This window comes from Chrysemys picta, chromosome 8, assembly GCF_011386835.1.
Source record: "Chrysemys picta bellii isolate R12L10 chromosome 8, ASM1138683v2, whole genome shotgun sequence".
NCBI lineage: Eukaryota > Metazoa > Chordata > Testudines > Emydidae > Chrysemys > Chrysemys picta.
In genome coordinates, this window is record NC_088798.1 from 95,519,320 (window position 1) to 95,627,963 (window position 108,644).

Genomic DNA, 108,644 nt, shown 5'->3' on the forward strand with positions numbered 1-108,644 from the left:
TAAGGTAGTCACAGTTGAATTTACATTGTTCACAGCCGGTATCTCTTCTTTCCTGTATATAGCTGCTTAAAGTTACGGGGTCTAAATGATCTAATAGTTCTTTTTCATCACTAATATTTAGATTTATTAAAAATAAGATTTTAAGTCAATTCCTGATGTTTAACAGTCTACTGACTTCTGTATGGGATAAGGATCTGCTCACCAATGGCAAAGTCTCTCCTCTAATTTGGTGTGTTATTTACATGTATATAAACATATCTTCTGTAGCTCTTTACATCATTGGAAGCATTGTACAAATATTAACAGATACATGAAATATCATGGGTTATTATTATTCCACACTTTACATATAACAAAATTGTGGCACACAGGGAGGCAAAATGACTTGCCAAAGGGTACACAGCAAGTTAGTGCAAAGCTGGGATTGAACTCCAGAGTTTCTGGCGCCCATTTGTGTGTTCAGCCCATATTGCCTTCCTACCACTTTGTCTAAAATTACTGTAAATTCTTGACCAAAATAACATTTACAATAAATGACTTTGTGGACACTTTGGACAGAGTAATCGGTTGTTTTGTTGATTCAATAGTTGTGTTTAGTGACGTAATAAGTGATAGCGTGGGAAGAGTTTCACTTTATCCTGTTGTGAAAACATGTGATTAGCAAGTAGGTGCTTGGCAGTTTCAGTCACTGAAAACCAGAAGAAACTTTGTCCTCTGATACTAGACTGTCAATAGCAGTATGGGTATAAGTGTGTTGTCTTTACCAAACCTCTTCAGTTTTACAACAATGGAGGTATGTGTTTCCGAAGTACGTTTTTAGAGCTCTTCAATATCAAGGGCTTAACTCACATTACTTTACTATTGAAATTAATTAAGGAAGACTGTGGGATACTCCACATTAAGGCAGTTCATTAAGGCTATATTTTTAGCTTGTTAAGCAAAAATCACATGAAATCTAACAGCTCTACCAGTGTTGGGAATCAAATACTAATTTTAAAACAATAAGAATTTAGTGCTTCTGAAAAATAACAGATTGACAGCTGCAGAGAACAGTTCTCTATCCACACAACAGTTACTGCAGCAGTTCCAGCTCCCCGAAGCATCCCTGTCCTGGAGGGACCATTACCGTTCAAAGTATTTCTAGACTGCATAGCCCCATAGGATCCATGTACTAAAAAGCATACAAAGATACAGAAGTTACATTTCCAGGGCCATTTACTCCTTGGCTTGTCTGCAAGGACCAACAACGAGTGGTGACATGGGAACTAGATTGGGGTCACAGACTCATTTCACACAAGCCATTGAATAACATAGCATAACATCTTTCAGTCATTACCAACCCTTAGACTGATTTGAACCAGCCAGTTAGGATGAAAGGCTCTGTGAACATTTACTAATACTATTGGCCATCCAGTACCATAGAACATTATTCTTTTAGTGTAATGGGACTTCTATTAAAGTAGAATTTCTGTAGTTCATCCACTGAACTGGCATTAGTTAAATGTGCTAGTCCCTCCACATGTGTGCACTAAAAATATAATAGAGTGAGACAGATTTTGTCAAAGTTGTATCTACCAAATATTTCTGTTTGGAGTCCTAGATATACTAAGAACAGGTGAACGTGCTCCCACTGGGTACTGTGGTGCCCTGGAAAGATCCCCTCTGTATTCCTGCCTAGAACTTTGGAACAACAGAAGTAGAGAATGGTCCACAAAGAATCCGTTACAGTGTTATGTAAAAGTCTAGTGGAAGAGGAGGACTCTGAGTAAATTTCAAGCAGATACCCATCCAATTCACCTGTTTGTGCTTAAATACTGAATCTTAGTGCATTAACCAAAGACTCCCGTTTACTTGGCCTGTATTAGATGTGCATGTCAGAGGAAGTTGTGCCCTTTGGGATTGTTTAGAATTGCACTCCTTCACCTTCTTTAAGCCTAGTTGCTGGAGAAGGAGTTGTGCCAGGGCCTGCTGTTGAGCTCGGAGTTTATTCTGCTTCTCACAGGACACCACTGGAAGATGCAGCATTGTACTCCTTGGGAATTGGTAGTGCTTAGTGACCTTTTCCTTCAGCACTTGCATTATCTTCAATATAAGTTTGTTTTCCTGTTGTCAACCCCTAATGACTCAGACTGAGAGCTTTTTCCCCTGGGTATCTTCACAAAAAGGAAAGCAGTTCTTTTATTTAGATGTAGCAATTGTGTATATGTAAAAGAGTGGTAAAAGCTGCAAGCGGGGCCCATCAGTGGAAGCTCCACGGGGTATGTGTTTTGATTCTGACACAGTGCGATGTTTATCCACTGTTGTGAATTGGCGCCAATGACATCTTTGTGCTGGTTCTGCCGGTTCACTTTCAGATATCACTAGCCTTCAACGGTACCCATGCAAGGCAACTCTTCCGTTCTACTAAATCAGTGGTTTTCAACCTTTTTTCATTTGTGGCCCCCTAAACAATTTCAAATGGAGGTGCCGGACCCCTTTAGAAATCTTAGATATAGTCTGCAGACCCCCCAGGGATCCACGGACCACAGGTTGAAAACCACTGTACTAAATAACCTTCTAAGTTTTCCCAGTGAACATAGGACTGGGAGTTATTAATGATATTGTTAGTCTGTCAGCATTTCTATTGTAGATTCCAGTTATAAAAATTGGCTCTTGGTTGTAAATTCACGTTAGATGTTTTTCATGTGCTAAGAATATATGTATTTCCCTAACTAATCCATGTGCTTGTGTTCAAGGGATGCTCCCTTTTACCTTAAATTCTGCCATAAATTCAGATCCCACTGCTCCCAAAACAGAGTCCTTCAGTTGAGCAAAGGAAAATGCTCAACTAGTTATTAGCAGTATCAGGACTGAGAGTCACAGTTCTTCTGTTCTGATTTCATTCAGCATGGGCCTTATTATCTCTTCGTAGGATAACAAATCCAAGGATAAATTCTGCCATTGGATTTGTGGTGTATCTCACATCTGTAAGATAAATGCAAGCTGCAGTTAAATATTAAAATATAAAAATTCCTATTGGTAACTTCAAACAGTCAGTGAAGTAATAAATCCAGGAGAGTTTCCATAGCATCATCTGTAGCTGACTTTAAAAAAAAAAAGCTTTTCCACTTTTGGGGAAGTGGAGCAGCAGAACAGCTGATGGATTCTCCAGCTGCTTCTCTTTACAGCATCCGAAAGGAAAGCAATCTCTGTCGGAAGGTACAAGCTCAGACTGGATGCTGTAAAGACAGCGCCTTCACAGAGCTGGGTCTAGACCACAACATTCAGATCCATTGCTAAAGTCTGGGGCATTCAGTTCTGGGGATTTTAGTTTGGATCCATCTCAGGTTCTTAAGTAAAAGACAAATCACATGAGGTTCCCCCTTTAGCTCTGCTCCCTCCCAGCATCTAGGACAGCCAGGTATTCATAACACCTCTGAAGGTGTTATGAATACCTGGCTGTCCTAGATGCTGTGTCTGTACCTTGAAGATTCTTTCTAACTGCCAGCTCACTCTTGACTAGTACTGTAAGCAGTGGCATAAACTGCCTGTTATTCTTTTGACCAGGGTTGGCTGGTGTTTTCTTCCCCCCTTTTGCAGGAGGAGATCTGGGTCATGCTGAAATGCTTCTACTCTGACGCCAGAGCTTCAGGTTCATTATTCTAACCCCACCTCCCTTCATCTGATTGGACAGGGAGCTCTCCCAGTTACCTTTACCGTCTAAAAGTAGCTAGGGGAACTGCAGAAACTGGAAGAGTTTAATCTGCGGCTGAGAGTAAGGAAAGAGTTCCTTCTAGACTGCCTGGGTCTGTGTAAAGGAATAATAGCAAGCCTCTGCTACGTGCTGGCACTGCAAGGGAAACAGCATTCTCTGCAATAGTTAGTGAAAAAGACAAGCTCGTTCATGGGAAGCACAAAGGGAGACTGGTCAAGTAGTGGGATGCAGGTAATTATGGTTGTTTGCAGCCAGGGCTCCGGGCTGTTGTGTTTTTGCAATCATTGTTGATAAAGCTGGATGCTGATTTGATGAATGCTCATGCTGATGAGCTATATAAATTACACTGATTGCTTCTAATTGCTGTAAATGTGTGTGCACTTCTGGAGGTAACTTGCCTTTGTGACGGTGAACGGAAAGCTACAGAGCTAGAGGAATTTAGTGATGCTGGAGCGAGGTGGGAGAAAGACCATCGATGTAAAGTTCAATGATCCTGCATAATGTTTGGGAAATTTTGGAATGTTTGGAAAAATCGATGTTTTAAGCCAACCTGTTGAGTGTGAATTATAAGCACAGTCCCCATCCCCTATTGTAAACAGCTATACCTGAAATAAAAAAAGAGGGTGGGGGAAGGGATGGTGTTTGTTTCCTGGGCATTGCCTTTTGATCAGTTTTGCAGTATTAAACGAGTAAGTGCACTATCAGAAAATGTAATATTGTCTGTTAGCAGAGGAGGTTTTAGAAAAAGGACATTATATATTGAGATAATATTTTATAAGTGAAAAGAATCCTTTTATAGTTCAGAATGTGCTGGAATTATACTACTATAACATATTGGACAAGCAGCAATGTAGTTTTATTTATATGCTCCTTTCAGTAGCTGATTTGAACCTTTATTATTATTTTAAGGTCTTGATCTACACAATTATTTCCTGTGAAAATCACGGGGGCAATAATGGCCTTGAAATTTCTGTCCCTGTTGTGCAGAAGCCCATTAACAAGATGCTTATCTCAGAAATAACTCTCTATAGCAGCATTTTATGCCAGTATTGCAGGGATTGAGCAGAGCTGTGTGGAAACAACAACAACAACAAAATTTTCTTCACAAGGTATTGCAGAAAACAATTCATAATAGAGCTGCAGGTTATTTTGTCCTTTACAATTTTTTTCACACACTGGTAATTTTAAAAAAAAAGAAACTACACAGAATTTCAAAACGTTGTGCATGTTGATGTGAAACTTAATATCAAAACAAAATATTGAAATTCAAACTTTAAAAATATCTTGGTACATATTTTTTTTAAAAAGAGATCCATTTTGAGTGACAGTGGGTTTTTTTTTTCTCCCACTTAGAAGTGGTCTTGTTTTCAAGTGACACGACACACAAGATTGCACAGGTCTTTCATAAAACTGATCATATTTACAAAAATTGAGGGCAAAACCTATAGACTCAAGACTCTCGTTATGAATATTTTGCATTAGTTGGTGTTTAGGTACAAGTCATAACATACAGAGGGCCAGATCCTGATGTCTTTCTCATGCTGAATAACACTTTAAATCCACCAGTGGCCTCACTAAGTAAGGGTATCAGAATCTGGCCTACAATAGGCAAAATTATAGGCTGCCTGATACCTCACATTAGAAGACTCTGTCTTCATTTGCTTACAACTTTGCCAAATGTTAACCGTTTAGGCTGACGTTTTCCATGCCTTGTGTCTGCCTCAGGATGATGATGATTATTTTTTTTTTTTTAAACTTCAGCCAAAACAGCTCAATAGTTTCAGAAAAGAAGCTAGGGGGAAATATTTTGTTTTGCCTGTGTTTAAAAAATTCTGATAACTTTTTATTTGAACAGCTCTAGTGATCCCATGCCTTGGAACAGAAAGTTTAAATTCCCCAGGGAATGGCCTTTATGGCAGGGTTGAGCTTTTTGCTGTCCCTTGTAAAAATCTGTCCAAATTGGCCAAACTATAAGTCTTTGGAAAATTGCAGTTTGCATGTACGCAGAGACTTCTTTAATTTTTAGCAGCTAAAATCTCTGAAGAGTCCATCCTCAGTGAGCATGCTCAGTAGCTTTAAAAGTGACCTGCAAAGGAAAAAACCTGGGTTAGGAATATCATTACTGTCAAGTCTAATCATCCCTCAGACATTTTAAACAGCCTTAATAAAAAACAGTTTTCGATTTATGTGACTAAGTTTCACTTCTTTAGTATTTTGATGTGATCATTTCATTGTTTCTCCAATTAGCCATAGGGTCTTCCAAGGGAGACAAGACCCAAATTTCTAATTTAAGGCCCTGGAGATGGGGGAAGAACTGCTGTTAACATAATGAAAACATTTCAGGCCTTTAAAATAATAGACATAACCCCTTTTCCCCCTATTTGTAAGCAGTGCCTTTATAAACTTTTCAATAATGTTTGAATTTGCTCACCAGTAGCGTTTAGCTGGATCCTCAGCTGGTATAAATCAGCTTTTGAAATTAATGGAATCATGCCAGTTTACAGCCGTGTAAGATCTGAACCTTTAACGGCAAGGCAAAAATACTGATTCCAATGCCTAGAGTTGATTATAGTAGCAGGGAACCATACAATTAAGGACACCTACATTCCCTGTCTGCTGACCTTCTTCAGTTCATCAGTATTCTTTGCTCATTGTTCATCACCATTTATACAGTAGAATCAGTAGAAATGTAAAACTTTCTTGAAAATAGGGATACATTAGTTTCAATAGTATGTGGAAAATGAATTGCTTTGGATATTTCTTCTCCATTTCCTCCTGGCTGATTTAGGGCCTGATCCAAAGCCTCTCAAAGTCCATTGAATGACGGCCATTGACTTCAGTGGGCTTTTGGATCTTTTAAAAATCTTTTAAATGCAAATTACCCTCCAATGGGGAATAAAATAATAAAAGACTTGGAGGAATGGAACGAATATCAAATTTCTTGTCTCTGGAAGGTAGATACAGTAAAGATTAATGTCCTCCCAAAAGTACTATTTTTTGCTTCAGTGCATTCCTGTTTGTATCTGTGACATGACATTAAACATTGCAGGATGTGCTATTAAAATTCATATGGAACATAAAGTTCTAAAGTTTTCTATAAGACTACAAAGTGGGGTAGACTAGCTTTCCCTAATTTGGCATATTATTATTTCATTATATTCTGAATCACAACTAAAAGATGTGACCAATTGGGTTAGCAGTAGATCATGAACATGACTGAGGTCTAGTTATAGCTATTTGTACAACTGTTGGGTTAAAAAGAAATGTAAGTTACCAAAAATAAAAAGTCACCCATTCACCTAGGCCATTTTAGCTGCTTTGGACAAATTTTCTAAATTCCTGTCACCAAAGTCCTCTCTTTTAGCTACTTGCATTAACAATCAGAAATTTCTCTCTAGGAAATATTTGAGTGACTACTCATTGTAGTAAAAGCTGAGAGTGAAATTACTCAATTCTGACAGCTGTTCCTGGGTCCTGATTTGAAATCATACCAGGAGATATGTAATAATGTAAACAATATAAAGATCCCATATTTTCAATATTTACAAGTTAAATATTTTATAATAAAATCTAGATATCAGGTAGTTCTGTCTAGAACTTTAATCACAGTTGAGCAAGCTAGAATTTATATAATCACAATTTTGATTGAAAAAGATATTGATAAGAAAACAACACAGATGAAATGATCAGAGAGGGATTAGGACAAAGAAATTGATCTGGATGAGTGGGTCTCTATATGGGAAAGGGAATATACATCTTCAAAGCTTAAAAAACTGGGCATATTTAGTCTTGAGAAAAGAAGACTGAGGGGAGACCTGATAAGTCTTCAAATATGTTAAGAGTTGTTATACAGAGGATGGCAATTAATTATTCTCCATGTCCAATGAAGGTAGGAAAAGAAGTAGTCGGCTCATTCTGCAGCAAGGGAGATTTAGATTAGAAAGTAGGGAATTTTTTTTCTAACTACAAGGATAGTTAAGATGTGGGATAGACTTACAAGGGAGGTTGTAGAATCCCCAACATTGGACTAGATGACCTTTTGAGGTCCCTTCCAGCCCTATGTTTCTATGATTATTGGAAATGTGTGACCCCCCTCCTCCTATGGAAGTGTGGTATAATGTGGACTGTCTTTGTGATGGAAAAGCTTTCACACCAAGTACTCTGATATGAATACCAGAGTTATGGATTTTCCAGTCAACCAGACATCCTCTGGAATTGGAAGTAATCAGGCAGCAGTGGAGACAGACAGATACATACAAACACAAGCAAATACTTTACTGCCTTGGGGCTTTAGCCTTGGGCATGGGCACCAACTCTGTGGGTGCTCCTGGGCTGGAGGACCCACGGAAAAAAAATAGTGGGTGCTCAGCCCCTACCAACTACCAGCTCTCCTCCCTCCCCCGCACCTCCTGCCTGTTGTGATCAGCTGTTCTGTGGTGTGCAGGAGGCACTAGGGGGAGGAGCTGGGACAGGGTGCACTTGTGGGGGGGGAGAGGTGGGGTGGGGGTGGGAAGAGGCAGGGCAGGGGGGGGTTAGGGGAATGGGTCAAATGGGGGGCGGGGCCTGGGGTGGAGCAGGAGGTTGAGCGCCCCTGGGACCTGTAGGAAGGCAGCACCTGTGGCCCTGGGGCAGAGTTTCAGCTGGTGGGTGGGGGTTAGGACTGCAGCCGCAAGGTGAGGGGTGGGGCAGGGCTCCGGGCAGGGGGTGGGGCTCAGGGTCCCCAGGGCTTCTGACCCTCGGGAGCACCACAGCTCAGAGCTTCAGCTCTGCAAGGGATGATGGGACTTGGGGCTTCAGCCCTGTGGCTCCTTTCCTGGCTTTAGCGCCATGGGGGACGCTGGGGCTTGGGTTTCAGCCCCAGCGCTCCCCTCATTGCTAAATCTCCAGGCTCCGATGCCTTCGACTGAAATTGTGAGCAGATCCCTGGGGAGCCCCGGTGGCCCCCCCCTCGCCCCCACAGGCCTTCAGCCTGGAATGGAGCCATGGGGCTGAAGCCCTGAACCCTGGCACCCCTCATGAGGCAGAAGCCAGGAACGGAGCCATGGGGCTGAAGCCCCAAGCACCAGCACTTCCCCCAGATCTAAAGCTGAGCCCTGGTGCTCTGGAGGGTCACAAACCCTGACACACACACACCCCACCCCGCCCCCACTGCTGAAGTCCATAACATCTTGTTCAGATTTACTGATATTTCAGAGTTACAGACAACCTCCATCCCCGAGGTGTCCAGTAGAACCTCAGAGTTACATACTTATTTAGAAATGTGTTCATCCTTTCTGCCATACTTCGAGGAGGAGGGCTCCCCAGCCAGCAGGCCAGAATCCTTAGTCAGGTTCTCTGTACATAACTTGATCCTGAATAAGAACATACTACACTGAATATTGTAACTTTGCCTTAATAAAAAGTTTAAAAAAACAAAACCAGAACAATGAAATGTTAATTTTGTTGTGGCAAAAGCCATTTATATTTAAAAAAAAAAAAAAAAAAAAAAAAAAAAATTAACATGGTCCAGTGCTTTATAAATAGTCTGATCAGCACATTTTTTGGTGGTCTGGAAAATCCTTAACTGGCAGCAGGATGGTAATGTTATGGCCATAAAGTGTTTGCATTTTTGGCACTGAATAGTTCCATATGTTGAGAATTGGGCCAGATCCTCAGCGGGTGTAAACTGGAAGTCAATGGAATTACATCTATTTACACAAGTCCTGGATCTGGCCCACTATTTTAGGTTCCAAGCTGTCATTGTCATTCAGTCCAAAGTAATCTAGAATGACAAATAATTAAAAAAAATTAAATGCTGTTTTGTATATAATGCCCCAGTTCAAGTTCTATATATGCTCTTGGGTGATATCATAAGATAGAAAATATAAATTCTGTATGCCACACCGTGTAAGACCATGCATATGGCATTATATAGCTGATACCTCATTTTTCTCTCATACACAAATTAGGTTAACTTGACCACATGCATTCCATTGTTGCAGATTTGTATTACATTTAATTTAAACTGTGACCTTCCCCTCCGCTCCCCACAGCATTGAAAGAACTACCCTTAGATGACAACGATAAGATGAAGAAAATTAGCCACTGTGTTACAAGCCAAGAAATCCTAACTGGCTTGGCCCATTATAAGCATACGTTTAATCTGTAAAATTTGAGTTTGGATTTCTGACTGCTGTCCAAGTGCGTGGTGTTCATCTGAGGGGTTTTTGATTCAGTTTTATTGCTACTGATCAGTGTTTTGCTGTCTAAAGTGCTACTAGCCAGCATGACCCAGTTAAGATCGTATTTTGCAAAGAAACAAGAATTAAAGATTCTGTGCTGCTTTGTACATAATTGACACTGTCCCATTGAACAAACAGGGGTTCTGAGAAACAACCCATTTCTAAATTTTCCAAACTGACCTCACTGGCTCTTCACCTTTATAAATCTTTTAAGGAAACAATATTGCCAATACCCACTTGGTCTGATAAGAAGACTCATCCAGACTATGGTATGTGGTACCCACCCCACTTTGGCATGCTCAGAACATCAGCTGTGTGATATCTCAGGAGAACATAAACTCTCTGCTATACTGTATGCCAAATGAGAATTTCAAAAACTAACAGCTCAGCTTGCATCAGGAATATTTGTTTCATTGAGTCTAAAAGATTGTCTCTACTAATTCCCCACAATAGCAGTATGCACATGCTCCACATTACTGGGGGATTTATGTTTAAGGGCCCTTCCAATTAAAGATCAGCTGAGCTCATACTATTCATGTTTTTGTCTAATCCACAAATAGTGTGGTCTTTCTGCTAATGGCAAATGTTCAATTTGCACCTGTCCATACTTTCCCTCCTTCAAATCCCTCTCTGCCGCTGAAGAAGGCCATTTTACATGACTCTTTGTAAGACAATTCGATTGCAATGTGAAGGCTCTGCTCTGATCCACATATAGATCTCTTAGCCACAAGGTGGATGTCTGCACTTCTTCCATGCTTGGACTTCCTTTGGAGTTCATGGAATGAAAATTACATTATGGGCCATGTTCTGAAAACAGGTGTGATTCTGCCCAAATGGGCGCCAAACATGCCCAGGTATGCTGTCGAAAAAGTCCAAATTCCGGCTGCAAACAGCCTGCAGAAATACATCCATCCAAAAGATTAGAGTCTGTCTTGCTATCTGAACCTGTAAAGGCCAAGTCCCCTGTTCTCTTACAAACTCCACAACAGATTCAGCTGGGACCATTAGATCATTTAGTCTGACCTTCTGCATAACATGTTCCCTGGTGCAATTTCTTCCTCTGAGAGTAGGAGTCAAATGCTCGGGAGTCTGTGTGCAGAGGCCATAGGGTGGTGAGTATTGCTGCGTAAGAATGTGTACCATTCCTCATTAAACCTTCCATGATTCTTGCTGGGAGGCCCTGTAGAGTCAGATCTCTGCATGTTTTCAGGGTAGTCAGCTATGCAGCTATTCAGGGTAGCCTTCTGCCATGGACCCTGGCAACAGCCCGAGTTTGTGTGCTTTTTGTTCTTGCAAATGTGTGTGTATATGTAATTTAGAGAGACATGCGGGTAAGGTAATATCTTTTATTGGACCAACTTTTGTTGGTGAGAGAGACATGCTTTCGCGCTTACACAGAGCTCTTCTTCAGGTCTGGGAAAGGTACTAAGATTGTCACAGTAAATCTGTTTTGAAAGGAGAACTTTGTCCCAAGTGTTCAGCATACTTTTATGAATAAAGACTGGCTGGACCAGGGATTGGGAAAAGCCACTATAACAACTGGTTTTTCTTTTGTCAGCCTCAGCAGAGAGGAAAAAGATAGAAGGGGCGACGGATACTGAACTACTTTCATTTCCCCCCAGAAGAGAGTGACAGATATTTATCTTTTCTTTGTAAGAACAAATAAAAATCTCTTTTGTTCACAACAGAGGTGATTGCCCTGAATTTAACCCAGTTTCATAGACTCCAAGGCCAGAAGGGACCACTGTGCTCATCTAGTCTGACCTTCTGTATAATACAGGCCATAAAACTTCCCAAAACAAATAATTCCTTTTGAGCCATCCTTCCTTTTAGGGGAGGGATAGCTCAGTGGTTTGAGCATTGGCCTGCTAAACCCAGGGTTGTGAGTTCAATCCTTCAGGGGGCCACTTAGGGATCTGGGGCAAAATCAGTACTTGGTCCTGCTAGTGAAGGCAGGGGGCTGGACTCAATGACCTTTCAAGGTCCCTTCCAGTTCTAGGAGATAGGATATCTCAATTTTTTTTTCAAACTAAGCATTTTATTTTATTTTTTAAAATCTTGATTTAAAAATTGTGTGTGATACAGAATCCACCATGAATCTGGTAAATTGTTCCAACAGTTAATTACCCTCACTATTAAAAGTTTATGCATTATATCCAGTCTGAATTTGTCTAGCTTCAGCTTACAGTCAATGGATCCTGTTATATCTTTCTCTGCTAGACTGAAGAGCCCATTATTAAATATTTGTTCCCCATGTAGGTGTTTGTAGACTGTGATCAAGTCATCTTTTAACCTTCTTTCCTTGAGTCTATCACTATAAGGCAGGTTTTTTAGTCCTTCAGTCATTCTCGTGGCTCTTCTCTGAACCTTCTCCTATTTATCCACATCCTTCTTGAATAGTGGACACCAGAATTGGACACAATATTCTAGCAGCAGTTGCACCAGTGCCAAAAACAGATGTAAAACAACCTCTCTGCCTACTAGAATTTCCCTGTTTATGCATCCAAGGATCTCACTTGCCATTTGTTACATCAGAAGCTCATGTTCAGCTAATTGTCCACGATGACCTTCAAATCTTTTTCAGAGTCACGCCGTCCAGCATAGAGTCCACCATCTTGTAAGAATGACCTACGTTCTTTGTTCCTAGATGTATGATTTACATTTACCTATATTAAAACACAAATTGTTTGCTTGTGCCCAGTTTACCAAGCCAGTTTATAAAGCTTGCTCTGTAACTGTGTCCCATCCTCTTCATTATTTACCACTCACCCAATTTTTGTGACCATCCGTCAGTGATATTTTATGTTTTCTTCCAGGTCACTGATACAAATGTTAAAAAGTGTAGGACCAAGAACTGATTCCTTCCTGTGGGACCCCATTAGAAATGCTGTGATGAATCCCCATTTACAACTACATTTTGGGACCTAGCGATTAACCAGTTTTGAATCCATTCAATGTGTGCCATGTTAATTTTGTATCATTCTAGACTTTTAATCAAAATGTCATGCAGTACCTAGTCATATGACTTACAGAAGTCCAGGTATATTATATCAATGCTGATTTCCATAGTTTTGACCAAAGTCTTGTGAGAATAGCTCACAATATCTTGAATGAAATAAGCTGTTTGAGCCAGAGAATGTTATTTTTTCTACAAGTAGCATCTGCTACTCAGTCAGACTGTCTCTTGTTGCAGTCATGTGGTGTTTTCCAGCAGGGGATGAGGAATCACACACAGCAGACAGATGCAGACATAACCAAGCCTAGAATTACATGGGTGAGAATGATTCAATGATGTATCTATTCCTCCTCAACCCTTCCTCTCTCCCCAGCTGTTCTCATATTCCAAATGGCAGACCTCATGCCATAGAATGTGGAAGACATATGGAAGCTCTTCCACAGACACAGGATATATAATTAGGCACCTAAATCCATATTAAGGCACCTAATAAGTGGTGTGACTTTTCACAGTGCTTCAATAGCATTTCAGTGGGAGTTTGCCCAGCACCTCTGAAAACCCTCTATTTAGGTAAATAAATATGGATTTGAGTGCCTCGGTCTTAAGTCTCTTGAGTTTGAAGATTTTGGGCTTATTTTTAATGGACCTCTGAAAATGTTGTCACGAAACATAGTAATCTGGTCTAGGAGGAAACAATGTAGACAGGGCATGGGATTGGGAGTTAGAAGGCATGCAGTCTATTCCCAGATCTGCCACGGTCTCACTATCTGCATTTGGACAAATTATTTTATAACTCTGAATTTAGATTTCCCTATGTAATATAAGTGCTCTAAGGTATATAGATAAGTGCTGTTTAAGTATGAAGTTTGATTTTTATTATATTTATCCATGTGCACATGTAAAAACCTCAAGTTGTTCCTGCTAACAGATGTCCTTGCCACATTTTATATTTCAAAATGTATACATTTATTAATTATTTGGATATCACTTTTAATCCCAGGTCTTTTTTCAAGTGTTCATTGGAAATTTTGCCTGAAATGTATTAAACATAAACCTCCACAAAAGATAATTGGACTAAATCTGATCAAATCCTTCTTGTTTCTTTCCACTTAATTGATAACACTTACAAGTTTAGCCAGGCATGTCAATTGGATGTAAAATCTTCAGTCATTATGTCTGTTATTACATGAGAAAGTAAGTGAGGCTTTCAACCTTAATTTCCCCATCTATCTCCTAGAGAACTGTAGTGTTCCTTCTCTTGTTAACTTAATATGTCTGAGACTAATTATATTATGAAACTAAAAATACAGTGAACCAATTATAATGTGTCTTACATTTCGGACATGTAAGAAATAATGTCCATAAAAGTCAAATCCTTATGTCTCTTGTTTTTCAGTTAATATTATTTATTCCTCATTATTTATAACTTTACCATCCATGTGTTTAACTTTCTTGGGACTTAATCTTGTGTTTCTTCCACACTCAAAACTCTTACTGGATCAGGCACTTGGCTGGCAGTGAAATTTTTAGTTAGTAAAAAGAGATTCTTCCTAGTAAAATATAAATGTTAAACACATAAAATCCCATTTTAAAGGTCAGGGTCACAAAGATGACAAGTGGGGAATTTAATGGATTTATATGTTGTTCTGCTCTCCCAATGTCTTCTGAAGTTCAGAGAGATTCCAAACTTTAAATGATTAACTGGCATTTTCCAGAATACCAGCCAAATGAATGCTTAGCAGAATGTGAAGATATGCCTGCAATCCTCAAAAGATTAATGAGTCAGATCTGCGTTCGAGAGAGAGAGAGAGAGATTGGGCCAGATACTGCTGTCTTTGTACAATCAAAACTCCCATTGAAGTCAAGGAAGCACCAACAAAACATACATAAGGTAAGTAACTTCTGCTTTTAGTTAGTACCCTGGATCCAAGCAAATAGGCCAGATCCTCAGTTGGGGTAATTGGTGTAACCCTCTTGGGACAATGGAATTTTTGCCTTTGAAAGAACTGCTAGATCAGACACATTGTCTAAGTTGATGGGTTTCCAAATCATACTGGGCTAAGTCCTGTTTGTTCAGTAGGAAAAGGTCCCTCATTCTGGTTTTAGAATTTAATATTGTAATGCTCCTTCCCTTTCTTATGTCTGACGGCTGTATTATTTATTTAGGCTCCCTGTAATAAGGACACCATTGTGCCTGAGTGTTGTGAGAGAAAACAGAGAGCTGGGCTCTGCCCTTGTTGTGTAACTATATCAACACACCAACAGAAGCCCTCTTTATTTATTTATTTTTTTTGGTATACAAAGAAAGGAATGCATACCTGATGACAAAAGCAGGCCTTAGCTGTTATTGGGCCTCTTCAGCTGGGTCCTTGTCTCCTGGGAACTAAACATCCCTCTTTTGTTTTACGTGTTTCATTTTTTTCCCTGGAAGAGAAACAAATGGATTGCAGTTTGCTGGGGATTGTGTTTTATTAGAGTTTTGCCGTACTGTTTCTTATCAGTACTTAGCTACAGACATGATTCCTGATTGTCTCTCCTAAATGGGAATTGTTATTACATTTAAGCCCCAGACATATAATACTGTTATCTATAGAAGAAGATGGGATGGTGAGGGGAAGGCAACAGACTTTAAGGCAATAACAGCTTCCTATAGCTGGCTGGCAGTTCTGTCTGTGCTTCTTACCTAATAATGGTCTGATCCTAGATGTCAATGGGTGCAGAACCTAGCCCTAAACTGCATTTCAAGTTGGTGGTCTCATCCAACTGCCAGTGGATCAGTGGTCACATCACAACATCTACTATCATCAGTACAACTGCCATTACTTTGGTATCCCCGCTGCCATGGTTTGGATGCCACGGAGACCTCTCTCAGTGGTTCCACTGGTTCAGGACTGAGGCATGTTAATGAGGCTGCAAGAAGAAATTTGCTTATCCATGTGGCACCTTCACCCAGGCTAGTTTTAAATGACACAAGTGATGTGGCTTTCTCTACTCCGTTGGGAAGACTATTGAGATTCTGTGTGGTTACTTTAGGTAGGATAGGCTGTTTAGTTAGTGTAGGAGATTGAGAACTAGAAAGCACCACATGGTCTGTCTGTGTTCATTTGTGTGTACAGTGGTGTATGCATATGTGATAATAAACACAACTCCCTCTGAAAGTCTTGGCCCTATAAGTACAGAAACAGTATAAATAAAACAAATCACAGAGGAGCACGTATCTGTTTTCCTTCTGTTGGAGGACCAGACCCAGTACCATCATTCTGAGCCCCTGAAGTGCACACGAGCAGATAGCTGCCAGAAAAAAAGCAGCTTGGCTGAATGGTGCTGCATCATACAGGGCGACACGGAGCTGCACAATCCTTGCTCATACACAGTCGTTTTCTGCAAAACGTTGAGTGTCTCCTGTGCTGCAGTAGGAGGTGTCAGTTCCCATTGGCTTCAAAATGAGTGGACAGTCTCAGCACCTCACACGGAGCTCTTAGCACGCTGCAGGTTGAGGCCCATAATGCTAGCATTATGCTAGCATCCTGAGGAGGCCAAAGGTAAAAATGAAATAAAAATTACAACAAATAATTACAGAAAGTCAAATTATATAATTACAAATATATAATATAAAATACAAATTATATAATTTCAAGGCTACCTGCCTCCTCTGGGAACTTTGGTCTGATTTCCTGTCCACATTTAGCTACCGCTGCAACTCTCTCATTCAGACAGTGTTCTATTTTTATGCCCTTAGTCATCATATCAGGTGGCATTATGAAGGATAAATTCATCCTTTCTCCCTTCGGGTAGTGCTGCATGAATACAAACTATCTATATAGCAAGGTAAATCACATCGGTTGGAATAGGGCACTTTCCTCCTACAGATTATGATTATCTGGATTCACAGTATGTATCAAATGAAATATAACGCCTGATATTTCATATATGATGTGTTGCCTCAAAAGGGAATTTGTCACATTCTAGGCTTAAATTTTTTCTTTGCCTAATGTGATGGCACTAATTTTAGTTATAACTCCTGAGACCAGGTTAAACTATTTTATTTCTTTAATAGGATTTAAGCCCTTCAAACGTTTGTACTTGGTTATGTTTTCCTTTAGTCATCATTTAGGCAAATTTATTCTTTTGATCATATCTAATAAACCAATCCCTCCTAACCATTAATATTCTATTGATGTGCTCGGTGAAGTTCCTCTAATTTATTGGCCTCTTTCTTGTAACATAACATCCAGAATTGCACATAATATTCCAGTAGTCTCATTGCGGGTAAGTATTAGCTTTATTGGCTACCATATGGGAAAGTTAAGGAGACCCTATACTTTCTGAGCTGCAACAACTTCAAGGTTAGATGATCTGAAATGTAATTTGTTAAATGTCCTTGATCTTTTGGTCACCTGATGAATCAAGTGGCTTCTGTTTTACCAAATCACTTCAAACTCAATAATATAAACTATCCCAAACTTTGTGCTTCTACCCAGCATCTTCAAATGTGAATATTTACTCCACTGCCTATAGACCAGGAATTAAGGCAGCCTAAAGCTGTAAATTTTCTAATATCGTTCTTTCATCTTTTTGTCTTCTGTAACAATGAAGGCAGGACTGTGGGGCTAATATTAAAGTATAAAACACTGTCCTGCAGTTTTTGGAATGAGCAGCCTCTCTAGCTGAAGCTATTCAAGAATTAATGTGTTTAGGTTTTTGCTTTCAATAGAACAGAAGTTGTACGTCCTTAAAAGGGAACATGTGGGAAACTTGTTTGATGTTTGTTTTTATTTTCTAATGGACGTTGAAATATGACTTGATTGTTCAGACTTAAAGATTCATGAACTACTTCAGTACCAGACAAGTATTTAAAACAACACAAGGAATTAGTGGTCATGTTCTGGTTGATAAACCCAACTCAGTTTTTAAAATGGTGTCCTCTTAGAAAACCAAATTTAAACTCTCTGTTGAATATGAATTGAGGTAAAGGGACATTCCTAGCTGCAGACTTCATAAAATCATTGCCACAGGCTATTCTATTCTATATAGGTTTTTATACCATGCTCATTATCAGGGTATCTGAGCGCCTTCCAGTAGTGCATTTAGTGATGTGTCTGAGGGTAGGTCTGCACTGGAGCTGGAAGGTGTAAATTCCAGTTCGAGGAGAGATACCTGCATTAGCTCTGATCAAGCTAAAAATAGAAGTGGCCTGAGCAGTGTCACAGTCTAGCCACCCCAGTACGGGTCTTGGCCAGGATTGTACTTAGGGTCGCCAGCCCCTCCCATCACTCATACTGCTCCCTATATCCTTTTGTTTCAATCAGAGCTAGTGCCGTTCTATCTCCTCAAGCCCCAGTACAGACATATCCTGACATATGTCTCTTGTGGCTTATTCTCTCATCCTCTCCCCAGCGAAAGAATTGTATATGCAGTGGAGTGTTTTGGTTAACAAGGTTTTTTTTTTTAAGTCACTTTGCTATGTGATTATGTTAGAGAAGGAAGCGTGAACAAATGCACCTGGCACTTGGAGTGTAAGGTGGAGAGGTTTGTGATGGTCTTTTGTTCCTGGGGCAGTTCATTCCACAGTCTGATCAATCCCAGGAAAGTTCTGTCTCTCACACAGATAAGAACCTTATTCTTATTGACAAGAGTTTCATTGTGCCAGCCAGAGGAGCAGAGTCGGCAACCCTGCCTTCATCCCAGAGTTCTAGGTGGTCTTACAGGTCAAAAGACTCTTCTATTCACTTTCTATGCATTTGCAAACCCACGCTCCTATTCTCAATTACACACATGTGCCTGGGTAATACTCACCTGGGGGGAGGAAAGGAAGGCAGCACTGTGTCCCAGGGCCACCCAGAGGATTCAGGGGGCCTGGAGCAAAGCAATTTTGGGGGCCCCTCCATAAAAAAAGTTGCAATATTATAGAATACTATATTCTCGTGGGGGCCCCTGAAGGGCCTGGGGCAAATTGCCACACTTGCCCCCCCACCCCTTGGCGGCCTTGCTGTCTCCTGGAAGTCAAGAGACTTGGATTCTGTTCCCAGTTCTGAGCTGTTGTATGACCTTGAGCAAGTCACTTCCCCTCTCCGTACCTCTCTTCCTCTTCTCACCCTTTGTTTCGCCATTTAGACTTTAAAGTGTCTAGGGGCAGGGTGTGTGTCTATGGCTATGTCTACACTAGCTCTCATTGAGCTAGAGCGCTAAGAATATTAGTGTAGTACTAGCATGGGCAGTGACAAGCAGTGACATGGGCTAGCTATGCTGAGTACAAACCTGCCTGAACCCAGTGGGTCTGTACTCAGGGCAGCTAGTCCACGCCACCACTAGCTGCTGCCAGTGCTACCCCAGCTACTACTACTGTTTTTAGCACACTAGCTAGTGTGAATGAATCCCTATATGATTGTGCAGCGGCCAGCAAATCGGGCCCCTATCTCAAGTGGGGCATTTAGTCACCATTGTAATAACATTGTTCTTTTTATTGTTGTAGTGGTCATCATTACAGGCAAAGCGGGTGAGTAGATTTTGTGTCTGTGTTAGTATATTTTAATGGGGACAAACTCTCCTTGCAGCTTTGCCTGAGTGAAGAATGATTTAAAAACCTAGTGAGAACCTTGGGATTTGGCCCATGGTGCATTTGCAAGGCTTGTTAAAATAATGGGCATTTAATATTGCCATACAGCGACAAAGTCCTGTAAAAACATTAATTGGTAGAAATTACTGAATAACTACAACATACTCCTGCTCTAACACAGTGACCGGGGATTAACTCAAGTAGGAAGGATTCCAATGAGAAAAGAATAAGTATGTCTGTGAGATCAGTATTTCAATCTTCCGTCCTACCAACTAGGTTGATTTACTAGTCAGTGTAACCATATCTGTGACGTCTGTCATTAGGAAACCTTTTCCAGCAGTGTTATTCTGTGCCTGTCAGGCTGCTGCTGCTGCTTGGATGATCTTGGGGAAAAATAGGAAATATTTTTTATTTTTACTCTGCGTTTGTGCGTCCACTGACCTAGTTTTCGAAACCAATACTCTCGGCAGCCATCTGTAGCCCTGCTGGTGCCATGTAATGAAAATAACAGTATAAGGTAATATCCCCAATGGGTGATTTAAGGTTTTTACAGGTAGCGGTTGGTATTTGTGTTTGCAGCATTTTACCCTCATTTGGAGTTCTGGTTTCTTGAGCATACGTTAAAGCAGGCTACACAGCCAGGGGTGCATAAGATTTTGAGTGTTATGGGATAATGAAAAAAAATCTTGAATACAGTACTTAGTGGATTATCTTTTTCATTCATTTATTTTCACAATCTCTACTGTTATGTGCCCATCTGGTCTGTTAATTCTTTTTACCTGCTCCTTTTTCACTTTATGCTTGATTAAAATCTTCTTCATCAGGCCGGGTAGCAACCAGTTTGTTGTGTTTGAAGTTGAAGGAGGAAAAATGTTCAATGTTGTTAGGAGTCATTTTGACTTAAAATTTGGCTGACATGTCTATAATTATTGAAAACTTAACAGAGGTGACTGAAATAAAGAATAGAATAAAGAACTACCTCACAGTGCAAAGTGCTAGTACTGTGCGCAAAATCTCATCTCATATAGCAGTTGTACACCGTTATTGCACATTCTATGCAGGGCCGGCTCCAGCATTTCTGCCGCCCCAAGCCAAAAAAAAAAAAAAAAAAAAGCCGCAATCGCGACCGGCAGCGGCAATTGGGGAAAAAAATAAATAAATAAAAGCCGCGATCGGCAGCGGCAGTTCAGCGCAGATCCTTCGCTCCTAGAGGGAGTGAGGGACCTCCTGCCCCGGAATTGCCGCAGGTGCCGCCCCTCTCTCTTGGCCGCCCCAAGCACCTGCTTGTTAAGCTGGTGCCTGGAGCCGGCCCTGATTCTACGCTCCTTCCACCAATGGAGGTCAGTGTCATTCTAAGTAACACTGTAGGAGTGCAGAATACATACTAAAGATGTACAGTTCAGGTAACAGATTTATAATGTAGACTGAACAGGCAATTTTTGGCCTGTAGTAATACTTCAACACTGCCATACCACCTTGTGGGCATTCACCCATGAAAGCTTATGCTCCAGTACTTCTGTTAGTCTTAAAGGTGCCACAGGACCCTCTGTTTTTTACAGATTCAGACTAACACGGCTACCCCTCTCATACTTGTGCTGTGATCCTGTCAGAGTTCACGAAGTAAGCATGCATTGTTGCCAGCTCTTGCAATTTTTATTGCGAACTTTGAGATATTTCATGTGTTGTTTCTTAAAGCCTGAGCTGCAGGAATGAAAAGATTGCCTGAGTATCTTGGCTTTCATTTAAAAAAAATCTAATTTTTAGCTATCATGATCATAGAGAAAAACTTAAACGTGAAGCGAGTGCACTCTAAAGGGACAGAAACCCTAAGGCAAATAAAAAGACTGGCTGGAGGTGAGGGGGGAGCGGGCAGAGTCAGCACTGGTCGGGGGGAGCCCAGGGCTGGGGCAGCAGGGGGTGCAGGTGGGGTGGGGGAGAGAGCCCAGCGCTGGGGTGGTGGGGGGAAGTGGGGAGAGCCCAGGGCTGGGGCGGCAGGGGGTGCGGGTGGGTGGGGGGGCCAAAAATGTTTTTGCTTGGGGCAGCAAAAAACCTAGAGCCAGCCCTGTTCGCATGGACCTGTTGTAGCCAGTGTTGCAAGATATTTACATGCCAGATGCACTAAAGATTCATATGTCCCTTCATGCTTCAACCTCCATTCCAGAGGACATGTGTTCATGCTGAAGACGGATTCTGCTCGATAACAATCCAAAGCAGTGTGTTCATTTTCATTATCTGAATCAGATGCCAGCAGCAGAAGGTTGATTTTTCTTTTTTTGGTGGTTTGGGTTCTGTAGTTTCCGCATCAGAGTGTTGCTCTTTTAAGACTTCTGAAAACATGCTCCACATCTCATCCCTCTCAGATTTTGTACGGTACTTCAGATTCTTAAATCTTGGGTCGAGTGCTGTAGCTAACTTTAGAAATCACACATTGGTACCTTCTTTGCGTTTTGTCAAATCTGCAGCAATGTTAAAATGAACAACATGTGCTGAGTTGTCATCTGAGACTTCTATAACATGAAATATATGGTAGAATGTGAGTAAAATAGAGCAGGAGACATACAATTCATCCCCAGGTAGTTCAGTCACAAATTCAATTAACGCATTATTTTTTTAATGAGCGTCATCAGTATGGAAGCATGTCCTCTGGAATGGTGGTTGAAGCATGAAGAGGCATACGAATGTTTAGCATATCTGGCACGTAAATACCTTGCACTGACAGCTACAAAAGTCCCATGTGAACACCTGTTCTCACTTTCTGGTGACATTGAAAATAAGAAGTGGGCAGCATTATTTCCCGTAAATGTAAATCAACTTGTTTGTCTTAGTGATTGGCTGAACGAGAAGTAGAACTGAGTGGACTTGTAGGCTCTAAAGTTTTGCATTGTTTTGTTTTTGAGTGCAGTTATGTAACACAAACGTAGGGGTTTTTTTTAAGTTACACTTTCACAATAAAGAGATTGCACTACAGTACTTGTATTAGGTGAATTGAAAAAAACAAAATTTCTTTTATCATTTTTACAGTGCAAATATTTGTAATCAAAAATAATAAAGTGAGCACTGTACACTTTGTATTCTGTGTAGTAATTGAAATCAATATATTTGAAAATGTAGAAAAACATCCAAAATATTTAATAAATTTCAATTGGTATTCTGTTGTTGAACAGTGTGATTAAAACTGCGATTACATTTTTAATCGCAATTAATTTTTTTGAGTTAGTCGCATGAGTTAATTGTGATTAATTGACAGCCCTATAGGCAATGTTTTTTGAAAAAATTTCAGGTATTTCTTTTTTGGTCTACATATTGGAATCATTCTGTAATTGGCAAATGCTGCCATTGTGTTTAGTGGCAAGACTTGGCTTTATTCATCCCACCGGTGCACAGGTACAAATGACAGGATTCTGCACAGGAGGGCCAGCTGTTGCACCGTTTGCATTGCTATCCTCCCCAGAGCTTCAACCAGGAGTAGGAAATTCTGTTCCTCTCCGAGTCATTGCCCATGTCCATTCCACTGTAGGTGTGTGCACATCCTGTGCACAGTTGTTGGATATTTTTTTCCCCTCAGCAGCATCTGTCAGGGTGGCATGAGCACCCTCTGCTGCCTCACACTACTGTGCGGAGGTATAAGGCTTTCACTGAGCCCCCTCAGTTCCTTCTTACTCCCTGTGATGATTGTTGGAGCCTGTGTTTTTGCAAGTCCTTTCCTCCTTCCTCTTATATATAGCACCCATTTTTGCCTAGTTCAGAGCATGTAAAGCTATATTTAGAAAGTTCGGTTTTAGTTTTTAAGACTTTGGTTTCCCCAGTTCCCAACTGGGTGCCAGTTTGTGCCTTGGTCTCCAGGTTTCAAGTCTTGTCTCTCTTGCAGCAGACTTATGCCTGTGAGTGATCTGCACCCTTCCTGTCTTAAATGCCTGGGGGAATCACGTGTTAGTGACAGATGTCACCTTCATCGGGGTTTTAAGCCCCGTCCCAAAAAGGACAGAGCAGCCACACTCAAGTTCCTTTCCATGGAGGCGGCTCTTCGTCCACCCTCAGAGCCTTCCTGCCCAGATCAGGCGCTGAACAAACTGGAATCTACGACCAGAGCTCCTGTTTGTTCCATTCATAGAGGCTGTTCTTCATCCCTGGTGCTGGAAGAAAAGCACCGAAATAGCTGTAAAAATCTGGCCATAAGTGACATACTGAAGCTCATGGCAGGACAGAGAATTGAACCCAACTCTCCCAAGACCCAACATGGTGCCAGACTACTGATCTATCCATAGACTCAGTCGGTGCATACTCCTGAAAAGCCTTCAGAAGAGAGATTTTAACACTATAAAATGATGAGCTCCACTTCTGTGTTTTCCAGCTTTGGTTGTTGGGTATATTATTCCTCCTTTAGTCAGGTAGGTCCGGGAGTAGGATAGGCCTTTCACCCAGATCTCAAAGGTATGTAGGCATCTAACTCTCATTGATTTCAGTGGGAGTTAGGCAGCTAAATAGCTTTGAGGATCTGGGTCTTTGTGTCTGCAAAACTTTGACGAGTCAGTCATCTCTGTTGTAGGTGCTTGAAAATTACTGGTAATAAATTGTGGCTGTTTGGAGACAGATTTATGGTAGTTTGTGACTTATTTTTTTTTTAAAAGAGCCTGAATTGCTGCTTCCAGAAAAATCTCAAATTAACAAACCCAGGGCTGTAATCAGGAAGTTCCTATATGCCCTTTGCACTCGACAGACAGGCAGTTTCAGAGGTCAGCATGATTTACTTATCAAAATAACCCACATCCTCTGCATGCTTTTTCTCTTCACTAAACTATAAACAGTGTTCTCGATCTTTACTGTAGTGACTTCACCATCGCCTGCTCAGAGAATGTGGTGAAGTCAGTTTAAAAACAAGACCAGGATTGCCCTTTATAAAAAAATAAATCTAGCCACAAAGGGGGTGAACATTTAAAGGATGTTTTAAAAGCCTTTCCAGTTTTCCCTGGAATTAGTGCTTTTCACAATTTGAGCCTTATTGCCCAGGAGGTTCTGTAATTAACCATTTGGCAGTTCAAGTAGGAGTGATAGTGCTCTTGGATTGGCTATTTTGGGTTATTTTATGGATGGCCTCTACCTAAAAATGTGACATTTTCATCCTGTTAGAGTAGGAGTCTATATTGTGTAATATAGTGCTGGACTGGAATTGTTTTTCTTTTGTATATCTCTTGAGCGAATGTATGCACTGACTGTGGACAATTAGGGTTTTACTGCAGAAGTTCTGATTTAATCAAGCTTCTAACTGCATTCCTTCCATACGATTTTACAAACAGTAAACATTAAAAAAAAAAAGGCAAACCATAGAGGGTAGCTATTATGTTTCCCCAGAGCATCCTGTCCTGACATATGTACAGTCCCTTGCCCTTCCTCCCCACCTCTCATCCCAGAGAGTAGCACATTCTTCTTTTAAGGAGCTGAGATGAAATACTTTCAATTGCATTTAATTAACTCTCAGCTAGTAATGCTTCCCATGGCTGCCTTTGAACCCTGCCTTGGAAAAAGATTCCTGAAACCCAAAACTGTTGGCTGGCTTGGTGCAGCCTCCTCCTAGGAAAACCATGGGACAAGGGTGGTAGATCTTCAGAGTCCTCTCTCTGGAGTGACAAAGGGCCTGAACACCACACCACGGGGAGTAATTACATTTCTATGGGAAACAAATAGGACCTCTGCATACTAGCTCCTGATGAGTGTCGCTTCCACCTGCTTCTTCTGATGCGTTCCCAGATTCATGGAAGTTTTCAGTTCTGTTCCCACAGCAAAGCAACAAATAGTGCAGGAGTCATGATCACTGGTCAAATGGATGGCCAAAAATGAAACTCTAATTAATAATTGACTAGCAAGATAAAGAAATATCTGTGGTTGCTGTTTGCTTTCCTTGCCTTTCCAATGCAGCACCAACACTGAACATGGTGGAAGGTAATTAATCAAAGAACAGTTTCCACTTGTTGAGCAGACAAATTACAGAAGAAAATGGCTTCAGAAGCTGGATGGTATTTAATCTCTGTAAACTGTATAATGTTGTCCTGCTTATATGAAACCTCCAAGTCACATGATAGCATAGGAAGCTACTTCCCTGACACCTATCTGAATCCCATTGAAAGGTGTGTTGGGTCCTGTTTTTAGAATTTCTCAGCCACAGTCTTTCAGATCTTTTCCAAAGCTGGACTGTGACCATAATGTGTTACCTCGGTATTTTGCAGTGAAAGACTGGAGGTTATAACATTTGAACAATCTAGATTCCCTGGAACCAAAGGTTCAAAGCCTGAGAGGGTTAATTCAGTCCATTATTCACCAAAGGCAGGTCAATCAGATACCAGTGTAGCATGTGTATGAGTATTTTGGATGGCTCCATCTTGTCTAATCTCTCTATTTAGAATGCATCAATCACTATGATATGTACATCCCTATCTGTTTTGTGCAGACACTGAATAACAGAAAGTGGCGCTCCAGTTACTCCATGTTGCCCAGTGTCTCATTTGCTGTGAATCTGGGTAAAGTGAAGATTCAGCTGATCCAGGCCCTAAGAGATTCCTTCACAGTCTGTGAGAGAAAGTGGTGGTTCTGTGAGATCATAAAATGAAAAGGTTTGGGGGCCCCTGTGACGCTACCCCAGGAAGAACAGAGTAATGGGGGTAATTACAGAGACATTGCGACAGAAGGACAGAGTGGGGAGAATGGCAAAAGGGAAAAGGAAACTGTGTTTTCTGTAGAAGTAACTTATCCACATTACCCATTGAGGCGTAACTTGGCTCTCTGCTCCAGTATCCCTGCTGCCAGAATCCATTTGCTACCATTCAAAGAGAGCTTTGCTGGGGGTCTTTGGAAACTATAAAAAACATGTTTTGAAGTGTTTTGCCTCAAGAGCAAGGCTGACTTTAGGGGCATGTAATCACAGGAGGCATCACCCACTTGGGGGCAGAAGCTGTTGATGACCAGAGTCTTGACCTTTTTCACTGGAAAACATGTGACAATGACAAATGATTGGACTAGATTCACAAGGCTAGAATGAAATTTACCAGAAAAAATGAAACGTCAGAGTTGTTGAAACCATCACTGTTCCATAAACCCAAGACTGTAGGGAACAATCCTGCGCACAAGGTGGAGAAAGATGATCTAATAGGGCATTTCTAGCTCGTATATTGCTCAATCTAGTACAGACGCAGGAGCTCTGCTTGCAGGTTTTTATTACTGGGGGTCATCTCATGCCTGCAGGGCTGGGCCTAAATCTGAGAATATGCATTTCTTTGCATGGTAAAGGGAATCCAGGTACATGATAAATACTGAAGAGACGGTCTGGCAGCTGGAGGCATGAGTACTTTTTTGAAACTTTCTATAAAACAGGTTAAACAACGAGGCCATGCCCAAGGGAACCCACAAGGGCTGATTACACCGTGGGTTAAAAACACTTAGTTTTGTATGGAGACCAATACATCAGTGCCCTACAGCACCTTTGTAGCTAGCTGTGTCCTTGCAGTCAGGCTGCAGTGCAGCTATAAAGCCCCTCTGGGGAATAACCCCAGCATAAGTAGCCTCTCTGGTAAGCACTAAGCTGGTTTTGCAACCTCCCCAGGAACCACTGCCTCAAGGGATGTGCTGGGGGCAGGAGGAAATGTGGCTGGGGGAATTCCTATGCCTCAGCTATTGCCTACTTGCTGCAAGGAGCAATGAGAACTGAGCTATAAATTAGGGCAGGTTCTGGATGAGGGACGTGCAATTTGTCTGCCCCCTAGTCACTGCACTGGCGCACAAGGGGAATTCAGCTCATAGAAAATCCAGCTCCAGGAAACATTGGTTATAGTTGAAACTATCTGAGAATTCCCCTTTGTAGTGTTTGAGCAGCTGGAAAAATAAAGGTGAATGCAAGTTCCTCAGAAATAACTTGGTACATTTGGAGAGGAAGAATTTTGAAAATGTACATAAAAACGTTTCAACAAAAAGTAGTGAGGGCTTCTTATCTTGCAAAGTCTTGACATTGAAATGGCAGGCAGAGGGTGATGTTTTCCATTTCATAAGTTGGTTATGCAGTGATGACACCTGAGTTGTTTTCTCATGTCTGCCGTGCGATTTGCTGTGCGATCTTGGGGATTACTCTCTCGGTGCCTGAGTTTCCCAATCTCTAAAATAGGGATAATAATAGCTGATCTCACAGGGTATTGTGAGGCCAGATTAATGGTTGTAAAGTCCTTTCAGATGCTTGGATAGAAGCTGCTACAGCAGTGTAAAGTATTACTAGGAGTGAAATGTCTTGGGTTGCCTCTGAGATTAATTTGTAAACCACACGACTGGATGAATGAGACTTCTCCTACCTCAATCTACTGAAAAACTCTCATGTTCTAGGAAGCAAGGCAAGGCCAACTGACTAGGCTTTAGCTAACTTCTGCAGTTTCCCTTATTATTGCATGTCTCCAGTGAAGCTCCAAAATTACATTGCAACATACCTACATTTCAGTCACAGAGATCTCTGTCCCCCAACCCCCACATTTTAAAACTTTTATTTCATTTTATTTTTTACTTTACTGTTCTGTCTGCCTCATCCTGGTTTTCAGTTATAGCCGGTGCTGTAGAGTTGTTATTTACAGCCTGTTATTAAACCTGCATTGTCATATCTAATTGATATGCTCATACTAGATTTAACTAGTGGAACACTTTGTTTCATTTACTCTTTTGGAAACCAGTGATAGCAATGTGTAGCAAGAGATTAGGTATAAATGATTATGAAATTTACAGAACTGAGGGATGTGGGAAAATACATTCCTCTGATAAGTATTGTACTCAGGTACCATTCTATTGTAATATTTGTGTGTGTGTCTGGGTTTGGATTTGGTTGTTTTGTTTTCTTTCTCTACTGAATGTTCAGAGGACATTGGATAATTACACTAGTTTCTTCTCCAAGTACATTTATAATGGTGTTTAACAACTGGATGAAATACATTGAAGAAAGAGAGACTTTGGAAAGGGGTAGTTGTCAAAACAGTGAGGTTGTTAGTAAGCCATTAGTTTCCATTAGGCACTAAATGTGATTAATTAGATAATGTTTATTCATTGCCCTTAACGTGTACAAAGCACTATATAAGTGCTCAATATTATTGTTAATAATTGCATTTTGTAGGCTGGCAACTTGGCTTTGAAAGAACAAGTCAAATACAACTGTGTGACTACCAAATTATACAAAAAGTGTCTTGTAGTTAAAGAACAGGACTAGAAGGAGGGAGAGCTACCCAGTCATGCTACAATTCGCTTTCCAATCATGCTGTAATTTCATGCTGTGACCTTGGGAAAGTTGCCTAGGCCCAGATCCACAAAGGGATGCTAAGCATCACAACGCCTAATGTTTAGGTGCATAGGAAATCATTGGACCAACAAAGAGATCCACAAAGCCTGAGTTAGGTGCCTGGGCTCCCAGTATAATGAATGAGGAGAGAGAGGGGCCTTATAGACTGATCCACAAAGCCAGCCAGTGGGAGACGCCAGCCAGAGAGGTGTATGCTAAACCCTGTCCCTCTCTCCGAGATAGGTGCCTGTGTCCCAGCTGCAGGGACGCACCAATCTCTCTGCTAGCGATCTTCATTTGGAAATCCCTCTCCTGGAGTCAGGTGGCTAAGTCATTTCATGTGAGAATGAATTGGGCACCAGCCTCACATTGTTATAACCAGGGGTGGCTCTAGCTTTTTTGCCGCCCCAAGCACAGCAGGCAGGCAGCCTTCAGCGGCCTGCCTGCGGGAGGTCCCCGGTCCCGCGGATTCGGCGGCATGCCTGCGGGAGGTCCACCGGTCCCGCAGCTTCAGCGTACCCGCTGCTGAACGCGCGGGACTGGCGGACCTCCTGCAGGCATACCGTCGAAGGCTGCCTGACTGCAGCCCCCACAGCGACCGGCAGGCTGCCCCCCCCCGGAGCTTGCCACCCCAGGAACGTGCTTGGAGCGCTGGTGCCTGGAGCCGCCGCTGGTTATAACTTTTAGCCCAGTGGCGAGAGAACTCACCTGGGATGTGGGAAACCCAGGTTCACTCGCCCCCTCTGGCAAAGGGAAAAAAGAGTATTTGAACAGGGGTCTCCCACCTCTCAGGAGCATGCTCTAACCACAGAGCTAAGGGGCAGGCAGATGTGAGGCTCCGACAGTCTCCCCTGTTGTAGCTGTTCCCCTGTGGGTAAGTAATGAAAGAGCGATTTGTCCAGAGACAGTGTGAGAGTGACTCTCTAGCCTGCTGGTTAGGGCACCCACCTGGGACACCCAGGGTCCAATCCACCAGCACAAAGGACTATTTAATTATTTATCCACAGGGGGACAGCTTCAACAGGAGAGATGGAGGGAGCCCCACAACAAAATATCCCATAGCTCAGCAGTTAAAGCCCTCTCCTGAGGGGTGGGAGACCCCTCTTCAAATCCATTCTCCCCTTCTGGCAGAGGAGGGAATTAGTCTCCCGCATCCCGGGTGAGTGTTTTAACCACTGGGCTAAAAGATAAGGTGGGGGGCAGCACTGCCACCTTTTCCTTCAGCCAGATTTTGAATGGGATCTGATCCAGTAGGTGGCCTCTGAGCATGCCTACCAGATTGGGCTCCGCAGGCAAGACAGGTGTTTGCCCACCTATCTTCCTTGGCTTCATGGATCACTCTGGGGCTTAGGTGGGAGACAAGCATCTGGATGTCTAGAGTGAGGCACGCTCAGCGGCAGAAACTTAGGCACGTAGGGAACCTAGGGAACTTTTACTCTGAACACTTAGGGTACATCTACACTACAGGGGGGAGTCGATTTAAGATACGCAAATTCAGCTACATGAATAGCGTAGCTGAATTCGACGTATCGCAGCCGACTTACCCCGCTGTGAGGACGGCAGCAAAATCGACTTCTGCGGCTTTCTGTCGACGGCGCTTACTCCCACCTCCGCTGGTGGAGTAAGAGCGTCGATTCGGGGATCGATTGTCGCGTCCCGATGGGACGCGATAAATCGATCCCCGAGAGGTCGATTTCTACCCGCCGATTCAGACGGGTAGTGTAGACCTAGCCTTAGATGCCGAGTTAGTTTTGGCACCTGCCGGGTTTGGTGGCAGCCGAGCAGGAGTTTTGTGAAGCCTAAAACTGGGATTTAGGTGCCTAAGTACCCTTGTGGATCTGGGCCTTAGCCTCTTTCTGCCTCAGTTTCCACATCTGAAAAACTGGGATGATAGTACTGTCCTCACTGTGGGATTGTGTGGTTTGTTCAGTGTCTGTCTGTAGAATGCTGTGAGAGCCTCTGAGAAGAGGTGCTGTAGAAAGGCAATGTATTATATATTATTGTGAGCAGTGCTCGTAGGCAGACCCGGCTCCAGGCACCAGCAAACCAAGCAGGTGCTTGGGGCAGCACATTTTCAGGGGCGGCATTCCAGCCAGCCTCTTTTTTTTTTTGCGCTTTGGCGGCAAAAGCCTAGAGCTGGCCCTGGCAGCAGCAGCACATCCTGCACTGGGGGTGCCCTGGGGCTGCTGTGGTTCGCATCGGGGAGCAGCGCCCACACCTTATGGCTGGGTGGGCTCCGAGCGGGGGACACTTGGGCTGGGGCCCACCCCTCGGGGCACACGGAGCCACCTGCAGGTGCTACAGGGCGGCTGCCCCCCAGCGCCGCAGCCGGGGCTGGGCAAAGCGGGCCGAGCCACCCAGGGACTGTGGCAGGGTGTCCAGAAGCAGCAGGGCCATAGAGGGCGGGGCGCTGCCGTGCGGGGCCCGCATCCCGCTCTCCGGGGCTCCACTCCCTCTGGGGCTGCCCTGCCCTGGGTGGGGGGGAAAGCCCAGGGTTGGGGCAGCAGAGGGTGTGGGTGGGGTGCAGAGCCCAGGATTGGGGTGCCAGGGGGTGCGGGTGAGGTGGGGTGGAGGGGAGAGCCCAGGGTTGGGGCAGCAGGGGGTGTGGTTAGGGTGGGGGGGAGAACCCAGGGTTGGGGCAGCAGGGGGTGAGGGTGGGGGGGGGAGAGCCCAGAGTTGGGGCGGCAGGGGGTGCAGGGGGGGGAGAGCCCAGGGTTGGGGCAGCAGAGGGTGTGGGTGGGGTGGAGAGCCCAGGGTTGGGGCAGCAGGGTGTGGGTGGGGTGGGGGGAGAGCCCGGGTTGGGGCGGCAGGGGGTGTGGGTGGGGAGAGTCCAGGGTTGGGGTGACAGTGGGTGAGGGTGGGGTGGGGGGGGAGAGCCCAGGGTTGGGGCGACAGGGGGTGAGGGTGGGGTGGGGAGCCCAGGGTTGGGGCAGCAGGGGGTAATGGGGGGGAGAGCCCAGCGCTGGGGTGGGAGGCAGCCACAAATTTTTTTGCTTGGGGCAGCAAGAAACCTAGAGCCGGCCCTGCTCGTAGGTGCAAACTAAAACCTCAGAGAGATGCAGACAGGAAACTGTTTTCAGCAGACCTGGTTTATATATCCAGATTCCTAAATCACAAACATCGAAACCCCAATCCTTAGTGTCTTCTTTTGTGCTGTGACTAAAATGGTTAGTTTTCACACTGGACTCTGGTTATGAGCAGTCCTGATAAAGACAACTTTCGGTTACTAGCAACATTTTTCCTGAGAATCAGTCCCATCCCATTGACTTTAACATCAACAAGTTTTGGATATTAGCAATTGCCATGCCACTTATTGACAACTCTTTTCCAAAAAAGGAAAAGGCCCTGGCTGCAGGCAGGTTTGTGGGGCTGCAGCCCAAGAAGTGCTAAGACATGTTCCTATGCTTCCTTCCCTGGCTGCAGCCACATAAACCTGCCTTTTGCTTATTGGCAACTTTCAGATAGTAGCAGCCTTTTGCTGGGAACTGACTAGTTGCTAATAAGCGGCATCCGCTGTATTCTGTTAGCTGTAACTATGTGTTCACACCCCTCTGCTCTTTTTTTTTTTTAATATATATTCATTTCTCTCCTCCCCCCACATCAGATATTATAGAATCCACTAACTGTCACATGTGTTTACCATCCCATCCATTGTCTAAAATAAGTTGGAAATAATGTCTTGGGGACATTCTCCCCAGATTCCAGAAGGCACCGAGACTTTTGAATAATGAAACAAGAGACTCTATCCCAGGTTTTACATTAAGCCCATTGTATGATAGGATACGCCTTCGTGAGTGGAGTCAGGGCAGTGTGACTGCTCGTGCATTGTAATCCAGATTAATGAAGCTCATAATGTCCAATCTCAAACCTCATTGAGGTCAATGGAAAGGCTCCTGTTAGCTTTAATGGGCGTAGGATCATCCCCATAATACATCTCTATCAAGTTTAAATGCCATGGTTTTAGTAGTTCCTCAGTAACCGTGGATGTCATGTGGTAGGAATCTGTGGTGAGAGCAGGGCCGCAGTGGTTTGATTTAACAGGACTTTTGTTAAAGAAATTGGACACTAGCCATAATCAGTCTGGTGAATGTGTTTCTATCAATCTATCCTGAAATTGGAGGAGAGAAGAATGTTTGTTTTGACGGCAGTTTCTGTCTATGGAAAGGATAATGATAATATGGAGAAGCTGAAATCTGCAACCTCCTCTTTGCTGGGCCTCTCAGACTGATAGAGCCAGTCGTTAAGTCTCTCAGAGTAATTTTCTGTTCCAACTAAAGAAAATATACACAGCTGCTGGAAAATTACTATTCTTTATAAAACCAGATCACTTTATTCCAGTTCTCTGCTTGCCTGCTCTCTTCCATAGACTTGAGAAAGCCTTTTTTCTTCACCCCAAGCTCTAGTAAAAGTACAGAAAGACTGGTTCTAATCCAAGATCCTGCTTATTATATCTTATGTCTTGACTATGATTGGTTTGGGAAATATGCCTGGGGATGGTGGTGGTGATAGTTGTCTGTTCAGACCATATCCGGTACAAGCAGATTGCACACTGTTATTTACATAACATACGCGGCTTCTAATGAACCTGGTTTTCAATCCATCTCTTGAGTTCTGCATAGGCTGTGCTGACTGATCTTTACTGTTGTTAATTTTCCTGGAGCCAAATAGCATATTTAGTCAAGTCAATGGAAGGGAATGTTCAACTAGCTACATAGACTCCACATGTTCAAGCCTGGCCTGTTTGTTACCCCACTGTCCGGCCTTCATACATAATCCAGTGGGGATCCCAGTACAATAAATTAAGATGTCAGACTAGTTCAGAGGGATTGTGGGAATTTCATAGCCTTTCCTGACGTTCCCATATCAATCATGCCTGCTTGCCAGTGAGGAGGCAGCCATCAGCCAGTATCTTCTGAGACTGCTATTACTGGTAATCCTCCAGAATGTGCTCTAGTCTAGAGTCACTTGTGATGCAGCTTCCTCTCTCCCTGAAGACCAATAGGTTTATCTCCTTGTTGCACATTAATGTATATGGGAACTGTGACGTTGCACTCTATATGATTTTATGAAAATATGCTGATGAGTGTGAATATAATGTAACTAAAATATGCTTCATGTAAAAGGTCTCTTGTAAGGTATCATTACAAAGCTTATAATCTACTGAGTGTGTTCATCCTATTTGTATAAATTTATCACTCTTGTATCTGAAATTAGAAATATGAAATATAACTCTGAGGTCCTATTGTAGGTATGCAAAGTGTGGTCCAGTAATGGTGGTTTGGAATCGTAATGGCTCCCATTAACCAGGACGATTGACTGTAGATGGCCCTGTTTTACTTGTAAGTCTTCCTGTATGCGTGTGTGTGCTGGCAAGTGGGTAATGAAGTCTTACAGTGACATGTGATCATGTCACCTGAACTGGAATCCATCTTTAACCTGGTGTTTTTCCATTCGAAAGGAGGGGTGGGAACCCAGAGGGACAAAGGATTCCCCCCTTATGCAAAAGATATATAAGTGGGTGGAACAGAACAAAGGCGGCTATTATGAGAAATCCCCTAGCTACCACCTGAGCTGGAACAAGGGCTGTACCAGGGGGAAAGGATTGTGCCCAGACTAGGAAGGTGTCCAGTCTGTGAAAGAAATTTACTGAAACATCTCTGAGGGTGAGATTTTATCTGTATTCAGTTTTATTACTGTACTAGGTTTAGACTTGAGTGTTTTGATTTATATTGTTTGGTAATTTACTTTGTTCTGTCTGTACTTGGAACCACTTAAATCCTACTTTCTGTATTTAATAAAACCACTTTTTACTTATTAATTAACCCAGAGTATGTATTAATACCTGGGGGGGGGGGGGCAAATAGCTTTGCATATCTCTCTATCAGTGTTATAGAGGGTGAACAATTTATCAGTTTACCCTGTATAAACGGATTTATTTGGGGTTTGGACCCCATTGGGAGTTGGGCATCTGAGTGTTAAAGACAGGAACACTTCTGTTAGCTGCTTTCAGTTAAGTCTGCAGCTTTGGGGCACAAGGTTCAGACCCTGGGTCTGTGTTGGAGCAGACTGGCTTGTTTGGCTCAACAAGACAGGGTGATGGAGTCCCAAGCTGGCAGGGAAAGCAGGGGCAGTAGTAGTCTCGGCACATCAGTTGACAGTTCCCAAGAGGGTTTCTGTGATCCAACCCATCACAGGAACTATACTACTGCATCAAGGAGAAAATAGTCCTTTGAGTGTATTCTAATGATCTTTTAGGGTCAGGCCATTAAGAGAACAGAGCTTACAAGATTCCTTTAGTTGCTGTACTCAGTCAAGATTATGAGCAGAGGGAAGGAGTGCAGACTGGCAACAAGACAGTTACTGAGATCTGTTTTGCAAAGCCAACCTGTCAGGACAATTGACTATGAGCAGAACCATGGATGAAGTCAGTGCATGTATTCATTACCTCAGTTGCTGAGTGAATAAAATGGAGACCTGTCTTTGGGAAATAACGATGCAAGTGTGTATTACAAGAACTCCATGGGAATGCCAACCATTTAGGAGCTGTTAGGCTGGCTTCATTGCTCAGGGCAAGATTGCACTTGAGAGTCTTCGGCGTTTATGGCTACACTCCGATGTCTATCTCCCTAAACCTTCTGGCAGATTATGTAAGGCACCTATTGCCAAAGCACAGATTTGGGTGGGGATCGTTTGGCCTTAAATTCACCTTTTCATTCTGGGCTTCCAGTTCCTTTTTATTATCCTGTCCCTTCTTACTGCACATCACCAGCTACATCACGGCCCTGCATTTCTGCAGCTGTGATATATATACTCCGTAGGCATGCACCTGGGTTCCGTGGTCACCCACTGGAGCATGCTTGAGGACTGAGCCAGATGAAAAATGTCACTTATGTGATACCCTCGGGTTCTTTCCAGTGGGAGGTTATGGAGTGCTGATGCTGAACTCTATATTATTTTGAAATATAACCCTGATGTGGTCAAAAAAAAGTCCCTTATCAGTAAAATCCAGACTTTGAATGTGTTGGATTTATCCCAGTTTCACCCCTTTTAGAATGGCCATGTAAATAAGTTGAGTGAACAAAAAACTAAAATGTATTGTTGCACTGAAGAGGCCCAACTTCTGTCCTTACAGGAGGTGACAGGAGGTAACTGAGAATAGAATCCAGAAATTTCATAAAAGGGAGAGGGAGGGAGAAGCAAATGTCCCTAATTGCTCCCATCCAATCTCAAACATAATAGCTTTGCAGTCAGGCCTGGGCATTGCACAATCCAATAAGTTAAATAAAACAAAATGGGCTCGGCTGTAGTTAGCGTTGCCAACAAATTTATCTTTGTAGCCTGGTTTTCTTATACAGATGTGTTGCATTATGGCCACACTGGTTTTAATTTGCCGGACTGGTCTGGAGAGAGGTGATTCTTAGATGCACATCATTTTCAAAGCAGATTTTTGAAACAGAAAATCTGATTCTCCTCTTACTTACACTGGTTTTACACCATTGACTTAAGCTGAGTTACGATTGATTTATGCCAGTATAGCAAGTGGAGATTTAGGTCTAAGAAGTTTCATGTTCCTTTTATTAGTGACCATTTTACCTGAGTAGTGTTTAAGGTAGAAGGAGAAATTCTTTAGGAATATCAGAAACAGGAAGTCTTGGGGAAAATCAGTGGGAGTCAGTCATCTAAAGGTGAGAGTCTTTTTTTTTTTCTTTAGCTTGAGTTTTTGTTTACATTTCTTCCCTGATACTAGATTTAAAAAATTTTTGATTCAGACTGAACGTGATTAAATCTAAACATATACATGATCATTAATTATTTTCAATCTGACATTTCAAGAGTCTAGTCTTTAAAAATGCTCTTGAATGTTTTCATAGTGAGTCTATTCTGGTTGCCTGGAAAAATAAAACACAAAATCACGACAAGAATAATTTACAGGGTCATCCCTTTTATCTCCCTATCTTGACTCCCACCCCCATGTTCCAGATCTAGATCTAGATCTGGAACATGGGGGTGGGAGTCAAGATAGGGAGATAAAAGGGATGGAGTGGGAAAGATGTGAAGAAGAAGACAGGAGCATTCAGAAAGGAGCAGATTTTATTTTATGTATTTATTTATTTTATTTTACTAGAACATTCCCTTGTGGAAGTGTTTTCAGAGATAAGAAACTGTTTAGTGCAGACAAGAATCAAGATAATTGAAGCCGCAAGAAATTTGTGAGGCCAAATAAGGAACATCACTGACGTTGGTGATGATAGAGATGTATATGGCGGGTGACTGTTCTTATTAAAAAATCAAACTCCGCTAGATGCTGAGCATTGCTCTCTCAGAGCATTGTTGTGAGCAGCGAGTTCTGATCTTCCTTGTTAAATCTGTGGCCAGAGATCAAACCCATGATCTTCAGTCCCAAAAGGTATGCAAGATAAGAAGCTGCCCAAAGGACATCCTAGCATCACTGATTAGGCACCATTCCCTCTGAAGTCTGTGGGAATCTTGCTTGAGTAAGGATAGCCAAGATTTGGCCTAAAAAGTAGAAGTGATCTGGACATAAGTTGTTGGTCTTGAGCAGTGTGGAAAGGGACAAGACATTTGCAAGACTTCAGAGAGTGCAGTGAGAGCAGCAGATTTGCAATACCTTTGTTCCGGCACACCATGGGGTGAAATTCACCCCTTTGAAGAAGCCCCACACAAGGTGTGTGCACCACTCCAAGTCCCACATAGGCCCTATTTTTAGGACATAAGTGGTGCACAGGCCTTCTGTTGGCTCTCTGCAGATGGGTGAATTTCCACCTCTGCTGGTATGTTACAACCTAGCAATGTTTCACCTCAGCTTTTGATATCTTTCCTCCTTTAGAGTAGCTTATAGGTAATTAACTGTAATATAGGTTTGGAAATCTCACTAACTGCCAGATGTACTGTATAATATCTTCAGATGACAACGTTGCATGTCAGATATGGATAATTGGCAAGGAACATATATACCTTTACAGAGTAGGTGTCGTCATCATCAGCTGTATTTCCTTATGTTACCTCTAATTTTTAAATCAATTTGCTGCTGATGAAATTGAAGGCCCTGGAGGTTCAAATCCTTGATTATAATAGCAATAGCAACATTTAGAGATTTTATCTCCTTTTTACAGAAGTGGAAACTAAGAGGCAAAGAGAGTGTGTCCTGATTTTCAGAGAAGCTGAATCTAAATTGGCATACAAATGACTTGCACAGGCAGTCTGTGATAGCGAAGGCTCCTGAGCACGTTCAGTCCTTGGCCTTTCGGCTGAGATTTCCAATAAGATCGTCGGCTAGTATCAGCTGTGATGGTGATTTTTGTCCTGTGACTGGTGACTGTATTTAACAGCACCTCTATCTGTAAGACACACAGACCTATTACTGCAGACTGTGCGACTGAATGGAATCTGAAGAATTTGGTCTAATATTTACCCTGGGTATTTGTCCCTTGATAAGGAATGGGTCATTCACAATCATGTATATGACACAATGTGGGCAGGTTAGTAACAGTGTTTGCTTTGTGTTTCACACGCTTATCGCTCACATTCTTCTGAGGTCTGTTGCACATTGTGACTTTATGCAGATGAATAGGAAAATTTTCTTTCTTCTCTTATTTCCAGGAGCTGGTTTTAAAAAGGCAATCTTATCCATCAACATCCTTTATTTTTTGTTCATGTATTTATATTATTATTTGTAATGCGATAGTGCCAGTCATGGACCAGGACCCCACTGCGTGAGGCGTTGTACAAACTGAGAACAAAAAGACAATCCCTGCCTGTAGCGGGGCGGCCTGGCTTCCAGGCGCCCCAGGAAGGGACGAGCCCCACCCCGGAACTACTACACTGCCCCAGAGAGTTTGCAGTCTGAGAAAGGGCTGAGAATCCCTGACATGCTGTGCCTTTCCCTAACTTTAACCAATAACATTATACCTGCATGCCACAGCAAACCTGCATGAGTATGTGGGGAAACATTCACCAAACACCAATGAAATAAGCTGACATGTGCAATATTCTTTTGCTCAGTGACTGCAAACAGATTTACCTATAAATCTTGGTATTGAACAATTATTTATTCCCTCTGATGTCCCTCTCCATGGGAAACAGTGCACCTGACTGTCCTCTCGCTTATACTGCTTTGACTCCTGTGTAGCTCCATTTGCTTCAGGGAATTACTGCAGATTGTGCTTGTTTCTTTCCTCACATTGATGTCAGAGTCTTTATAATGACCAGAGAGTAACTAAGGTAGACTTTTGGCTACAATATATAGTCTGACTTTATTGCAGCCTTTGTAAAGGCTTTTGCACTTTGATTATACAGTAGCTACCAACCCCTAAACTTAACCAGGCTTGGAACAGTTGATTTCCCTTCCCCTAAACCCAGGGGCGGCTCCAGGCACCAGCGCAGCAAGCGCATGCCTGGGGCGGCAAGCCACGGGGGGCGGCCTGCCGGTTGCTGTGAGGGCAGCGGTCAGGCTGCCTTCGGCGGCGTGCCTGCGGGAGGTCCGCCGGTCCCGCGGCTTCGGCGTCAATTCGGCGGCGGGGACGCTGAAGGCATGGCACCAGCAGACCTCCCGCAGGCATGCTGCCGAATCCATGTGACCAGTGGACCACCCACAGGTGTGCCGCTGAAAGCCACCTGACTGCTGTGCTTGGGGCGGCAAAAACCATAGAGCTGCCCCTGCCTAAATCACTGCTCCGCATTGAGCTGCTTGCCTGGTTAATATGTATTATCTTTCAGTAGATTCCTCAACTGTAACATGAAGAGCCAGATTCTTAGCTGGTGTAAACCTTACTCCCAGGGGCATTCTGCGCCAAAAAATTAAAAATTCTGCACACAATACTTTAAAATTCTGCAAAATTCTGCTAATTTTATTTGTCAAAATAACACTACGTAATCCATGCCAGTTGCAAATATTTTGGCAATTTATTTCAAAATACCTGTTGGCAAGTATGCCTGTAACAATATAGACACACACACAAATTCCCCCAGGAGTAGGGTTACCATATTTCAGCAAGCAAAAAAGAGGACGGGAGGAGCCCTGCCCTAGCCCCGCCCCTGCCCCTCCCACTTCCTGCCCCCCTCAGAACCCCCAACCCTCCCCCCGTTCCTTGTCCCCTAACTGCCCCCCAGGACTCCACCCCCTACCTGAGCCTCCCTGCCTCTTGTCCCCTGACTGCCCCCTCCTGAGACCCTCCCCCCATCCTAACTAGCCTCCTAGGACCCTACCCCCTACCTGTACCCTGATTGCCCCAACCCTTATCCACACCCCCACCCCCAGACAGACCCCTGGGACTCCCACGCCCCATCCAACCACTCCCCACCCCCTGACAGCCCCCCCCCAGAACTCCCGACCCATCTAAACCCCTCTGCTCCCTGTTCCATTGACTGCTCCGATCCCTCTCCCCACCCCTGCCCCCTGACAGCCCCCCCCAGAACTCCCAAACACCCCCCCCCGCTCCTTGTCCCCTGACTGCCCCCTCCTGGGACCCCTGCTCCTAACTGCCCTCCAGAACTCCACCCCCTACCTAAGCCTCCCTGTTCCTTGTCCCCTAACTACCCCCCCCAAATGCCCCCCAGGACCCTACCCCCTACCTGTACCCTGACTGCCCAAAACCTTCTCACCCCCCAAAAAAGCCCCCCTCCCGAACTCCCGACCCCCCCCCCCCCCGAGTCACAATACAGTTGTAGGTCCTGATCCTGCAAACAGATTGACTCCTGTAGGAGTACTCATGTGAATAAAGGATATGTGCCTTCGTCTCAGCAGTGACATCGAATTTTGTCTGGGACAAGTAGAGACTCTTCACTAATGTAATGTTGATTACTAGATTGTTTGGAGGAGCTGAAAGTATTTTTAAAAATTCCTTCCTATAGGCTTCGCTTCAAAGGTGAATTCCATTATCTACAAAGGATTCTTTTCAAAACAGTGAGAAACTGTCTTTCCATTTTAGCTTAGCATATTGGTGTTGTCTGTCATTGCTCTTAAATACTGAAGTGCTTTATTTTATTTTTTTTAGTGTAAGCGTAGCTGTTTACAGTTCACCAAACTATTCTCTTTTCTACCCTCCCCCCACAGCCGCTCTCTCTTCCTCGTACTTGTTTCTACACAGATACGTACATCCAAATCTCTTGGAACAAGACTGCAGTGCTTCCTTTAATCGTGATTATTATTCTATTTCACGGTGGGGGGGGGGGAGGGGGGAGAGATGATCATAGAGCTATGGGATTGATACCCCAGGATGAGGAGTTGTAGCATGAATAATGTGCAAGCCATCCCCTTCCCTCTCTCTTCTGACACTTGGACAGTGTCTGTCACAATAATTTCAACCTGGATATGAGAAATTACAATTGAGATATGAATTCTGAATCCATGCCAAGATCATCCAGCCATTCCAATGGCATTTCTTTTCCCAACCGTGATCTATCAACAAGTGATGGACACTTGTTTAGAGGATACCTTTTCTTTTCTGGTGTTGAAAGGCGTGAACAATATATAATAAAATGTTCAGATGTGAATATGAAATTTACTACTATAAAGCTCCCTAAAGAACAGCAGATATACAGTACATATAGGAGGACCAGAGCTATGATAGGACCCAGGAGTTCTGAATCCAAATCCACTGCTATACTCTCTAGTCTACATTTCTTAAGGATAACAACTGATATTTATATAGCACCTTTCAACCACTTAACAATGTTTAATAAATTAGAGTAATAAAAAATGCTGTTCATCAAAGACTGGCTGTCCAACATGGGGCTGGCTTTGTGGATTGTGTTGAAGGCTATTGGGACAGCTTTTTTAACTGTCTAGCATTCGCTAATTTTTAACCTGATTATGTTTGTCTTGCTGGTTGAACAATGAAATCTGTCTGTTACTCTGCAGTTCTACTTCAAATAGGAAACCATTTTAGGCAGGGAAGGATTTTGCAAGTATAATGTACTTTACTTGCAGACTGTCAGGATGCATTGTTCTTGGCTGACACAGTGTATTCACGTGCTTGAAGATGGCGGTTTATAATTTTAACTTCAAATGTGGCAGTCAGGGCAGAAAATCAGATTAGCAAACTTGAGTTGCTATGAACTACTCCCTCCACATGCCTCCCCTCCCATGTAATTCTCTCAGACACAGTGTACGTAGTTAGTGACAAAAACAAAGGGAAGAATTGGATGTGATCATTTTCTGTTCTGCTTATTGTAAGCCATTTACTTTTTAATGAATACAGTAGCATAAAACAAACTTACTGTGTCTGAGCAGTGTCTCAGTTACTGCATTTTGTGTGTGTGATGGATTCGTTAATCATTATAGTTTGAGTGTCTATGTAGTTCAGTTTCTATAATACTCAAAAACTCCTGCTATATGAGTTTAGGGCCATATTTGGTAACTGAGACAAAACCATATGATTATATTTTTCCAGCAAATACTTTATGGGCTGTGTGCTTCCTCGTGCTGTGCACTATGGAGAGGACAGGACCAGAAAACCTAGTAAAACAGAGCTGGAATTTGCAGAAGGCTGCACTACATCCTCCCCCGTTTTTCCTGAGATCTCAGCGGTTGTTTTGGAGGAACACCATGAAAATTGTTGGGGTTAGGAGCTGTGCTTGGCTTGAGGGTAGCAGCTGCTCGAGATGGTCTCCTGATGCCCTGAGGAAACTTTGTATTTTCAGATGGATAAGTTCACTAACACTAATGCTGCTCAGAGCATCAATAATTTCCACTCCATTAAGTTTATTCCTTCAGAAGGAGTGGGAGCACACAACGCAGTGGGGGGGCCAATAGCAGTATGACTCAGTGGTAAGCCATGCTGTTGGAGGCAGAGGGACTGGAGAGTGGGATGGATTGGGAAGTTATGCTGCAGGGATGATCCTAAATCTGCTACATAAGGGGCAGGATTTCCCATGGATCACTGGGCTCCATCTGTTTGGTATCTAATGTCCTGTGCTACTTCTGCCTGGCCAATAAGCCCCTCCCAGAATGGACAATTTGTTGGGATTTCCATTTTCAGAGTTTTAGAATAATTCCCCCATATGTCCTGATTGCTTTCACTGATGCTGACCATATGGCCGTTTGTGCTATTAAACATCAAGCTCAGTGAAGACAACAGTGAAGCCATTTGAGAGCAAAATCCTTACTTCCAAAATCCAGACTAACATGGCTACCGCTCTGATACTTAAGGGATGAGCATCTGCAACTCCCACTGAACTCCATAGGAGCTGCAGGTGTCTCTAAAGAAGTTCTGAGGCCCCTCAGCTCCCATTGAAGTCTGTAAAAAGGCCCAGCGTTGTGAATCTGCAGGATCAGGCCTGTATTTTAGAAGGCAGAAGCATTATGCTAACCAGGATTCCAATACTACCTGGTGTTGAGAGCCTCCTGCAAGGTGGTAGTTGCCCCTGACCTGTATTGACTACCCAGGGGGAGTTGAGCGCTCTCAGGATCAGACCCCAATAGATTGTGTGTGCTCTTAGAGGAAAAGAAAACCTACTTTTTCTTTCAAATTCATTTATACTGAAACACCACAAAGAAAGATTGAACAGTTTCTTGAATGCTACTCAGTTTTGTGTTGCAGTATAAGGGGGATGGGTGTTGGGTGGGTTTAAAAATGTTTTAATAGCTCAGTTACAATGAGCCTGTTGTAGTCATTTCTGGGACGACTGGGCCTGATTCTCCTCTCACTCACAATGGTGGGAATTAGGTGCAATGCCACTGAAGCCAAGGAGAACCACGCTCATTGTCTGCAATGGGTTTTTTCCCACTAGGTTTAACTGCACTAAACTGCAGTTTGATTTTTTTTAATATTGGGATTGACACAGCTGTGTTTTAAAGTCAATAAGATTGCACAGACAGAGAAGGCCAAATATGTCAGGGATTAGAGTTTATATAATGTAGCTGCTGGGTTGGATTGGTTACTCATTGATTGGGACAAACGCTCTCATTTCCAAGTGCTGCTACTTCCTACTTTGTAAAACACACTAGGTGGAAATGTGCATTTGATTAATTAATGAAATACTGGATTAAAGTTGAAAATATTAAATATTTAATTGCTAGAAGAGGAAAAGGTGTGTTTGAAAGATATTCATCAAGAGGGGTGACAGAGTCCATTAAAACGTTCATGGTTTGCCACTTGCTTCTATCTAATGAAAGCCAAACCTGAGCAGCCACATGAGATTTCAGAGTTTTATTGCTATTGGGCTTGATTGTTGGAAGAGCCCTGGACTTCAGTGGGACCTGAGAACACTCAGTTCTCAAGCAGTGTGCAGGACTAAAATAGGTCAGTTTTCCTCTGCATACACAATACAAGATGAACACGCCATAGCCACTGAGTTTTTCTTTTCCCCAGGGGTGTTCCACCCCCGCTCTCCCCAGAGGTCCCATCCCCACTCCACCCCCTACCCCGAGGTTCTGCCCTCACTCCGCCTCTTTCTACCCCAGCTCCATCCCCTCCCTGAGGCCCCCTCCAGCTCGCTGTGCTCTGCACTCCCTAACCCCCTCCCCCAGCCGCCGATGAGCTGTTTGACGGCGTCGCTGATGAGCTGTGGCTGGAGGGTGCAGAGCACCCATTATTTTTTTCCGTGGTGCTCCAGCCCCGAAGCACCCAAGGAGTCAGTGCCTATGGAACATGCCACTGACTATTGAGTAAGTCACTTCTCCTATACTTTCAACTTGAATGATAAAACTAAGCTTGCCAAAGACTCTCATATGTTTAAAGAAGTCCACGTGCACATATATGGACACTTTTTTGCACATACAGGCAAAAAAAACAAGCTATACACTCTGGAGATGGGGCAAACGGTTCCTCAACTTCCCTGTCTCAAATATCAAACTAGAGATATTTCTTTCATTCAGATGTGATTGATTTTACTCCATTGATCAAGAGATTTACAATCTGTTTAGAGTAAATTCTCATATACTGTAACTCCGTGTGTAGTGAAGAGGAATGAAAAGCCCACGTGTATCAGTGCATCATACTGTGTAGATTGCTATTCTGGTTCATGCAAGCCTCTGCCTAGATTGGGGCCTGATCCTAGCTGCAGCCATTGTTTATGTGAGTCAAGAGGAGTACTTGTATTAATAACGGCTGCAGGACTGGGTCCAGAATGGAGCTGGTCAGTAGGAAAAAAAATGACTTCACTAAATAAGGCTCAGTCTTACAGCACTTATTATGTGAGTTTAACTCCCACTGATCACCTAGGAGCAAATGTAATAAGGTTCCACTGTTTATGGTGCTGGAGTCGGACCTACCTGAAATGCAGTTAGATGCTAAATATACAGGACGAATTATTTTTGATAGTGCACACAGTGTGTGGAGTACTTAATTACTGCCTGCTAGGGACATCAATTCACCTCCAATTGGAAGGTGACCCCTAAAAATTCATTTTGTCACCTGTCCTCCTCATATTAGCTGCATTTGGAGGACCAGTGGGACCTGTGCTCCTTGGAAGTGGACTAGAAGTTTGAGGGGAGTGAAAATGTAGGGGAGAGGGAACAGAGAGGGGAACAGAGAGGGGAATGGAGGTGAGAGAAGTGATGAGGAATAAACTGAAATGTTTAAAAAGGGATAAAAAATATGACAAATAGTCTGAAAGAAAACATGGACACAGAGAGATTCTCAGCAAGGGAGAGAGGGAAATACCCAGAGACCCCTTGTTCCTCTCCAGAAAGCTTGTTCTAGATACACTTTGAATCATTGATGTTTCTAGTAATTCCCCTGATTTTTGGATGGGAGATGGGCTGACATCTCTCCCACAGACCTGACCCACTCCGGATGCTATAGACTGACTTCATGTTTCACTTTGGAAAAGTCCATTCCAAAGTAAGAGTGTCCAAGACTAAAATGGTCATCCCAAAGTGAGCATACATGTCTCACAATTACTAAACCTATTCACAGGCATGAATCACTCAGTGTAGGGGAAATCTGCCCCAGGGGTTCAAACCATGCTTCATATTTATTAAGTGTTGCTTCAGGCTGCACTGATGGAAAGATTGTGCCCGTGAATTTATAATGTAACTAAACCAGCAGCACTGCATGCTTTGTTTAGTGCAAGGAGAGCTGTTCTCCCTGGATTGTCAGGAGAATTTAGAGACACGATAAAAAAAAAATCTCTGCTACTCAGCCAGGCCTTGGTCTAGTCTGGACAAGTGTTGTACAGAATGCCAAGAAAGTTAATTGATTAATTAACAGCAACCAACATAATCTAAAGAAGGTCACCCCAAACAAGAGCAAATTAAAGAGAGGAGGAAAACGTATTCTTAAAGGAAGGATAAGATTTGTCCTTGTTAACTGGCTGCAGCTTAGGATCACCATTCTCCCTCTGTACAGAGATATTTGCCAGAAATTTAAAATGTTTTTATGCCCTATTAACTGGGCTGCTAAAATATTTTAACAGCAGTAGAGTACTCCATGAATAACTGTACTATGCCTTAGGACTGGTGCCAGAGCCTACAACCTTTACTCACGAGAATCACTTGCACAAGTATACTCAGTAGGATTTTTCAGGAGATCTCTCGTTGTTACACTCTCACTAGTGGCAGTGGGAGTTCTAATGCAGACAGGGTAAATGTTTTTATCGCCATGTTATCCATACCTGATCTGAACAGAGTTACTGTCCACAGAAGAGATGCAGAATGGACAATAACAGTGTAAGCTTCCCTACATTGCCCTGCTATTATTGATATTACTGTTGTGCTTAGGAACCTAATCAAGGACCCAGGCCTCATTGTGCTAAGCATTGTATGGTCAATTCAGAAGTAGCATGGTCTAGTGAATAGAGCATCCTCTTGAGACTTAAGAGACCTGGGTTCTACTACAGCTCTGCTGCTGATCTGCGGTGTGACATTTGGGCAAGTCACTTCCCCTCTGTGGCTCTGTTTCCCCTGCCACACTCGGTCTTCTTATTTATTCAGATGGTAAACTCTCCGGGCTTGGGGGAAGGGGTGGAGTGGGGGCTGGGCCTGGGGCAGGGTGTGTGTGTGTGTGTGTGTGTGTGTGTGTGTGTGTGTGTGTGTGTGTGTCCTGGGCCCCACTGCCCTACTCAGGGCAGTGACTGTCTCTCCCTGCACAAAGGGGCACAGTCTCAGTTGGGGTCCCTGTGCACTATTGTAATACATACAGTAAATAATAACAATATGGAAATCAAGTTGGCTTTAATTTTCCATATCAAATGTCTACCTTGAATGGTTAGTGACTTTATTTCTTCCTTAGATTTTTGAATGATACACTACTAATGCACTTGACTCCATCTGCTGTTTTTCTTGCGTTTCTTAATTCAATGCATGTCATTGTAATCCTCTGACAAGGAAAAAACAATATAGGCTGCATGCCTGGAATGTGTACATTGTTCCATAACTGTGTACTACAAGGTTGCTGGGACATGTCTAAGACCCAGAGACAGCATTCTATGTGGCTACTTAGCCACTTAGCAACTTAGGAAAACAATAGCATCGTTTTAATATCAGTTGCATTTTGAATGTGTTTCCCTTTTCCCTATGCAAAGGGGTTTTGGCTCCACATAATTGTTTAAAACACATTCAGATTGAAGTTTCCGATTTCAGGTTTTAGGGGAAAAAGCCCAAGAGTGTAACAGGTGTCTCATTTACCATAACATCTACATTTTGGAGGTGGTATTTGGACACTATGCCATCACTCCAGGTCTTCTTATCATTTTCCTGCCACTTCAAAGATGTGAAATGACAAGGTTCGGCTTCAGACAAACAGTATGGATGTGCATTGTCCCATTCAGTGCTGGCTAGGTTGTTTAAGCCAGATGTTCTTACCTGTAAATTCCTCTAGAGTAACAAACTGGTATTTTCTAAAGTTTTGTGAATAAATCAGAAGCCTCTTCTTCTTCTTCCAGTTATTGTCCCTATGGTATTCCACTTCAAGATGTGGCACCACCTGGGCACTCTTGACTGGAGATTTTTGTCAGCAGTGTCCATGAGTCTAGGCATCCTTGTGCTCCAGCACAAGTGTACATAGGGGAAAGTGGATCTGCCACTGCTCCAGTTCCTTCTCAACTGCCTGCAGCTTGAGATAGAGCATCGTGATGTCCATTATAGCCAGCCATGCCACTTGCTGACTTTTCTCTCATTGCTCTTTATTTTTTCTTAGTAATTTCTTTTCTCTCTTTTTGTGGGGGTGGGATGGTTAATTTGGCACAATTTTGTGCTCCACCTCCCCCCTGCCCCCCCCCCCCCCGCCCCTTCCTCCCCTGTTCCCTTCTTCATTTTGCCCAGTGTGGGCCTTTGCTCTATCTCGGGCTTCAATCTGCAGCCTCTTCCAACAGGTTATGCCCAAGACCTCGGCTTCAAGCCCTGTCAGACCGGTCTTTTCCCCTCAGGTATTCAAGCTGCCTCTGCTGCCTTGGAGAGACTCCTATTCCCTGCTCAGGTTTCAAAGCAGGTCTCAAAAACTTAGGGAGGACGGAGACTAAAACTTTGTTGATGCAGTGTTCTCCGAGAACTGAGGGCTCCGAGTCTCCTTCCTGTACATTGGCTTCGGCTGCTCAGAGAGACCCAATGACCATTCCTGCTGTGGTAAGCAAAGACCCGGGGAGAGAGGGTGCCTTCAGAGTCATCCAGACTGCCAAAAAAGAAGAGACCCTATAGTCTAGAATGAGAATCCAAGAGAAGGGGAAAGCCACCCTCTTAGACTGGGTTTAAGGAGACCTTGTGTCCTGGCATAGGTACTGCTGAGGCTTCTATTTCCTCTAGTACCAAGACCCCAGCACCAGCTAAAAAGATCATGCCAGGTTCTGAGAAGCCATCTGGTAAACAACCCTGAGCAGCATTGACACCAATACCAGACTCAATGTCTCCGAAGCACCAGGACTCTTCTATGAACAAGGCTAAATTGTCTTCAGACCATGGGTGGAGAGTGCATGGCCAGACTGCCCCTCAGTACTATCTAGGCTTCCTGGTATCATTCAGGTATCATCATCCTTTCCCCACAAGACCTTGGGATCCTGAAGAACCTGAGTTACCTTTGCTGAGTGGTACTGAGAGATATTCCTCCCTAGTACTGACTTACCTTCTGGAGTTGAGTTACCCTCCTGGATCCAGGAGATTGGTTTGTCTCTCTTTACCCGCCGGACACTTATTTTCATATAGGCATGCACCCATCTCACAGATGTTTCCTACATTTTGTAGTTGTCAGGGACCACTACCAGCATAGTGTCCTACCCTTTGGCCTCTCCACTGCCCTAAGAGTTTGTACTAAAGTCTTCTAGGCCATCGCAGCCCAACTCCCAATGTAGTTTCAAACAGAACTACATCAACACAAACTAGATATATTTTAGAGTATTGCAGCAGGGTCTAGGAGTGCAGCACAATTGTGCACTTTACAAATCATGCCCGTCTTGTGCACTTTGTCAGCACTATATGAAAGGTTCCTCATCTGCTAAATTAACAAATGTAAACAGTGTATCTAACATTCGTATGAAGGTACATGCATTAGATTCTGATTCTAATTTTATGTCCTTACTGTGTCAGTGCTATCACTTCCCCTAATTCCAAAGCAAACTTTCTGTCTTTCTATTGCAGCTTCAAAAGCTCCAGGACTCTGCTCTTTTCCAGATACTCAGTGTTTATCTGCCTGAACTTCTTAAATGTGGCCCCAGTCCTACCCCACTGAAGTCAATGGGAGTTTTGCCATTAGTAAACCTATTATGCTTGGCATTTTCACATGGTGGCCTCTTTATTCAGGGCCAGAATATAACTTCTATGTCTGTTTGGATTGTCTCTAAAAAAAAAAAAAAGAGAGAGAGAGCACTCTTCCAAGAGTCAAGTAGATCTTTCAGACTTAAAAATAGTTTGGTTAATTCCATTTCTTATTTGCATTATTTTGCATGAAAACAATTTTATCCCCCCAAAGAACCCAGCAAAAAATTCCACTCTATGCTCCTGCTCTTCTGTAGCTTTCCCAGAAGCTAGTTAATTTGTTTACTGTGCCTTGCAAGTCCAAGTTCCTTTTATAAATTAACTTGTAGCTGCCCCTCTGCTTGGCTGCTCTCCACCTTCTCCCTTGGCTCAAAATGAATGATACCAAGACTGTCTTTGAAACAAGTCAGGAATGTGAGGCTTTTTGTTCAAACAGCAGCATCACCAGTGAAATCTTTCTCCTCCTGCCAGCTGGAATTGTGCATCATTGGGGATTGTAGATTAAAATTCTGGTGAGTTCTTCCTTTTTGGAAAAAAAAAATCATCTGTAACTTTGCCTGGGTTTGGATACAGTTTGAATCTCTTTGGAAAGTGGGTCAGCATTAAGGAGCTTGGCACTGAAGCTTTCGAAGAATTTGGTTTCTTTTTATTTTGGTAACTAATTAAAACCACTGCAATCATCAGGTTTAAGTGCAGTTTTAAAAGGGAAATACCGAATCAGGTCCCTGGATGGGCCCTCTCTGACTCTACCAAGCTTTAGTACCTTCTGTGAATACATCCAAGAGGTTCTGTGCTGAGGTGGGTTAGCTGTGTGAATATCTATGTTATGTTTAAGAGCTCCAAATGTCTTTAGCCAGTTTGCTTTATCTGCTTAAGTGAACTGTTTGCAAAGATGTTGCTCATTATACATGCATCATAAATAATAAGAGTGTTGTGTAAATGTCAGGTGCTCCATATTTGGTCCAATAAACAGAGGGTGGTTTTTAAACAATTGGCAGAGTTGCACTCATGTACAGAACATTTATTATACGTGAACTCTTAGCGGCTACTGCTGCTTTTTCCATTGCATTGAAGTGTTTGTAAGAGAGTTCTTAGGCTCCCAGGGCTGAAAGTATTTGCCTGTCTTTATGATGTATATCTTGCTACTGACAGCACAATCTGTGAAGACAGATGGAGTCTCTAGCAGCATTTCATTTTGGTGGTCCCTCTGCTATCAGTTAAGAGAGATTTCACAGGATGTATAGTTTTGAGCTAGAGGATGAGTGGCATGAAAGCTTCACTGAAGCAATGGGCAGCTTTTATTACACCCGTCAAACAAGGCATCAACTAGTACTTGCTTCTCAATGAGTCTTTGTGGAGGTCTTTCAAAAAGCAACTGACCAGTGTTTCCCCTTGGACAGTACACTGCCCCTTGTTTGTGTTGTGTAATTGCATTAGAAATGATTTACTCAACATGTATTTCAAGCCTGTGAGCAAAGTCAGCCCATAATGCTTTAGGATGGGGAGCTTTATTTATTTATTTAAAGTGAAGTTAGTGCAGGTGAAAAGTGCTAGATTGGCCGGGGTCCTCTGTTTAGCCTCAGAATAGATAAAGCACAGGGAATGACAGCAGCTGCTGGTGCACCTTAACCATATCCTAGAGGGACCTAGAGGGATTGCCACTGCATGAGTGAACAGTTCAGTCTTCATGGCTCAGTGTCAATTTGGGAAAACTGTCTGTGTAATTTGTGAATTCTGTGTGAGATTATGAACTCTCTATATGTATCTTTGCCAAGCTGCAAACTCCATTTTGCCTTCTTAGTGTCCCTTTGCCTCCATGGTGGACTGCCTCTGGGGGGAGGGATAGCTCAGTGGTTTGAGCATTGGCCTGCTAAACCCAGAGTTATGAGCTCAATACTTGAGGGGGCCACTTAGGGATCTGGGGCAAAATCAGTACTTGGCCCTGCTAGTGAAGGCAGGCGGCTGGACTCGATGACCTGTCAAGGTCCCTTCCAGTTCTAGGAGATAGGATATCTCCATAAATTTAAATTCAAAAGGTGGATGGCAGAGGGCTAATGTTAATTTATGTGCCTGCCATACCTCTGAAATGTAATAGTTCTAGACAAAAGACTGGCTGCCAACCAGGAGAAATGGTTTAGCAGGGTAGAGGTCACCTAACAATGAAGTCACCTGGGAAGATTCTGTGGTCACCTGCTCATGCTGCCCAGGGAGTCACCTGACAGAAGAGACTGGACGTTTATAATGGGCAGAAGTAGCCTTTGCTCTTTCAAGGGAAGCTAGAAAGGGAAAATATGTGTAGAGTTTATTTTTTGTATGGATATTGCATGTGTGATTAAGTAAAGAGCAACTGCATTGTAGAACTCTGGGCAAAGTGTCTGTCTGTGTATTATATGCTACAGCCACAACGTGCCTCCTGAGAGAGTTAAACTGTAACCCAGAAGGCTCACACCTTCAGTGAGATTCTGGGAGAAGGTGTGTTTAAGCTACTGGGGTATCCTGGGGATCAGTGCTCCTTCTGGAGGCCTAGGCCGGTGGGTTGAGGGGCTCTTTGAAGAAGAAACAAAACAGAGTTGGTGCCCCAGTAATGTGCCAGAGAGGCCAAGGGATGTAACGGTGTGCAACCTGCTGAGACCCAGGGAAGTTTAAAATGCCAGGGGAAACCAGAGATGGGATTTCCCTCACAGCAATGTGGTGGGCAGCCATCAGAGGAGCCTGACCATATCTGACACACCGCTCACTCGATGGTGCCTCTGCTGAGCTTAGCATCATGTTGTTAATTAACACCTATTTTGATGGTGCTTTTTTGTGATGGATGCTAATATGCAAAAGTTGACTCATTACTGACCTGTGTTGGATTCAAACCAGTGGCCTAAAGGAGATAGTCTTGGTATCATAGGGTTAGTCCCCGAAGAGTAATCTAGTTCCTTCGAGTTTTATTTATTTTGAATGTAAAAAAACATATCCAGTTCTGACGCTGAAGTACAGTGTTGCTACGAGTGGTTGAGTATGGCGTTGTAAGAGGTACCATGAAAAATTATCAGTTGTGCATGTTCCTTTTGGATGACTAGATGCAGGGCCGGCTCCAGGCACAAGCCTAGCAAGCAGGTGCTGTGGCAGCCAATGAAGAGGGGGGCGGCACGTCCGGCCGTTCGGTGGTGGTGCTGTCACTCCCTCTCGGAGCGAAGGACCTGCCGCTGAATTGCCACCGTGGAATGAAGCGGCGGTAGAGCTGTCGCCGCTTGCGATCGCGGCTTTTTTTTAATTATTATTATTTTCTGCTTGGGGCAGCAAAAACACTAGATGGAAATTATGTAGGGACATCTTATTCTGTTTTATGCTCCAGCTGTCTCCTGTCAACCCACCTCCTTTCTTCTCTTTTTAATCATATTCTTGTTCTCCCCGTTTATCTCATTCTTGGCTTCTCTCCCTGTGCTATCTTTTCTTTCTTGCTCTGTGTTTTTCTCTGTCTTTGTATCTTCACCTTTTCTTTGTTCCTGGGTTTTACTCCACTATACCTGTTTGCCTGTTTTTTTCCTCCATCTCCTCCTCCTCCTTCACTTCAGCTACCCTTTGCTTTTCTCCTTCTATCACATTGTTTTCCTCACTTTTTCCTCTGCTCAGTTTGCTTTTCCTCTCCGCTTCCCTTCTCCTCCTCACTCTATCCCCTCCTTTTCTCTAGTTCATTTTTCCTCTTGACTTTTGAGACAATGGCACATTTAAAAAAAAAACAAAACGTCATCTTTCCTAGATAAACAGATTTTAAAAACACATACACAACCCCCTAAATGTTAAACCCAATCCCAGCTAACATTAAATCAAGAGTGAATCTGGCCACACTGTGCAATGGCAGGGGAGCTACACAGAGTGATTGGATTAACAGCTGGTGCTAACAAGCTGTACCATGTAGCTGCCTTCCCACAGCATTACCAGCTCCAGAGTTAGCAGCACTCAAGCTTCAATCCATTTCCCCAGATGGGCCAGGTCGCTAGATCTTAAAGTATTATTGAACTTGAGCTAGAGATTTTTGTATGTGGACTGGAGTCAGGTTAGGGGCAATAATTGAGTTCTACCTTGAGATACACTGGAGTGAAGACAAGCCTAGGCTATAATGTATTATTGACAGTGACCCTAATTTGACTCTTTTCATTAAACACCTGAACCAAAGCCCACTGAAGTCAATGGAAAGAGTACCACCTCAGATGACTTTGGATAGGGTCCTAGAAATAGAAACCCACAAAACACTTAAGAACATGCTTAATATGAGGGATCTTGATAAACTGGAGAACTGGGCTATAGACAGCAAAATGAAATTCAACAAAGACAAATGTAAGGTGCTACACTTAGGGAAGAAAAACCAAATGCACAAATACAGAGTGGGGGAAAGCTGAGTTGGGAGCAGCACTGCTGAGAAGGATCTGGGAGTTGTGGTTGATCACAACCTCAACATGAGTCCACAGTGCGATGCTGTTGCCAAGGCCGGCTCTGACTTTTTTGCCGCCCCAGGCAAAAAAGCCTCCCGTGCCCCCGTCCCCCCCTCCAGCGCAGCAGGGGAGGGCGCCGAGCCCGGCCGTGGGCCGCTCTCCCCGACCAGCCGGAGCGCCACGGAGAGGGCGGAATGCCCGCCGCGGCTCCACTCTCCCCAGCGGCCAGAGCACCGGGGGAGGGCGGCAAGCCCGCTGCGGCTCCGCTCTCCCTGGCGGCCGGAGCGCCGGGGGAGGGCGGCGAGCCCACTGTGGCTCTGCTCTCCCCGGAGCCGGAGCGCCGTGCCGCCCCCCTCCAGGTGCCGCCCCAAGCACAAGCTTGGTGGGCTGGTGCCTGGAGCCGGCCCTGGCTGTTGAACCCCCCCCCCCCCCCCCCCCCGCAAAAAGGCAAATGCAATTTAGGTTGTATTAACAGAGGCATAGCATGCAAGTCACGGGAGGTGATAGTACCACTCTATGCTCTGCATTGGTTAGGCCTCGGCTGGAGCACTGCGTCCAGTTTGGTCACCAGTGTATACAAGGATGTCGAGAAACTGGAAAGGATCCAGAGGTGAGCGACAAAGATGATCAAAGAGATGGGATGTAAACCATATGAGCAAAGGCTGAAGGAACTGGGTATCTTTACTTTGGAAAAGAGATTAACATGGGATACAATTCGGTCTTCAGATACTTGAAAGGCTGCCATAAAAAAGATGGAGAAAAGTTGTTCTCTTTTGCCACAGCAGGCAGGACAAGAGGCAATAAGTTCAAACCACAGTTTAGCACTACATACCACACTTGAGCTACACAGAGTGACTGGATTAGCAGCACAGGGTATGTCTACCGTTGGAGCTGGAGAGGTAGATTTCAGCTCAGGGAGACATACCTCCGCTAACTCTGATCAAACTAGCATGCTAATATAGAGTGTAGCTGTGGTGACATGAGTGGCAGGATGGACTGGCTGCCTGACTACATGCCTAGCATCTTGGATGGGTATGTACAGGCCTGCCGACAGGAATTCCGGGCCCCAGGGCCAGGGAGGAAGTGATGAACCTGTCACTTCCATGACATCCCATCACTTGTGGGACTGACCCCATGCCGGCCTGCGGGACCAAGCCCCACAGCGGTCGCGTGCACCTAGGAGCCCTGTGGCAAAGGGCCCGTGGCTCCCAGCTGCTGCTACTACGGGAGCGTCACCGGCCAGGGCCTCCCAGGCCCTTTTAAATCACCCGGGCTCCTGGGCATTTGCCCCCTTTGCAGCCCACCCCCATCAGCGGGCTTGGCTATGTACTTGGAATGGCTAGCCCACAGCACTGCAGCTACACTCTTTTAGGGTGCTAGCTCTCCCAAAGCTAGTGTGGGTATGTCTCCTTGAGCTGGAATTTACACCTCCTCTGCCAAAGGCAGACATACCCACAGAGTGATTGGATCAGCAGTTGATGAGTGGTGCTAACTTGAGCTCCAGCCTGTTGTTGCATTCCCACTGCATTAGGATCCTTCTAGTAACTGTTCCAATGAAGACTACCCTGAGGAACAGAAATAATGGACATGATCTGTGCAAAAGTATTGGACTCTTCATTTTTCAAAGAGTCTGATGACTGCTGAGTTTTGGTGAATTACTTTTTACCACTACGGATGTCAGCAGTTTCTGGTACCATTAAACATCAATACACTTAGAAATATGACAGGAATCTCTTGAAATCTGCATTAGTTTCCTTTTGTTTATATAGCAATGTCTTTTGGTGTGGCTAATGTAACTGAATATTAATAGAGCAGAATAGGGTTTGAGACATGCAAACCAGATGTACAGTAACTCTTTATGTAAAGCCCAGATACTGACAAAAGACATTCATTGGATTGGGGCTGGTGTGCTAGCCAGGCTTGGATTTACTTACTTAGAAAGAAGAGTGACAGTTATACTGATAAAGGTGATTAATCATTATTCCTTCCTATAAAACAATTCTGTTCAGTTAATCTGAAACCAGCTCCTAACAGATAGTATCTTCGACTAACAAGCATAGCAGGACAAAAAGAAAAGGATTTAGGAGGTATTATAGTTTGGTACATTGAGAATGAGCCTGGTTCTTTTCTCAGGTATGCTGGTGTAAATCAGGAATAACGCCACTGGAGTGCCACCGGCATAAAATTTGTGTAATGTCAGACTGAGACTTATTTCAGTTCTGAACAAATAGCTGATATAGATAAGTGATACCTTAAATGTAGTACCGGATTCAGTTTTATAAAGCTACAATATGCAGGAAGTCATACCAGCTTACAGGCTGCAAACATGCATTTTAAAAGGTTAATAGGGCAAGTACACCTGTAGCCAGACCAATTTGCGCTGTAATCCCACCAGCCTTCACAAACTCCACATCAGACCAGGTCAGTACCTGGTTAAGGATATGTCTACACTGTGATAAAAAAACCCACGGAACCGAATCTTAGAGCCTGGATCAGCTGACTCGGGCTTGCAGGGCTATTAAATTGCAGTGTCTATGTTCGGACTTGGGCTAGATCCTGGCTCTCAGAGCTTGGGCTCCAATTTTGTAACCCCGCAGCCTGACCTTCATGAGCCTAAGTCAACTGACCTAGGCCAACCATGCCGGGGCCTTTCTAGTGCAGTGTAGGCATACCCTAAAAGATCTTCAAGCTACTAGCAGGAAAACATATTAGTGATTTAGAAGGAGGTGCTTTTCCCTTTGAGTCAGTAATGAATTGATGTCCAAGCCTGGTGTTGGGGGAGCTGTCCACTTGCAGGTGAAGTCTTTAATGGTAAAATGGTCTGGATCTCTGCTTTATCCAAAAGACCCCAGGGTACTTTTTGTGTTAGCTGGGATGATAATCCTAGCATCCTGCCAAAATTTCAACTCAAGTAATTACATTCTGCCACCCTACATTTTCTGTTTTCAAATGAATAAGATAGTCTTCACTTTCTGTCCTAAAGAGATGACTAGTTGACTTGTGCTGTTATAACAACTGCTGTATTCAGTGTTGCATGGAATGACCCCCTGTACATTTCCTGTTACGCACCAGTTCATGGAAAATATTGGATAAAGTTGCCAAGCATTAGCATGAACCTGGAGCCATTCATGGATCGGGTTCTAAAAAATGGATTGAAATCTAGTTTTCATCTCTTCGGGAGTAATTATTTTATTTTTTAAAATGTCATTCCTGCGCAGTGGAATTCAGAGGCGCTGGAGCACAAAAGTTATGTTTAGAAGCAAGCGTCGCACGTGTTTTCTTTCTATGTAACTCCTTTAAATACATACATTTCACATTCCAGTCAGACATTAACATTTACTTTTAAAAGTTAAGCTACTAGAATTAGAACTCAGGAGTTCTTGGCTCCCACGCCTGTGCTTAAATCAGTGGACTCCCTCTTTCACAGTGACTAATGAAACATACACCGCCCCAGTACTACATGAAACATACCCCGGATATTGCTGATATAACGAGAGAAAGAATGGAATCCCAGGATTTCCCACTTCTTAGAGGTCATATGTAATCTGTGCTCCTTTATGAAAACAATTTGGTTGAAATATGCTGAATGTAAAATTTTCACTCATATCCCATTGATTATATTTAGGGCCAGAGTCTCAACTGATGTCAATAGAGCTGATTTACTTCAGGTTCAATGGGGTTACACTGGTTTACACCAGTTGAGGATCTAGTACATAGTCTCTAAAGCCAGGGCTGTAACCAGGGTGGGGTGAGCGGGGTAGCTGCCCAGACTGAAAGCCATGGCGGTGGGGAAATGGGGCAGAGAAATGAAGGGGAAAAACCAGTAGGGAGTGCAAATATGCTTGCTCTCCCGGGGTGCTAAAATGCCTAGTTACGGCTCTGTCTAAATCTGTAATCATCATTTTCTATGGCTGTGTTTCAAATGTTTGTTTTTCTCTCCAGGATCATCTACCTACACATGAAATGTGCTAAATACAATAAAATGTGCCGAGTCACAAGCAGGGAGACTTAATCTGAATTCTTTTCCTGGAGGAGCTGGTTGTCCATAGATATGGCTTCCTATGGGAATGAGATAGAACGATGGAACCTCAAGCAAGCTGGCAGAATTGCAGAACTGTTGGAGCCAGTGGCCTCACCTGATTATGGAAACAGGCTCTCGCCACTTAAATCCATCAGCAGCATAGACCACCTCTTAGACTCTGCTTACAGCTCTTTCTCTGGTGGCTCAAATGTTCCAGAATATCATCCTCCATCATATTATAATGAAAACTATTGTCTGCCCTTAGAGCAATTGCCATATATGGACTCGGAATATGTAAGAGGAATTTATAATCCTAATGCAATAAACTCTGATCCTAAACCCACACATCAGCACAAGTCACTGGAGCTGAGTAGTCATCAGAACTCCGACAATACTGGGCTCAGTGGACAATACAGAAGCACTCCTACCCATGGGACTTTATATCAGCCACCATCACCTCTGGCTTTACCCCCTCATCCACCATCACCACCGGCACGACTTCATAGCTATAAAGCTACCAGAAATTTTGAAAATACAAGAGGGAAATCTAATTCTGGAAATCATTTTGACCATAGTGTGCAACTAGCTACTTGTGCTCAGGATATTAGCAATGTCCTTCTCCCCTCTGATTCAGGGACAAACTGGGTATCCAGGTCGAAGAATGAGGGGCTAATGACTGAGGAAAACGAAGAGAGGGATCCATCCCAAGATGGTACAAAGCAAAACAAGCCTCGTGTTTTCATCAGACCCTCGTCTATTATTTTTCAAGAATATTTAAAGTCTGATTCTTTGGCTAAGACCCCAGATCTTTTCTGTACTCAGAATTCAGTCCAAGCTTATAAAATTCCTGAGGAGATGACCTCTAAGTCCTCTCATTCACTGCATACCAACCTCAGTGCTGTTAATGATACACAAGAGAACAAACAGTATCTTTTTGCCTGTGGTGTACACAAACCACCCTTTAGAGAAGCAGGTTTGCAAAGCCGGGTCTCAGAATCCAGCCAACAAAAGGGACAGTTTCCCTGCATTCAGTGCCCAGGCTGGATTGAAGAGTATTCAAGCTTGGATCAGGATGTATTGGAGAGTAGTGCAGGCTTAAAATACATGGACAGTTCTCTTCCAAGTGAAGATGTGTCGGAGAAACTGAACAGCTCTGAGGACAAGAATCGGTGCTCCGGCTCCAAAGAAGAAAACAGGAATGATGTTTGGGAACTACTTCCCAATCAACAGATCAAAATGCAGAAATCACCACTGTCCGACTGCTTGGATGGTATAGAAACAGAGCCTACTCACCATGGGGTATTGGATTTTGGAAATAAGCAATTTTCTGATAGTGCTGACCAAACATCTTATTACAGACCAAACAATGACTCCCCATCCCAATTTCTAAATGGACTCCAGAGAGAAACACAAGCTAACAAGAGCGGTCCTGACCTTAGCATGAACCCAAAGGAAGAGGACATCCTAAATCCTGTTCATCATAGAAAACACCAACTTGAATTTCAAAAGAAGCTTGAAAGGCAGCCTCAGGATGATTCTGCCAGTGAAAAGATAAACAGGCAGACAACTCCTCTCCTTTATTACCTTTCTGGTGGGAAAAACACCAACATTCTGAGTCACAAAAATCACACTCAGCAAGATGAGGACTCGGAGAGTTTGCCTAAGACCTCTCCAAGGAGCAATCGCCCTGTTTCTGCACAACCTATAGAGATACAAAGAGAAATTAACCAGCTTCAAAAGAACAAACACCATCTTCAGTGCACAGGGGATGATACCATTAATGAGACTGGTGATGTAATTCTGGGGAGCTCTGCTTCATCAGTGGATGAGAGTTTCAAGAATGATTACAGGGAAAAACTTAAAGTTGCTCAAAGAAAGGTCCTGAGAGAAACATCTTTCAAAAGAAAGGATTTACAGATGAGTTTGCCCATAAGGCTGAAGCAGAAACCCTCCAAAAGACCTTCAATTGATCATCTCAGATCGTTGTCCTTATCCAGTGCAAATGAGGATGCTAAATTGATTCATCCTCCCAAGTCTCTGGAAAACAGCAGTAAAGATGAAGAAACAAAGAGGCCACAAGCTGCTCGAATAGGAGGAAGAAAAAGGATAACAGAAGAACAAAAGAAATTGTGCTATTCTGAACCCGAGAAGCTCAATAAACTGGACGATCAGCAAGATCAGGGTGTACCATGGAGGGAAGAAAGCACAGGGGTCAGGTCGGATGAAATTAATGAACAAGATGCAATGGCAGGCAGAAGAAAGATTCTGGAAAACCGAGGGAGTGCGCTTGCCAGTTCCAATCTCTCCAAGACCGAGTTGAAGCAAATCCAGCATACTGCACTTATTGAATACATGGAACGAAAGATTGCACAAAGGCCCGCTAGTGCTCTGCAGAAACCGCCCCTGCAGAAAAGGCCTTCCAATGCTAAGAGGCTTCCTGAGGGCAAGACTTCCAGTGCAGATATTAGCAGAAAGACCCAAAATAATGAGGTAATCTGCCAATTTCTCTCTCCAGAAAGAATTCCAGAACCCTCCCCTGCTTTAATTGCCACAGGGATCTGGACCAGTAGACACAGTGCTAGTTCTTCTGCTACTGAGGCAGTACATTCAAAACCCAAGTCTGCTGCCAGGGAAACAGACAGAAACTGCACCGGCAAATGTGCTTCAGCTGAAAATCTCCTTCCATCAGGGACTTCTGCATCCAGCAAAGATCGAGAACGATCAAAATCATCTCCTTCTCCTGCATGGGTAAGAAATATATTACGAGGTAATTTACAGTTTTGGGCCAGACTGTGAACCCTTTGCTTATACTGGTGAGTAGTTGCTCAGATGAGTAGACCCGTTGCTCACCAATGGAAGTAAGGAATTAATAATCTGACCCTTAGTGAGCTATAGCCTGTTCTTGTAACCTGGAAGAAAAAAATGAGGATGCTATGTTTGTTATTCTATAGGAAACATCACAGTTGTTTGCAAACCGTATGTGCATACCTCCCTTGGAGTTCGGTTGGAGGAATAGATTAGAAGAGAGAACATACAATTAATTGTTTGGAGTTCTAAAAGCAATCCTACCAAAAATGTTTTAAAATATTAGGTTTAATTAATGACAATAATGGTTGTTAATTATTGGCATGCATAGTACTTTGCAGACAAACGGTAGATTTTCATTTTTTAATGGAAAACAAATTGCTAATAAGTATGCCTGGAGGTTGAAAACTTAAGTGCATTGCCATAGATAAAAGCTTTTACATGCCAAGTATTACATACTTTTTCAGGGACAAACAAACAGGACAGGTAGAAATTCATCTGAAAACTCCACAAGGATAGATTTCTGGATTTTGAGCCTGATTTGACCACTCGGAGAGGAATTTGGGTGGGCTGCCAAGGAGGTAGGGGGGTAGTCTGCAAACCTGCTATATCCCAAGTATCCATGAGGAAACCAGAAGAAACTTTTTTCTCCCGGGTAAGTCTTTTGAGGGAACACCTTTTAAGTGGTTTTTGGCCTGAAAAGCAAAGCCATATAGAAATCCATGGGTTTCAGTTGACAGAATTAGTGCAAATATTTTATTTATGTATGTATTTATTTATGTTTGTCTGTCTATTTTGGCTCTTATGAAGTCTTTCTTCCCATACCTGAGTTTCACTTTTGACTTTTTTAATTGAACCCAGATTTTCAAAGTAAAACTCAGCAGAAACCACTGAGCTTTGTCTAGTTATACATTGCAACTGTGCATCCTTCCCAATTTTCTCAAATCTCACACTCGGCCACTTTAAAAAACGGAAAATAGCTAAACAGATACTTTTGGATAGTTACCCTGATGAAATTAGATTTCCTGCTTTTCTCAGGTAGAAGTAATCCATGGACACTGCAGACTGGCACAAGATAAGGAATATGTGTTTATCACTGTTTATTTAGCAATCTGTTTTATAGGACTGAGATTTCTGTTTCCTAGGTTGGTGGCTCTCCATTTGGTAGAAGAGAGAGAACCTTTCATGGATCCATCTTTTCTCATAATACAACTTCCCACACACTACTTAGATCTCAAAATTACTCATTCTGGGATAGCAAGAAGGTCTCTAGGCTACTTATGGTACCACAATTAGGAAAATAAAACAGTGGTTCTCATCTGATACCTCAGATACTGTCATGAAGAGCATGTGATGTAGATATTTACAGATATAGAACAAAACTGCTTGGCTACCAACAGTCAGCTCACCACACACCATAAAAGACTACAATGCTAAGTCTTTATGAATGATTCCTTTTGCCCTTGCTCTTGACACAACAGCCTTGAGTTTAAATAATACGATGATGTGGCTTCTGGCGAACTCTAACACTTTAGAAGCCTGCTGGAACAGGTAAAATTGGCCATTTGCTTTATTTCCTACATGCTCAGTGAACATTGACCCAGTGTCAGGGCAGAAATATGCACCTTTCAGTGCCAGAATTTGGAGGACAATGTATGTCAATATTTCTGTAAAAGAAAGATAAGGAAAATAAACAGAGGCAAAGGGGAAAGAGAAGAGAGAGTCTTTTCCCCCATTAGCGTCTTCTAGCTAATGGAACTGCCACTGAGATAAGAAACGCTCACCAAAGATGCCTATTTTCAGAACTGTAGACAAGCAAAGGTAGAGTCAATATTTTGCTCCTGTATTGCTAATATTCACCTGCCATGCTGATAGACAATCTATTTGATCATTCAACCTCATGTTCCCATGGCTGTAGCTTTGAATTTTTCAAACCGTGAGCATGTTAGAGCTTAGCCTTGCGAAGAGTAACCCAGAACAATACCTGTGAAGGCCATGAATGTATGGGTTACTTCTGGGTTGGAGGACAGACTAGATTCTCTGATAAGCAGAGGGGATCGATACACAGTTGAGAAGAACCTATAGATAATTAGTCTAGTATGTGCCTTATTGACTGCCTCCTAGCCTGGAAAAACCCATCTATTTTGGATAGTTTAGGGATAATAGAATAAATTTGATTATGATGTATCTGTCTGTAGGATACCACTCACTGTAGTATCCAAGTGCCAGTAATAACCACTATTATACATTGGGATGAGTTGGACAACTAACTAGAAGTCCCTTCCAATCCAAAAGATTCTATGATTCAACAACCATGAAACACATTATTGACTGTCTAGGCTTCATTAGATTGTGGGGCAGGGTTGAACACTGTGTAAAATGTCTCTACTTAGGCATGTAAAATGTACCTTCCTTGAGACTTCTCCTGTCATGGAGAAGTGCTGATAAAATCCCAATTTTGTCTGTAAATCTAGAAGTCTTAACAAACATATTTTTCTAAGGGGAAAAAAACTGATGTTAACTTGGGAGAGAATGATGGGAATTACATAACTGAAAGGAAACAAACACTTAAAATGCTTAGTAAACTGCTACCTGAGCTATTGTTGAGTTTCCACCTTAGTAGGCATGGGGAGGTGCTGAGTACACAAAAGCAATAAAAATTTGACAACGCTGCTCCAGTTAAGTCTTCTGCATTTTCAGGACCTTCATAGATGTACAACTTTCCCAGCATCATCAATTCAAGGTTGTGAAAACTATCCCATCATCCCCAGGTAAGGCTGTGAGAACTACTCCACCCTCCCCAGATGAACATTGCTTTAGAAATGTTTTCAAACACTAGTGGGCAACTACATTCACTATGTTTCTTTGCAATACAGTAAATTCAATGTGATGTTAATTTTTATGCCCTACAGTGTGGTTGATTCCTAACTGAAATCTGTTGTTTCCTAATTTTTTTGGAAGTACAGGTCCTGCCAATGTTGGACACAAACATGTGCTCGCTAGCAACAACAGTGTTTAAACACAGTTGTTGCTAGCAGGGTTCGAGAACTGTTTCCCTGACAAGCATGCACAAGGATCAGAAAGGTGTTATTAAATCATGCTTTAGCCTAATCCCCACCCAGATAGCCACATGGCTACTAACAAACATGTTTAATCTGTTGTCTCTCTTATGGCTTTGTTACAGAATTCTAGTTTAGTTCTCAGGTATAAAATAGAATTTAAAAAAAAACCTGGTCATATGGCCCTTGTCTACAATGAGGTGTGTTTTTTTTTGTGAACACCTCTCACCATTGCTGTAGAACCAGTGCAGCTCTACTAGGGCTAACAACTGTTGAGAATGCCAGGGTAGCTCAGAGCAGGGTAGGATACTCCTCCTGCTATTTACAGCCATAGAGATGCCCCAGTGGGAGAATTTGTGAAAATCCTGAATGTAGACAGCCACTCTGTTAGACAAGAGCTGGTAAAACCCTGCTCCCATCAGCCATGTTTAGATACAGCTGTTTCTAGCATGGCTTCAGTCCTAGTGTGGACAGGGCCTAAGTAGAGAGACTTCTCATTAAGTCACCTGTGAAGTAGTCTGATATATGAATCCATGAACTTCCATAGCCCCTCAGACTGACACTGGTACCATATAATTCACAGCGCTTCAACTGAAACCTAACACATCAACTCGAGCAGGCTCTCCAATACAAATAAAATGCAGTGTTGCATTTTCAGCAAGGAAGCGCTGTCTTATTAGGGTGGATATTCCCAAAAGAAATGGAGAGCATCATCATGGCCTTAATAATTGCCAAAGTGGGGGGAAATCTACCTCAAAACTTGTAAATGTAGAGTCTGATCCTGAGAGGTGTGGAGTACCTGCAATTCCCATTTGAAGCCAGTGGGGTTGTAGGCCCTCAGCACTTCTTGGGCCCAAAATGTACAAAATACTATTTAGAGATTTTAATCTTTTATAAAGATCACAGAGGAAATCATGCTTAGTTCAGAGACAAAAGGACTGGAGACATTAAAAGCACTGCTTATTTTCAAAGCATTTCCCTTATACACCTCTGCCCCGACATAACGTGACCCAATATAACACGAATTCGGATATAATGCGGGAAAGCAGTGCTCGGGGGGGGGGGGGGACTGCGCACTCCGGTGGATCAAAGCAAGTTCAATATAACGTGGTTTCACCTATAATGCAGTAAGATTTTTTGGCTCCCGAGGACAGCGTTATATGGAGGTAGAGGTGTATTAGCTATTCCTCACAACACCTCTGAGGTACAGAAGTGATGTTCTCTCTGTTTTATAAGTGGGGAAGCCAAAGCACAGAGGTGATTAGACTTAGCCAATGCCTCAAAAGGAGTCAGTGGCAGAGAAATCTGGAGTTTGATTCCCCCAGCTCTGTGCTCTTCCCTCCGTTCTATACTACCCCTCAGTCTGAGGTTATTTAGTGGAGGTTGTGAGGGATCACAATGCCTCCCTGCATCACAAAGGTGCTGTGGGGATCAGTTAGTTAATATCTGTACAGCACTTTAGAGATGCAAAGTGCTATGCACATGCCAAATTGTTGTTATTGGCTAATCCCGAGGTCCTAATCCAGCTTTCAATCTGTCCTAACCTCGTTATGGGGAGTTTTATCTGAGTAAAAACTGAGTGAAAACCAAGTAAGGACCACAGCATTTAGCCCTTTATTATGCATCTGACTGTAGGGAAAAAGACTTCAGAACAGCTGTCTTTATTCTGCTTTCTATTTACCCTTTTTTTATTTAGCCTTTGTGCTGCCTACGTGGCGACAGCTGAAATAATGATATCTTATTTCCAAGCGACGAAGATCCAAAGGGGAGGGGCGGGGGTTGCTTTTTTAGAAATGTTGGTTAAAGGCAGCAACTCTGTGCTTTTGCCACCAGGGACTGCTGTAGCAGCACAGAAAAGGCAGTGTTGCCTGGGAGCCTGCTCTGAAATGCTGAGTCACTTCCAACCTTCACATGTCAGTTAGCCAGGCATAATACAGCCATTGCCCCACAGAGCTGCATCTGCCACCTAAAGGCTTTTACCTGAAGAGAGATCACTTCAGGGCCTGCTCCTGAGAGGTGTGGAGCTTTAGTGGGAGTCACAGGGACTCAGCACTTCTCTGGTTCTTCTCAGTGACCCTACAATCCCACAGCCTTAGAGTAGGGTTATTTATTCCCCAAATCAGTTTCTTTCCTTTTAGGTAGCTTTAAAAATCATTTTTGCCTCTTTGTGAAACAACAACAACAACAACAAAAAGGTGTAAAATGTACAATAAAATATGCATGAAAAGGGCTGGAACTCTTTACAGTAAAAGCCTCCGTATTGCAAACCACCATAGCTTCGGTTCGTTTCTCACTTGAGTGCATTGCTCCACCATCTGATCTCTGCCAAAAACAGCACCTAAAGGGTAGGCCAGACCTGTCCACAGAAGAACAACATAGAGATCCTGTCAGAATGCTTAAAGCGTGAAGTTTATAAATATATTTTAAATAAATATTTACATAGAAAAGCTAGTATTTTAACCCTGTATCGCTTGCCCAGAAGAATTGGGAGAGGAGCAATCCATTCTTCCTTCAACAACAAAAAATGACACCCATTGTTTTGGCCATTCTAAGTAGTGGGGCTGCTTGATACAGGGTAGCCTTCTCAGCAGGCCTTCAGTGGTCTGTCTGAGATTCCTGATTCAGGTGGAGCAGCTTCACATTAGCAGGTCATTTTTTGATGCAACTAGAAGTGTGGGTGAGTCCATGTATGGTCAGAAACATTTCACAGGTGACCTCTTAATACAGGGCAAGTGAATATGGGAGAGAAGGGAAATCCTGTAGGGACCGATTTTGCTGGCTATTAATGCAGGTGACTGTAAGTTCAGGTTTCATTGTACTACATTTATAGAGGAAGCCATAGCCGCCTACTGTACAATAATCTCTCCCTCTACCTCCCAACCCACCAAGTTCTACTACTGTGCAACATAATACAGTAGCTGTGTTCTGCTGAACTCTGGTGGCAAATCCAAACCTGTCAGTGAAATTGGTGCAGATTTACTATGTTTGGATATTAATCGCTCCAAAAGATGGGAGCAGAGTATCTTGCAGGCCTCACACATGTGCCTTTACTATTGGTTGGAGAATTCCAGTTGTCCCAATGTGTGTATTGTGTTAATGCAACACCAACCCTGCTGGCAAGAAGGATCTCGTTCCCCCAGACAGGAACTGGCTAACTTCAAGGCATTTATCCAGAAGTTACCCAGGTTCTGGTAACCATTCTATTTTGTAATCCCATTTGAAGTTGTTTCTTCCCCATTATTGTTACCCATTACCTACCACTTTCTCCTCGTAATAACTACAGTTGCTGCATTTACCCTGCAGTCCAGGTCTCACTCTGGCATTTTGTCGGTCAGGCCCAAGAAGTCTCTGACATGTCTACAGTGCTTTTCTTAGGGCTTGTCTCCACAGAGACTTAGTGCACAGCAACCCAGGCTGTGAAAATACAGTGCACTAGTCTGCTACATCAAAGTGCATGGTGGAATTTTCAGTGTGTGCCAGCAGGGTCCACATAGCTGTAAATTTACACCCCAACTTGCTGTGTGCTACGTCTCCGCGTAAACACACCCTTAGGTTGTGGACAAAAGGGATGAAGTAATTGTGCCATCCTGTCATGATGCTGTCTCAATATGAGATCATGCTGAGTCATAATACAACAGCATCACACTGATACAATGCCATGACTCAAACTTGACAATACAACGTCAGGCTGTCACTATTTTGTGGCACACTCTTCAACCCTGATTGACAAAATGATTTTTCCAGCAGTTGAGTATCATTGGTGGGCCTAGACTACAAGTACTGGCTTTAGGTCATGTGAGGTTTGTATTTTACCTGCACTAAATACTTCCATATAATAAATAAAATGCCTCCAAATGGTGGTGTTAGTAATTAGCTAATGTGAAATATGATTTGAAACTTTAGCTTTCTAGCAAAGAATGAAGTCGAGTTGGCAGAGGAAAAAGACTGTGTGAGAGATGAAAAGCAGCGAGTCTGCACAGCCAGAGGAAGGGGAAAGTCTATGGAAGAAATTGGAATTTCAGAAACTGTAAGACTTTCATTGTTGAGCCAAAGCACAGATCAGCTTCATCACATGAAAAGCCTGCACATCTTGCCAGTGCCTGGCCTTGAACGTGGTAAAAACAGCTCAGCTGCAAACCATCAAAGTGATCTGCACAGCACCAAGTCTGTATCAGGAAATCTGCCCATACAAACAAATACTGAAGACATTGTGGGGCTCAAGAGATCAGATACAACAGTCCAAAAACTTGAAAGGCTTCCTAGCACAACAAAGCCCTATGGCATTTCCTTAAGTACTGAAAATCTACCCCCATGGTGTGTATCCTCCCTGGGCACATTGCAATCTCCATTACTACATTCAGAGTCTCCTCTTCACTCTCCACTGCCCCTGTCTTCTGTGGAAGAAGACAATGTTTTCTTCAATGACTCCGTCACTAATGGCTTAGAAATAACGTCAAAGCCTTCTTGTCTCTATGGACAAAGTGATACTTTAGTTTCAAGGACAGACATGCCAGAATCTCTCCTGACAGTTGCCTTGGAGGGAAAGCAAAGTAAAGCAGAACAAAAAGCCAGGTAACCTTTCTATTCCTGAATTATTGCTTTGTGTGCATAATTTGACATGTGATCTTCAAAATAATCACAGGTACAAAACCATACCAAGCAGAAAGGCATAGAGATATTGCCTCCTGTCCTATCTCTACAGTCTTCCTCCATTAGGGTTACCATATTAAAACATTTAAAAAAGAGGACACTCCACGGGGCCCCGGTCACGCCCCCGCCCCAACACCGCCCCTTTCCCGCCCCAACCCCACCCCATCTCTGCCCCCATTCCAACCCCTTCCCCAAAGTCCCTGCCCCAACTCTGCCCCCTCCTCTGAGCACCCCACATTCCCTCTCCTCCCTCCCGCTCTGATCTTGGTTGGGGGTTGCTAAGTGCTTCCCTGCTCCCCACTCGCCCCGCAGCCCCTATGCCCTTGCCTGCCCTGCTCCTCCTCACCCTGCAGCCTCTGCACCCCCCCGCCCCTGCAGCCTCTGTGCCCCCTGCTCCCCACTCGCCCTGCAGCCTCTGCAACCCCCCACCCCTGCAGCCTCTGTGCCCCCTGCTCCCCACTCGCCCTGCAGCCTCTGCGCACCCCCCCGCCTGCCCTGCCCCTGCAGCCTCTGCGCACCCCCCCGCCCCTGCAGCCTCTGCGCCCCCTGCCTGCCCTGCTCCTCCTCGCCCTGCAGCCTCTGCACCCCCTGCCTGCCCTGCCCCTGCAGCCTCTGCACCCCCCCACCCCTGCAGCCTCTGTGCCCCCCGCCTGCCCTGCCCCTGCAGCCTCTGCGCCCCCTGCCTGCCCCGCCCCTGAAGCCTCTGCGCCCCCTGCTCCCCACTCGCCCTGCAGCCTCTGCACCCCCCCGTCCCTGCAGCCTCTGTGCCCCCTGCTCCCCACTCGCCCTGCAGCCTCTGTGCCCCCCCGCCCCTGCAGCCTCTGTGCCCCCTGCTCCCCACTCGCCCTGCAGCCTCTGCTCCCCACTCGCCCTGCAGCCTTTGCGCCCCCCCCGCCCCTGCAGCCTCTGTGCCCCCTGCTCCCCACTCGCCCTGCAGCCTCTGCGCCCCCTGCCTGCACTGCCTCTACACACACACAGCCCCACCGCCTGCCCTGCTCCCCCCCGCTCACCTGGCAGAGGGAGAAATGCAGGCTCCACGTGGAATCAAACACAGCCGCACTGCTCTGTGGGGGAAGAGGGAGCGGGGAGGGGGAGGGACTCTGGCTGCTAGAGGCCCTAGTGGCTGCGAGCGGCTTTCAATCAGGCCAGGCGTCCAATCAGCCACGCCGCACTCCGCATGAGGGGAAGGGGGAAATCCCAGACATTTCTACTTGATTAGAAATTCCCCCCGGACGGCCATTTAGCGCTGAAAAAGCTGGACGTGTCCGGGGAAACCTGGATGGATTGTAACCCTATCCTCCATGCTCCCTCTTCATAAGACTCCATTCAGTTATCACAGATTTTTAGATAGAGGAAAAAATAGTCACTGTGAAAAAGCCACTGTATATAATAATCTCATTAAGAAATTTGAATAGCCAGAAATCCAGATAGTTTGGCCATTTACACACTTACTACTTTGTGCAATAATGCAACCATGAATTTGGTAATTGCATGTGCAAATATCATGATCACTTGGATGTGCAATAACATGCATACACAAAACAAACACCATAATTGCACAAGCAAACTGGCTGCATAAACTACACCGGTTTTGTGCGTTCATCCGTGCACTTAAGTTGTTACAAAATCTGGATTTAAAGGGTACTTTAAAAAGATGGCTGTGGTTATTCTATATAGCAAATGCAGTATGACTAAAATGATTTATTCCCTATAGTCAGTAGCCTCTGCCATCAAAGCTTCTGTTTGAAGTGCTGCAGCAGAAGCCCAAAACTTTAGGAGGAAACCAGCACAAAAGGAGAAGCCTTGACTCCTGAGACTACTGACTGAATTGATTAAATAAATGTTTCACTTTTATCTCTAAAACAAGTGTTACCCCTCCCCCCAACCTCTCCCCCGCAAAAAGTAGCAGCAACCCACAAAACCTCATTAGCTGAATATACCAGGGTTGTTGCCTCCTGATCGCCTCCTCGTGGCCAGCAGAGGCTCCACTGCAGCTTACCTCTGGTTTCCCTCTTCAGTCCCCTTAAGACTCCCACACAGTCTTTTTTGTGGCTAACACCCTCCTCCCCCCCAGGCTGAGGTTTAGTATATAATAGAGTTCAAAATAATCCTCAAAATAAAGCCCATCTCCCCAACCCAAACATTTATACTCCGCTCTGGCCCTTCTACCACACTGAGCTCTTTTCCTATTATATCCCACTCTGCCCCTCATGAAATCCTCATTCTTGGCCCTTCTCAGCAGGAGCACAGCCTTCTGGCCCTGGATTCCTTCTTCTGTCAGCATCTCCCCTGTTCTGAGGGAGAAGGCAGCATATATACTGCCTGCTTTCAGAGAGCTCCTCCTAGTTGGCTGGGAGAGAGGGGAGCCCTGCCCCACCTATACCACAGGGCTCCTGGTCCCAGGGCCTTAAAGGGACAGTGTCCTGGGTTTTTCCTCCCATCCAACTATTAATTCCCCATTACTGCTTTGACCATTTCCTGAGTCTTTGTTTCATTGTTTCTGGAACAGGGTTTTCTTGCCCCTTTCAGGTTTAAAGGGCCAGCATGCTCAGCTACACTGAACAATTTCCCCTTTGCCTAATGCCTTCTGCTTCCATATCTGTATTCAGCCCATTTAAAAAGAGAAAAATATTAAACGGTCAGCTGTTATGCCTCTCTTTTAATAACGAATTAGAATTAGAAAATGAGTGTCGTTTGTGAAGAACAGATTGAGGGAGTGGCTACCTAAACTCAGGTGATACTTCCTGGGTTATGCCCAGGGGTGAAAGTAACTTAAAGGACTTACCGGTACGCCAGAGTCGTGAGCGGGGGCGTGGCCTCAACCAGAAGAGGCGGGGCCTTTCAAGATTTAAAGGCCCTGGGGCTCCGGCTGTGGCTGGGAGCCCCAGGGCCTTTAAATCACTCCGGAGCTACCAGCTGCAGAGGCGGCTGGGAGCCCAGGGGCTCAGGGGCAAATTAAAGGGCCCAGGGCTCCAGCCACCGTGGAACTGCGGGCCCTTTAAATCACTGCCGGAGCTCAGGCAGCGCTTTAAAGGGCCCAGAGCTCCCTGCAGCGGCTGGAGCCCTGGGCCCTTTAAATCACCGCCGCGGAAGCCGGTCCAGTCTGGCACAGCATACTGGCTCTTGCTGGTACACCATACCAGACTGGACCGGCTTACTTTCACCGCTGATTATGCCCAAATAAATCTGTTAGTCTTTAAGGTGCCACGAGGACTCCTTGTTGTTTTTGCTGATACAGACTAACACGGCTACCCCTCTGAAACCAGTTTCCTGGGTTAGAGGGCACTTGCTGTAGAAATAAACAGAAGGTACACAGTGAAGTTTCTTCCATTCACAATATTGTAGCTGGGTCACAAAAACTGTTTTGGAGAAAATACTTGGGGGCTGGGGAGAGGTTCCCTTCACTACAGAGGGCAAAGTCTAATCCTGATTTTCTGAACTCTGGTGAATCAAATCTCTGGATAAGTTCAGTTCCTCAATTACAGGAGCAGATCTCCATTGCCAGTCAGTTGCCTGTGGCGTTTAGGAGCTGAGCAAAGCAACAACACTACAGAGCCTAAGAGGTCGGCAGGAATTTAGTTCCTGTGGTGTTGGGCACTCAGCTGAACTGCCGCTTTCAGATATTTAAATATCAAGTTTTACAAAGCTTTCAGATTTCACAAAGACATTAGTAAAATTGGGGGTGTTTTACATGCGCCTGTGAAACTATTATGAATGGACCAAATTTCTAGCTGATGACATTCAGTGAGAACAAAGCAACAAAAGGGCGCGGATGGAAAAACCATACTCAGCTAAATGCATTATCAATGTATCCGATGGGAATGTACACCCTCGTTGAGCTCCTAAGGAAGGTGGGGAATGGGGTTGGATGTGTGGTACAGAGAGGAGACAACCCCTTCTTCTCCACCTCCTTACCCCTCATATTAGGGGAGGGCAATGGAGTCCCAGTAATAGTGCTGGGACAAGGTTAAAGGAGTTGTGGGAGCTGACAGCAGCCCTCCATCAGGTGGTACAAAGAAAAAATGACCTGCACTGGACAAGTTATTGCAGATGGTTCCCAGATGTTATTCAATAAAGTTGTGCCCTAGTTCAACCACGTTCCTGGTATTTTGTCAGTCTTCCTGTGGCGTCTGGCACAATAGGATAGCAAGCAGTGCGACAATGGCTCTGCTTCCTTGTGTATTATGCATTCATCTCAAGGTGTCAATGTACAATGGGGTTTTTAAATGTTTTCAAAGTAGGCGTAATTCAAAGGGATGGAACTGGAAATGGGAGACTGCCGATTAAGTGAGAACCCCAGAAATGTGAGGGCCTGTGCAGTTGCACATTTAACACATATCTAGCATTGGCCCGGCCCTCCAGCCCACAAGCAAAGTGAGCACTTTTCACAGATTCAGAAGCTCTGAGACTTTGAAAAAGGCAGCCATGAAAATATCAATGTCTTGATCTGCCAGAACTTCTGGTGGAGCAGTGAATGTCCACAGTGAATGCAACTTCTTTCTTCTTTCCTGTAGACTCCAGATTCCTGAGAAAGACGAATCCAGTCTTGGGAGTAGGAATGAGGAGAATAAAGACAGTAGTGCAGTTGTGAATTCATGTTGTCCAGATGTCAAGGAACTAACTCCTGAAATCCCTATTCTGTTCCCCAGAAGAGGAGGCAATGAAGAGACTCAGGTGGAAAAAGAATGCAGAGTAAAATGTCTGGCTGGAAATGCTTCAAAGGGAACCCCCCATCTGCAATTAGAGGCAAATGATATTGCACTTTCCCAGGAAAAAATAAATTGCCACACGGCATCATCAGTTCAGTCCGAGCAAGGAGATAAAATCAGTAGTTCAGCCTTAAATGAAAAAGCAGCATACAACAGCCAGAATCGTGTCCTGCCAGAAAAGGAGACAGATTTTCCTAAAAGGAGACTGAAATCCCCTGAAGACCAGAGATATGAAGAACTTGCTATGGAAATCATTGCCAAAGACAATTCTCTGGCTGATATCCTCATCCCTTGTCCTACTAGAAAAACTGCACTAGACCTCCTGGAGGGCCTTTTTCCTGTTAACATTTCAGTGTCTGACAGATCACACAGGAATAAGGGAGCTAGAATGAGAGAAGAGGTGCAGCCTGTTCTAGAAAATGAGTAAGTAGTTTGAGATTACATATTCCTTCCTGTCTCAATGTCTATTTGTCTCATGCATTCACTGGAGCTAAGAATACCTGGGGATCCTGTTTTTTAAATCAGCAACAAATTCTGTGGCCCATCTTCTGGTTGGCACACCAAGGAATGTCTAAGGAAATAGTAAGAAAGAGAGGTAGGATTCTGACTGGGAAATAGGGCCCTGAATAGCTATGATAGTGCCCTGGTTGGATTTCTTTTGTGTATCACATGCAATGTGCCAGACTGGAAATGTTTTCATGAGAGATCCCAAAGTAGTTCTGGAGTTATTAGAAGGGAACATGATCATTCTTGGCTGTCAGAAATCTTATGCTCCAGATATTTTCAAAGGTTAGACACATCCCTGCTTGGGGGGAAAAATGATTCTGGCTAGTCTAGAAACGTGTGAATAGGAAACACATTGTTCATGAAGTAGGCTCTAAACATTTGTTAACATATTTATTTTCTGCTTCAGTAGCAGGAAAAGTATTGACGGTCCAACAGAACCATGTTCTGAAGCTGAACACAGTGCAGGTCACAGTACAGAAGATCCCAATTCTAACATGAACCAAATCCTGATTAAGAACGGAGATGGCTCAAGTGACCTTGATGACATCACTTCCAAGAAAGTAGGTATATGAATGTGAAAAGGACTGTGTGGGTTTCTTTTACAGTAACTGAGATATTATCATAAATTTGGTATGTGTAGTGTTAGAGGAAAGCACTTTTATCAACATACTTTCACACAATATCATTACTTCAAAGTGCGTTGAGACTTTCTGGGCCAAATTCATCTTTATTATAACTCCATTTAAAGTCATGATGAATTTGGTATATTGATTGTAACTGGTGTTGTCTAAATTCTGTCCTGTTTTATTCATCTGCCAAAGACATCCACTGTGGGAGTGATCAGGGATAGATTCTGAGCTGAACGCTTCCTTGCAAAACTAGCTTCTGTGCACTAGCTGATTCACAATTGTACAGTATTTGAGACCAGATCTGAACCCTAAATTGATGACATCTGGCAGTCTAAGTGAAAGATGATCTTTACATTCAGAGAACTGGCAGCAGTTTCTGTTGATAGCATCGGCCTATTGGCTTTCACATGTGTAGTGAGAAAGAGATACGCTTAGACTATAATTCCTGAAGTAGAAATACTGTGCTTCTTTAAAAATAACCCACATCACTCTTCAAAAGAATTAAGCTTGTTAGTTGTAGAAACGTGGCCAAATTAATTATAATCTGCCTACTTAAAATTCTTCCTACAGTGGATGTGGTGGTATTCTTCCCTCTGCACTGTTTAGCGGCTGCTCCCTTCTATGTCAGAGTTGGCTGCATTTCAGTGAAAAGTGGTGTGATCCTTCTCCCACTCTCATCTCTGAGCCTTCTTTCATGCTGCCCACTATGCATGGAACACCCTCCCCAAATCTGTTCACCAACCTACCTCCCTTGCCTCATTCAAATCCCCCCCCTAGAATTCAGTTCTGTTATGTTGACAACAGGAAGTGAGTTGAATTAGCTTGTAATGGAACCATCACACTGTCCGTGTCTTACTGAGTAACCACATGATCTTAATACTATAACCGTTCTCCTCCTCCTCCTCCCCCTTCCTTTTTTTTGCGTGTTAATTACCCTTGCCAGGTATGTTATGCAAACTCTTTGACTTTACTGAGGCAACTACCAGACATTGACTCTTGGGGGTGAAAATAATAATAATATAGTTTATAATGTCATTGGAACTTGTTTGTAACTGTCTTTTGTACAGGCTTGAAAGTATTAAAAAAAAGTTTAAAATCTGGAGGAGGCAATCTGTGGAAAAAACCAGTGTCTGTAAGCAGTTTGGATTCTGGGAGTTAGTAACAAAGTTTCCAATATTTTTTATTTCCCCTGCAGAAGGAACTTATTTCTAGCATCCAATCAAAACTGCACACCCTCTGGGAAGAAAGGGAACTTGTCCTATCCGAAACCAAGGAGTATGCTCTGCGTGGCAAAGAGCTAGAGGCAATGGTACAAGATGTCTGCAAGCCCAATGAATATGAGCGCTACCTGATGTTCATTGGTGATCTGGAAAAGGTAGTGAGCCTGCTGCTCTGTTTGTCCAGCCGCCTCGCTCGCGTCCAAAATGCCATGAGGAAAATCAATGAGAATACAGATGCTGAGGAGAAGGTGAGTCACAAGAGGCTTGGAGATTTAGCTGCTTTATTTCTTTCACACTTCTCTTTCAAGATAGGCCTTCACTGGACCCATTTCTCTGTCTCAGAACTGTAGAGTTCTGCATAAAATTAGACCCAGATCTGAACCCTGGCTGGCTTTGCCAGTAGTAGTTAATAATTAGCGTGGTGTATTTCCATAGCAGAAAAAGAGGGAGCCTCACACGAACGATAATTGCTCAGTGGATGAAAAATTAGGCTTCTGCCTTCAGCAGGAGTGCAAGGTGATAATAGGAACAGGTAAGCACTGTGTAGATGCTGAACTGTAGTTGTGGCTTTTGAAACTGTCAGTATATGGGACTGATGATCTGGGAAGCCACTTAAACGTCTCCTGTTGGTGTAGAACAAAAACCTGTATTCCAGATATTTTCCACTGAGGATCATTTCTTCTGAGTTTGGAAAGCCTATTTAACACAATGGCCTTGTCTTCACTGGGGGGGGAAAAGTGTGTTCCTAACTGGAGGTGAAATCCCCCAAAGTCTTTAACTCAACCTTCTAACTCATGTGAACGCCACAAATTACCTTGTCTTCAATAGGAATTTAACTTAAGTTAGCTAACTCGAGTTAGGAACACTGCTTTTTTTCATAGCGTAGACAAAGCCATTATGTCCTAAGAATGATTCTTTTTTCTGCTGTCCTTGTTATATAAGACATGCCCCTTTCCACAATACCACCCACATTGCTGATTCCCAAATGAGGAACAAGTTGAGGACAGAATTCCTCTGTGATCTTAACCCCATGAGCAGCGCTGCTCCTTTTCTGCAGAGCTTTGTATTCTTGTGGATTGTTTTCCTTTACGTTATCAAATGCATATAATCAATCCAAATTCAGAAACTCACCACCAGAATCTTACCATGTGATGCCTCCTGGAGATTCAGGAGCAGTCTGCCCTGGAGTTGAGCTCATGGTAGCAAAAGTGGTTTTAGACAATATTTTAAACTGGTTTTGGCTAACACGGTTTAAAACAAGGCGACGCCTGGCCTCTACTCTTCAGCCAAAGCACATTTAAGCTGTTAGCTGAACTGGTTGTAGATGTTCCCAGCGAACAGTTAATTTCTAGTGGGGTAGTTCCCCTAAACCAGCTAGACTGAGAGCTCTTCACATTAGTTAGGGTACTTTACTCAGGACTTTGGATAAAGAGCTCTAAAGCCTTGTCTATATTATGGAATTTTGACAAAAATCTCCAATCATTCAGCTGCACAAGCTTTAGCAACATTGGGAGCCTCACCTCTCAGGCTCAAACAGCCCTGTTTAGCATGGAGTTGATTAGACTTGTTCTGAGCAGGTTTAATTGATATGGTGCTGAAAACTGAGAACTTCCCACATTGCTAACCTTACTAAAACCAGTCCAGCTAAACTAGGGTTAGCAGTGATGGGAAATGTTAAAATTCCCTAATGTAGGCCAGGCTTAAGCAAATTAATATAAACTGTTTTAAAAGCCACCCTCGCTTAGTAACTACTCTTGTTTAGCAGGTTACTCTCTTCCAGGTACACTAATAGTTATAGTTTATTCTTTTATATTACTAATGTATTATTAGTAATACTAATTTGTTATGCACTGACACTATGTTTGGCTCTGTTCAGGCCACAAATAAAAACACTTTATGCCCTAAAGGTTTTGCAATCTACGCAAGACAGATGCAGGGTAGACAGGACATACTGAGATGATTAGGATTTTAAATATATTATTATTACTACCTTTGACTTGCTTCCTGTGGACAACATGAAAGAAGTGAATCTTGATGGGAATTACCAGCCACCTTTACCTTGCAAGCCACAAGGGAAAGTACTTCAGTCTAGGAGAAGCCATCCAGAATCTAAAGCCACAAGGGGAAGTAATTAAGTTTAATACACTGTGGCTCCTGAATGAAGATCTAGAGTCTGTCAGAAATTATTGGTTTTCATGGTGTATGCTGCTTTTGCTTTTTCCCTACTAGCAATCATTAAATGAGCGGCACAACCTCCTGTCTAGACAGCGGGAAGATGCAAAAGATCTGAAAGAAAACCTGGATCGCAGGGAAAGAGTGGTTTCTGGTATCCTTTCCAAATACCTGACTGACAAGCAACTCCAGGACTACAAACACTTTGTTCAAGTGAAGACCTCTTTACTGATTGAACAGAAAGACCTTGAGGAGCAGATTAAATTTCTCGAGGAGCAGCTGGAGAGCCTAGAGAAGAGCATCCTGCTCTGATGCACAGCAACGGGCCACCCGCTTTCAGGAATGGAGGAATTGGGCATTGTGTTGGAACTCCGCACATATTCACTGCATTGCTGCTAAGACATGAACATGGATCAGTTTGATGAATTCCTATTCGTGTCACAGTGTTGATAAGTGCTTAGATGGTCTAGGGACATGTTGGAAGGGTTTTTCTCTTTGGATGAGCTGAATGACAAAATCTTACAGCATGTAGCAGATTGCATCTTGAAAATGACTGATGAGACATGTCACCCTTATTAATTTGACATTTTCCCTTCTCCCTGTCATCTGCCCGTCTGTTTCCAGACTGACATCATCTCAATAAAAGAATCATAAAAATATTTTCTCTTTGTGGGTGGGTTGAATATTCAAAATAAGAAATGATGTGGGTGTTTGAATTGTGAATTAAACAGAGGATAAACAACTCCAAAGCACAATGCCATGGGCCACTTAGTGAAACTCCTCTGACAGTGTAATGATAGCTGTCCCCAGTTAATACCTAGGAGTGACATGTAATATTGTCACGGGAATAACACTGAGCTCTTTTCATCAGCAATAATTCCCATGGCCTTTTGTGACTCTGCAGCTGTAGAATGCAATGGCTATTCCATCTGAATCTGGGTGAGATGTTCAACAGAAAACTCATGAGGGCCGCAGGAAGAGCTGTGGGCATGGGTTCCCGCAGGCCACAGAGAAGTATTTAGTGGTGAAGTTGACATAAAGGGATGCTCTCAAAGATGGTAAATCCAAAAATTGCATCTATCCTAGCTATCTACAAAGTCCACGCAATGCTTTCTAGGGGACTATTTTTCAAATTATTGCTACACGGCTTGTTTGTTTTTCTTCACTTAGTGCCAGTCACCCAGCATTATTATGGACCCTGCCATGAAAAACCACTGTGCTGTGATACAAAGTGGGTGAATTTTGAAGAGTTTTTGTAAACCATGAGTTAAAAAAAAAAAAAAAAAAAAAAGACTTTAAAAGATGGGAAAATTCCTTGACAATCAGGGCCGGCTCTAGCATTTTTGCCGCCCCAAGCAGAAAAAAAAAAAAAAGCCGTGATCGCAACCACCGGCAGCTCTACCGCCACTTCATTCTACGATGGCAATTCGGCAGCAGGTCCTTCGCTCCGAGAGGGAGTGACAGCCCTGCCACCAAACAGCCGGACATGCCGTCCCCCTCTTCATTGGCTGCCCCACGCACCTGCTTGCTAGGCTCGTGCCTGGAGCCGGCCCTGTTGACAATGTCCTTTTAAAATAATGTGTATTGAAGGTCTTTCAAGTGATATTACTGTATTGAAATTGTTTCATTTAATACTCCTTTACCACTAGGTGTATCAGCTGTAGGTTCCCTGAACATCGAATGAGAATCTAACTGGAGCTTCTTCCAGATCTGGGCAAGAGGAGAAGGCAGGTCTTGATATTTTCACAAGTGACAGAAGTCACCAACATTTGTTATACTGAGAAAAGGAGACAGTTTTATCCCCTGCATCAGAAAGGAAAGCTCCTTGGGTCTGATGTGGCATAGAAAGTTTTCATGGTTGATGCTCATGGAACTTTCAGACGCGCAACAGCCAGTGTTCATAGAACCATGTTGCAAATAAAACTCACTATTAATTATCATCCTTTCCCCCCCTACCAAATATTGTGGTTTTTTTTTCCTTCAGAGCTTTGAGGTTTCCCTCTCCACTTATATATACTGCTCTCTACCATTAAATACTTCACTCAATCACACGTGGAGGTGGCTCTCTGGGACTGGCCAACTCTCATATCTGCCAGCGGAGGTTACTAAAGCATGAGAACAAGATACCCCCTGTAGCAAGTTCCCACTCCTAGAGGGTCTGATTTCTGATCTCCATATTACACTGCCCCAAAGACCCTCCCACCCATCCCCCTTTCCTGATTTGCTCCAGCTTTATCTGCTTTTCTGGGATCAGCTGCAGTGTGGTGGCATTCTTCTATGTTGGCACTTCAGTAAGGGCATACTAAGCACAAATTATGTGGGATAGCCCTGCAAACAAGGTGATTCCTCCTGTCCACGTCCCCGCCCCCCCCCCCCCCCCATGCCTTTGTTAGCAGTACGGAAAAGGTTAATCTTTATTTTGTATAATTGATATCAGTAAAAAACTCTATTCCTCTTGGCTCATCTTGAACAAAAGTCCTCCAGACTCGGAGGTGAGATGAGTAATTAAAAAGACATGTTCTCATTATTTTTCAGTTCTTGCCTTGTCACATGACTTGCTGAATGTGGAGGATGTCTGGTTACTTACTATGCAGCTGTACAATAAACGGAACCATGGTTCGATACAGCCCAGACACCAGTGAAATTGTGCTCAAAGAGGCACTGGACTCTGGCTGTAGAGCTTTGACGCTCACGTTTTTTCAGAGGGAATTGCTTCTAAAGCTCAGCTCACATGCAGGTTTCACAACACAGAGCGAAAAATACCCTGTCAGTGATGCTACGAAGAGCCTTTGCTGCTATAAGCCTTGCCTTCAATTGTTGAAAGTCTGTGACTCACGTACTGTGTGCTGCCTGTCTTTTACATGTATTTGGTATAAGGCACAGAACTGCTTGGCTTAGGAAGCAGACAGCAGTGAGTTGAAACCAAATAACTTAAAGTTTATAACAGAAATATTTATTTAACAGTCAAGAGAGCTCGATGTCCCCATCTTACAGAAACACCCACAACCAGGAGAGGGCCGGGGGCAAGGAAAGGTCAGTGAGGACCCCTGAGGAGTTTTACTCATACTTCCAACATGGGAGCTGGGGCGGATTTTGAGCCTCCCCCACAGAACAGTCAGTGGCTCAGCTCCAGATGACCTACATGGAGTGATGGGAATCCACTGGAGGCCAGAGCCATCTGTACAAAAGGTTACTACTGCCCATCTTCCTGGAGCTCTTCCCCTGCGATCTTCTAAAGGAGTGTTCCACAGCAGAGAAGGGGCTTAGCAGAAAACTGTGAAAGCTTCAGGCTTTATGGACTTTGCAATGGATCTCTTGCAGAATTGGGAATGGAGCCCATCCTAGCAATCCACAAAGCCCCGTCCACATGAGGGCCTCCTTTGCATGAGGAGCCAAGTGCAATATTGCCAATGCCAAGCATTCAAAAATAATGCATCAGGCTCTCCCCAGTCATGAAACTGGCTTAAAATCATGTTCTAATTGGTAATAATTTTGTGTTTTTTTTTAATTTGCATACTTTAGTATTAGGATACACTCAAGCCACATTTTCAAACTTTCATCTGCAATCATTTTTCTTTGTAACCCCACCCCCAGACCTTTTTTTTTTTTTAAATGAAAGCAGATTCTCACATCTTCACAGGATTCCAAGAGCTGGGGCTTGAAGAAAACCACCAAGTAGCATGAGACTTGTGATAAAATTGTGAAAGCTGTTGACATGGCAAGTAGTACAATCTGCCCCCAAAATACTATTCTGGTCTTATGTCCAGTCCAAACTGTGTCTGCCTTAGTCATGGGACTAATTTTAGTGAACTCAATACTGGTATGAGCAGAATTTGAAAAGTCAGTAGTTTGTTTTAGACTCCATATGAATTTTTTAAAGAGATGTTATGCATTTCAACTGAATATTTTAGCACAATTTATCAAAACTGACTGTGGCATTTTTAAATGTTTCTTTCCTCCCCCTTCCCAAAAACTGGGTTAGTGTAAATTAAATGCAGATGATATTTCTATGTATTTAAACATTTATTAAGCCATGTTAGTGCTTTGGAATGTTGGTTATGTTGAAATATAGAACTATGGACAGAGAAATAACACATTTCTTTCCAACCATCTGCTTCATTATTATTTCATTACCTGTCAGTAGCAAACACCCATCATCATTCACAAAGATCCTTGTATATTATTGTATGTACATCTTTATACAATGGAAAAATAGGCATCAATGAGAAAATGCCTTCCTCTCTGATGCTGCTTTTCATGTCAGATTCTAGACAGACAGAAGGTCTTCATACAAGAGTATTTCAGTGCAATAGATAATGTGACAGACATAGCAGAAAATACATCAGATGCTGATTATTTTCAAAAGCATTTTGGTCCTGATTCTCCTCTCACACAATCAGAGGTAACTCCACTTAAGTCAATGGAGTTCCACCAGGATGAGGCCAGTATGTGAGGAAAACTAGACCCTTCAAGGTTAAATCACCTCTCCTGAACAGCATTTCAAAATGAGCGTATAATTTACCAACAACATGAAGTTCAAGGTACCTTAAAAATCTCCATCTCCCCACTGTCAGGTGATTCAAGCCACACATTTAGGTTCGTTAAAAACAAATCTAAGTACTAATACAAATATTGTAAATATTTTAAAATTCCAACTAAATCAGTTTTGGGTTTGGATTGAAACATTTCTCTTACGCTGTTTGCAACTCAGGTACTATAGCCCTGGAATCAGAACATGAGACTGAAATTAACTCTTTAGGCTAGTTTCACTGTCTAGGATGAAGGAAGTACACAAAATAAACAGTAGAAATGGTAATAAGTAAATTAGGCTCCAATTCTGCACACAGTTATGTACATTAACTCAGTGGGACTACTCAAAGTTAAACACATGCATGAGCATTTGCAGGATCCGGGCCTGGGTCTCATTAATCTAAGGTATTATTAATAACCCAAAGAAACTTTTTACTATCTAAAGATTTAACATGACAGTCCCCCTTCAGAAGTGGACTTTAAAAAACACCTACAAATTAAATGTTCAAGGAATGGACAGTTCTAAAAGATCATTACGTATGTTCTTGTTAAATCAATAGGTTTGTTTGTATGAATATATATCAGGAAGTTCGATTTGAAGGCGCAATGCTTTTTTTCCCCTCACAGCTACTCCTTTTACAGAGATGTTTGCCTGGATGACCACTGTAGTTCAAGTTTAACTTTATTAGAATGAATACAAGTTTTAAACCACTGGAAGTGGTGAAGAACAATGCCTTGCCTGTCAATTGGCAATGCTACCACACGGGTTATCTCTCTGTTGAATTGAAATCAAACATATAGTCCCTTTCCCAGTCCAAGAATATAACTGTAGAGGGCTGTTTATGAGATGTAAACTGTCTGCTTGATATTAAAAGGTGGAACTTGCTTGATATAAATAACAGCTCAATCAATCCCTCCCAAGGCATCCTAAGGCAATGATGTAGCTTTAAAACTAACAGAAATTAAAAGGGTATCCTTCTGGTCTTTCACAGCAGAAATGCAGTTGGTTTGGGTACTAGGCAAATTCTCACTCACTCTTAATATTTTGGTATTTGCACATAATGCTTGATAGACCTATCTTTAGAACTACCAAACTTTTTGACATGACAAGGCCTTAATGAACAAACACCACAACTAATCTGCTGTCTAAAAGGTAGTTACAGTGCCATGTATGTGCTATTTTTATTTCTCCTAATTCCTCTGTCATGTCTCTGTCTAGGTCTCAGGAAAGTGTAAAAGTGCAAGAGTTGATGAAATATGAAAACAACTTCTAAGTAGACAAAGGGGAAACCGCCTCTGAGGAGCATTAGCAGGTGTGGAGGTCAGTTGTTCTTAGATTAGTACCCTAAGCCCCATGATAGCGGTGGTGTAGTTCAGGCTGCACATATGAGGCTAGTCCTGTATTCCTTGTACATCTAAAATTCCCACTATGGGCTGGGGTGTTCTGCTTTAAAGTTAGGGTTAGGGGTACAGCTGGGGATATACGTTTAGTCTGACTTTGAGAGTTACAGGGATTCTTTTTTAAAACCTGCTGGGCCCAGCCCTGAATAATTCCAACAGTGGTGTAAAGGCCTATTAACCTTCCCACAAAGAGCAATCAGCTGCTAGCACTCACCATGCTTTGCCTTTCAAGTCGACAAGATGAATACAAATACCACCTCATTCCCAACAGTGGTATGCCCCTGAGTCTCACTGGCCTTGGTCTTCTAAGGTATGGAGAGTACCGATATGTATCAAGAAAGTCTCCACAACCAACAAAGGGGAAGGAGGTTGAAAATAGACATTTTCAGAAGAGGTAGAAAAGGTTCTCTCCCGCTCTCCCCACCCATTGACCCAATGGCAGTCCACAGCCTCTCATTTGTTCACAAGCATTACCTGTGCGAGGTAACAGTTATCTCTAAGTAAGGAAGCCTTTTACTGTGAAAACTGTGACCCTCCAGTGTTTCCATCTAAATCCATCCTTTTCACTCTGGCTCTGCTTAGGTAAAAGCTGTTTCTTCCTGCTTCCAATGTCATAAAAGGACCCAGCATTGCTGCTTTCAGAGTCCAACAGTTCTCTGAAGCTGTAGATGCTGAATATGGTCCCGATTGTGCAAGTCTTTCCCCTGAAGTCAGTAGGCGTTCTGCCCAAAACCAGCACACAACTAAAGCTCGGTGCAGTGCAAATAAATACACCTCCCCCATACATTCCTAGTAGTGTTACCACATATGATAACCTTCCACTTGTAACCTCTAATTTGGGTGGCGGCCATGGATTGCTTCACATGCATTTTCTTCTTCTTCAGCAAAGATAGTGACTTTCCCTCTGCCAAGTAGATTAAGGAAGCCCCAGTGCCTCTGATCTTCATTCCAACTCCTGTTCAAAGCACTGGAAAATTACTGGTTTGCAGAGTTGCAGGGTATTGGCACCTCACCACTGCTATACCTGTTGGACTGCTTCTTACCCAAAGAGGAAGTTAGATAGGGAAAAATGTCAAGAATGAATCCACTCGCTGCCAGAGGGGCTGAGCAAGGCACTACAGCAAATCCCCAATGCAGTCCTACAGAACTCACAAAGTGACAGAATAATCAAACTCCAGCTGAAGCCTGCTACCTCTCACTTGATTAATCTGCAGGCCTGATTTTTCCCACAAAACCCCCCAAAAAAGAGTGGCTTCTGCCCAGGAAAGAGTTGTTAGTAGTGCTCTGTAGTGAGAGCGTGCCTTAATAAGGTTTCATTACTTGCATAAAATAAACATAATAGGTACTAGCATAGTGGGCAGGAACTAATTACAGCTAAAGCAAGTGGGATACAAAGTACTGGTGGCAGAGAGTGATTAGAGGGGAGGAGGAGGAAAGGCAGGCATAACGTTAGGTGGGAAAAGCCTCCTCTCCTTAGGAGAGCAAGTTGGGTGGGAGGGAGGGCAAGGAGTGTTAGTGACCACTGCAGGATAGAACCATCACTGTATCGGCATGAGCCTAGCGATGGGAGTCAGGGTTATGCTGGTGGCATGGGAATAAATACGGGAATTCTAAAAAAAAAAAAATGTTCACTTAGGAGCTGAATTCAGACCTATTGAAGTGACTGGGAATCTTTCAGTTGACTTCAGTGGGTGCTAGATCAAGCCTGGACGCACAAAGGCAGCAATGAACTCCTTTTGGCCAAGCCTCATTGCCTGGAGCCCCACTTAAGACAGTTTCAGTCGTCTGTCTGTCTAGAGTTCCTTGCAGGATCTGCAATGGGTCTCCCAGGCCTAGGCACTGGCGTGAATTAATGAGGTTCTACAGTAATTATTAAGTGCAATGATGCCCTTTGCTTTGGGAACTCATAGCAACATTCTGAATGTAAATGAATTCTAAGCCAAGAGCAGAGCCACGTATCGCACAACTAGTTCTCCGTGCCCAGAAGGGAGCCCAGCCCACATATTAGACATGAAAGACTGAACAGGCAGTTGGGAGTCATACAACCTCTTGGGTTAGCACCAGAGGCATCCCAAAAACCACTCAAGAAGCAACAACTGAACTTTACCGTTTGCCCCTGAATGCATCTGACTTGTCATTGTAACAGAGACAGCTAAAATGTCACAAGCCCCCTGAAGCTGAGCCCATCTGTGGCTGAAGCCATGTACTAAAATACTGTGTGAATTATAGGCTTGGTTTAGAGAATAACAAGGCTTCTCTTTCACAAATATTAATGTGAGGGGGTTTTCTAACAAGCTTTCTGGCCATGACTTCTCCCTATCCCAAGCTACCTCATAGAAGATACCACTTCAAGAACATCCTCTAGTTCATCACTTCCCCTTTCCCTGTCCCATGGTAACTCCCGCTGGGATGTGGAAAATGGCACCAGCTTCCATTTCACTGGCCAAGATGGATGCTGCTTCCTGCTCTGGAGGTGAGTCTCATTTGCTGGTCAAGACAAAAAGGATGGGGCTGGTGGTCGGGTTAAGTGGTGATCAAATGCTTTGAGTCAATGTCCTTGGGAGGCAAATGAGTCTTGCTATTCTATGTATTTATAATGCACTCCCCATCATTAGGTTATCTAAGCAGGAATCTGGTATATGGCTGCTAATGATACACACACCAGGGCTTGCAGGGACTGGAAGAAACTACCCAAGGAAAAGCATGTGGGAGGGGTGAGGAACCCATAACAAAATATTATGTAGCACTAATCTTGGACGCTTGCACATATTGCTCTGTTTCTGCATCACCATTGTACTGGTAACTATTGAGGGAGTGGCCATGCTGAGACCACCTGCTTCACTAAGAAGAAATAGGGTAATAGCTTTGTCATTTAAAGAGTGAATGATAGCATCCCATATCCCCCACCCCCTCCACACAGCGCATTACATACCAGGATTGTTCATTTGAGTTCCACAGGAACCCGAATGTCTTGGTAACTCTACAACAATTGTGAGTGTTTTCTCTACAGGCTACACCCTGCACACTCTTTGGGGTGCTATGTATGGGACAAAATATCATGCAAGCTGGTCTCCTCATGTTGTTCCAGCTACTCCGGGACTGAAAAGCCATGAGGAGAGCAGATCCCTTGTTACTATGCTCAGAAGTGGCACCCTGATGCATAAGGCAGCTTGAGCAAAATGCAGACACAAGCCACACAGACAGATCTCGTGGGTGCTCTGGCTACAGAGCAAGGGCCCAATCCTCTGAAATGCTGAGAACCTCCTGCTGAATGCTGAGCACTGTCGTCTTCCACTGAAGTCAATGCAAAGTGAGGCCACTCAGCTCCTCTCAGGGTTGGGCCCTAAGAGGCAATCCTCACTATGGGCCTGAGCCTGATCAAAGCACTCATCCAAACTGGGGAGGTTGAGCTGGGATCTGAAGTCCAGGGCTTGGCCCCGTATCTCTAGCGAGTCCACAGTCTAGCTCAGACTTGAGCTCGAGTCACATAACATTTTGATTCTCTTTTGTTGACTGTTTATTCTCAAGAACTAGAAAGCCGGCGTGGTTTAAATACATAAATACATGAGTTACCACAGCAAAGCTGAATGGATTCTTCATTATGTTCGTACACTAACTTCCTGGACCGGATCCAATCTCAGCTATGTTCTTAGACAAGCCAGAGACTTTTATTTTTTTAATATAAGAGGGGAGTGGGACAAAAGGAGCAGGGAGGGAATGCTGAGCCTTCCAGACAGTCATGTTTTGGGTAGCTGTCTCAGGCAGGGAAAGCAGCTGACGTGCAGCATTCCCTTAATACTACATGTACGCATTCTCCTGCTCACACACATGCACACACAGAGCTCTTTTCTGCTCACAGGAAAAGGATTTACTAACATAATGCTGGTATTAACAGGGGGTATCTAGTTTGTCTGGTTCAAGGGCACCTTAATGTTCTAATCTAAAATCAGTACATTTCTTCATCACAGTAATAATTACAACGCTGAACTTCGTGAAATGAAAGGGATCAGGCTAATAGCCCTGGGGATTCAAGTCCTCTGACAGCAGAACAAGTACAGCCTGGACTATGGCAGTGCAAACTCTCCCCCACTCTTGCCAATATGCCTCAAAACCCTGACTGGGGAGAGGCTGACACCTTCAAAGGGTTCCCATTCCAGATCTGACCTGGTCTGGCTTGTGGAATCTACTAAGAATCACAACACAAATTAGTATGGCTATAGCCTTCCTCTTGGACACAAAGTAACTTCACTTACATGTGCCCATCACAGCATTATTAGTGATGCAGGCCCTTTAAATCTGTGCTTTGTGTAAAGCTTGATAAGGCACAGACATTGCTAGCTCTTAGATATGGCTGTCTCTCAAGTCAGCTAGCAGAAGGAAAGATACTGCAGGTGCCAAATTAAACAGGATGAGGAGACTCTGATGAAAAATCTCTTTAAATGAATTCCAATAGGGTAAAGTTGCTTCTAAAGACCCTAGTGAAGCTGCTGGGTAGCTTTTCTATACAGCAAGTAACTCTTCTCATAAAAAGAGCAAAATCCAGAAAGGAAGGTTATTGCTAGAGGAATTCAGAGCTGCCTATAAAGGCAGACAGAGGGTGTTAACAATGATGGGGACTAACAAGTCATGATCCTGAGAGCAGAAGGCAGTTAGTTTCTCATATGATCATTTTTCTGTGGCTCAGACCTGTGTGCCCTCAGGTCAATGGGAGGTAAATCCCAGGAAATGCTCAACACCTGTCAGTGGAAGGTTGGGGGTGCTAGGCTGAGACTCAAGAGACAGGGCTTCAATTCCCTGCTTTGCCACAGACTTTCTATGTGTCCATGGGCAAGTCACTTAACTTTTCTGGGCTCCAGTTCCCGAGCTGTATAATAGAGATAATAGCACTTTTCCACCTCACAGGGTTACATGAGGCTAAATACATTAATGATTGAGAGGTGCTCAAATACCCCAGTAATGGGGGTCATCTAAGTATCAAAGCTAGATAGCATTAGCCCCAAAGTCATTTCCCCATAGGGAAATGCTTGTGTGACTTATACCTTTGGGTTATATTTTCTCCTCTAGTCTCCATATGGGTACTGTCACTTGTAGAAAATGAGTGAATGGGAGGAAGGAGAGGTCTCTGGTATGAATGAGGAGAGTGTGTGTGTGTGTGGGGGGGGAGGTTATGGTAGGAGAAGACCCTGCCTGTTATGTTGAGGTTAGGTAGGGGTGGGCTGTGGTTTCTGACACATCGCATGATGGTTGCAGTGGACCATAGGAAAGGGTCACTGTTTTCCATACAGCAGAAAGCGGGGGGTCAGGGGGGAGAAGGTGGTCTGTATGATGGGATGGGTGAGGGCGTGGAGGACAGAGTAAAGATTAGTGCTGGGCTAAAGTTGGAATCTACTGGCTTCCGCTTCTACCCTGTTAGTATCCTGATGTGAGACTAGGTGATGCGCTTGGTTGTGATGTGGAACCTCCCGGGTACAGTAGCTTCAGCACCATTTCCCTCCCTGCTAGGAACCTTGGTGCCAGTGGTCTCCTGAGCCTTATAGAAGGGCCTAAGAGCCTATGCTAGTGTATAGGCCCTGTGTTATTGTTGTCAAAACAAGTAGCTCCTTAGGGGGAAAAAACATCTCAGACTTGTACAAACAAAACCAGGCCTAGGAAGCTAAACTAGTAACATGAAACACCTATGGGCCAAAGCTGATCACATGCTGGTTGAAGTTTAATTTCATCTGTGCTTTATTGCCACTAAAACCTTCTTTGTTTGATTATATTTTTAAAAGCAATGCCTAAAATCTCTCCCTCAAGCACCGGGCTAGAAATACAATGTGCTGTTCTATAAAACGTGTCTGCATAGGAAAACCTTAGATGGATCCATTTTGAATATTAAGCCTTTAGTTCTGTCTCTTATAAACCGTAGGTGGGAATCTTACAGCTTTCAGGATTGTCTGAGCAGAGAGGCAGTGAGACTTCTTTCCACAGATAGACTCCTCCTGTGCCCTATCACTAGTGCAGGGTCTCTGCTGTTTTGTTTCTTCCTACAGCAGCTAAGATTTCACTCAAATTTTCTAGCCTCTTTTGGTTTAAAGATTATGGACCGGATTCTCCCCTGCCTAGGGTCCTGTGTCGTCATTTACAGCTCGGGAGCAAAACACCAGCAACAGATTCTATCCCCTGCATGCTCCTCTGGCAGTGGATAGAAGCTGCAACTGGCAAAGGAGAATTTCTCCCATCACACACACAGTGTAGGGCCACTGTACTGTGCTGTCCCCCTCATAAGCCCCAATGTAGGGGAAGTGCCAGGGGTGGGACTGGCAGAAGGTGAGCCTGTAGTGACCTGAGCATTGCTTTGCAGCCCAGAGTGCAGCCCCAGGGCCATTTCAGACCCCAGAGTAGCCCAGAATCTGGAGGGCACTAAGGAAGTGTAAAAGCTCCCCTCCCCTGGGGTTGCATACTGAGCCCCTGAGTTGGTAGCATTTGACACTCACTGTGCACAGGCTTAGGTAACTACAGGAGCACCAGGGAGTGGAGAATCAGGCCCACATCCCTGGAACATAAACCGCTGTGTTCTGCCCAGCTAACGTCACCTCTCTGAACACTGCACACAGCCAGAGAGTAGCTCCAGTACAGTCCAAGAGGCACGGACTGATCTTAGGGACTGCCCATCTCCAAGCTTATCCCTACTCTATTCAGGGTACAGGCAGGTACTGACTGGTGGGCTGGTTTGTGGTAGCTCAGCAAAGCAGTGCTTTCCCCCCCAGAAGTTGCCATCTTGTGTTCCAGTATCCAGGCTTTCATAAGTCTCTAGCCTGTGTAAATCAATGCAGTGAAGTCTGCCTGAGTCTGCAGACTGACAGAAACAAGAGAGCTGAATGTTGTGGGCTGCCCCCGTTCGTCTCAAGGGGCTGGAGAAGCTGAAGTCTAGTGATGACCATTTAAAATGTCACTGTTGTAAACGCTTTCACTGCTGTTTGATAGCTGACCTGTAACTGATTAAAGCAACAAGGGAGGTGGTTTAGAGCACCGGTGGCGGAAATCTTGCTCAGTCTTCTTGGTTTTTTTACTCCCCTCTGCTGTTTGGGGAGCCAGGATGGAAGTTTAGGCTGAGAGGAATCGTTGTGTGAAGAGGGAAGTAGAGGAAACCAGGCAGGATGAGTGTGGGGAGGACCCTTCCAGAAATGTGTGGTGGGTCTGGGCCCACTTCAACCTTAACTGCCCCCACATCCAGGACCAGGACAGGAAGGTCATACAGAGGGAGTGAGAGAAAGGGATAGGAATCCCCCAGGATGTCATGGAAGGCTTACTTATTTGCCAGACCTCCCAACGATTTGCTCCCTTCCTCCCTCAGATTTCATGCCACACTCAAAACCCCACATTTGCAGTTACCCCGCCAAGGACTGTGGTCCCTTCGCAGCCAGGCACTGCTGCCCTTTAAAGGGTAATGGGTATCATTTTGAGGAACACGTGACTCTAGCTCCCCCTGCTGGGGATGAATAATGATACCCAGCCGTTATATAATGGCATTTTCCAGTGATGTACAACCATTAACTAACATGCTGTCTCTGCAGCAGCCCCCAACACAAGGTGCACTCGGATTTTGCCTCAGATTTTTTTTATCATTAATGAACTAATAGCAAATGAATGTTCCTCAGTATGGTACAGAACACGTGCTCTATTTCCCCCCCTTAAACAAACAACATGCTCTTTGTGCCTAAACTGCATCAGTGCCAAAGGCATGCTAGTGCAATCTTAATTTGGAGATTTCTTCATTAGCACAAATCACTGGAAACATCAATAACTGTCATGATGCAGTTTTACTTTGATTCATATGTAAATCAGAAGGCAAGGGAATGTAGGTCCCAGGATGGCAGTATGCAGAGCAGGAAGGAGAGGAGAAGAGCAAGTAATGGGCAGGACAGGGAGGAGGTTCTTACTCATGTTATGTTTGTACCGTACCGTATCTAAACGCACTTGGTAAAGAGATAGTTCAATAACAGTGATTAGCATTTGACTAAAAAGTACTCGCTCCTCCCTCAATGCCTTTGTGAGTCAGGGATTACCCCATTTGACCGATGGGGAAACAAAGGCAGACAGGTTAAGGTCACCATTTTCAGAAGGGTCCACTCTTTCCGGGTTCCCACCTGCAGCTCCCACTGAATCCAGCTAGAGATGTGGGGGATCCAGCAACTCTCCAAATCTGGCCTTGTGTGTTTCAAGGTCAGCGTGTTTTTTTTTAAAAAAGGAGACACCCTAAAGGGAGACACTTTAAAAAATGTTTAGCCTAAATGCCTTGTGAAATGATACCAGAGCTGAGACTCTATTTCTTCTAGTTCATCACTAGCCTGAAGCTAAAATCTTCCTTAAGAGGTTCTTTTTCAAGGCAAGCTCTCGAGATTTACAGAGAACCATCCTGGTTTTGAGAGGGATGTTCAGCATCCCACAAAAGGTCATTAGGGACCTGACACTGGGAGCATGTCATTGTGTTGCTATCACACAGCTTGTCTTGGAGGCCAAAGTCTAGTCTAACTCTGGGTAGTTACTATTGGGTGGAGCTCTCTATCTTCTGGGTTTGTTTATTTTATTTTTTCATAATAGCACCTCTCAGTGTCCTATCTGAGCACTGACTTTCTGAGCTACTGGGATTCTTTGGAAAAGGCTGAAATATCTATGTTGAGGCGGGGAACAAACTAAGCAACATAGGCCAAATGTTACTTCTTTCTGACCTTGAGTACAATTCAACTAAAACATAATCTAGTTTTAACTCACCTGATGTGGGTGTTGCACTATAGATCTTGTAGAATTTGGGTAAATCAGCTCAATGTGACTACGTTTATAAAATGTTACGCTAGATTCTGATTTATATTTACAGTGAGGATATCAATATGTAATTAATTGTATCATCAGATACTAGGGGATAGCCAGCTACCCACCTTCCCTTATTGTGTAGTATGTGCTGTATAATGATGCATTTATTAAAGCATCAAGGACCAAATCTCGCAGTCATTCATTCAGGTGAAACTCCTATTGAGTTCATTGGGGATTTTGCCTAAATAGGGGTTGTTAAATTTGACCCCAGAGTAATTTGAAATAATGGAGAGCTATAAAATCCATCTGCTTGTAACTTCAAAGGGCAAGATTCAGTCCCCAAATAGAAGAATTAAACTGACATAACCTTGATCATTGCCAAGAAATGTGCCTTTCTGATTGGTTGGGAATTAAATACTATGTCTCCTTTTCAATCACAACTGTAGCAAATGAAAAAGAAATGCAGAACAATAGAGCCATTGGTTTGAATTCAAGTTATAGTTCACTAGAATTCATTTCCACAGAATTACAATGGATTCATTCTTATTACCTCTGAGTATTGTTTGCACTTGTGGAAGTCAAATGGTATGGGGAACACTAACGAGTGCCTGGGTAATTATGTTTTTTAAAAAATTGTTTACTAAGAAGGTGGGCATGAACTGAGTCACCATATAAACTTGTTAATGGTCAGCCGCACCCATCTATTTTATAGATTGCAAACTCTTCCCTGTTTGTTTTGCAAGGTGCTTAACACACCCTTGAACATGGTCCAAATGAATTATAATAATGACACACAGGCTTTGTCTTCACTGCAAAAATAAAGCATTTTTTTTTTTTTACTCTGAACTAGCTCAGTCAATGTAAAATCCTAGTGGAGACAAGGCATGGGTAGCTTTTACCTAGATGTAGATAGTCAAGATCAACTCTATAGCCTCTACTTGGGGTGCTTTGTCTCCACTTGGATTTTACATCAAGACAGCTATGTTGATGTAAAAAACCACACACACCCTTTTCCTTTTTTTTGCACTAAAGATATAGCCACAGTTTGTTGTTCCAAGAAACACTTACTGCAAGTATGCTTTTTATCTGCAGAACATGAAAGGACACTTTCTTAAAAACAGTATAATAGATTCCAATATAAAATATGAACATGGATTGAGCATATCCATATTTTATCACATAGCCTCAGAATGATAAAGGGCTGAGTCACTCAAGTGATAGTTTTCCTGGATGTAGCCACTGAATATTTTTACTAGCTAAAGTGCCTTTACTTTGCAACATGGCTGCAATATCTCAGGCTTTGTAGTATGCCCATTTAGGCTGAAGGAACAGAACGAGGTGTATACTGTCAGGTGATCTACAAGTGAATCTTAAGAAATTCCTATAGGGTTATGCTGTATTAATTGCATGGGTTTTTCTTCTGGAGTGACGAGGGTTTGATTTGCATTTGCACTATGCCAAGGTTAGTGTATCTATCATATTGATCATGTTGACATCATCAGCTATAGAACCAATTGGCTGTATTTTATTTTATTTTTACTCTACCAATGCCAAATATAGAAATCATGAGGTGCTTGGTCATTAACATTTGCTTACCTGCTTGATTAGCTCAATACATGAGCAGGGCCCCTCCAGAACAACCCATTATCTTCTGAGATAAACAGGGCCAAAGCTATCCCTGGAATCAAGAGTTCCACTTGGGATGACTGTGGCCACTCCATGTAGTATTTTTAATGAGGACAAAAGGAGGTGGGGAGGAGAGCAAGATGCCTTTTCCAGTCGCACTGGTAGTGCAGTACCGTTTGTGGAATGTTTCAACAAAGCCAGTTATGTAGACAGAAAGAGGAAGTATTGGGTTTAATTCAAGGCTGAAATCAAAAACATTCCAAAAGTTACTGACTTGCAAAGAATTTCAGAGCGTGCAAGTAGTGTGGCACTTCAGAAACTTGACCACCTAATGGGGATTTAACAAGCAGAGCAAACATAATTATACTATCAGCTTTGTCCTCATATGGTTGAGCTGTATGCCGGTTTTCAAATAGCTTCCATTTTTAAAGAGAAAATTATTGTGGTTCAGTAAACTGGTCACAGGAGTCAAACCTGGATTCTGTTCCCAGCTCTTCCCCTTAACTATCTCTGCTCTTAGGCAAGTCAGCTGACCTCACTGTGCTTGTTATGCTGGGCCAGCTCCTCAGCTGGTATGACTCTACATCACTCCAAAATCAGTGGACCTAAGCCAATTTACACCTGCTGAATATCTTCCCCTCCATTTATAATATAGGATAATATCTACCTACTGTAGCAAAGAGCCTTGAAATGTGCTGAGGAAAAAGTACTACATAAATACAAATCATCAAAGGGACTTAACAGAGACGACTAATTGGTCCTTTAGGTTCACCATAAACTTTGAAACTGAGGGTATGTCTTCACTACCGGCTGGATCGGTGGGCAGCCAGTGGGGATCAATTTATCGCATCTAGTCTAGACGCGATAAATCGATCCCCGAGTGCTCTCCCATCAACTCCTGTACTCTAGCTCAGCGAGAGGCGCAGGCAGAGTCGACGGGGGAGTGTCAGCAGTCGACTCACCGTAGTGAAGACACCATGGTAAGTAGATCTAAGTACATCGACTTTAGCTACGTTATTCACGTAGCTGAAGTTGCTTAACTTAGATTGATCCTTCTCTGTAGGCCAAGTCAAAATGCATGATTGTATACACAGAACCAGACCCATCAAGAAATTTTATTTAGGTTAGTTTTACTTTTAACCAACTTTAATACACTCATTGGAAATATCACATGGCACTAAACACAAAATTCACATGCTCTTTGGAATTATGTTGAACTGTGTGAACATCCAGACAGAAAGAAGAGGCAAGAGGAACACACTGTTCAGATACACATTGTTTTAGTAGAGGTCATGCAGGCATTTTGTTATGAAATACCTAACATCATTAAACCTTGGTTTTATAACTCTTTATTGTAATTGGGTCAAACACAATACTTAACATTTATAGGACAAGCAACACAAAAATAGTCACCTAAACTTGTATTTCCAGTTGGCTATCCATATATATAAAAATCTATAGTCTGAGGAAAATTTCCCTGTTAGTTTTTCACCTGAATGTCCCACTATCATACATTTTAAAAGTCTGTTAGATTCTTTTAAAGGTGCATTTGTTAAATTACCATCACACTTAAAAGTTCACAGTATTATCAAAATAGCTGGTTGGTACTATTTGTTTTGTGGTCAGAAAGTTCTAAAAAAATGTTGAAGTCAACAATGGTAATCTAGCATTTAAATTGAGGTAGACAGGTTAGTGTTTCGATTGGCTAGGGTTGCTTTTTCTCATTGCATAAATGGTTTTGTATTCTACACATAGTAAAATACATTAGACAACAATTGGAATAGTTGCTAGTTAGCATTTCTAGCAGAGAAGTTTGTTTTTAAAAAGTTAGAGTACTAAATAATCTTTTAAAAAAAAAACAGATTTTCCTTGTCATTATCTATTTGTTACCAAATTAATTGGAAACGTCATACAGAATTATCCATCTTCCTTATTATTTAACTTATTATTTAAACCTGTAAGATAAAAAGCCATTTTAAAGTACAGTAGGTTAGATCTATCTTAAAATCAAGGTGTAAATAAAATATGCAACAATCCCTTACCCTAGTCCTATTTTCCACCTCAAAGAATTACAAACTCACTGGAGGAATGTGTAGATTAAGAAGATTGTATGTTAAGCATTGTAACCTGTCCACACAGTATTTTTTTGAAAAATATTACAGCCATTAGGCACAGAGTTAGGGAGTCTTTGTGGATTAAATTAACACACCAGTACATAGGTAGGTACAGTATTTGTAAGAGAATCTTGTTTTCTGTGAGCCTGATCCAGCTTTGTTGAAATCAATGGAAAGACTGCCATTGACTTCAATGAGTTTTGAAATCAGACCCTATATAGTTGACCGTTAAACAGCTTGGGGAGGAGGGGTGGGTGGGGGGGGGGGGGGGAGAAACAGACTGCTTCTGTGAAAGACAACCAGGGCTTAGATCCTCAAAGGTATTTAGGCACCTAACTCTCATTGATTACTATGGGAGTTAGGAGCCTAATATCCATGCGGATCTGGGCCCAAGAAAACTTCTATACATTATTTGCATTACTTTGATTTCAAGAAGACAGAGACTAGTGACTGAAGAACAGCTCAGAAACTGGTCTGTGTTTCACTGTGGCCTCTTCCTCTTGCTCTTCCTCCACTGCTTCAACAAGAGAAGAATAAGAGGGGAAAGTCCCCCTAGTCTTAGGCTTCTTCCTTGAGCCTGCAGATGCATTAAGGAGCTTATTTAAGGAAGAAGTCTTCTTCAAACCCCTGCTTAGATCATAGAAGGGCATGTCATCAGATAAGACTCCAAGGAAGGTGCTGGTGGAGCTCAAGATGGAAGCAGCAATTTTGGGATTTTTCTTGATTGGAAAGGCATGTCCAACACTGTTGTGAAGATCAGGATCACCCAGCAGATGCCTGACTGCATAAGAGGACCCTTCCTTTAAATAGTGGTGCGGCTTTTTCCCACTGTAGTCTCTCAGATTAACCTTGACATTATATGTCTTGACCAATGTAGTAATGACATCTTCTCGGCCATGTATTGCAGCGATGTGGAGGGGAGTGTAACCTCCGTAGGACTTGGCATTCACATCAATTTTAGTGCCACCTTTTTTGGCTACTTCAATGATCTTCCCCACCATGTCACAGTTCCCACTCTTAGCTGCCCAGTGCAGAGCTGTGAACCCGGACATGAAGTCCCTTTTCCCTGCCAGACTGGCATCGCTCAGCAAGAGGCCATGAAGCCGCTGGGACCACTGGCCGGCGGTGGCTTTCACCAGCCATTCGTGCTCCAGAGATTCCAGGGGCACAGCAGCAGTGCAGCCAGTTTCTTCGCTCACCTTCTGAGTCTTTGACACCCTTCGCAGGTGGGGCGACCTGGCACCCGCCTCGTCCACCTGCCGCCTCTTCATGTGCGGGGATCTGGGGGAGGCCGGCTCAGGGACGTCCAGCAGGGTCCCCACTTGCAGCCTGGCTCTGTCCTCAAGCTGCTCCTGCTGCCTTGGCAGCTCCTCAATCCCTCTAGCCGGCTGCGGGCAGCGCACTGGCAACATGCAGGGCTTCTGGGGGGCCTCTCTCCTGGGGGGCCCAGCCATCCCCGGGGGGGGCTCAGGCGTCTCGCCGTCCTGGCTCTGGAACAGCCCCCTCAGCTCGGACACAGGCTTCGGGGACCGGCTCTCCCAGTCCTCGGCTGCCGGCGGGGCAGGGGGCGGCCCCTGCCCGCCTGCCCCGCTCTGCCCAGCGCCCTCCGGAGGCGCCTCGGGGGGCTGCGCTCCCGCGCCCGGCTCCCCCGCAGCCTGGGCTCGGAGCTTCTTCCGCAGCACCACGAACTTGGCCCCGTCCAGCTCCTTCACCACGGCCACGCTGTTCACCAGCGCCTTGAAGCGCTCGCGGCGGGCGGCTCGCTCCCCGGGCTCGCCGGCCTCCAGCAGCGGCTTGAAGCGGTCCCGCAGCTCCGCGCTCCGCACCTGCCCGCCGTGCTCCCGCAGGAAGCCCAGCAGGGCCGCCCGGCTCGGCTCCGGCTCCGGCGCGGCCATGCCCTGCACCTGGCAGCGCTGCCTCCGCGGGCGCGACTCTGCTCGGCAGCCGCTCCCCGCTGGGGTGGCGGAGGGACCGCGAGCGGAGGTGTCTGGGATTTGTAGGCGAGACGCACCTGGGTGTGACCCCTGCGGCGCCCCCTGTGCCTGCCCCGGGGAGCGCTGGCTCCGGCCCGCGGGGGGGGGCGGGTCCTGCCCGCTGCTCACGCCGCGGAGCGGAGGCCACGAGCCGCAGGGCTTGGCGCGGTCCCCAGCCTCCAGGGCTGCGCTTGGCAGCGGAAGGGTTTGGCCGCAGCATGAGCAGCGCGCATCGCACCGTGTGGGTGGCACCCTGCGGCCGGGGCTTGTGCAGCCTGCGCGGAGACTCCGCGGGGAGTCCCTACCCCCGGATCTGCTCGGTATATGGTTAAATGCGCCCATCACCGTCGTCTCTGAGCACCGCCTAACTGCGGCCAATAAGCCGCCTGTGCCGAGGATCAACAGCTTGACAGACATCAGCGAATTCAGCCTGGTGACTCCCTTCCCACCCGCTGCACTGTCAGGAAAATATTATCACTATCTCATAGGTAGGGAAATCGAGGCACGGAGGAATAGGGGAGGTAGCGAACACTGGCAGCTCCCATTGACTCCTTCCACATCAAACCGAGTGACTCACCTAAAGTCCCACAGTTGGGACCAGTCCTGCAAGTGGCTCCACAAGGGCAGAGCCCTGTGCTGGCACCAGCATAGGAGCTGGGCCTGGATTCTAACTCTCTGTTCTGGGTTGCTTGTCATTGAAAAGAAATTAATCCTTTTGGGGCTGACTCTTTACCTGCAGGGCCTGACCCCCCAAAGGGGAAATGTATCTTATTTTGGAAATTCTGAGCAATCGGTTCAGCTGTCTGAGTTACCCAAGGGGGGGGGAGGGGGAGAGAAGGAGGGCACAGCAGAGAACCACTTTTCAGTATTTTTTTAAAATGCTTCATTCCCCAGGGGAATGCAGCTACCTGAGGAATACAATCCCACCCATTGTTTTGCCAGTGCCTGTGCCAACTAAACTACATAACGGTTGAGATAAAATGTAGAGATTTAAGGGCTTGGTCCTGAGAGATGCTGAGCAGCTCCAATTGCCACTGTCTAACCTATGTAAACACAATTCCAATTTCATTCACTCCATTAACTTTGGAAGGTAATTGCACAAAGTTGTGTCTCATAGAACATTAGTTCCAGCCATGTGGAGATTGCTTGGACTGAGTTAAAGGTTTCATTAATTTGCTTCTGCCCCAACTTTCTAAAATAATGATTTTTGTCTCAGTTGTTATCAAATTGATGACACCGTTTTAGATATAATTACTTTGCTCCATAAATTCAGATCTTTATATTTCTGAAGAAGCTTCCATTGATATTTGAACAGCTGATCCATTGGGATTCTTGTGAGTTATAGACTCTCTTCTCTGCAAACAAGATAAGAAAAAACATATGAATTAAACTATATTATATAGCTAAACAATCTCTGTAACCCACTTACATTAGTATTTCAGAAGGAAGCTTTATAAATACGTTGCCACATCTGTTATTTCTAATTGCATTTTTTTAATCTCTAAAATTATTAATTTTTTGTAAGTGGTTCAGAAAACTTCAAGCAACTTTCCCCTGACATCACTGGGTGCAGGATTGGGCCCAAAGGCCTTTTTGGAAGAAAGGAGTAAATGACACCCATTCCTCAAGGCTTATTTTCTTTTGATCACTCTGTTCCCAACCAGCTCATGAAATTGATTCTTGAATGACCCACCAGTTTGACTGGAAAACAACAAAGGAGACTGAACATAAAATAAGCGGAGTCAGTATGTTGGGAAGGCAGAGAGATAAAAGTAACTGTTTGTGCAAGAATGAATGGGAAAGGGAAAATAAATTTGTTTAACTTACAGTGTCTTAAACTCGGAAACAGTGTAGTATAAGCCATTTCTAAACCTTGCATATAATTACCATTCATGGTGCAGCCTTCCTCATGGTCTTCATCTTTCTGTGCTCCCCATTCTTCTACTCATCTGGCAGTGTCTTCCTTTCTCTTCCTCCACCCTTATTACTGTTGGTGCAAGAGCCTTCTTCTGCAAGTCCCACTGGCTGCATGGAATATCCTTTTTGTATCTCTTCACCTTATCTCTCCATCTCTTCAAATCTCATCTTAAAACATATTTCATCCCTTGACAACAGCTGGCACTGAGCCAGTTCCTCAAAGTGTCTGTGCTGTACTGTACTAATGTTCTCTCACTTAATTCTGTGTTATCTTATCAGAGATCCCTCTGTAATGTTCCTACATTGATTACTTCAAGAAGCCTAACACTGCCTCCCCATGCCTGTCCTACTGTTTGCACAGTAACCACATATTTTGCTGGTGTTGTCTCTTGTGTATGGTATTTTACTAATGCCACCCCTGCATTAGCCATGCCTTTTTGTTTGTAGCAGTCCCACGATGCTGGCTGGCTTACCGCAGAGAGCTAATAATAAATAAGCATCCAAAACTAATTGCTATGACTTGCTTTAGAGGTTGGTTATTAGAATCTAGTACAGACATATGAAAGCCTCAGAATTCATTCTGCATTCTTTGTGTTGCAAACCTTTCCTCTTACCTTGTGCCTATCCTTCACTTCTTATGTTCTGTCTCACAGAGAATGAACAAGAGGAATATGCTAAGGGAGAAGAACTAAGGACGATAGGGTTTTTGGAACCACTTGCCTTATTTTACAAACATTTGTGGAGAATTTGGTGGCATTCCAAGGAGACACTGTTGGCACTGGTTAAAGTCAAGCAGGGTGAATCTGTGCTCAGGCTGCCTCTACACAGAGAGCTCTGAAAAATCACTGCCATTCTCTCTGGAAATCAATGCAGTTCACGGGTGCTGACTACTGCGTGAGCGCGCCTGTAGGCTGGCCTGCTGTCTGGATAGCACCTGTGAAAGTTGGATCTCAAAAGCCATAGATACCTAGAGATCCACATGGATGCTGTTGGATCTTTGCCCATTGTCTCTGCATTGTTCCCCACATCCAGCAAGTTGTTGTCCCCTGACCACCAGAACCCCATCTGCAGTAGCTTATGAAGGTTTACTACTCAGCTTAGGGGGGCAAACGCTCCACATATGACCAGCACTGTAGTGTCATCCCAGCCCATCCTCTCTCCACACAGAGACCTGTCATCTTGTGGGATGGAGAAAGTGTGCTACAGAGGCAATACTCCTCCTTTCCATGTTCCTCAGCTGGGATCAGTGTCTCCTTCACCCACAGAAGTGGAGGGGAGCATAGGGCTTTATGATGACAATAAAAGCACTGGAAAAGTGTGCGGAAATGTGATGGATGTGAATTGGTTTCCTCACTTTAACTACTCTGTCCTATAAACTCTTCCCACAAGTTACTCTCTTCTGCACTGTGACTAAGGGCTTGTCTACACGTACAGTCCCGCTGTAATGCTTAATGAAGAAGCTACCTATGCCAACAGGAGAGCGTCTCCTGTCAGAGTATGTGGCTGTGTCGGTAGGAGAAGCTCTTCTGTCTACACTGGAGGTCAGGTTGGTCTTACTACGTTGCTTGGGGAGGGGGGATTTTCCACACCCCGAGCGATGTATTATACCAACATAAGTCAGTAGTGTAGATCAAGCCTCAGTTACACATACTTGTTCTTCTCCCTCCCCCCCTCCCCGTTATCATTATGTTAATGGGTGAGTTTCCCTTCACAGCCTCTCATTTATTGAGTGTCTGTTAGAAGGTTGGTACTTATGCCTTGCGCCAATTAAAACAAAATACAATATACCTGACTAACTAAGCTGTACCATTTCAGACCCATGCTCATTTATTTGTATGTTGTGTCCAGCCTTTGTCTGGTTGTGTGTTTAGAGTCTTTAGCCTTTAAACTCTTCAGGGCAGGAGTTGCCTCATTTCTGTATTTGTACATGCCCCAAGCACAGTAGGGCCCCCAGCCCAGTTGGGGGCCTTTGGGTACTACTATAATATAAATATTTAATAATAATAATCCTGGCGTGGTGGAAAATGGTGTAGTCATGTGTGGAATCCTCACTACACTATTTTTGGGTTCATGCTGCTACTTCCAGTTTTAATTGGATTTAAACAAAATAATGCCCATTTGAGGCTCGCTGGGTGATCCTGGGTTAGTCACTGCACAGCTCTGTGCCTTGGTTTCCCCATTTATAAAAGGGAGATGATAATACTGATCTCTTTTCCAAAGCACTCTGAGGCCTATGGATGAAAAGCTCTATATAAGAGCTGGGCATTATGAATTAGTATTGTAGGATGGCAAACGCTTGGCTTGGTCTTGTTCATTGATACGTGGTTCAGACCTGGTGAAGGTTATCGATTTATAGACAAGTCCCCTGGGCTTTTCTATCTGTATGGTGTTTAGTTTATTTCTCCATAACCGATTAAGAAGTAGATTGAGTTACAGAAATGATGCTGACTAATGATGTCTTTGAATACCACCATAAATATAAGAGTACTTGTGGCACTTTAGAGACTAACAAATTTATTAGAGCATAAGCTTTCGTGGACTACAGCCCACTTCTTCGGATGCATATCGTGGGCTGTAGTCCACGAAAGCTTATGCTCTAATAAATTTGTTAGTCTCTAAGGTGCCACAAGTACTCCTGTTCTTTTTGCGGATACAGACTAACACGGCTGCTACTCTGAAACCATAAATATATTCAGGCAAAATCTTTTAATACAGAGAATAATCAGGCGTGAACCGTATTGGTGTTGTGGTACCTAACTCCTTTGAAAATTCCAGCCTTAAGGGGAAATTTTGCATCCCTCTTTTTCCTTTTGCCAAAAACCTAAAAAGTGCGTATTTTTGGATTGGTTATTTATGGAACACTGCAGGCTGCCTCTCAGATGATTTCTAGCCAACTGTCTTGGTGTTTCCAGTTTACCAGCTAGGACAAAAGAAAAGTACAGAAAACGGAAAAAAATCTTTTAATTTTCTGCTACTTATATTTTAAACCAAACTTTACAGCTTGCTAACTCTATATCGCAAACATTAGGGAATTGTCCCCCTTTTAACATGTTTGACCGGGAGGTGTTGTGGGTGTTTGTGAAACATCACAGCCCTAGGGACCCATCAGTATTGCCATGTTAGCAAACACACCTAACAGTGGACATTTTGCCATTATCCTCAGTAGAAGGAGGATAGTATTGCATGGTTGCAACAATTCAAATGATGCAACACTGGAAAACGAAGTGGGAGATCCAGCATCCACATCCAGGCTCTGCAATCACAGTACTAGCTATTGAATCTTCAGGGTTCAGGTGGAAGCCTTACCAGTCCAGTGCTTCCCTCCTGCTCCTTAGCACAGGAACTCTAAAGCTGTTTAACAAAGAAGCCATGTGACTTTGCTCTGAACTGTAAGAAAGGTGAGGCATCATATTGCAATACAGAGGAGAAGAGGAAGGAAAAATGCAAGGATGAATGGGCAGGGAAGATTCCAATCTTCTTCCAGCATAAGGAGTGTTGGACAGGAGAATCCTGCTTTAGAGAAGATTGCGGATTTCCCTTTGGTCTGTATGGCACTGGACACAGATTAAATTTGTACCTTCAATGGGGAAAGGTAGATTTTTCTCCTATATGAAATCCAACAAGAATGACCGAAGCCACAATTTTCCAGTTTCCTCGTTGATATTTCCCTATGAAACAAAGGGTGAGTTATGTGAAGGCAAAGAGCTCTTCCTTTGTTCCAGAGAGAAACGCAGTAACTTTCAATGAATACACAATCAAAAGTCTGAGAAGGAGGCAAAACATCTAGAGATAAAAGGCATTATCTGATGGAGGAGTAAGCCTCCACTGCAACTCAAGGGCCAATTCAAAAGAACATTACTAAATAGACAACAGCAGACAGCGTTTACATGATATTTTCCATGTAACCAAAAGTTTATATTTATTCAAATTATTGCCTGTTGTTCCACACAGATTAATCTCCTGATTCTGCCCCCTGCTCCTCTTCCCACAGTAAATAGCCCCTTAGTCACGAGTGCGACTCCTTGAAATTGTTGGGATTACTCACAGCATCAGCTTCAGTGAGGATGGGAGATCATGGCCCTTTCTGATTAGGAGTCAGGGGATTGGGTTCTGTTCCCAGCTATGCTGGTTACACGCTTTCAGACCTTGGGCAATTCACTGGGACTGCTCCAGGGAGTAAAGTACAACTCAGGGTGTGTGAGGAGGGAAGAATGGACCTGATTTTCAGAGGAGCTGAGCACCTGGAGCCCCCATTGACTTTAACTGGAGCTATGAGTGCTCAGCACCTCTAAACAATCAGGCCTTATAACCGCAAAGTATTATGACTATTACTAACGCTATTCAAAGCCACTCAGCTCCTCAGTGGTCTTGAAGCTAAAGCAACGACTGTGGAGCCACTCCAGTTCAAGCCATATTGCAGTAAAACAAAGGCGGAAGGAACCATTTAAGGTCCACAGAATGTTTACTTGTTTGGCCTGTGTTGAATAATGTGGAAGAAATCAAATCCAGCCCCCATCTCGGCCTGTGCAGATGATACAGGAAGATCAAAGGTTTTATCCAGCCCTGAAAAATATGTAACCATGTACAAAAGGGCTGCATGTGGCTTTGGCATGGCATAAATGTGAAGCTAGGAAATCAGGGGCAGGACAGTCACTTGCTCAGTGCGTCTGCACAGGGGAGTAAAAGGCCGTACAGTGCCTCCTTTTCTCTCCTGCATGGGCTACCTGCATCCTAGGTCACAATGTGCGGGGCCGGGGGAGAAAACTGCCCTGGTGGGGCTGCTGCTACTCCTTTGTTTCTGTGGGTGGAGTCCTGTCCCTCTTACTCCCAATGCCTCTGCCAGCACATCTGATTGGGGCAAAGAGGAAAGCTGCACCAAGGAAAGGGCTGGTGCAGATTCCTTCCCCCTCTCCCAAGGCAAGGAAGGAACAAGGGACCCAAATGTGAATCTTTGGCTCACTAGTGGCTCCCTGTTCTGTTCATGGGGCAGCCGAGCTTACTCAGGGCTTGTGGCAAATCCACAATCTAGCCCTAAGTAAGCATAACATTCAGTAGGCAGAAATACTCCACCAGAGTTAAAGATCCTGGAAGGAACGCCCACCCAACTCAATAATAATATAAATTTAATTCCCGAGTGCTTAAGAACAATCTGCAGAATGATAGGTGTCTTGAAGCCTAATGGGTCTGAATCTGCTGTCTGTTACACCAGTTCTACACCAACATAAAGCCACGGAAATTAACAGAGTTGCACTGCTGTAAAGCTTGTGTACAGGAATAGAGAATCAGGCTCCTTCTCCTTAGGAACAATGTGTCCTCTGAAATAATAAGGCGTTAAAAATAAAATCCTCATGCTGTCTATCTGTCTCTCTAGGCATTTATCCCATGCTGATCATGGGGCAAAGCACGTATCAACGACACCCCTTTTGGTGCAGCCAAAGAAAATGGGAAGAGGAATCAACCTCAGAAAGGGAAAATGTTTCAACAATCAGGCACCATCTTCACTACAAATACAATCAGGTCACAGGACCCAGCTACAACAGGGTGGTCCCTTGACCAGTTACCATGTCTCTGGATTTTTCCCTTTCCTTCCTCTCCTTTTCTCTCCATCTTTACTTTCTTCGGACCTGATCCAAAGCCCACTGAAGTCAATAGAGACTTTCCACTGGCTTTAATGGGCCTGGACTATGCTCGTTTTACCAGGGGGGAATAATCTTAATTGATTTACTAAGTGCATCCCTATTCAGTAAAGCACTTATGTATGTGCTTAACTTTAAGCACAGACATTGGCTTCAGTGGGAATTAAGCATATACTTAAAGTTAAGCAAGTACTTTAAGGGCTTTGGTAAATTGGGGCCTTAAAGATCACCTGCAAAGAAAAGAAAAAAAAAGTTTGTGGTTTTTTTCATTAATTTATTTTGCTTCTTTGTGATGTAATAAAGAAGGTCTGCAAGGTTTTCTTTGCCTTTTTAAGAAATCTGCCTTTTGTGCACATTAGAAATATCAGGTCCTGACTTCCCTGTTTTTGCTGGAGGATTCCTTGGAGGACTGGAGAACTTATGGGAACGAGACACCAGAAGAAAGCGGAGACGACAACCTGAGCATCTGTGAGAGGAGGGGACTTTTAGTGGGATTTTTGCTGGTTTGTGCTAACATCTATTTAACTCAAACTCCTGACAAACAAATGGGAGGGAAAAGCTTTGTTGGTGAAGGACTCAGTAAGCTATGCCATTGGTCGAGGTCTGAGAAAGTTCCCACTCCATTTCTCAAAGCCTCTAGCAACACAGGGAAGACAAGACTTTGTATCCTTGTTAGTTCTAAGGTACTAAAATGATAGAACAGAACTTTTTTTTTTTTTGGAGGGGGGACAGGCAGGGGAGAGAAATCAGACTAAGCAAGACTATATATGCAGCATAAAAAAAAAGCAAAAAAAGGGCATTGGCACCTTTTTTTTTCAGCTTACATTTAAAAATACAAATGAAGGCCCTGGTCTTGTATGTAAGCAATTTTGGACTTAATCCAATACCCACTGAAGTCAGTGGAATAACTCCCATTGACTACATTGGATCAGGCCCACGGTTAGTCCCATTAAAGTGAATGGGACTACTGACAGGCATAAAGTTATGAACCTGGTTGAGGGTATTCAGGATCAGGCCATAAATCTGTTTGATAAAGCCCATATTCAGGAAAGAACCCGTAAAAATGACATCTTGACAGCCTTGCTGTCAGAGTGCAGATTAACAGAGCAGGAAACCACTTGGAAGTGAATGTACAAAGGGGAGATGGGCTCAGGAAGGACAAAGCAATATATCTGCCAAAGAGCATTGGGCTTATCATCCTTCTTTGATGTAATCCACAGTGCAGCTCACTTAGATGATACCTAATTAGAAAATACCTCCAAATTGCTGCAGGGAAAATACATCCTACCACTTTCATCATAGGACCTGGTTTCTGTAATAGAGACTAGAATGCTTATTTCTGATGACCCTTGCCCCAGTCACTCCAGTTATCTCAGCTACCTCTGATTTTCATATCCTGCGGTTTTACTTCTCCAGTTTAAGCACAGTCACATGCTTCTCTGATCTCCTGCAAAACGATTTAGGAACAATGGGAAGAATAAAGGATCATATGGATTAACTCATGATTTTATACACCTACTGTACCACAGCAAACCAGCTCATTACTGTATAATGTAACACTACCTCATTATTATTATTTATATTGTGGTAGTACCCAAAGGCCCCAGTCAGGGATCAGATAACACATGTAAAACACACATAACACAAAGATGGTCGCTCTCCAAAGAGCGTACAATCTAAGTATAAGATGAGAGGTAACAGGTGCATACAACAAATAGACTGGTGGAGTACAAGCTAACCATGAGATAGACAGCAATAGAACTAACAATGGTCTCAGTTTTAATTTGCTCATTGGTTGAGTGCTCAGCTCTTCGAAAGTTTCACTAGTGGTGATACTTACATTCTTAACTGTGGGAGGTGGAGAGGTTTGTGAGGTTTAATTCAATAATGTTCATAAAGCATTTTAGATCCTCTTATGGAAGGCGCTAGGGAAGCTATTATTGTTTTAGCTTCTTTTAAAAGACACTGCTGATACCAGTGTGCTTTTGTGGGTACATAATTATTTATTCTCAAACACCCAAAAGCATGCTAGGCACGCCACAGAAACAGGTAATAAAATACATGAAATAGAATGTTTAAAAAAATTAGGCATCTGCTACAAATGGGGAGGGGGAGAACTGTCCAATTCCTGCCTCCTTTGTGGTAGAAAGTGGAAGGTGGGAAGTAAATGAGGAATGAAAAATTTCAGCCTCAATGGTTAAAGTTTGGCAAAGTTATAAGCAACTGAAAACAGGGTCTTATAATGGGATGTGCTGGGCAACCTCAATACAGGTCGTGCTACTGTAACCCACCCACCTCCTGGGTGTGGTGTTCTGTCCGATCTAGTGGCACCAAGACCACTTAAAGAGAGAGATTAATGAGTTTGCTCTACAGCCTTAGCTAACAGGCAGTGGGCTTTTAGCTCATTTGATAGAGGCTCATGCACTAATCTCCAGAGGCCCCAGATATGATCCTGATGACCGGGGTCTGTTGGTGTTACAAGTGAGGGCTCATCCAGGATTTTAAGTGGGAAGTCTCTGAAGCTCAGGATGTGCTCCCTCAGCTAGGGGAAGTATGTAACCCACACACCTACTGGGTGTGGTGTTCTGTCCCATCTAGTGGCACTGAGACCACTTAGAGAGAGAGAGTTAAATGAGTCTACTCTACAGCCTTAGCTAAGAGCCAGTTAGCTTTTGGCTCCTGCACTACGCTCCAGAGGTCCCCGGTTTGATCCCAGGGCTGACAGCTGGGGTCTGTCGGTGTTACACTACCAGTCCTGCTGATAATATAATTACAATGTATTATTTGTGACGCCTTAGCCCTGCGTAAGTCACCACTATCCATGCTCCAAACAATTTACAATCTAGCAAGACAAGATGCAATGGGAGAACCCAGCAGAAAGCCTTACTCTAGAGCAGGGGTCGGCAACGTTTGGCACGCGGCTCGCCAGGGTAAGCACCCTAGCGGGCCGGGCCAGTTTATTTACCTGCTGACGTGGCAGGTTCAGCCGATCGCGGCCCCCACTGGCCACGGTTCGCCGTCCTGGGCCAATGGGGGTGGCGAGAAGCCGCGGCCAGCACATCCCTCGCCCGTGCCGCTTCTCGCCGCCCCCATTG

The 108,644-nt window shown here is 43.8% G+C and overlaps 2 protein-coding genes across 10 annotated transcripts; one reads left to right on the forward strand and one right to left on the reverse strand.

Moving 5' to 3' along the window:
• The first annotated feature begins 3,668 nt into the window (after positions 1-3,668).
• On the forward strand, positions 3,669-81,667 carry SHROOM1 (shroom family member 1). Of its 9 annotated transcripts, XM_065555915.1 has the most exons (10): positions 3,709-3,925; positions 13,109-13,189; positions 14,587-14,762; positions 57,730-60,556; positions 63,314-63,384; positions 67,576-68,244; positions 72,837-73,454; positions 73,945-74,098; positions 75,363-75,635; positions 77,617-80,093. In XM_065555915.1, the coding sequence occupies exons 4-10, from the start codon at positions 57,839-57,841 to the stop codon at positions 77,869-77,871; spliced, it is 4,758 nt and encodes a 1,585-aa protein (XP_065411987.1). In that variant the 5' UTR covers positions 3,709-3,925; positions 13,109-13,189; positions 14,587-14,762; positions 57,730-57,838; the 3' UTR covers positions 77,872-80,093. The 9 variants fall into 9 exon arrangements, with proteins under 9 accessions (XP_005302891.2, XP_065411991.1, XP_065411989.1 ...); XM_005302834.4 differs by lacking the exon at positions 13,109-13,189 and having other exon boundaries at positions 3,669-3,925; XM_065555919.1 differs by lacking the exon at positions 13,109-13,189 and having other exon boundaries at positions 3,706-3,925; positions 73,948-74,098; positions 79,209-81,667.
• A 13,339-nt stretch (positions 81,668-95,006) lies between these two features.
• On the reverse strand, positions 95,007-98,749 carry SOWAHA (sosondowah ankyrin repeat domain family member A). Its single transcript, XM_005302833.4, has one exon. It carries the CDS (start codon positions 98,411-98,413, stop codon positions 96,467-96,469), a length of 1,947 nt encoding a protein of 648 aa, XP_005302890.4. The 5' UTR covers positions 98,414-98,749; the 3' UTR covers positions 95,007-96,466.
• Positions 98,750-108,644: the final 9,895 nt, after the last annotated feature.

Excerpts from the sequence above, each read along its gene's own strand:
- SHROOM1 (XM_005302834.4), top strand. The coding sequence starts at position 57,839 with ATGGCTTCCTATGGGAATGAGATAGAACGATGGAACCTCAAGCAAGCT. Across the intron at positions 60,557-63,313 it reads CATCTCCTTCTCCTGCATGG|GACCTTCATAGATGTACAAC; the intron begins GTAAGAAATATA and ends CTGCATTTTCAG. Across the intron at positions 63,385-67,575 it reads AACTATCCCATCATCCCCAG|CTTTCTAGCAAAGAATGAAG; the intron begins GTAAGGCTGTGA and ends TTGAAACTTTAG.
- SOWAHA (XM_005302833.4), bottom strand. The coding sequence starts at position 98,413 with ATGTCTGTCAAGCTGTTGATCCTCGGCACAGGCGGCTTATTGGCCGCA.